General features: G+C 47.4%; 1 protein-coding gene across 1 annotated transcript; it reads right to left on the reverse strand.

The window, feature by feature from the left end:
* Nucleotides 1-54311: 54311 nt before the first annotated feature.
* On the reverse strand, nucleotides 54312-120307 carry LOC143791249 (tetraspanin-6-like). The gene is made up of 8 exons (XM_077279217.1): nucleotides 120150-120307; nucleotides 61401-61589; nucleotides 60828-60902; nucleotides 57258-57356; nucleotides 56424-56579; nucleotides 55714-55797; nucleotides 54899-54987; nucleotides 54312-54766 (listed from the first exon to the last, which is right to left on the reverse strand). The coding sequence occupies exons 1-7, from the start codon at nucleotides 120234-120236 to the stop codon at nucleotides 54919-54921; spliced, it is 759 nt and encodes a 252-aa protein (XP_077135332.1). The 5' UTR covers nucleotides 120237-120307; the 3' UTR covers nucleotides 54312-54766; nucleotides 54899-54918.
* Nucleotides 120308-138978: the final 18671 nt, after the last annotated feature.

Genomic DNA, 138978 nt, shown 5'->3' on the forward strand with positions numbered 1-138978 from the left:
AAAAAAAAAATTTGGCAACAGCTATTTCACTTTCATATATCTAATAACTGTTGGACACAGTAATGTTTCTGCCTTGAAATGAAGTTTATTGTACTAACAGTAAATGTGCAATCTGCATTCAAACAAAATTTGACAGGTGCATAAGTATGGGCACCTCACCAGAAAAGTGACATTAATATTTAGTAGATCCTCCTTTTGCAAAAATAACAGCCTCTAGTCGCTTCCTGTAGCTTTTAATGAGTTCCTGGATCCTGGATGAAGGTATTTTTGACCATTCCTCTTTACAAAACAATTCCAGTTCAGTTAAGTTTGATGGTCGCCGAGCATGGACAGCCCTCTTCAAATTATCCCACAGATGTTCAATAATATTCAGGTCTGGGGACTGGGATGGCCATTCCAGAACAATGTAATTGTTCCTCTGCATGAATGCCTGAGTAGATTTGGAGCGGTGTTTTGGATCATTGTCTTGCTGAAAGATCCATCCCCTGCGTAACTTCAACTTTATCACTGATTCATGAACATTATTGTCAAGAATCTGCCGATACTGAGAGGAATCCATGCGTCCCTCAACTTTAACAAGATTCCCGGTGCCGGCATTGGCCACACAGCCCCAAAGCATGATGGAACCTCCACCAAATTTTACTGTGGGTAGCAAGTGTTTTTCTTGGAATGCTGTGTTTTTTTGCTGCCATGCATAACGACTTTTTGCATGACCAAACAACTCAATCTTGGTTTCATCAGTCCACAGGACCTTCTTCCAAAAACAAATTGGCTTCTCCAAATGTGCTTTTGCATACCTCAGCCGTTTCTGTTTGCGGCATGCTTGCAGAAACGGCTTCTTTCGCATCACTCTCCCATACAGCTTCTCCTTGTGCAAAGTGCGTTGTATAGTTGACCGATGCACAGTGACACCATCTGCAGCAAGCAGTTGATGCTGCAGCTCTCTGGAGGTGGTCTGAGGATTGTCCTTGACTGATCTCACCATTCTTCTCTGCCTTTCTGATGTTTTTCTTGGCCTGCCACTTCTGGCCTTAACAAGAACTGTACCTGTGTTCTTCCATTTCCTTACTATGTTCCTCACAGTGGACATTGACAGGTTAAATCTCTGAGACAGCTTTTTGTATCCTTCCCCTGAACAACTATGTTGAATAATCTTTGTTTTCAGATCATTTGACAGTTGTTTTGAGGAGCCCATGATGCCACTCTTCAGAGGAGATTCAAACAGGAGAACAACTTGCAAGTGGCCACTTTAAGTAGCTTTTCTCATGATTGCATACACCTGGCTATGAAGTTCAAAGCTCAATGAGGTTACAAAACCAAAAAAAGTGCTTTAGTAAGTCAGTAAAAAGTAGGTAGGAGTATTTAAAACAAGAAAATGATAAGGGTGCCCATACTTATGCACCTGTCAAATTTTGTTTGAATGCAGATTGCACATTTTCTGTTAGTACAATAAACCTCATTTCAAGGCAGAAACATTACTGTGTCCAACAGTTATTAGATATATGACTCTGAAATAGCTGTTGCAAAAAAACCTATTTTTATAAAACATTAAGCTTAAAATTAATAGGGGTGCCCGAACTTTTTCATATAACTGAACTTCTTCTGCTCCCGCCATCTACTAACCTCCCTAAATCTGACATTTCTCTCTCCGTGGGTGGCACCATAATAACACCCCGGCAGCAGGCACGCTGTCTGGGTGTTTTGTTTGACTCCGATCTCTCCTTCAACTCCCACATACAATCTCTTGCCCGCTCGTGCCGCTTACACCTAAAGAACATCTCTAGAATCCGCCCTTTTCTCACCATGGAGACAACAAAAACTCTCAGTGTCGCCCTAATCCACTCCCGTCTGGACTACTGTAATGCTCTATTAATTGGCCTCCCCCTCACGCGACTTTCCCCTCTCCAGTCCATCCTTAATGCAGCAGCCAGGGTCGTCCATCTGGCTAATCGTTACTCGGACGCGTCCGCTCTTCGCCAGTCGTTACACTGGCTGCCCATTCATTACAGGATACAATTCAAACTCGAGTATATACTCGAGTATAAGCCGAGATTTTCAGCCCACTTTTTTGGGCTGAAAGTGACCCTCTCGGCTTATACTCGAGTCATTGGCAGCGGGGGGGTTGGCGGGGGAGGGGGAGCGGCGCGGTGACATACTCACCTGTTCCTAGCTCGGTCCCTGCATGTCCGATGGTCTCTGGGAGCCGGCGGTATCTTCCTGTGTTCAGCGGTCACGTGAACACATCACGTGACCGCTGAACACAGGAAGATGCCGCCGGCTCCCGGAGACCATCTGACAGTGAGACGCTGCCAGGGACCGTCCGGGAGCAGGTGAGTATATCGGGGGAGGTGAGCAGTGCGCGATAGTCACCTTCCTCGTTCCATCGCTGCGCGCCGCTCTCTCTTCCATCCTCTGCACCGTTCAGGTCAGAGGGCGCGATGACGCGATTAGTGTGCGCGCCGCCCTCTGCCTGAACAGTCAGTGCGGAGGATGGAAGACAGAGCAGCGCCTGGAACGAGGAAGGTGACTATCGCAAGTGCCGGGGCCGGAGCGAAGAGAGGTGAGTATGTGATTTTTTTTTTTATTTTAATCGCAGCAACAGCATATGGGGCCACAATGTTTGGAGCTTCTATGGGGCCACAATGTTTGGGAGCTTCTATGGGGCCACAATGTTTGGAGCTTCTATGGGGCCACAATGTTTGGAGCTTCTATGGGGCCACAATGTTTGGAGCTTCTATGGGGCCACAATGTTTGGAGCATCTATGGGGCCACAATGTTTGGAGCATCTATGGGGCCACAATGTTTGGAGCATCTATGGGGCCACAATGTTTGGAGCTTCTATGGGGCCACAATGTTTGGAGCTTCTATGGGGCCACAATGTTTGGAGCATCTATGGGGCCACAATGTGTGGAGCATCTATGGGGCCACAATGTTTGGAGCATCTATGGGGCCACAATGTTTGGAGCTTCTATGGGGCCACAATGTGTGGAGCATCTATGGGGCCACAATGTTTGGAGCATCTATGGGGCCACAATGTATGGGGCATAATGTGTGGATCATCTTATGGGGCCATCAACCTTTATGCAGCATTGTATGGGGAAAATGTTTCTATAGAGCATCTTATGGGGCCATTATTAACCTTTGTGCAGCATTATATGGGGCGTATTTTGTATGGAGCATCTTATGGGGCCCATCATGAACTGTATGGAGCATTATATGGGGCTCCAGATTCAATATGGATAGTCAAAAACACTTAACCTACTGATGTCTCAATTAATTTTACTTTTATTGGTATCTATTTTTATTTTTGACATTTACCGGTAGCTGCTGCATTTTCCACCCTAGCCTTATACTCGAGTCAATAAGTTTTCCCAGTTTTTTGTGGCAAAATTAGGGGGGTCGGCTTATACTCGGGTCGGCTTATACTCGAGTATATACGGTACTTGTTCTCACCCACAAAGCTCTTCACAGTGCGGCACCCCCTTACATCTCCTCCCTCATTTCTGTCTTTCGGCCTAGCCGACCACTACGCTCTGCAAACGACTTTCGACTAACCTCTGCACTAATCCGTACCTCCCACTCCCAACTCCAAGACTTCTCCCGTGCTGCGCCAATCCTCTGGAATGCTCTACCCCAAGATATTAGGACCATCCACAACTTGCATAGTTTTAGGCGCTCGCTCAAAACTCATTTGTTCAGAGCGGCCTATCACGTTCCCTAATTAAACTCATTTTATGTTTGTGTGTGTGTAGCCCATTCACTATCTCCATCTACCCACCACCCCCTGAAGATGGCTGGACCATCACTGTAAATACATCCTTGCAAATACACACCTGTGCTTTGTATCTCCCCACCTCATTGTAGATTGTAAGCTCTCACGAGCAGGGTTGTCTTATTTTATCTTATTTTGCTTTATTACTGTATTGCTAAGATTGTTACCTATGACTGTTGTGTTTGAAACTGTTAAACTGTAAAGCGCTGCGGAATATGTTGGCGCTATATAAATAAATATTATTATTATATAACTGTATATAGTGTGCTCACTTATTGTGTAAAGCACAGTCCCTTAGTATATATTGTGTTTACTTATTATGTATAGCATACTATCTTAATATATTGTACTCACTTATTATGTATAGCACAGTCCCTTAGTATATAGTGTAATCACTTATGTATAGCACAGTCAATTTATCTATAGTGTACACACTTATGCTTATGTATAGCACAGTCTCTAGTATTTAGTGTACTCACTTATTATGTATAGTACAGTCCCATAGTATATAGTGTACTTACTTATTATGTATATCAGTCATTTAGCATACAGTGTGCTCATTCATTTTGGATACCACAGTCCCTTAATATAGAGTATGCTCACTTATTATACATAGCACAGTTCCTTAGTATATAGTGTGAAATCAGCTTCGGTGGTTCGACTAACCCCTATTCATCTACCCTCATGGTGCCAATAGAGTATATGGATATGAGAGTCCCATTTCAATAAAATATAACTTTTATTCAACAAAGTTAAAAAATGTTCCTCCAAACCAACAACAACACATAAACCAATACAAGTAAAGTGCTTGTGCATAAACAGTGCTCGATTAAAAAGATTGGTTTGATCTCACCAAATCACTTCTTCCCAGAGCAGATGTGGTCTGGACAGGAGCAGGAAATATCCAAATGGGTTTGGCTTAAAAAATGGAAAGGAATATTTGTATTCTTCCCCGTCGTGCCCCTGTGTTGCTCTTGTCCTTACAAGGACCGTCCCCTGATGTATACTGCTATGGGGTTCCCACCATCACTCTACAGTTATATTTTCCCTATGCTTTTCTTCCCCAATAACGGGGATCAATCAGGGGAATTACCAAATCATATGTAAAGCCGGATCTAGATTATCTCCCTTCCTATTTATAGTGGCAGCTATATTATTATCTAGCTGTGACCATCTGTGTTATGGACCCTGTTTGAGTGGATGGCATAAGTTGGCCTTCCTTTCCGGCATTTCTTAAATAGAGGTACCGTTTATCCCCCCGCCCCCGGCATCTGACCTCATATCCTGATCTCTGGGTATCCTGCCTCCTCATTGGTGCCACTATGTACAGTTATATGAAAAAGTTTGGGCACCCCTATTAATCTTAAGCTTAATGTTTTATAAAAATAGTTTTTTTTGCAACAGCTATTTCAGAGTCATATATCTAATAACTGTTGGACACAGTAATGTTTCTGCCTTGAAATGAGGTTTATTGTACTAACAGAAAATGTGCAATCTGCATTCAAACAAAATTTGACAGGTGCATAAGTATGGGCACCCTTATCATTTTCTTGTTTTAAATACTCCTACCTACTTTTTACTGACTTACTAAAGCACTTTTTTTGGTTTTATAACCTCATTGAGCTTTGAACTTCATAGCCAGGTGTATGCAATCATGAGAAAAGCTACTTAAAGTGGCCACTTGCAAGTTGTTCTCCTGTTTGAAACTCCTCTGAAGAGTGGCATCATGGGCTCCTCAAAACAACTGTCAAATGATCTGAAAACAAAGATTATTCAACATAGTTGTTCAGGGGAAGGATACAAAAAGCTGTCTCAGAGATTTAACCTGTCAATGTCCACTGTGAGGAACATAGTAAGGAAATGGAAGAACACAGGTACAGTTCTTGTTAAGGCCAGAAGTGGCAGGCCAAGAAAAACATCAGAAAGGCAGAGAAGAAGAATGGTGAGATCAGTCAAGGACAATCCTCAGGCCTCCTCCAGAGAGCTGCAGCATCAACTTGCTGCAGATGATGTCACTGTGTATCGGTCAACTATGCAATGCACTTTGCACAATGAGAAGCTGTATGGGAGAGTGATGCGAAAGAAGCCGTTTCTGCAAGCACGCCGCAAACAGAGTCAGCTGAGGTATGCAAAAGCACATTTGGAGAAGCCAATTTGTTTTTGGAAGAAGGTCCTGTGGACTGATGAAACCAAGATTGAGTTGTTTGGTCATACAAAAAGGTGTTATGCATGGCGGCAAAAAAACACAGCATTCCAAGAAAAACACTTGCTACCCACAGTAAAATTTGGTGGAGGTTCCATCATGCTTTGGGGCTGTGTGGCCAATGCCGGCACCGGGAATCTTGTTAAAGTTGAGGGACGCATGGATTCCTCTCAGTATCGGCAGATTCTTGACAATAATGTTCATGAATCAGTGATAAAGTTGAAGTTACGCAGGGGATGGATCTTTCAGCAAGACAATGATCCAAAACACCGCTCCAAATCTACTCAGGCATTCATGCAGAGGAACAATTACATTGTTCTGGAATGGCCATCCCAGTCCCCAGACCTGAATATTATTGAACATCTGTGGGATAATTTGAAGAGGGCTGTCCATGCTCGGCGACCATCAAACTTAACTGAACTGGAATTGTTTTGTAAAGAGGAGTGGTCAAAAATACCTTCATCCAGGATCCAGGAACTCATTAAAAGCTACAGGAAGCAACTAGAGGCTGTTATTTTTGCAAAAGGAGGATCTACTAAATATTAATGTCACTTTTCTGGTGAGGTGCCCATACTTATGCACCTGTCAAATTTTGTTTGAATGCAGATTGCACATTTTCTGTTAGTACAATAAACCTCATTTCGAGGCAGAAACATTACTGTGTCCAACAGTTATTAGATATATGAAACTGAAATAGCTGTTGCAAAAAAAAAAAATGTTTATAAAACATTAAGCTTAAGATTAATAGGGGTGCCCAAACTTTTTCATATAACTGTATATAGTGTATTCCCTTATTATGTATAGCACAGTCTATTAGTATAAAGTGTATTTACTTTTTATGTATAGCTTTGTCCCTTAATAAATCGTGCACTCACTTATTATCCATAGCACAGTCCCTTAGTATATATTGCACTCACTTATTATGGATACCGTAGTCCCTTAGTATATAGTGTGCTCACTTATGAATAGCACAGTCCCTTAGTATATAGTGTACTCACTTATGTACAGCACAGTCAAATAGTATTGACCAATCCACTTTCCAGGAAACTTTTCATGTAGGAATGCTCGGACCTGACACCCATACTGTGGTGGAGCACCATCTTGCTGGAAAAAGTCAGAGAATGTGCCATCTTCAGTGCATAAAGAGGGCAACACATCATCGTGATGGTCATAGTGGGCCAGTTGAATGGCCACCAAGATCTCCCTATCTGACCCCCTTAGACTTTTATCTTTGGGTTCATCTGAAGGCAATTGTCTATGCTGTGAAGATACAAGATGTGCAGATTCTGAAACAGCGGATACTGAAAGCCTGTGCTTCTGTGGTGTTGCTATTAGTGTGTCAAGAGTGGGAGAAGAGGGTTGCATTGACAATCCAACACAATGGGCAGCACTTTGAACACATTTTATAAGTGGTCATAAACTTGTAAGTAACTCATGAAAGAATAAAGTTACGTTAAAACAAAGCATACCATTGTTTTTCTTGTGAAATTCTCAATAAGTTTGATGTGTCACATGACCCTCTTCCCATTAGAAAAAATAAAGTTGGATCCAAAATGGCCGACTTCAAAATGGCCGCCATGATCACCACCCATCTTGAAAAGTTTTCCCCCTCCCATATACTAATGTGCCACAAACAGGAAGTTGATATCACCAACCATTCCCATTTTATTTAGGTGTATCCATATACATAGCCCACCCTGTATAGTGTACTCCTATTATATATAGCACTACACTCACCGGCCACTTTATTAGGTACACCTGTCCAACTTCTTGTTAACACTTAATTTCTAATCAGCCAATCACATGGCGGCAACTCAGTGCATTTAGGCATGTAGACATGGTCAAGACAATCTCCTGCAGTTCAAACCGAGCATCAGTATGGGGAAGAAAGGTGATTTGAGTGCCTTTGAACGTGGCATGGTTGTTGGTGCCAGAAGGGCTGGTCTGAGTATTTCAGAAACTGCTGATCTACTGGGATTTTCACGCACAACCATCTCTAGGGTTTACAGAGAATGGTCCGAAAAAGAAAAAAAATCCAGTGAGCGGCAGTTCTGTGGGCGGAAATGCCTTGTTGATGCCAGAGGTCAGAGGAGAATGGGCAGACTGGTTCGAGCTGATAGAAAGGCAACAGTGACTCAAATCGCCACCCGTTACAACCAAGGTAGGTCTAAGAGCATCTCTGAACGCACAGTGCGTCGAACTTTGAGGCAGATGGGCTACAGCAGCAGAAGACCACACCGGGTACCACTCCTTTCAGCTAAGAACAGGAAACTGAGGCTACAATTTGTACAAGCTCATCGAAATTGGACAGTAGAAGATTGGAAAAACGTTGCTTGGTCTGATGAGTCTCGATTTCTGCTGCGACATTCGGATGGTAGGGTCAGAATTTGGCGTAAACAACATGAAAGCATGGATCCATCCTGCCTTGTATGGAGCATCTTTGGGATGTGCAGCCGACAAATCTGCAGCAACTGTGTGATGCCATCATGTCAATATGGACCAAAATCTCTGAGGAATGCTTCCAGCACCTTGTTGAATCTATGTCACGAAGAATTGAGGCAGTTCTGAAGGCAAAAGGGGGTCCAACCCGTTACTAGCATGGTGTACCTAATAAAGTGGCCGGTGAGTGTATATCACCTAGTATATAGTGTGCTCTTTTATTATGTATATCACAGTCCCCTAGCATATAGTGTACTCACTTCTTATGTATAGCTCAGTCTTTTAGTATATAGTGTGCTCACCTAATATGTGTAGCACAGTCCCTTAGAATATAGTGTACTCATTTACTATGTATAGCACAGTCACACAGTATAGTGTTCTCACTTTTATGTATAGCATAATTCCTTAGTATATAGTGTACTCACTTATGTATAGCACAGTCCCTTAGTATATAGTGTATTCACTTATTATGTATAACACAGTCCCTTAGTATATAGTGTATTCCTATTTTGTATAGCATTATCCCCTAGTATATAGCGTGCTCTCTTATTATTTATTTCAGTTCCTTAGCATATAATTTACTCACTTATTATGTATAGCACAGTCCTTTATCATATAGTGTACTCACTTATGTATAGCACAGTACCACAGTATATAATGTACTCACTTATTTTGTATAGCACAGTCCCACAGTATATGGTTTACTCACTTATTAAGTATAGCACAGTCCCTTAGTATATAATTTACTCACTTATGTATAGCACAGTCAATTACTATATAGTGTACTCACTTATTATGTATAGCACTGTGTCAGGACCTTTTGTGCATTACTGCCCTTTTCCAAGATGGTGTCTTTGGTCTCATGTGCACTGTGTCTTCCTGCTATAAAACTCCACCCCAGCCTTCAGTCTGTGCTAGAGTATTCTGCCTTGCATCCAGCTCCTGACCTCTGATTACTCCCTGGCTATATACCTGAACCTGTGTGGTGATCCTGCTACTCTGCTCTGAGTTCCTGCTGCATACACCAGTTCCCGTAATCCACCTTCATCTGCTGCTCGTGTTTACTTCCATCTGCATTTGCTGGACATGTAAGCGTTTGCTGCTCTACAAAAACCTGAGACTATTAACCAGACCTCCCTGGTTGAGCTAAGATATTATTTGAACTGCCTTATAAGCTCATCTATCTGTGTTTGGACTAAGAGAAGGATTTATTCGTGGTCAGGTATCCTCAAGAATAACTGTGCTTCATAGACTTTCTGCTTGATTGCATTTTCCTCTGAAGTTTCCTATAGACTGCTGAGCTGCGTTTAATATTTACACCAAGTGTTGTGGACTTGAGTTTCTCTCTGCACCAGTTTGAATCACCGTGTGATAATATAGACTTTACCACTTATAAAACTGTGTCCTGTAGTTGTCTTGTTCCACGCAAAGAGTCTCCTGAGTTATCCCTTATAATTATTACAGGATACTCTAGCCTAAAATAAAAAAGGAGACTGCTGGAACAATGACTGCAGAAAGCAGACTAGAGCAGGTGTTTTCCATAATTAGATCACTGCAGAAAGATGTGGAAGGTCTGCAAAAGAAGTTTGGAAGCTTTGAACTCAATCAACAAGTGTTTGGACAGACTTTGCAGGACTTAAGCACCCGCATGGCAGCCCAGGAAAACAAACTTGCTGGCATAGAGTCCCAGTATGGACGGGCTGTTCAGGACATAAGCACGCAATAGCTGCACAAGCGACTTTTCCCTCTGGGCAACCGCCACCAGCTAGCCCACCTAAGTTGCCCCCATTCAGATTTAATGGTGATCGCGACAAATTTTGTGGCTTTGTGAATCAATGTATGCTATATTTTAATGTGCATGCTGACCATTTTCCTACTGATAGATCCAAAGTATTGTGTGTAATAATGCTACTGACCTCACGAGCGCTCGCCTGGGCGAATCCGATGATTGAGTCTCGTGACCCACAGTTAAATAACTTGGATGATTTCTTGGCCACTATCGCATTAATGTTTGATGACCCTAATCGCCGTGCAACCACTGAATCTGCTTTGTTGTCTTTACGCCAGGTTAAACGTTCTGTTATTGAGTGTTGTGAAATTGGATTCTGGGCTCCCCCGGTGGTCACTTGTGGAATTGTACTTGTGTGCATCATCCCCTCTGTTCACCTGCTCCTATCAGGATGTGGGAGTCGCTATATAACCTTGCTCCTCTGTCAGTTTCATGCCGGTCAACAATGTAATCAGAAGCCTTTCTGTGCATGTTCCTGCTACTAGACAACTCCCAGCTAAGTTGGACTTTTGTCCTTGTGTGTTTTTGCATTTTGTTCCTGTTCACAGCTGCTGTTTCGTTACTGTGTCTGGAAAGCTCTTGTGAGCGGAAATTGCCACTCTGGTGTTATGAGTTAATGCTAGAGTCTTAAAGTAATTTCTGGATGGTGTTTTGATAGGGTTTTCTGCTGACCATGAAAGTGCCCTTTCTGTCTTCTTGCTATCTAGTAAGCGGACCTCGATTTTGGCTAAACCTATTTTCATACTACGTTTGTCATTTCATCTAAAATCACCGCCAATATATGTGGGGGCCTCTGTCTGCCTTTTGGGAAAATTTCTCTAGAGGTGAGCCAGGACTGTCTTTTCCTCTGCTAGGATTAGGTAGTTCTCCGGCTGGCGCTGGGCATCTAGGGATAAAAAAACGTAGGCATGCTACCCGGCCACTTCTAGTTGTGCGGCAGGTTTAGTTCATGGTCAGTATAGTTTCCATCTTCCAAGAGCTAGTTCTCATATATGCTGGGCTATGTTCTCTCGCCATTGAGAACCATAACAGTTTGACCGGCCCACAAAGGGTTAAATTAATTGGCAGAGAAAGGAGAGAAAAAAGAAGTCTGCTGAAAAATTTTTTTTTTTTTTTTCCTTCAGTTCTGAGTGTGCTTTCAATTGAATCACTTGCAAGTCTGCCTATATTGCAGCCTTCCTCTCTCTCTCTCCTTCTTATCCTTGAATGGCTCTGTGTTCACCTGTTTCAAATGGATCTTCAGAGTGTAGCTACAGGTTTGAATAATCTCGCCACAAAGGTACAAAATTTGCAAGATTTTGTTGTTCATGCACCTATGTCGACTCTGGCGCTGCTTTGAGTCTTATGGATTGGTCCTTTGCCAAACGCTGTGGGTATGATTTGGAGCCATTGGAGGCTCCGATACCTCTGAAAGGGATTGACTCCACCCCATTGGCTAGTAATAAACCACAATACTGGACACAAGTGACTATGCGTGTTAATCCGGATCACCAGGAGGTTATTCGCTTTCTGGTGCTGTATAATCTACATGATGTTTTGGTGCTGGGATTGCCATGGCTGCAATCTCATAACCCAGTCCTCGACTGGAGAGCTATGTCTGTGTTAAGCTGGGGATGTAAAGGAACTCATGGGGACGTACCTTTGGTTTCCATTTCATCATCTATTCCCTCTGAGATTCCTGAATTCTTGTCTGACTTTCGTGACGTTTTTGAAGAACCCAAGGTTGGTTCACTACCTCCGCACCGGGAGTGCGATTGTGCCATAGACTTGATCCCGGGTAGTAAATACCCTAAGGGTCGTTTATTTAATCTGTCTGTGCCTGAACACGCGGCTATGCGAGAATATATAAAGGAGTCCTTGGAAAAGGGACATATTCGTCCTTCGTCATCTCCCTTAGGAGCCGGTTTTTTCTTTGTGTCTAAGAAAGACGGCTCTTTGAGGCCGTGTATTGATTATCGACTTTTGAATAAAATCACGGTTAAATATCAATATCCGTTACCACTGCTTACTGATTTGTTTGCTCGTATAAAGGGGGCCAAGTGGTTCTCTAAGATTGATCTCCGTGGGGCGTATAATTTGGTGCGAATCAAGCAGGGGGATGAGTGGAAAACCGCATTTAATACGCCCGAGGGCCATTTTGAGTATTTGGTGATGCCTTTTGGTCTTTCAAATGCCCCTTCAGTCTTCCAGTCCTTTATGCATGACATTTTCCGCGATTATTTGGACAAATTTATGATTGTGTATCTGGATGATATTCTGATTTTTTCGGATGACTGGGACTCTCATGTCCAGCAGGTCAGGAGGGTTTTTCAGGTTTTGCGGTCTAATTCCTTGTGTGTGAAGGGTTCTAAGTGTGTTTTTGGGGTTCAAAAGATTTCCTTCTTGGGATACATTTTTTCCCCCTCTTCCATCGAGATGGATCCTGTCAAGGTTCAGGCTATTGGTGATTGGACGCAACCCTCTTCTCTTAAGAGTCTTCAGAAATTTTTGGGCTTTGCTAACTTTTATCGTCGATTTATTGCTGGTTTTTCTGATGTTGTAAAACCATTGACTGATTTGACTAAGAAGGGTGCTGATGTTGCTGATTGGTCCCCTGATGCTGTGGAGGCCTTTCGGGAGCTCAAGCGCCGCTTTTCTTCCGCCCCAGTGTTGCGTCAGCCTGATGTTGCTCTTCCTTTTCAGGTTGAGGTCGACGCTTCTGAAATCGGAGCTGGGGCGGTGTTGTCGCAGAGAAGTTCCGACTGCTCCGTGATGAGACCTTGTGCTTTTTTTTCCCGTAAATTTTCGCCCGCCGAGCGGAATTATGATATTGGGAATCGGGAGCTTTTGGCCATGAAGTGGGCTTTTGAGGAGTGGCGTCACTGGCTTGAGGGGGCCAGACATCAGGTGGTGGTATTGACTGACCACAAAAATTTAATTTACCTTGAGTCTGCCAGGCGCCTGAATCCTAGACAGGCGCGCTGGTCGTTGTTTTTCTCTCGGTTTAATTTTGTGGTGTCTTACCTACCGGGTTCTAAGAATGTTAAGGCGGATGCCCTTTCTAGGAGTTTTGAGCCTGACTCCCCTGGTAATTCTGAGCCCACAGGTATCCTTAAAGATGGAGTGATATTGTCTGCCGTTTCTCCAGACCTGCGGCGGGTCTTGCAGGAGTTTCAGGCGGATAGACCTGATCGTTGCCCACCTGGTAGACTGTTTGTTCCTGATGATTGGACCAGTAGAGTCATCTCTGAGGTTCATTCTTCTGCGTTGGCAGGTCATCCTGGAATCTTTGGTACCAGGGATTTGGTGGCAAGGTCCTTCTGGTGGCCTTCCCTGTCACGAGATGTGCGAGGCTTTGTGCAGTCTTGTGACGTTTGTGCTCGGGCCAAGCCTTGTTGTTCTCGGGCTAGTGGATTGTTGTTACCCTTGCCTATCCCGAAGAGGCCTTGGACGCACATCTCGATGGATTTTATTTCGGATCTGCCTGTTTCTCATAAGATGTCTGTCATCTGGGTGGTGTGTGACCGTTTCTCTAAGATGGTCCATCTGGTTCCCTTGCCTAAGTTGCCTTCTTCTTCCGAGTTGGTTCCTCTGTTTTTTCAAAATGTTGTTCGTTTGCATGGTATTCCGGAGAATATCGTTTCTGACAGAGGGACCCAATTCGTGTCTAGATTTTGGCGGGCATTCTGTGCTAGGATGGGCATAGATTTGTCTTTTTCGTCTGCTTTCCATCCTCAGACTAATGGCCAGACCGAGCGGACTAATCAGACCTTGGAGACATATTTGAGGTGTTTTGTGTCTGCGGATCAGGATGATTGGGTTGCTTTTTTGCCTTTGGCGGAGTTCGCCCTCAATAATCGGGCCAGCTCTGCCACCTTGGTGTCCCCGTTTTTCTGTAATTCGGGGTTTCATCCTCGATTTTCCTCCGGTCAAGTGGAATCTTCGGATTGTCCTGGAGTGGATGCTGTGGTGGAGAGGTTGCATCAGATTTGGGGGCAGGTGGTGGACAATTTGAAGTTGTCCCAGGAGAAGACTCAGCTTTTTGCCAACCGCCGTCGTCGTGTTGGTCCTCGGCTTTGTGTTGGGGACTTGGTGTGGTTGTCTTCTCGTTTTGTCCCTATGAGGGTTTCTTCTCCTAAGTTTAAGCCTCGGTTCATCGGCCCGTACAAGATATTGGAGATTCTTAACCCTGTGTCCTTCCGTTTGGACCTCCCTGCATCCTTTTCGATTCATAATGTTTTTCATCGGTCATTGTTGCGCAGGTATGAGGTACCGGCTGTGCCTTCCGTTGAGCCTCCTGCTCCGGTGTTGGTTGAGGGTGAGTTGGAGTACGTTGTGGAAAAGATCTTGGACTCTCGTGTTTCCAGACGGAAACTCCAGTATCTGGTCAAATGGAAGGGATACGGTCAGGAGGATAATTCTTGGGTCACTGCCTCTGATGTTCATGCCTCCGATCTTGTCCGTGCCTTTCATAGGGCTCATCCTGATCGCCCTGGTGGTTCTGGTGAGGGTTCGGTGCCCCCTCCTTGAGGGGGGGGTACTGTTGTGAAATTGGATTCTGGGCTCCCCCGGTGGCCACTTGTGGAATTGTACTTGTGTGCATCATCCCCTCTGTTCACCTGCTCCTATCAGGATGTGGGAGTCGCTATATAACCTTGCTCCTCTGTCAGTTTCATGCCGGTCAACAATGTAATCAGAAGCCTTTCTGTGCATGTTCCTGCTACTAGACAACTCCCAGCTAAGTTGGACTTTTGTCCTTGTGTGTTTTTGCATTTTGTTCCTGTTCACAGCTGCTGTTTCGTTACTGTGTCTGGAAAGCTCTTGTGAGCGGAAATTGCCACTCTGGTGTTATGAGTTAATGCTAGAGTCTTAAAGTAATTTCTGGATGGTGTTTTGATAGGGTTTTCTGCTGACCATGAAAGTGCCCTTTCTGTCTTCTTGCTATCTAGTAAGCGGACCTCGATTTTGGCTAAACCTATTTTCATACTACGTTTGTCACTTCATCTAAAATCACCGCCAATATATGTGGGGGCCTCTGTCTGCCTTTTGGGAAAATTTCTCTAGAGGTGAGCCAGGACTGTCTTTTCCTCTGCTAGGATTAGGTAGTTCTCCGGCTGGCGCTGGGCATCTAGGGATAAAAAAACGTAGGCATGCTACCCGGCCACTTCTAGTTGTGCGGCAGGTTTAGTTCATGGTCAGTATAGTTTCCATCTTCCAAGAGCTAGTTCTCATATATGCTGGGCTATGTTCTCTCGCCATTGAGAACCATAACAATTGAGTATGCCACTGAATTCAAGAGATTAGCGGTAGATACCAATTGGGACAGTTATGCACAATTGCCTATTTTTAAAAGGGGGCCTGTCTAGTATTATAAAAGATGAACTAGCTCGCTCTGAGTCACCACAATAGCTAGAGACATTTATACAGCATTGTGTGCTCATAGACATTCACCTTACTGAGCGTAGGCAGGAGAAATTTGCTGCTTATAACCGTATTTCTAACTTTTCCCTTCCTTCCAAAGAGCCTGCAGGTAAAACCTCTCGGGAGGTGGAGGAGGTGCCCATGCAAATTGATTCCGTTCAGAGGCGCGAGATCAATGAGCTCCGGGAGCATCGCCTTCGTGAAAGTCTATGTTTCTACTGAGGCCAGTCTGACCACTTCTTGATCAATTGTCCTAACTGTCCTAGACGGCCTAACAAGGTGCTAGCAGCATTAGGGGAGTATGACAACTGTGATGATGAATCTGACATCTCTGAATGTAGCCTGCCTGTAAACGCTGTATTCCATTCACTTTCTATGACTTCACCCCCCAAGGAGCTTAAGGAAAAGAACTCTCACTGTTCTCTCCCTATTAAGATCCTGTGTTCAGGACAGTGGATTTCCAGTGCAGCTATGATTGACTCTGATGCAGGTGGCAATTTCATGGATATCGCATTTGCCAAGGAACATGGTATTGAAATTCAGCAAAGAGTCTCTCCAATTACCATGGAAACAGTGGATGGGTCACCTTTAATCTCTGGGCCTGTGGATCAGGAGACCGTACCCCTTGAAATTGTGTTGGAGCCTAATCATCAGGAGCAACTTTCTTTCTTGCTAATTTCTTCTCATTTTCCTGTGATTTTAGGCATTCCTTGGTTGCGTTCTCAGAACCCAATTATCAACTGGGAGACCAAGGAGAGTACCTTTCCAACAAGGAGCAACTCAGCGTTAACACAAGCTGTCCCGGAGTCCACGGCTACGGAACCACATGTACAGGTATTTTCTTTACCTCCAACATATAAAGAGTTCTCTGACATCTGTGACAAGAAGAATGCAGATCAGCTTCCTCCACACAGGCATTATGACTGTCCCATTGAGCTGCTTCCTGGGCAGCTATTCCTTTTGGTAACGTATACCCTTTGGCGGCACCTGAGCTTCAAGGCTTAAAGGAGTATATTGATGAAAATCTGGCCAAAGGCTTCATACGTCCTTCTTCCTCACCAGCAGGGGCACCTATATTTTTTGTAAAAAAGAAGGATGGGACCCTGAGACCCTGTGTTGACTATCGGGAACTCAATAAGGTAACCGTACAAAACCGTTACCCTTTGCCTCTGATTCCCGAATTACTGGAAAGAGTCCGCCATGCTAAGGTGTTCTCTAAACTGGATCTTCGTGGGGCTTATAATTTGGTGCGTATTCGTCCAGGGGATGAGTGGAAGACAGCATTCAGATGCCGGTATAGACACTTTGAATCTCTTGTGATGCCCTTCGGGCTTTGTAACGCCCCTGCAACGTTTCAACACCTTGCTAATGACATTTTCAGAGATTTGTTGGACCAGTTTGTGGTGATCTATTTGGACGATATACTAATCTTTTCTGACTCTTTACAGGAACATGAAGAACATGTCAAAACTGTTTTAAGACGTCTGAAAGAGAACCATCTGTATATTAAGCCGGAGAAATGCGAGTTCCATCGTTCTGAGATACAGTTCTTAGGTTATATCATCTCTCCCCAGGGGCTGAACATGGAATCTGGTAAGATTCAGGCTATCCTTGACTGGCCGGTACGCAAAAACGTTAAGGAGGTCCAACGTTTTATTGGTTTTGCAAATTTCTACAGACGCTTCATTCGAAATTTTTCTGATATTGTCCGTCCCATTACTTCCTTGACAAAGAAGGAAAAGCCCTTTAAGTGGTCATCACAGGCTCAAGAAGCTTTTGATCGGCTTAAGATCTGTTTCACATCAGCACCGCTGTTGATACACCCAGATCCAACACTTTCATTCATTGTGGAGGTGGACGCTTCTGATAATGCTTTGGGGGCTATTCTCTCCCAAAGAACTGGAGAGAAGGGTCTGCTACATCCTTGTGCTTTCTTTTCCCGTAGACTAACCTCAGCAGGGAAGAATTACGACGTGGGAGACAAGGAATTGCTGGCTATTATTGTGGCTTTCAAAGAATGGAGACATCATCTGCAAGGAGCTGCACAACAGATCATAGTGCTAACTGACCATCGCAATTTAGAGTTCCTTAGATCTGCTAGATGTCTTTCTCCTCGTCAGGCTCGTTGGAACTTATTTTTAAGTCAATTTAACTTTGTTATCTCGTACCGTCCAGGTTCTCGTAATGGGAAGGCTGATGCTTTATCCCGAATCCATGCTGCGGATTCTGTACCTGGAGCCCCGTCCAAGACCATTCTATCTGATGCCAATTTCATCGGAGTTATCCACGATCAGGACTTGTGGAAGGAGTGCAGGGAGGCCTATGACGGTGATGTATTTCTGGCCAACCCACGTGTGGATATTAATCTTGTCTTTAAGGGTGGCATGTGGTTCAGAGATCGACGTATCTATGTCCCTGAGGTCATCCGTCTGCAGATCCTCAAGTTGGTACATGACTCCAAGTTGGCTGGTCACAGGGGGGGACAGAAGACACAAGAGTTCCTGAGCCGATTCTTCTGGTGGCCAACTTGCCTGAAGGATACCAAGGACTATGTTCTCTCTTGCGAGGTATGTGCCCGTTACAAGACTCCTCATGTGGCACCGACGGGTCTTCTACAACCATTACCTGTTCCGTCCCGCCCTTGGGGGTCTATATCAATGGACTTTATTGTGGAGCTGCCTACATCGGGGGGCATGAATACAATCATGGTGGTAGTTGATCGCCTGACTAAAGCTGCTCATTTTGTTCCATGCACCGGCCTCCCCTCAGCTAAAGATACAGTGAACTTGGTTATACAGAATGTCTTTCGGTTGCATGGGGTTCCGGATGAGATCATCTCTGACCGTGGAGTACAGTTCAGTTCAAGATTCTGGAAGGGGTTTTGCTCTGCACTCAATATTAATGTCTGTCTCTCTTCCGCTTACCATCCCCAGACAAATGGTCAGACTGAGCGTACCAACCAGACACCGGAACAATATCTAAGATGCTATGTCAGCCATCTCCAGGATGATTGGTTGGAGTTGCTGCCGTTAGCCGAATTTTCATATAATAATTCTCAGAGCGCCTCCACTAAATTTGCACCTTTCTTTGCCAATCTGGGTTATCATCTGTGTATTTTATCTAGGTCTCCAATTAATTCTCCGGTTCCGGCAGTGGAGGAAAGGCTGACTGCGATGAGACAAAATCTGGAGGTTCTGAAGGAATCCCTGACCACAGCTCAAGAACGTTATAAGAGATCGGTTGATAGATTCCGTAAACCTGCACCCATGTTCAAGGTAGGAGATTCCGTGTGGTTAGCAACTAAGAATCTGAAGTTAAACGTTCCTTCACAAAAACTTGGACAGAAATTCATTGGCTCTTTCAAGATCAATGGTATTGTGAGCTCTGTGGCCTGCCGGCTGAAGCTGCCTAGGACTATGAAGGTACACCCAGTTTTTCATGTATCTTTACTAAAGCCTGTATCTCCTAATACCTTCCAGGGACGTGTTGTGCTACCTCCGCAGCCTGTGGTGATTGATGGGCAAGAACAATTTGTGGTGGAGGAAATTATTGATTCCAGGATTCGCAGGAATCGGCTCCAATATCTGATAAGATGGCAGGGATATCCCCCTGAGGAAGACTCTTGGGAACCTGTGGAAAACATCAATGCCCAACAGAAGATTTCTCATTTTCATCAGAGATTCCCTGAGAAACCAGGTCCAGGATCGTCCTGAGGCCGCTTCTAAGGAGGGAGTAATGTCAGGACTCTGAACATTTTTTACCTTTTGTGCATTACTGCCCTTTTCCAAGATGGTGTCTTTGGTCTCATGTGCACTGTGTCTTCCTGCTATAAAACTCCACCCCAGCCTTCAGTCTGTGCTAGAGTATTCTGCCTTGCATCCAGCTCCTGACCTCTGATTACTCCCTGGCTATATACCTGCTCCTGTGAACCTGTGTGGTGATCCTGCTACTCTGCTCTGAGTTCCTGCTGCATACACCAGTTCCAGTAATCCTCCTTCATCTGCTGCTTGTGTTTACTTCCATCTGCATTTGCTGGACATGTAAGCATTTGCTGCTCTACAAAAACTTGAGACTATTAACCAGACCTCCCTGGTTGAGCTAAGATATTATTTGAACTGCCTTATAAGCTCTTCTATCTGTGTTTGGACTAAGACAAGGATTTATTCGTGGTCAAGTATCCTCAAGAATAACTGTGCTTCATAGACTTTCTGCTTGATTGCATTTTCCTCTGAAGTTTCCTATAGACTGCTGAGCTGCGTTTAATATTTACACCAAGTGTTGTGGACTTGAGTTTCTGTCTGCACCTGTTTGAATCACCGTGTGATAATATAGACTTTACCACTTATAAAACTGTGTCCTGTAGTTGTCTTGTTCCACGCAGAGTCTCCTGAGTTATCCCCTATAATTATTAATCACTGTCACTTAGTATATAGTGTACTCACATATTATGTATTGCACAGTTCCTTAGTATGTAGTGTACAAACTTATTATGTATAGCACAGTCCTAGTATATAGTGTACTCATCTATGTATAGCAGAGTCCCTTAGTATATAATTTACTCACTTATGTATAGCATAGAACAGTACCTTTGTATATAGTGTATTTGCTTATTATTTATAGCTCGGTCCCTTAATATACAGTGTACTCACCTATTATGTACAGCTCAGTCCCTTAGTATATAGTGTACTCATATATAGCAGTCCCTTAGTATATAGTGTACTCACTTATTATGTATAGCACAGTCTCTTTGTTTATATTGTGATCACTTATATTTAGCACAGTCCCTTAGTGTATATTGCAGTCACATATTATTTATAGCACAGTCTCTTAGTATCTATTTGTGCTCACTTATGTATAGCACAGTCCCTTAGTATATAGTGCACTCACTTATGTATAGCTCAGTTCCTTACTTTATAGTGCACTCAATTATTATGTATAGCTTAGTCCATTATACAAGCGTGTCATGAAGAAGAAAGGGCCAATGCATAGAATTGTGCACACCTCAATATAGAAAGAAATATCAAAAATGCTTTATTGACAACCACAGTACACAATAGGTAAAAACATTTAAAAGACAAAAAGCAACAGTGCACCTCCCCTGGCACTAGTGTGGTTCATTTGGCTAATAAGTTAACATCAAAGAATCATATCAAGTTAGAGAACCAATTATACACTATGTATAATGAGATAGACAGCGAAATAATGAAAAATTGTACAGAAAGTTTATATAATTATAAAAACATGTAAACATCAAAGATTGGGCGTCCCCAAAATTGGTAAAAAAGCATATGCATAAAGTTTGGCCCAAAAATAGAAGGTCCCTCTAGATGTGAAAGATTACCTCAGCCAACAATCTCACAATCCACAAAATTACATATTCATATATAAGCTATAACCCCCAAAGTCATTATCTCAGTAAATTAGAATACTTTAATACTTTAACACCAGGTTGAAAAATGATTTTAAAATCTGAAATGTTGTCCTACTAAAATGTATGTTCAGTAAATGCACTCAGTGCTTGGTCAGGGCTCGTTTTGCAGCCATTACAATGCGGCATGGCATGGAGGCGATCAGCCTGTAGTCAAGGTCAGGCGAGTTTGCTGTCAATCAAGCCCAGTGATACTGTTGTTTTTACACCAGGTATTTGTACTTTTGGCAGTGTGGACAGGGGCCAAGTCCTGCTGAAGAATGAAATTTCCATCTCCAAAAAGCTTGTCGACAGAGGGAAGCATGAAGTGCTCTAAAATGTCCTGTTAGACGGCTGCACTGACTTTGTTCTTGATAAAACACAGTGGACCTACACCAGCATATGACATGGCTCCCCAAACCATCACTGATTGTGGAGACTTCACACTAGACCTCCAGCAGCTTGGATTGTGGCCTCTCCACTCTTCCTCCAGACTCTGGGACCTTGATTTCCAAGGTCTACTGTGAAGTATCCACAACCAATGATGGTTTGGGAAGCCATGTCATCTGCTGGTGTAGGTCCACTGTGTTTTATCAAGACCAAAGTCAGCGCAGAACATTTTAGAACCCTTCATGCTTCCCTCTGCTGAGAAGCTTTTTTGAGATGAAAATATCATTCTCCAGCAGGACTTGGCACCTGTCCACACTGCCAAAGGTACCAATACCTGGTTTACAAACAACAGTATCACTGTGCTTGATTGGCAGCAAACTCACCTGACCTTAACCCCATAGAGAATCTATGGAGTATTGTCAAGAGGAAGATGAGACACCAGACTCAACAATGCAGCTGAAGGCTGCTATCAAAGCAACCTGGGCTTCCATAACCCCTCAGCAGTGCCACAGGCTGATCGCCTCCATGCCACGCTGCATTGATGCAGTAATTGATTCATAAGGAACCCCAACCAAGTATTGAGTGCATTTACTGAACATACATTTCAGTAGGCCAACATTTTGGATTTTAAAATCACTTTTCAAGCTGGTGTTATAAAGTATTCTAATTTACTGAGATAATGACTTTTGGGTTTTCACTGGCTGTAAGCCATAATCATCAACATTAACAGAAATAAACACGTGAAATAGATCACTCTGTGTAATGACTCTATATATGTCATGTCGGACGCTGTTCACACTAGGGCGTCCGACTGACAGCGGTAATTCCACATACGTCCACTACACGCTCAGTGGCGTCAGCTAGACTTTATCCAGCTTGCTCTGGGTTAATCTAGCTGGTAGTTTGGTTGGAGGCTGAGTCACGCCCACGGCCTTTAAATAGTTATGCTGGACTTTGGAGGTCGCCGATTATAGCTTGTGCTTTTTGCCTAGTGATACCGGTCTGCAGTGGTGGTTTTGTTGTAGGAATATCTTATCTGGTGGTGTATTATCCTTTTGTCATATTCCTCCCTCCTATATTTGTATTTGCTTTGCCCTGTGCACAGTATAGTGTATTCCTGTGTGTCTGCGGCGTGGTGCGTTTTTCAGTTTTCCCTGTCTGTGCTTTCTGTGGGGATTGGTGTGTGGTCTCTTCACTGGGTGGCGGGTGGTGGTTTCAGCTTAGGGCTGAAACAGGAGACAGGGTCAGGCCTGGCGGCCCAGACATGCACACCTTTAGTGTAACTTCTGGGAAAGGGACAGACAGGGTTTCCCTAGCCTGAGGGATATCGCAGGGGCCCGGGTACTCAGCCTTAGTCTACCCAGTATCCCCGTGACAATATAATATATGAGTTTCACTTTTTGTATTGAAGAACTGTAATAAATTCACATTTTGATGATATTCTAATTTTGTGAGATGCACCTGTATAGTGTACTTATTATGTATAGTACGGTTCCTTAGTATATAGTGTACTCACTTATGCATAGCAGTTAATTCATATATAATGTACTCACTTAGTATTTATAGCTCATTCCCTTAGTATTTAGTGTACTCATTTATTATGTATAGCACAGTCCCTTACTATATAGTTTACTCACTTATGTATAGCACAGTCCCTTAGTATGTAGTGTTCTCATTTATTATGTATAGCACAGTCTCTTAGTATTTATTGTGCTCACTTATGTATAGCACATTCCCTTAATATATAGTGTACTCACTTATGTATAACACAGTCCCTTAGTATATAGTGTACTCAATTGTATACATCAAAGTCCCTTTGTAAATAGGGTATCCACTTATCATTTATAGCACAGTCTCTTAGTATATATTGTGCTCACCTTTGTATAGCACAGTCCCTTATTATATACTGTACTCACTTATTATGTGTAGTACATCCCCTTAGTATATAGTATACTCACTTATTTATAGCAGTCTCTTAGTATATATTGTGCTCACCTATGTATAGCACAGTCGCTTAGTTTATAATGTGCTCACTTATTTATATTGCACAGTACCTTAATATATAGTGTACTCACTGATGTATAGCACAGTCAATTAGTATATATTGTGCTCACTGATGTATAGCACAGTCCTTTACTATATAGTGTACTCACTTATTAAGTATAACACTGTCTCCTAGTTTATATTGTGCTCAATTATTTATAGCACAGTCCCTTAGTATATAGTGTGCTCTCTTATGTATAGCAGTCCCTTAATATATAGTGTACTCACTATTTATATATAGCTCAGTCCCTTAAAATATAGTGTACTCACTTATGTATAGCAGTCAATTTGTTTATTGTGTACTCACATATTATTTATAGTGCAGTCCCTTAGTATATAATGCAATTACACTGGTCAACGCAATTTTTCTGGCAAAGGTTTTAAAACATATTTTAACCCCTTAACGACCGCCGATACGCCTTTTAACGGCGGCCGCTAAGGGTACTTAAACCACAGCGCCGTTAATTAACGGCGCTGTGGAAAAAGTGAATAGCGCCCCCCAGAGTCGGATTTTCTCTGGGGTCTCGGTTGCCGAGGGTAGCCGAGACCCCAGAGAACATGATTCGGGGGGTTTTTACCAACCCCCGAGTTGCGATCGCCGGTAATTAACCGTTTACCGGCGGTCGCAACAAAAAAAACAAACCGCGATTTGCCATTTAATTTCTCTGTCCTCCGATGTGATCGCACATCGGAGGACAGAGAAATAGGGTCCCCGATGGCCCGCGATAGCCCCCCAATACTCACCTATCTCCCCCGCTGCTCCTCGTGGCTCCCCATGGGCGCCGCCATCTTTTTTCCGGGAAAAAATGGCGGGCACATGCGCAGTGCGCCCGCCGCCCGGCACCCGGAGGATCTTTGGGGTCTCGGCTGCCGGGGGTAGCCGAGACCCCAAAGAACATGATCGGGGTCGGTTTGCACCGACCCCTGTTTTGCGATCGCCGGTAATTAACTGTTTACCGGCGACCGCAAAAAAAAAAAAAAAAAAAAAAAAAAACGATCTGTAATTCTCTGTTCTCTGATGTGATCGCACATCAGAGGACAGAGAAATAGGGGGATTCGGGGACCCTATCATACTCACCCGGTGTCCCTGGGTCCTCTTCTGTCTCCTCCTGCCGGCCGGCTTTTTCCTCATGGCGGGCGCATGCGCAGTGCCCCCGCCATCTGCTGCCATCTGCCGGCCAGCAGGAGAGACGAGTTGGGGCTAAAATTAGGGTTAGGGTTAGGGCTAGGGTTAGGGTTAGGGTTGGGGCTAAAATTAGGGTTAGGGCTAGGGTTAGGGTTAGGGTTGGGGCTAAATTTAGGGTTAGGGTTAGGGCTAGGGTTAGGGTTAGGGTTAGGCTACTTACACACTAGCGTTTTTTGGCTTCCGTCGCAATGCGTCGTTGGAGAAAAAACGCATCCTGCAAAAGTGCTTGCAGGATGCGTTTTTTCTCCATTGGCTTGCATTAGCGACGCATTGCGACGGATTGCCACACGTCGCATCCGTCGTGCGACGGATGCGTCGTGCTTTGGCGGACCGTCGGCACAAAAAAAGCTACATGTAACTTTTTTGTGCGACGTGTCCGCCATTTCCGACCGCGCATGTGCGGCCGGAACTCCGCCCCCGCCTCCCCGCACCTCACAATGGGGCAGCGGATGCGTTGAAAAAACAGCATCCGCTGCACCCGTTGTGCGGCGCTTACAACGCTAGCTTCGGTACGTCGGCCCGACACACTGCGATGGGCCGAGTACGACGCTAGTGTGAAAGTAGCCTTAGGCTTCTTTCACACTTGCGTCGGTACGGGGCGGTCGCAATGCGTCGGCCCGACGTACGTTGTGAAAATTGTGCACAACGTGGGCAGCGGATGCAGTTTTTCAACGCATCCGCTGCCCAGTCTATGTCCTGGGGAGGAGGGGGCAGAGTTACGGCCACGCATGCGCGGAAATGGCGGATGCGACGTACAAAAAAAAGGTTATATTGAACTTTTTTTGTGACGACGGGGCTAAAGTTATGGTTAGGGTTGGGGCTAAAGTTAGGGTTAGGGTTGGGGCTAAAGTTAGGGTTAGAGTTGGGATTAGGGTTAGGGTTTGGATTAGGGTTGGGATTAGGTTACGTTTGGGATTAGGGTTACGTTTGGGATTAGGGTTGGGATTAGGGTTAGGGTTGGGATTAGGGTTGGGATTAGGGTTAGGGGTGTGTTGGATTTAGGGTTTTGATTAGGGTTATGGTTAGGGTTGAGATTAGGGCTGTTTTGGGGTTAGTGTTGTGATTATCGTTAGGGTTGTGATTAGGATTATGGATCGGGTTGAGATTAGGGTTAGGGTGTTGGAGTTAGGGTTGGAGTTATAATTTGGGGGTTTCCACTGTTTAGGTACATCAGGGGGTCTCCAAACACGACAGCCAATTTTGCGCTAAAAAAGTCAAATGGTGCTCCCTCCCTTCTGAGCTTTGCCGTGCGCCCAAACAGTGGTTTACCCCCACATATGGGGCATCAGCGTACTCGGGATAAATTGGACAACAACTTTTGGGGTCCAATTTCTCCTGTTACCCTTGTGAAAATAAAAACTTGGGGGCTAAAAATCTTTTTTGTGGGAAAAAAAAATATTTTTTTATTTTCGCTACTCTGCATTATAAACTTCTGTGAAGCACTTGAGCATTCAAAGTTCTCATCACATATCTAGATATGTTCCTTAGGGGGTCTAGTTTCCAAAATTTGGTCACTTGTGGGGGGTTTCTACTGTTTAGGTACATCAGGGGCTCTGCAAACACAACATAACACCCACAGACAATTCTATCAAAGTCTGAATTCCAAAATGGCGCTCCTTCTCTTCCGAGCTCTGCCGTGTGCCAAAACAGTGGTTTACCCCCACATATGGGGTACCAGCATACTCAGGACAAATTGGAGAACAAATATTGGCATCTAATTTCTCTTGTTACCCTTGTGAAAATAAAAATTTGGGGGCTAAAAAAATCTTTTTTGTGGGAAAAAAAATATTTTTTATTTTCACTACTCTGCATTATAAACTTCTGTGAAGCACTTGGGCATTCAAAGTTCTCACCACATATCTAGATAAGTTCCTTGGGGGGTCTATTTTCCAAAATGGGGTCACTTGTTGGGGGTTTCTACTGTTTAGGTACATTAGGGGTCTGCAAACGCAACATAACGCTCGCAGACAATTCTATCAAAGTCTGCATTCCAAAATGGCGCTCCTTCCCTTCCAAGCTCTTCCGTGCGCCCAAACAGTGGTTTACCCCCACATATGGGGTACCAGCATACTCAGGACAAATTGGAGAACAACTTTTGGGGTCCAATTTCTCTTGTTACCCTTGTGAAAATAAAAACTTGGAGGCTAAAAAATCTTTATTGTTAAAAAAAATATATTTTTTATTTTTACGACTCTGCATTATAAACTTCTGTGATGCACTTGGGCATTCAAAGTTCTCACTACACATCTAGATAAATTCCATGGGGGGTCTAGTTTCCAAAATGGGGTCACTTTTGGGGGGTTTCTACTGTTTAGGCACATCAGGGGCTCTCCAAACGCGACATGGCGTCCGATCTCAATTCCAGTCAATTTTGCATTGAAAAGTCAAATGGCGCTCCTTTGCTTCCGAGCTCAGCCATGCGCCCAAACAGTGGTTTACCCCCACATATGGGGTGTCGGCGTACTCAAGACAAATTGTACAACAACTTCTGGGGTCCATTTTCTCCTGTTACCCTTGGTAAAATAAAAATTTGGAGGCAAAAAATCATTTTTGTAGAAAAAATGCGATTTTTTTATTTTCACGGCTCTACGTTATAAACTTCTGTGAAGCACCTGGGGGTTTAAAGTGCTCACCACACATCTAGATAAGTTCCTTAAGGGGTCTAGTTTCCAAAATGGTGTCATTTGTGGGGGGTCTCTACTGTTTAGGCACATCAGCGGCTCTCCAAACGTGACATGGCGTCCAATCTCAATTCCAGCCAATTCTACATTGAAAAAGTAAAACGACACTCCTTCTCTTCCAAGCTCTGCGGTGCGCCCAAACAGTGGTTTACCCCCACATATGGGGTATCGGCGTACTCAGGAGAAATTGCACAACATCTTTTGTGGTCTAATTTCTCCTGTTACCCTTGTGAAAATAAAAATTTGGGGGCAAAAAGATCATTTTTGTAGAAAAAATGCGATTTTTTATTTTCACGGCTCTACGTTAAAAACTTCTGTGAAGCACTTGGGGGTTCAAAGTCCTCACCACACATCTAGATAAGTTCCTTAAGGGGTCTAGTTTCCAAAATGGTATCACTTGTGGGGGGTTTCCACTGTTTAGGCACATCAGGGGCTCTCCAAACGCGACATGGCATCCGATCTCAATTCCAGCCAATTCTGCATTGAAAAAGTCAAACTGTGCTCCTTCACTTCCAAGCTCTGCGGTGCGCCCAAACAGTGGTTTACCTCCACATATGGGGTATCGACGTACACAGGAGAAATTGCACAACAACTTTTGTGGTCTAATTTCTCCTGTTACCCTTGTGAAAATAAGAATTTGTGGGCAAAAAAATTATTTTTGTGAAAACAAATGCGATTTTTTATTTTCACGGCTCTACGTTATAAACTTCTGTGAAGCACTTGGGGGTTCAAAGTGCTCACCACACATCTAGATAAGTTCCTTAAGGGGTCTAGTTTCCAAAATGGTGTCACTTGTGGGTGGTTTCCACTGTTTAGGCACATTAGGGGCTCTCCAAACGCGACATGGCGTCCGATCTCAATTCCAGCCAATTCTGCATTGAAACAGTCAAACGGTGCTCCTTCCCTTCCAAGCTCTGCGGTGCGCCCAAACAGTGGTTTACCTCCACATATGGGGTATCGGCGTACTCAGGAAAAATTGCACAACAAAATTTGTGGTTAAATTTCTGTTTTTACACTTGTGAAAATTAAAAAAAATGGTTCTGAAGTAAAATGTTTGCAAAAAAAAGTTAAATGTTCATTTTTTACTTCCACATTGTTTCAGTTCCTGTGAAGTACGTAAAGGGTTAATAAACTTCTTGAATGTGGTTTTGAGCAGCTTGAGGGGTGCAGTTTTTAGAATGGTGTCACGCTTGGTTATTTTCTATCATATAGACCCCTCAAAATGACTTCAAAGGTGATGTGGTCCCTAAAAAAAACATGGTGTTGTAAAAATGAGAAATTGCTGGTCAACTTTTAACCCTTATAACTCCCTAACAAAAAAAAAAATTGTTTCCAAAATTGTGCTGATGTAAAGTAGACATGTGGGCAGGGGCGGACTGGGCCAGGTGGCAGGAGTGCATATGCCCCCCGGGCCGGTGCCTGAGCAGCTTCACAGGGCCGCTGGAGGACCGGCAGCGATTTTAATACATGCGCGCCGCATCCCTCCAGCCGGCCCTTTAACCAGGTCCTGTGTGCGCGCGGTGCCCGCGCTGATAAGTGCCGCGGCGGCCCACGCTAGTGCGCGAGCACGGCCGCGGTCCTAGTTCCTGCGCATGCTCGTCTGCTGCCCGTGTCAGTGCGGGCAAGCAGGAGACCACGCGCGTACATTTGAAAAGGCCGGCGCGCATAGGACGCCTCCACCTGACCTGACTGTGTCTGACGCTGGCCGGCCTGAACCAGCGTCAGAGAAGACTGCTCACCAATGCCTGGGATCCTCTTCACTGCCGACGCTGGAGAGGACCCGACACACCTCAGCCCTTCATCCTCCCGACCTCCCCCCCCAATCTCAGGGACCTGGGTGAGTCCCAAGATGATTTTTTAATGTATATACAGCAGTTGCAGCTATATAATGTGTATAGACTGCTATATATACGTTATATAGGTGATACTGCTGTATATAATCACTATACCACTAAAATGTATGTATAGCAGCCTATATCTTATATAGGTGACACTGCTACTGATGCATATATACCTTATATAGGTGACACTGCAGTGTGTGTGTATACATACTGTATATACAGTATACTGTACACACACATGTATGTACACACATATATGTACATGTATACACAGCAGTACCACCTATATAATGTATATACACATCAGTAGCAGTGTTACCTATATAAGATGTAGACTGCTATACATACATTATATAGGTAGTATAGTGATTATATACATCAGTATCACCTATATAATGTATATTTAGTAGTCTATACACATTATATAGGCAATGCCGCTACTGATGTGTATATAGGTGATACTGCTGTGTATATATGTACACGTACATATATACACAACAGTATCACCTATATATAACATATATACACATCAGTAGCAGTATTGCCTATATAATGTATGTAGACTGCTGTATACATGATATATAGGTGATACTATCATTATATACAGCAGTAGCAGTATCGCCTATATATCGTGTATCCAACATTTGCAGTATCACCTGTATAATGTATAGACTACTGCATATACATTGTATAGGTGATACTGCTGTGTATAGCAGCACTATCTATCTGTGTCTAATATATATATATATAATTTTATTTTTTCAGTTTCATCTATATAATGTGTGTACACCAGTCACAGTATCACATACAATATATAGGTGATACTACAACTATAGACATCAGTCGCAGTGTCAACTATATATTGTATATACAGTAGCTTCAATGTGATATATATTCAGCAGTCGCGGTGTCTCCTATGTACATCAGCCTCTGTGTCTCCTACGTGATGTATGCATCATAACATAGCATAATGCTGTCCTAATTACCGTATATTGTAGAGATGTGTGTGTGTATATATTTTTTGAATATATATATATATATATATATATATATATATATATATATATATATATATATTATATAGAGAGAGAGAGAGAGAGAGTGTAGAGATGTTTGTATAGTGTAGAGATGTTTATATAGTATGGCGCTATGTATATAGTGTGGAATTCACACTATATATACACTGCTGCCACATCTCTACACTATCTACTATATAATTGTCTAAGGGACACTTCCGTCTGTCTGTCACGGATATTCATTGGTCGCGGCCTCTGTCTGTCATGGAATCCAAGTCTCTGATTGGTCTCGCCAGCTGCCTGTCATGGCTGCCGCGACCAATCAGCGACGGGCACAGTCCGATTAGTCCCTCCCTACTCCCCTGCAGTCAGTGCCCGGCGCCCGCTCCATATTCCCCGCAGTCACCGCACACAGGGTTAATGCCAGCGGTAACGGACCGCGGTATGCCACGGGTAACTCACTCCGCTACCGCCGCTATTAACCCTGTGTGACCAAGTTTTTACTATTGACGCTGCCTATGCAGCGTCAATAGTAAAAACATCTAATGTTAAAAATAATTTTAAAAAAATAAAAAGTCATTATATACTCACCTTCTGCCGCCTTTCCCACTCCTCGTGACGCTCCGGTGACCGGTCCATGCAAGCGGCAGGTTCCGTTGGCAAGGATGGTCTGCGAGAAGGACCTGCCGTGATGTCACGGTCATGTGACCACGACGTCATCACGGGTCCTGCACGAGAAGGACCTGCGATGACGTCACGGTCAAGTGACTTCGACGTCATCACACCCTTGGACCGGAAGCTGCCGCCTGCACGGCACACAGGCGACAGAACTACAAGGGACCCCTCGGAAGGTGAGTATATGTTTATTTTTGATTTTTTAACCTGTGACATACATGGCTGGGCAATATACTACGTAGCTGGGCAATATACTACATGGCTCTGTGGTGTATACTACGTCGCTGTGCAATATACTACGTGGCTCTGTGCTGTATACTACGTCACTGGGCAATATACTACGTCACTGGGCAATATACTACGTGGCTGGGCAATATACTACGTGGCTGGGCAATATGCTACGTGGCTGGGCAATATACTACGTGGCTCTGTGCTGTATACTACATCGCTGTGCAATATACTGTGTAGCTCTGTGCTGTATACTACATCGCTGTGCAATATACTACGTGGCTCTGTGCTGTATACTATGTCGCTGTGCAATGTACTATGTGGCTCTGTGCTGTATACTACGTGGCTGGGCAATATACTACGTGGCTCTGTGCTGTATACTACGTGGCTGGGCAATATACTACGTGGCTAGGCAATATACTATGTGGCTGGGCAATATACTACGTGGCTGGGCAATATACTACGTGGCTGGGCAATATGCTACGTGGCTGGGCAATATACTACGTGGCTCTGTGCTGTATACTACATCGCTGTGCAATATACTGTGTAGCTCTGTGCTGTATACTACATCGCTGTGCAATATACTACGTGGCTCTGTGCTGTATACTATGTCGCTGTGCAATGTACTACGTGGCTCTGTGCTGTATACTACGTGGCTGGGCAATATACTACGTGGCTCTGTGCTGTATACTACGTGGCTGGGCAATATACTACGTGGCTAGGCAATATACTATGTGGCTGGGCAATATACTACGTGGCTGGGCAATATACTACGTGGCTGGGCAATATACTACTTGGCTGGGCAATATACTACTTGGCTGGGCAATATACTACATCACTGGGCAATATACTACGTGGCTGGGCAATATACTACGTGGCTGGGCAATATGCTACGTGGCTGGGCAATATACTACGTGGCTCTGTGCTGTATACTACGTCACTGGGCAATATACTACGTCACTGGGCAATATACTACGTGGCTGGGCAATATACTACGTGGCTGGGCAATATGCTACGTGGCTGGGCAATATACTACGTGGCTCTGTGCTGTATACTACATCGCTGTGCAATATACTGTGTAGCTCTGTGCTGTATACTACATCGCTGTGCAATATACTACGTGGCTCTGTGCTGTATACTATGTCGCTGTGCAATGTACTATGTGGCTCTGTGCTGTATACTACGTGGCTGGGCAATATACTACGTGGCTCTGTGCTGTATACTACGTGGCTGGGCAATATACTACGTGGCTAGGCAATATACTATGTGGCTGGGCAATATACTACGTGGCTGGGCAATATACTACGTGGCTGGGCAATATGCTACGTGGCTGGGCAATATACTATGTGGCTCTGTGCTGTATACTACATCGCTGTGCAATATACTGTGTAGCTCTGTGCTGTATACTACATCGCTGTGCAATATACTACGTGGCTCTGTGCTGTATACTATGTCGCTGTGCAATGTACTACGTGGCTCTGTGCTGTATACTACGTGGCTGGGCAATATACTACGTGGCTCTGTGCTGTATACTACGTGGCTGGGCAATATACTACGTGGCTAGGCAATATACTATGTGGCTGGGCAATATACTATGTGGCTGGGCAATATACTACGTGGCTGGGCAATATACTACTTGGCTGGGCAATATACTACGTGGCTGGGCAATATACTACATCACTGGGCAATATACTACGTAGCTGGGCAATATACTATGTGACTGGCCAATATACTACGTGGCTGGGCAATATACTGTGTGGCTCTGTGCTGTATACTACATCGCTGTGCAATATACTACGTGGCTCTGTGCTGTATACTACATCGCTGTGCAATATACTACGTGGCTCTGTGCTGTATACTACGTAACTGGGCAATATACTACGTGGCTGGGCAATATACTACGTCACTTGGCAATATACTACGTGTCTGGGCAATATACTACGTCACTGGGCAATATACTACGTGGCTGGGCAATATACTACGTGGACATGCATATTCTAGAATACCCGATGCGTTAGAATCGGGCCACCATCTAATATAATATATACACCGCTCTATATTCCTTAACACAGTATATAATATGCCTCTGTGTATATAATAGATTGTAGTATACCGTATAAACTCATGTATAAGCCGAGTTTTTCAGCATATTTTTTTTGTCCTGAAAACACCCCCCTCGGCTTATACACGAGTCATTGTCCCAGAAAAACGGAGGGGGAGCAGCGAGTCACAGAATATTCCAGTGCCGTGAATATTCATTTCTCTTATAGCGTTCACAGCCACAGCCGCCGGCTTCCAGAACACATCCTACTTACCTTCCCTGCGCTCCCTCGCTGCATCTTGTTCCGGCGCCAGCAGCTCTTCAGGCCGAGCGATCATGTGTCTGCCTCTCATTAAGGTAATGAGTATTCACCCCTCTCCACTCCCATAGGCATGGGTACATATTCATTACCTTAATGAGTGGGGGACACGTGATCACCCAGCCACAGGAGCTGCTGGCACCAAAACGAGATGCTGCGAGGGCATGCAGGGAAGGTAAGTAGGATGTGTTTTTTTTTTTTTTATCGGAACCATGCATACATGAACAAGGAAGGAGCCATGCATACAAGGACGGGGATAAGGAGCCATGCATACAAGGACGAGGATAAGGAGCCATGCATACAAAAATGGGAATAAGAGGCCCATGCATACATAGGACGGGGATAAGGAGTCATGCATACAAGGATGGGGATAAGGAGCTAAGGAGCCCATGTAGACAAGGATGGGGATAAGGAGCCATGCATACAAAGACGGGGATGAGGATCCATGCATACAAGGATGGGGATAAGGAGCCATGCATACAAGGACTGGGATAAGGAGCTCATGCAGACAAGGATGGGGATAAGGAGCCATGCATACAAAGATGGGGATGAGGAGCCATGCGGACGGGGACGGGGGAGCCATGCAGACAAGGATGGGGATGAGGAGCTATGCATACAAGGACTGGGATAAGGAGCAATGCATACAAGGACAGGGATGGGGGAGCCATGCAGACAAGGATGGGGATAAGGAGCCATGCATACAAGGACTGGGATAAGGAGCAATGCATACAAGGACAGGGATGGGGGGACCATGCATACAAGGACAGGGATGAGGAGCTATGCATACAAGGACGGGGATAAGGAGCCATGCATACAGGGACAGGGGAGCCATGCATACAAGGACGGGGATGTGGGGACAATGCATACCTGGCTTATACTCGACTCAATAAGCTTTCCCAGTTTTTTTCTGGCAAAATTAGGTGCCTCGGCATATACTTGGGTCGACTTATACTCAAGTATATACGGTATATTGTGGAGCTGTGTATACTTCTACTGTCCTGCATAAATGGTGTAATTCTCAGTATCTATTCTTATTATGTATGTGTGTGTATCTGTCTATCTATCACTCTGATTAATTGTGAGAAAAGTAGCGTACTCCTTATTGGCCCATGTGGCAACGTTTCGGATCCATAACTGCACATTTCTCTGATATGGAAGTGAAATGTTGCCACATGGACTAATATAGTGTATAAAAAAAAATCGGTTCCATTTTCTTCCACAAAAGTGGTACGATTCTCTTCTCACTTGCTGTCCGTGTGCAGTCGTTTTTTTTTTTCTCAGCAGATGTTGCAGTCTGATACACGGCGAGTCAGACCATTGAGAAGATGGAGAAATTAATTTCTCCGTCTCCTCCACACTTGTGCTGCGAGCGCATTGGAGCACGGACACCCGGATCATGCTCACAGCAGAGCAAGAGCCAAGTATCATTGGCAGATCACATCCAATGCCATATGCTAGTGTTATTCCACCCTAACCTGTATTAAAGGGAACCTGTCACCCCTCCCCCCCCCACCCCCGGCGTTTTTAACCAAAAAAGCCACCTTGTGCAGCTCTAATGCTGCATTCTGTGAAGGTGGCTCTTTTAGTTCTGGTCCCTTCCAGCGCTGAAGTAATCGTTTTTAGAATTTGCCTGTCATACCTGTAGTTTGTCAGGGGGGCATGTCTTTTCCCCCCTGACACAAACGCCTCCCTCAGTACTCTGTGTGCCAGGCGCCACCTCCTCTTCCTTCATTAGCGTCTCCAGCGCCTGCGCTGTAAGTTTTTTTTCAGGCATGCGCAGCTTGCGCTGCCCTTCCAACTTACAACGCAGGCGCCGGGGGCACTAATGAAGGAGAGGAGGAGGCGCCTGGCTCCAGAGCAGAGACTGCTGGGCGGCAGGAGGAGCGCTGGTCCCCTGTGAGGGAGATGGCACCTCTGCTGTGAGTCCTCTGCAGAGCGGTCACTGGGCGCTGTGCTCCTCAGTCCTCTGCCATCCTCTGGGCTCTCATCCCCAGCGGTGTAAAGAGCACCATGTAAATGGACCTGTGTTCGATCATGCGCACTGCGGCGCCATTCACATGTGGCTCTTCAAATAACGCCTTTAAGAGGAGTGTTGAAGGGCAGTACAAAGTATAGCAAAATTCACTGATCGGGATGGGGAGTGTTATAGTATGTGGGCTGGTGGGGTTTGTGTGGCAGGGCTGTTTTTTTTTGTCCCAGTCCAGCCCTGTGTGTCTGATTATACAGTGTGTGCGTGTCATTATACAGTGGGGCTGTGCGTGTCATTATACATTGGGGCTGTGCGTGTCATTATATAGTGGGGCTGTGCCTGTCATTATACAGTGGGGCTGTGCCTGTCATTATACAGTGGGGCTGTGCCTGTCATTATACAGTGGGGCTGTGCCTGTCATTATACAGTGGGGCTGTGCCTGTCATTATACAGTGGGGCTGTGCGTGCGTGTGTGTGTCACTATACAGTGGGGCTGTGTGTGTGTCATTAATTATACAGTAGGGTTGTGCGTGTGTGTGTCATTATACAGTGGGGCTGTGCCTGTCATTATACAGTGGGGCTGTGCGTGCGTGTGTGTGTCACTATACAGTGGGGCTGTGTGTGTGTCATTAATTATACAGTAGGGTTGTGCGTGTGTGTGTCATTATACAGTGAGGCTGTGCATGTCATTATACAGTGGGGCTGTGCCTGTCATTATACAGTGGGGCTGTGCCTGTCATTATACAGTGGGGTTGTGTGTGTGACTGTCACTGTATGTGACTGTGTGTGTATGTAGGACTGTGTGTGTGTTATATATATATATATATATATATATATATATTCAGTCGCATGCTTGCAGTCACAAGACCACCTGTTCCCGGCGCCGGCACCAGAGAATCCTCACAGTGTGCACGATATGGGGATTCACACACAGTGACTTTAGACATGTAGGTTAAGATCCGACAACCCCTTTAAGGATGGGCCGCGACTCATGGGCCACTGCTGTGTGGTTGCCCCCCAGGCTAAAATTTGCCAGCCAGCCCCTGCATGTGGGAAATGTTATTTATGAACTATTTTTTGTGACATATCTCTCTGATTTAAGGGCATAAAAATACAAAGTTTGAAAATTGCAAAATTTTTAAAATTTTCGCCATATTTTCATTTTTTTCATAAATAATCGCAAGTAATATCGAAGAAATGTTACCACTAACTTGAAGTACAATATGTCATGAAAAAACAATCTCAGAATCAGCGGGATCCGATAAAGCGTTCCAGAGTTATAACCTCTTAAAGTGACACTGGTCAGAATTGTAAAAATTGGCTCGGTCATTAAGTACCAAATTGGCTCTGTCACTAAGGGGTTAAGTAAATTTTGGCTGCTGATTACGAATATGAACTCCGAATATGAAATTTTTGATGAAAATTGCTCCTAATGTTTTATGATAAAAATACATGGTTTTCGGTACTACATTTTGTATATTTTTAATCAAGGAATAACAAAGATTACAAAGTCTATGTACAGCAAATCAAATATACTTACAGAATTAAACTACAAAATATAAAAACACATATATATGGCACACAGATGAATGACAAATGGCAGTTATTTGAACTTTCTTTTCTTGGCTGATCTGTGATGTGCAGCTTCTGGGTTGTCTCTCATCAAGCTCCAGCAATAGTCAGCCATCATATGTGAGCCCCACGGGCCTTGATACCGTTCTTCCATTGTTTTAATGTCCTGATGAAAACGCTTGTTCCTCGCTCACATCCCCAAGGTTCTCTGGAAAAAAAGTCCAAATGGCTGTGTAAATAGTGAATCTTGATACTCATTCTACATATAAGATTTCGCAGACTCATTAGTAGCTCTTCCACAATCTCTTCATAGTTGTCTGCTTTCTTATTCCCTAGAAAATTCTGCACTACATTACAAAATGCATTCCAAGCTCTTTCTTCTGTCTCATTCATTGATGTGATAAAATTTGGGTCTCTCATAAGGGTTCTTGTTTGAGGTCCATCAAATATTCCAGCCTTTTTCTTCTCTTCACTAAGACAAGGAAAAGTTGGACATATATAGTTAAAGCATTCTCCACTGTGATTGAGAGCTTTGATGAACTGCTTCATCTATCCAAGTTTTATGTGTAAGGGAGGAAACACAATATTCTTCCTATCCACTAGAGCAGTGGTCCCCAACCTTTCCGACCTTGAGAGCCACATTCAGCTTAGAGAGAGGGTCGCGAGCCACATTCAGCACTGAGAGAGGGTCGAGAGCCACATGCAGCTCCCACCTTCTTCAAAGTAGTGTCAACCAAAGCCCCCATTACAGGTATAATGATAACCAAAGCTTTTCCACAGAAATCACTCCAGAGCAGTACACTGAGATCCAGGGGTTCCCACAACACCCCCATTCAGTATTCTCCCAAAACACTGTCACATCCAGCTTTGAGCACCTCCTCTAACAGGTAGTACAAACCTCCAGTGTACCTAAAACATCTCTAAACCCCTAAGACCAGTAAATGTGCATCCAGATCTGCAATTCTGTGCAGGGCTACTCCCAAAATTCACCATTTTGAGATGTGCTTTTCATACCTGTTTGCTAGACCTGGACCTAATGCATCAAGCTGGCAGACAGTCGCGAGCCACAATTCATGGGGCCGCGAGCCACATGTGGCTCCCGAGCTACAGGTTGGGGAGCCCTGCACTAGAGGATCATGGATGACATTCTTATCGCCAGATGCCAAACTCTGTTGCTGAGGCCATTCAGTTTTCACCCAATGCTCTGCTGTAGCTCTACTGTCCCAGTAGCACAGAAAACAAGGGTGTTTTGTGTACCCTCCTTGCAGACCCAAAAGAAAGTTAACCATTTTCAAATCAACACAAATTAACCACCCAAATTAAACTAAATTTACCTTAGTGAACCGTATAAACCGGCACTTTTCATACACTAATTATATTTATCATGGAATTCATGAAAATGGGCTATACACCTACAGCGCAAAAACGTGATGTGATAGAGAAATTATAAGATCAGATTTGAATTCAGCACTCTCAAATTAGTCTAAAACTGTTCTTAAATTCCATGCCGGAATTTTTTTTTTTTTTTGTAGACCAGTGTTATCTATATATATAAGAGGCATCGTGATTACTGGCTAATCGCACAGTAGCTCCGCCCCCCACACATCACCACACACAATCCCAACCCCCACCACATTACCACACACAATCCCGCCCCCCCACATTACCACACACAATCCCGCCCCCCCACCACATTACCACACACAATCCCGCCCCCCCATTACCACACATTATCCCGCCCCCCCACATTACCACACATAATCCCGCCCCCCACCACATTACCACACACAATCCCGCCCCCCACCAGATTACCACACATAATCCCGCCCCCCACCACATTACCACACACAATCCAGCCCCCCACCACATTACCACACAATCCTGCCCCCACCAGATTACCACACATAATCCTGCCCCCCACCACATTACCACACATAATCCTGCCCCCCACCACATTACCACACATAATCCCACCCCCCACCAGATTACCACACATAATCCCGCCCCCCCACACCACATTACCACATATAATCCCGCCCCCCACCACAATACCACACATAATCCCGCCCCCCCACCACATTACCACACATAATCCTGCCCCCACCACATTACCATACATAATCCCGCCCCCCACCACATTACCACACATAATCCCGCCCCCCACCAGATTACCACACATAATCCCGCCCCCTCACACATTACCACATATAATCCCGCGCCCCACCACAATACCGCACATAATCCCGCCCCCACCACATTACCACACATAATTCCGCCCCCCACCACATTACCACACATAATCCTGCCCCCCACATTACCACACATAATCCCACCCCCCCACATTACCACATAATCCCGCCCCCCACCACATTACCACACATAATCCTACCCCCATCACATTACCACACATAATCCCGCCCCCCACCACATTACCACACATAATCCTGCCCCCACATTACCACACACAATCCCACCTCCCACACATCACCACACACAATCCCGACCCCCACATTACCACACATAATCCCACCCCCCACAATACCACAGATAATCCCGCCCCCCACCACATTACCACACACAATCCCACCCCCACCACATTACCACACATAATCCCGCCCCCCACCAGATTACCACACATAATCTCGCCCCGCCACATTACCACACACAATCCCACCCCCACCACATTACCACACATAATCCCGCCCCCCACCAGATTACCACACATAATCCCGCCCCGCCACCACATTACCACACACAATCCCGCCCCCCTCCACATTACCACACATAATCCCATCCCCCAGCACATTACCACACATAATCCCGCCCCCACCACATTACCACACATAATCCCGCCCCACCACATTACCACACATAATCCCGCCCCACCACATTACCACATATAATCCTGCACCCCCACATTACCACACATAATCCCTCCACCCACCACATTACCAGATAATCCCGCCCCCTACACAGTAGCTCAGCCCCCCACCACATCACCCCACATAATCCCACCCCCCCACATTACCACACAATCCCGCCCCCCATCACATTACCACACATAATCCCGCCCCCCCTCCACATTACCACACATAATCCCGCCTCCCCACCACATTACCACATATAATCCCGCCCCCACCACATTAGCACACATAATCCCGCCCCCCAGATTACCACACATAATCCTGCCCCCACCACATTACCACACATAATCCCGCCCCCTCACATTACCACACACAATCCCGCCACCCCCACATTACCACACACAATCCCGCCCCCCCACATTACCACACATTATCCCGCCCCCCCACCACATTACCACACATAATACCGCCCCCCCACCACATTACCACACACAATCCAGCCCCCCACCACATTACCACACACAATCCCGCCCCCACCACATTACCACACACAATCCCGCCCCCCCCACATTACCACACATAATACCGCCCCCCCACCATATTACCACACACAATCCAGCCCCCCACCACATTACCACATACAATCCCGCCCCCACCAGATTACCACACATAATACCGCCCCCCCACCACATTACCACACATAATCCCGGCCCCCCACCACATTACCACACATAATCCCGCCCCCCACACTACCACACGAGGCTCCGTCCCCACACATTACCACACGAGGCTCCATCCCCACACATTACCACACGAGGCTCCATCCCCACACATTACCACATGAGGCTCCGTCCTCACACATTACCACACGAGGCTCTGTCCCCACACATTACCATATGAGGCTCCGTCCTCACACATTACCACACGAGGCTCTGTCCCCACACATTACCACACGAGGCTCTGTCCGCACACATTACCATATGAGGCTCCGTCCCTCCACATTACCACATGAGGCTCCATCCCCACACATTACCACACGAGGCTCCGTCCCCCCACATTACCACACGAGGCTCCGTCCCCACACATTACCACATGAGGCTGCATCCCCACACATTACCACACGAGGCTCTGTCCTCACACATTACCACACGAATCCAGTTTGCTTTTGATTTTACACTGTGAATAAAATGTATTAGTATTATTCTGATTTTTAATTATTATTGTTATTAACTTAATTTTAAGTTAATTTACCACCTGCGTAAGCGCTATTGAATGTTGTCATTATTTACTTTAGTTTAATCACTAGCAGCTTTTTCTGACCATAAGATGCACTTTTTTCCTCCAAATTTGGGAGGAAAGTGTGGGTGCGTCTTATGGTAGGGATGTAGCATGTGGGGAGGGGGGCAGCAGCGAGTGGGATCGCACTGTTATCCCACTTCAGGAGGCAGAAAAATGTCCCCACTGCCGGGAATCAGCTGCTGGGGAAAGCAGTGGTCCCGATGATTAAGTGCAGTGAATATTCATTAGCTACTCCCCGCCCACCTATCAGCTGAGCGGTGAGCGGGGAGCAGCAAATGAATACTGCACTTAAGCAGCGACACACATGGTTTCCTCAGCGCTGATTCCTGCAGCAGCTGGGGAGATCCCTGTGTCCGGGGGAGGAGGAGGCAGCAGCAGTGTTCGGGGGAGAGGAGATCGCTGCATACCTGCCTGGGCTGGAGCTGAGTGCTGTGCAGTGTGCACAAGGAGGACCTGTGATGATGTCAGAGGTGGGCGGGCTGGAGCATCACATGGCAGCACAGAGCCCTCCCTCTTCTTGACATCATCACAGGTCCTTCAGACTCCAACACTAGAATCTGCTGGCTTCCATTACCTGTGCTGTGGAAAGGCAACAAGAGGGAGGGCTCTGTGTGCAGTCATGGGATGCTTTTACCTCACCACAGGCTGGGAGGCTGCCACAATTAAGAGGTTAGTCTTTACAATACACAATAAAGCACTCTGCCACTCCTTTAGTGAACTAGAACTCCCAGCATGTCATAGGATCTGCAGGACATGCTGGGAGTTATAGTTCTCCCATGGGAATTTAAAGCAGAACTCCAGTGTTATTTTGCAGTGCTGGAGTCGTGCTTTCTTAAGTCCTGTGCCCCCATTCTTATACTCACCCTCCAGCATCTTCATATAGTACTTCACAGACACCACACTGGTCCCGCAGCGTCCAACATAATAACATACTATTATATATAATAACACCACATATTATAGTATGTTATTAAATATTTTACCACATTTTTTTGCTTCAAATATTTTTTTCACTATTTTCCACCTCTAAAACCTGGGTGCGCCTCATAGTCCGGTGCGTCTTATAGTCCGAAAAATACGGTCGATAGCAATGAGCATGCCGAGCATTAGCTGGCTGAAAACAGCTAGTTTATTATACATAGCACAGTCCCTTAGCATATAGTGTACTTACTTATAATTTTTAGCACTTTCCCTTAGTATATAGTGTACTCACTTATCTATAGCAGTCGATTAGTATATTCTGTGCTCACTGATGTAGAGCACAGTCCCTTAGTGTATAGTGTACTAACTTATGTTGTATAGCAGTTTCTTATTTTATAGTGTACTCACTTATTATTTATAGCACAGCAGCTTAGTATATAGTGTGATCACTTATGCATAGCATAGTCCCTCAGTATATAGTGTACTCACTTATCATTTATAACACAGTCTGTTAGTATATAGTGTACTCGCGTATGTATAGCACAGTCTCTAAGTATGTAGTGTTCTTACTTATAATGTATAGCACAGTCTCTTACTTTATACAGTTGTGCTCAAAATTTGACATACCCTGGCAGAATTTTTGCTTTCTTGGCCTTTTTTTAGAGAATATGAATGATAATACCCAAACTTTTTCTCCCCTCATGGTCATTGGTTGGGTGACGCCATTTATTGTCAAACTACTGTGTTTTCTCTTTTTAAATCATAATGACAACATCATTCTGATGTCAGGGAAAAGGCTTACCCTCTTCCTCCCTGCCTGGGCAAAAATTTTATCCAATGGCTGGATTCTATGTATAGTGGAATCGGGCCTGATGTTGGAATTTTAGACTTTTCATTTGTGAACATTCACAGTAACATTACCCCATGGAAACTTTAGCCCTGGAAGCAGAAGTTTTTAATATAGCTCAGAAACAGGTTCACATAGAGCAGGGATCCCCAACCTGTAGCTCAGGAGCCACATGTGGCTCGCGGTCCCATGACTTGTGGCTCGCGGCTGTCAGCTTGGTGCATTAGCTCCAGTTATAGCAAACAGATATGAAGAGCACATCTGAAAATGGTGAATTTTGTGAGCAGCCCTGCACAGAAGAGCAGATCTGGATGCACATATAATGGTCTTAGGGGTTTTGAGATGATTTAATTGTGGTACGCTGGAGACAAGATGACACCACCTGTCAGAGGAGGTGTTTGAAGCCAGATGTGACAGTGTCTTGGGAGTGCTTGATAGGAGAAAACTGAATGGGGGGTATTGTAGGAACCCCTGGATCTTTGTATAGTGCTTTTGGGTCATTGATTTTTGTGGAAAAGCTTTGGTTACCATTATTCCTTGAATGGGGGCTTTGGTTGCCACTATTGTGAGGGGGAGGGAGCTGAATGTGGCTCGCGACCCTCTCTCAGAGCTGAATGTGGCTCTCAAGGTCAGAAACGTTGGGGACCTATGACAGAGGTACTGTACCAATGGAGGAGGAAAAAAATGGGATTCTATTCCCCCCTTTTCTTGATAAAAAAAAAAGCCAGATGACACCTTCAGAACCATCATCAATTTTAAGAATCAGAAGAAATTCCTAATGTATCAACTTTGGAATCAATAAAATCGGCTATAAAAATTCTGTTTCCAGATTGTTACATGAGTATGCTGGACCTGAAAGATGCATAATATCATGTTTCGATCCATGCAACAGAGGGTTGTCTGTTTCATAACCAAAAAAGTCAAGCATTTACAAATCAGGGCCTTGCCCTTCGGTCAGTCCATAGGCCCAAGAGTATTTACAAAAAAACAGTGCATCTTTGGGAGCAGGATACTCTAATAAATCCAAACCTGCCTGGTGGTAGGAAGACTGGTAAAACACCTCAATTTACAGATAGCAAGGGTCAAAGCCATCTTAGAGGAATTGGGATGCTTCCTGAACCTAACAAAATCAAAGCTACCAGTCTTCAAAAGTTCAGTCTTTTTTAGGTCTTATCTTAGATTCTGTGAGTCAGACTTGTTTCCTACCAGAAGGCAAAATGCAGCCTTGGTATCAGCTGCAGTAAACCATCCTGTCAAGACACTCAGGAAGGCCAGGCATTGTTGGGGACCTTGACCTTATGTATTCCAGCTGTACTATGGGCCCAATAGCATACCAGACAATTGCAGCAGGGCATACTGATAGGCGAAAAACAGCTCAGAGGGTGTTTGGAAGGAAAACGAAATCTTTCTCTTCAGTGGCAAGCAATACTCTCTTATGGTGGCTAAGGGTACCGTCTCACTATACGATTTACCAACGATCACGACCTGCGATACGACCTGGCCGTGATCGTTGGTAAGTGGTTGTGTGGTCGCTGGGGAGCTGTCACACAGACCGCTCTCCAGCGACCAACGATGCCGAGGTTCGCTGGTAACCAGGGTAAACATCGGGTTACTAAGCGCAGGGCCGCGCTTAGTAACCCGATGTTTACCGTGGTTACCAGCGTAAAAGTAAAAAAAAAAAACCGTACATACTCACCATCTGATGTCCGTCAGGTCCCTTGCCGTCTGCTTCCCGCTGACTGAGTGCCGCCGTAAAGTGAAAGCACAGCACAGCGGCGACGTCACCGCTGTGATCTGCTCTCACTTTCCGGCCGGCAGACAGTCAGTGCGGGAAGCAGACGGCAAGGGACCTGACGGACATCAGGTGGTGAGTATGTACGTTTTTTTTTTTTTTACTTTTACGCTGGTAACCACGGTAAACATCGGGTTACTAAGCGCGGCCCTGCGCTTAGTAACCCGATGTTTACCCTGGTTACAAGCGAACGCATCGCTGGATCGCTGTCACACACAACGATCCAGCGATGACAGCAGGAGATCCAGCGACGAAAGAAAGTTTCAAACGATCTGCTACGACGTACGATTCTCAGCAGGATCCCTGATCGCTGCTGCGTGTCAGACACTGCGAGATCGTAACTATATCGCTAGAACGTCACGAATCGTGCCGTCGTAGCGATGAAAATGCCACTGTGTGACGGTACCCTTAGTGTAGAGAATGTCAGCAGGGGTCCATTCAGACTACAGATATCAAAACTACAGGTACAAGTGGATGGGTAGCACATCTGAGAGACTGTGTAGTCCAGGGTGTTTGGGCAGAATGCGAGGAAAGGAACTTATCTAACATGATAGAACTTCTGGCAGTGAAATATGCGATGGAGAAGTTTCTCACATCTCTGCAAAACATTCATGTTTGTATCCTAGAGTTTCTTCAGAAAACATTAGAGTTTGGGCTATCCACTAGCACTTTATAGTACAGATCTCGGCCGTAGGGGCGTTGCATAACTGTGACTTGGCAGGAAATAGATGGATAACTAGGTATATTAAAGCATGTGATAGGTCTAGTCTGAAGATTCCTTCTCGGGATCTGAACGTGGTGCTGGAGGCGTTAACCAACTCCTCCTTTGAGCCACTGCAGGAGTCATCTGTTAAAAACCTTACATTAAAGCTGGAGTTACACTAAACGACTTACCAACGATCACGACCAGCAATACGACCTGGCCGTGATCGTTGGTAAGTCGTTGTGTGGTCGCTGGGGAGCTGTCACACAGACAGCTCTCTCCAGCGACCAACGATCAGGGGAACGACTTCGGCATCGTTGAAACTGTCTTCAACGATGCCGAAGTCCCCCTGCAGCACCCGGGTAACCAGGGTAAACATCGGGTTACTAAGTGCAGGGCCGCGCTTAGTAACCCGATATTTACCCTGGTTACCATTGTAAAAGTAAAAAAAAAAAAAAACACTACATACTCACATTCTGATGTCTGTCACGTCCCCTGCCGGCGTCCACAGGGTTAAAACTGCTTTCGGCAAGAGCGCTGCTAATGCACGCGCTGCTGCCGAGAGCTTCCCTGCACTGAATGGGTCAGCGCTGGCCGTAAAGCAGAGCACAGCGGTGAACTGAACTCCTCGTGTTTCCTCCCTCTTCTAACATACCTTTACCCGACATTGCCATCTCCGTGTGCAGTTCCACCATTACTCCCAAGCAACATGCCCGCTGCCTTGGGGTCATCCTTGATTCCGAGCTTTCGTTCACCCTCCATGTCCAATCACTTGCTCGCTCTTATCTGCATCTCAAAAACATTTCTAGAATTCGCCCTTTTCTTACTTTTGACTCTGCAAAAACTCTTACTGTTTCACTCATTCATTCTTGTCTGGACTATTGTAACTCTCTACTAATCGGCCTCCCTCTTACCAAACTCTCCCCGCTCCAATCTGTCCTGAATGCTGCAGCCAGGATCATATTCCTCACCAACTGTTACACCGATGCCTCTACCTTGTGCCAGTCATTACACTGGCTACCCATCCACTCCAGAATCCAGTACAAAACTACTACCCTCATCCACAAAGCACTCCATGGCTCAGCACCACCCTACATCTCCTCTCTGGTCTCAGTCTACCACCCAGAAGGGTGAATATTTCACTTTAGCAGGGGGCAGTGTCTGCTGTAGTCTGCACATAAGCGCTTTTTAAACTTACAACTCCAGAGCCGCAGGCTGCAGCAGAAACAGCCGAACATGTCAGCTGTAATCAGTGACACCCGCACCGCTCTCTCACTGTGGGAGGAGCCACGAGCAGGACGTCCTCCCAGCGTGACGTCACCACTACTCCCGACTCTGGCACTCAGAACTAGGCAGAGAGCAGTGAGGGCATCACTGATAACAGCTAATGTTTGGCAGCTGCAGCTCAGGATTTGTAAGTACCACAGCGCTCCTGTCCTGCTGACTTTTTGTCACTCACCACTCTTCCCTGCGGTGGAGCAGGTCTTAAAGTTTAAGGTAACACTGATTGGCCACAGCGCAGCCAATCAATGTTAGCTTTGTTTGTGTCCTCATCTCCCCTGCGGTACAGCACAGCTCAGGTAATGAGCTGCTGTCATCTGTAACACGCGCTCCCCTCCCCCACAGTGTAAGCAGCAGAGAAGTGCAGAGAAGTGTAAATTGGGGGGCTTTAGTCTAGGGTGAGAGAGGGGGAGGGGCTAAGTTACTTAAGGATAAATGCCCTCATTTGCCCATGACCTCATCTCCCCTTTCACTCCTGACTGACTGCACCCCCTCCCTCAATGTCACCCCTGAATGAGCCCCCTCCCCCTGTATCACCCTGACTGTGCCAGCACTCCCTGTATCACCCCTGACTGTGCCAGCATTTCCTGTATCACCCCCGACTGCGGCAGCACTCCCTGTATCACCCCTCACTGCGCCAGCACTCGCTGTATCACCCCTCACTGCGCCAGCACTCCCTGTATCACCCGACTGCGCCAGCACTCCGTGTCACCCCTGACTGCGCCCTCTCCCACTATATTACCTCTGACTGCGCCAGCACTCCCTGTATCACCCGACTGCGCCAGCACTCCCTGTATCACCCGAGTGCGCCAGCACCCCCTGTATCACCCCTGACTGTGCCAGCACTCCCTGTATCACCCCTCACTGCGCCAGCACTCCCTGTGTCACCCCTGACTGCGCCCTCTCCCACTATATGACCCTTGACTAAGCCAGCACTCCCTGTATCACCCGTCTGCGCCAGCACTCCCTGTATCACCCTGACTGCGCCAGCACTCCCTGTATCACCCGGACTGCGCCAGCACTCCCTGTATCACCCCTCACTGCGCCAGCACTCCCTGTATCACCCCTCACTGCGCCAGCACTCCCTGTATCACCCGACTGCGCCAGTACTCCCTTTATCACCCCTGACTGCGCCAGCACCCCGTGTCACCCGACTGCGCCAGCACTCCCTGTATCACCCGACTGCGCCAGCACTCCCTGTATCACCCGAGTGCGCCAGCACCCCCTGTATCACCCCTGACTGTGCCAGCACTCCCTGTATCACCCCTCACTGCGCCAGCACTCCCTGTGTCACCCCTGACTGCGCCCTCTCCCACTATATGACCCTTGACTAAGCCAGCACTCCCTGTATCACCCGTCTGCGCCAGCACTCCCTGTATCACCCTGACTGCGCCAGCACTCCCTGTATCACCCGGACTGCGCCAGCACTCCCTGTATCACCCCTCACTGCGCCAGCACTCCCTGTATCACCCGACTGCGCCAGTACTCCCTTTATCACCCCTGACTGCGCCAGCACCCCGTGTCACCCGACTGAGCCAGCACTCCCTGTATCACCCGACTGCGCCAGCACTCCTTGTATCACCCCTGACTGCGCCAGCACCCCGTGTCACCCCTGACTGCGCCCTCTCCCACTATATGACCCGACTAAGCCAGCACTCCCTGTATCACCCCTGACTGAGCCAGCACTCCCTGTATCACCCCTGACTGCGCAGCACCCCCTGTATCACCCCTGACTGCGCCACCACACCCTGTATCTCCCTGACTACGCCAGCACTCCCTGTATCACCCTGACTGCGCCAGCACCCCGTGTCACCCCTGACTGCGCCCTCTCCCACTATATGACCCCTGACTGAGCCAGCACTCCCTGTATCACCCTCATTGCGCCAGCACTCCCTGTATCACCCTGACTGCGCCAGCACCCCCTGTATCACCCCTGACTGAGCCCTCTCCCACTATATCACCCTGACTGCACCAGCACTCCCTGTATCACCCTGACAGCGCCAGCACCCCCTGTATCACCCCTGACTGAGCCCTCTCCCACTATATCACCCTGACTGCGCCAGCACTCCCTGTATCACCCTGACTGCGCCAGCACTCCCTGTATTACCCTGACTGCATCACCTCCCCCTGTATCACCCGACTGACTGCATCACCTCCCCCTGTATCACCCGACTGACTGCATCACCTCCCCCTGTATCACTCGACTGTCTGCGTCACCTCCCACTGTATCACCCGTCACCTCCCCCTTTATCAGCCGACTGACTGCGTCACCTCCCCCTGTATCACCCCTGACTGACTGCATCCCCTCCCCCTGTATCACCCCTGACTGTGTCACCTCCCCCTGTATCACCCCTGACTGACTGCGTCATATCCCCCTGTATCACTCCTAACTGACTGCGTCACCTCCCCCTCCATCATGCTGATTGATCCCCTCTCCCCCTTTGTCAACCCTGACTAAAACTTTTCTTTCCTTGCTACTAACAAAATGAGGCCCTTTATAAAAAAAAGTGTATGCGTGATGTGAGAGAAAACTCTTTCGATATTACTCCAATGTCATACATAAGTGATCTAGGACCCCCAGCACTAGAAGATGGGGCATTCACATAATGTATTTGCTGCAGAGATCAAACAGAAAATTAACAGTGGAAATATCCACAGACATTGTGCAGATATTGCTGCGTTTACTACTACCGCCATGGATTTTCTCAGAGTATAGATGAGATGTCATAAAATCCCCTCCTGCACACTGGTGCTATAACACATTGGCCTAGTGGTTAATAAACACCAGGGAACATTTATCATTGAGTTTGAACCAAAACGTGGGCGCCAACCCCTGCTGTATCATTAAGACGGGTACTACCTAATGTTATGTCCTGATATTAGTGTATTTTACCGCACAATTGGTGGTCTTGTATTTATTTCTATGTAGCTACATAGTGGGCCCCAAGAATGATTTTCTCTGGTGGGCCCAAGGTGCTCCAGTCCAATGCTACTACTCCCCTCTTCCCCGGGTAAGGGAAGGGTACAGTTTGAGGGCGGATTCAGAAGCTAAGGCAAGGTACATGGCTCGGTGTCTTCACCATCAGAAGTAATCCGGTGAACAGGGTGAGCTAGGAAATTCCTAGCGTTAGGGACAGGAACGGAGCTCCTGGACACCCCACAACAGAGTTATGACAATATTTTTTTTCATTTTCACAGTACATTATCAAATTCTGTGAAGCATCTGTAGGTTCAAGGTGCTCACCACAAGTCTAGATAAATTCCTTGAGGGGTCTAGTTTTCAAACTGTGGTCACTTGTGGGGGGTTCCACTGTTTAGGCACATCAGGGGCTCTCCAAACGGGACATGGCGTCCGCGCTCTATCCAATCATTTGTGTGTTCAAAAAGTCAAACTGTGCAGTGCTCCTTCCCTTCTGTGCATCCAAACAGTAGTTTTCTCCCATAGTTGAGGCATCGGCGTACTCAGGAGAAATTGCACAAAAAAAATTGAGGTCCTTTTTCTTTTGTTACCTTTGTGGAAAAAAAAGTAAAAATCCTTTTTTTTCAATGCACATTGTTTTAATTCCTGTGAAGCACCTGAAGGGTTAACAAACGTCTTGAATGTGGTTTTGCGCACCTTGAGGAGTGCAGTTTTTAGAACGGTGTCACTTTTGATTATTTTCTGTCATAGAGGCCCCTCAAAGACACTTCAAATGTGAGGTAGTCCCTAAACAATGGTTTTGTAAATTATATGGAAAAATGAAAAATCGCTGGTCAACTCTTAACGCTTATAACTGCCTGATAATTAAAATTTTCTTTCAAAAATTGTGATGTAAAATCGACATGTGGGAAACTTTATTATTATTCTATTATATGTTATTCCAATAATTTCACAAATAAACGCAAATCATATCAAACAAATGTTACCACGATCATCAAGTACAATGTGTCACCAAAAAACAGCCCCAGAATCACCGGGATCCGATGACGCTCCAGCGTTATTACCACAAAGTGACAGCGGTCAGAACTGAAAAATTTGGTCTGGTCATGAAGGTGAAAACCGGCTCAGGGGTGAATATTGGTGCGGTGTGTAATGGACGGCTATGTAGTAGTTGACTCTAGAGATGAGAAAACGATTGCAGAATCCGAATGTGCCATATTCCTGCTGAATCTATGTTTGATGATTGTTTCCGAATCTACTTGCTCAACTGTTCAGCTAATATTGCAAATACGGCGATCGCAATCTGAACCGAATATTGAAATATTTGCTGATATCTAGTGGACACCCGGTCATTCACCTGCTACCTCCGACTCTCCGAGAAGACCACATATTGAGCGGCATTTACATCAGGATGGTTGGGAAGATAAAAGTTGGCCGCAGTTATCACTTTAGGACACAGATCTTCCCATGGATCCAGTCTCTGCATCTTAATGATGTCTGCTCAGCTAATAAAAGGAAGGGCACATATTCATGGATGGTGACACGAACGCTAAGGGCTTGATTCCACTTGCGAGAATCACGTCCGTGTCTTGCATGTAGAAACCAAGCCCTGGCGCCGGCACTTTGGAGCGGAGCGTGCAGCTCCATGTGTTCCTATGCGGCCGCACGCTCCGCTCTGGAGTGCCGGCGCCACAGCTTGGTTTCCACAAGCGAGTCACGGACGTGTTTCTCACAAGTGGAAACAAGCCCTAGTGTTTAGATTCCACGTAGGAGACGACCATCGATACAAAGTATTTACCTCAATCTTCGTCTCTTCTGTATCCTGCACAATATCTTACACCTTTTGTCTGGTGCATGCCGCGTATATGGAGCCTGCCGTGTATATGGAGAGCATCATGTAAATGGACCTCTGCGCATATGGTGGGTTCCGCGTATACAGAGCGTGCCGCGTATTAGGAGTGTGCCACACCCATGGAGTACGCATTGTATACGGAGAGTGTCGCATATACGGAGCATGCCGCATCCATGGAGCGTTTCGCGTATATAGAGAGCATGGTGTAAATGGAGAACTCTGCGCATACGTAGCGCTCTGCGTATACAGAGCATGCTGCATCCAAGGAGTGTGCCACATACACGGAGGGCCTTGAGTAAATGGAGACCTCTACGTATACGGAAAGTCCCGTGAATACGGAGCGTGCTGCGTCCACAGAGCGTGCAGTGTATGCAGCGTGCCGCATCCACGGAGTGTGCAATGTATACGGAGCATGCAGCAACCACGGAGCGTGCAGTGTATACAGAGCGTGCCGCATCCACGGAGCATGCAGTATATAGAGCGTGCCATATCCACAGAGCGTGCAGTGTATACAAAGTGCCGCATCCACGGAGCGTGCAGTGTAGACGGAGCGTGCCGCATCCACGGAGCGTGCAGTATATACAGAGCGTGCCATATCCACAGAGCGTGCAGTGTATACAAAGCGCCGCATCCACAGAGCGTGCAGTGTAGACGGAGTGTGCTGCATCCACGGAGCGTGCAGTGTATAGAGTGCCGCCATCCACGGAGCGTGCAGTGTAGACGGAGCGTGCCGCATCCACGGAGCGTGCAGTGTAGATGGAGCGTGCCGCATCCACAGAGCGTGCAGTGTATACAGAGTGACGCATCCACGGAGCGTGCAGTGTAGACAGAGCATGCAGTGTATACGGAGCGTGCCGCATCCAGGAAGCGTGCAGTGTATATGGAGAGTGCCGCGTATAAGGAGCATGCTGTTTCCATGGAGTGTTCCATGTATTATACCCTCTCCTAGTGTATCCTCACCCATCCCCTGTAGACTGTGAGCCCTCGCGGGCAGGGTCCTCTCTCCTATTGTATCCTCACCCATCCCCTGCAGACTGTGAGCCCTCGCGGGCAGGGTCCTCTCTCCTAGTGTATCCTCACCCATCCCCTGCAGACTGTGAGCCCTCGCGGGCAGGGTCCTCTCTCCTAGTGTATCCTCACCCATCCCCTGTAGACTGTGAGCCCTCGCGGGCAGGGTCCCCTCTCCTATTGTATCCTCACCCATCCCCTGCAGACTGTGAGGCCTCACGGGCAGGGTCCTCTCTCCTATTGTATCCTCACCCATCCCCTGTAGACTGTGAGCCCTCGCGGGCAGGGTCCTCTCTCCTATTGTATCCTCACCCATCCCCTGCAGACTGTGAGCCCTCGCGGGCAGGGTCCTCTGTCCTAGTGTATCCTCACCCATCCCCTGCAGACTGTGAGCCCTCGCAAGCAGGGTCCTCCCTCCTTCTGTACCTGTGTGCCTTGTATTGCTCATGTTTATGAACATAGTGTATGAAATTAGTGGAGAGGTTGGGGCTCTGGAGCAGGAGGCCAGAGAATGCCCCCCAGATCCTCGCTGTGGACAGGAAAGGACACTTCTTCCCCAGGAGTTCCTGGTCATTTCCGGACCGCTGGGTCTCGCATCTCGTCCTTCTCATTCAGACAAGAAATGAAGCAGAATGTCTCTGGCTGCCCGTCCTGTGCTGGAAACATATTATACGCAGTTTACAGCTCAGACTCGGAGATTTCTGGGGGAAATAAAACACTTCTAACTTTATTGATCCGCGTGTCTCCACATGCACTACATACCCCAGCAGCACATCGGGAAGACGTCAGGGAAACACTTTATATTCCCTTTATTTCAGGCAGACAAGTACAAGATACATAATTGCAGTAGGGAGGTAAACCAGAAGTGTCCGGGGGTCTTCATAGGGGCGCACGGCTCATTGCAAACATTACAACTATATATATTCCTGTTAATGAGAACTGAAACAGAGACAATGAAGAGGCGGCTCCGCGCGGTGACTGCACAGAAGAGGATGGTCACTAGGAAACCAGCAGGCGACAGCAATGGAGCGTGAACTGTGGACCCTCGGGCACTGGTCATTAGTGGGTGGACAACGGTCTCAGTAATGGAGTCAGACACTTGCTAGAAAAAAAGTTCAGAAATGCGACACAGACCCTTGGGGTGTAACCCTCAAGGAGCAGTGTCCAGGGACTAACAGGGCGATGGCCCCTCCACTTGCGCAAAGAAAGATTGCAGAGATGAGTGAGCAGATTTGTAGGATCCCGGCAGCCATGTCTAATCTAACCGCTGAGCGGAAACACCGCAGCCAGCCGCCAGCCTCGGCGCCTCTTCTGACTTGTCATTGTTTTGGCATGATGCAAGGTCAGGGGGGCCGTCTGAACCACCCATGTGCTGTGAGCGGAAGCACGGTCTGTATATAATGGACCTTAAGTTCACAAAGACTAAAACACACAAGAACTGTCCCTTACTATTTGGAGGGTGGACCCAAAATGATTCCTGTGTCGCCCAATAACAAAGACAGATTCTACTCTCCGGCCCCATCTCTGGGCTTTGGATATAGCGGTGACCAAGGGCATTGGCAAAGCTGCTGAGCTCAGTGATTGGCTGCAGCGGTGATGGGACCTGAAAAAGTGACATCACTGCTGTAGAAGAGGGGCGCTGGCTCTGGAGAAGGGACGGGGATTTCTGTCTGTAATTTTACAATGCAGAAAGTTTGGGGTCCACTTTCTTAAAAATGGAGACACCATTAAAATTGAATCTATTTGGCAGACAGATGCATTTCCCTTTAAACAACTTAACAAAACAAGTACAAATTTTAGCCCATTTGCCTTGAACAAAAATGCTGACGTTTCTACACCAGAAAAAAAAAAAATTTTTAAATTCCACTTTTGATGGTTTTTCTCTGATGCCCCAACAGAAACCGAAGAGCCGAGTCCGAGATGCACAGGCGTCACGGCCATTCAAGTCCATGTGAGGAAATCTAAACCCAGAGGCGGCGAATGCACAGCTCTGCTCAGATTTCCTTCACCACATGATCGTGATTCCAATAAGAAATAGAATAAATTTATCACTATTGCAAGTAATAGCCCTGAAAATGTCACATCAGAAAATGGCCCCATCCTCCAGACCCTCAATGGTACAGGTTTTCCCAAGTATAAAAATGAATGAGATATATAACAAGTCTCTAAAAACAAGGACGTTCCCCAGGGCCGAGGCAGCGGATCTCTGGAAGAAATTCCAATCCTGGTTTCCATGTAAAATGGTTTAAGTTCTTGTGAGGTCTGAAAATCGGACATCAGCGAAGCCTAACAAAGCACAGAACACGTCCTGAAATGAAGAACAGAATCCGAAAATGGAATCATTAACATCGTGCTTCCAAAATAACGGACGAAATCCTTCTTACTCTCCGTTCACACTGGCATCATGGGTGGGGCCCATCGCACCTATCACACGTCCTACCTTTAATCCCAGCGATCCACTTACACCATCTCGTACTGGTTGTTAGTGATGTACCGGGACAGGCAGCAGGCCAGGAACATCCCCACAAGCTGCAGAACAAGAAGCCATCATCAGTTACTCCAAGAACATACAGAGATCATATTCATCAGAGAAACCATTGCACATAGCGTGCGGCTGATACCAGCATTGCAATAGCGGAAGCAGTCAAGAAACTTTCATATAAATGTACCTTAAAACACCAAAAAAAACTGCAGGACAAACAGGGAAAAATCCAGGACAGAGGATGGGAACAACAAGGCCATGCTAAAAAATATTCAAAATGTCACATTAAGCAAAGGCATCTGTAAGAGAATAGGAAGGAGAGGGTCCCTGTGCGTAAGGGGTAAGGAAGGAGAGGGTCCCTGTGCGTAAGGGGTAAGGAAGGAGAGGGTCCCTGTGCGTAAGGGGTAAGGAAGGAGAGGGCCCCTCTGTGTAAGGAAGGAGAGGGCCCCTGTGCGTAAGGGGTAAGGAAGGAGAAGGCCCCTCTGTGTAAGGAAGAAGAGGGCCCCTGTGCATAAGGGGTAAGAAAGGAGAGGGCCCCTGTGTGTAAGGAAGGAGAGGGCCCCTGTGCGTAAGGGGTAAGGAAGGAGAAGGCCCCTCTGTGTAAGGAAGGAGAAGGACCCTGTGTGTAAGGGGTAAAGAAGGAGAGGGGCCCCTGTGTGAGTAACGATTAGTCAGATGTCAGTCGTATGCGTGGAAGCTCATTCACTGGACATCACTCACGTGGCAGCCCTGACACGTGGTCCTGGGAATGCTCAGTGCCCGTTCACACTCACCTGGAAACATGCAATTCCACATGAAATCCCGGCCACGATTCCCATCCGAGACTCCATCACTGAGGTCACCTTGGAGATGCAGCCCTGAGGGGAGAAAAGCATTGTAGAAAGGTGGGCTGAGAAGTGAGGGGGTCTCCTCTGAAAACATGGACGCTCTTCTAATAAAGCAGAGAAGAGTCAGACAACCCTGGATCCTACAGCCGACCCCCGAAAGGTCACTGGCAAACCAGTCAGCAAGCGCTCATCACAGCCCAGCCTTCACATTACCCCCGTTGGGAGGTTTTTGATTCGTTGGGGCCCTACCAGTCATGAGAATGGTGGCTTCGAGCCCCCTTTTTCCAGAATGCGGACCAGATTGGTCACAGCTGATCACTACTGCTTTACGGGACTGGCCGATATGGCCGCATACTTGTCCTTCTCCATCAGTATCATAGGCACTAATTGTAGCCGCATCGGGGGTCTCCAATGACGGAGAAAGGGGAAATATGTTGCAAGTTGGAAAACCAAGTGCCCTGACCTTGCACATGACTCCGACCATACTGCAGATGTCAGGAGGCAGCGCTGGGTGTGAGGGGCAGGGTGGTCGCCCTCCACTAACATCCAGATGGGGAAGAACATCTCCACCCTATGAGGTCGTCATCTTGGTGACTCTAGAGCTACCAACAAGTTCCAATCACACAGGCCACGTTATGCAGCCACGTATCACTTACATCTGTGAAGACGACATCCTTGGCCTTCACCATGTCCTTCAGGGCTTCCTGCGTACAGTTCTCTGGATTGGCACAGCAGCTCTGGGGGATCCCGCTGGTCTTGTAGTAGGGGCTCTGCCCCCAATCCGTGTACGAGTTCACCCCACAGCAATGCAGCTGCACAACACAGAAATCGAGAGAAACTGATCATTCCGGCCTCTCTGGATCCCACGCCCAATTTATCTGAACATGCAAATACCCACAGACACCATCAGCCATAAGAATAAAACCAGCCGGTCAGGGGGCGCCATCTGCACCAAGTGAGCAGTCAGTTCTTGGATTGGAAGCAGGAAATATGGGAAAGCGGAAGTGACAATGCAAAAGTGGGCTCTCCAGAGGACTGGTCATCCCCAAAACTGCAGCTCTTGTCTAGTGTCTACCAAAAGGAATTATGACCACTGAGCCAGCGACAGGGTCATAGACACCTAGAGCTCACTGACATTTATCTGGTTGTATCCTACAGATCAACAGCAAATCCCCGAATTAGTGATAAATATTCTGCTGTATGGGACAGAGGTGTCAGGATATGCAGAGCATAGTGGACGCGCAGAGGCAGGGGTCGCACACGCGGTGGCCGGGGTCTCTGGTGTTGACACGCGGCGGCCGGGGTTACTGGTTCCATTGTCTGTGGCCCCATCATGTACACATCCATCAATGATTACGACAAGTAGTGCGACAGTCAGTTCAGAACTCCTGTCCGGAGAATCCATCATTGTGAAGCCTCGGCCATTGGGAAGATGAAATTTCCTCAGGTTCCTGTATATGGTGGAGGAGAATTAGTGACTGTCCACTCACCGTCTTCTGGATGGTGTCCATCGCCTGGCTCCGGGGATCTCCAGTAGTATTATACTGCCTTAGGGCCTGCATGTATCCGTGCTCGAAGCTGTCCTTAATCTGATAGGAGAGAGTCTTACATTAGTGTCTGACGGTCACCGCTGCGGACCAAAGCTCCCCTACATCGCTGCTCCCTGCTAGGGTCACACTGGAGGGAGAACACAATGGCGATGGGCGGGGTCATACTGGGGGGAAACAAAATGGCAGCAGGGAGTCACACTGGGGGGGGGGGGGGGGGGGAGACATACTGGGGGCCACATGGGGTGGAGCACAATTGGCGGGGGAGGGGAACACAATGGCGGGGGGACATACTGGGGGTCACACACTGGGGGCGGGGGGACACAATGGCTGCACTCTATTGTGCTAAAGCACGTCAATGTGAAATATGAATAGCTATATGGCTTCTGAATAATAGGAAAAAAATGAATGAGATGCTTTGCACAAAATTTGGCCAAATAATGTCTGCCCAGCAACCAACATCAAGGTGGTCTCATAAGACTGATGGGTCCCTATCAATGTGAATACCTCTCTTTGGCTGATGTCTGAATTCCTGGGTGAATGTGGACGCCCCTTTCAGTAAAGCCTGCATTTATGGGTCAGTCGGGACCTGCAGTAATTAAAATCACCGCATGGTGAAGGGCAGATTGCTTTTTTTGTATATTGTATATGGAGGTAGCAGCTCCTGGTATGCACATATTTACACTAGTTTGCATGTGCCAGTCAGTTTTTTGTTGGGACACAAAATGGCGGCAGGAGGACACACTGGGGAGACAATGGCGGCAAGGGGACCCACAGAGACACAATGGCGGCAGGGGACACTGGGGAGACAATGGTGGCGGGGGACACTAGGTGAGAATGGCGGCGGGGGACACTGGGGGAGACAATGGCGACGGGGGGAATACTGAGGGAGATAATGGCGGCAGGGGGACATAGTGGGGGAGACACAATGGCATCGGGGGACACACTGGGGGAGACAATGGCGGCAGGGGGACGCACTGGGGGAGACAATGGCGGCAGGGGGAATACTGAGGGAGACAATGGCGGCAGGGGGACATAATGGCGTCGGGGGACACACTGGGTGAGACAGGCGGCAGAGGGATGCACTGGGGGAGACAATGGCGGCAGGGGGACACACTGGGAGAGACAATGGCGACGGGACACTGGGAGGACACAATGGCAGCAGGGGGACACACTGGGAGAGACAATGCGGCAGGAGACAATGGCAGAAGGGGGACACTGGGGGAGACAATGGTGGCAGGAGGACACTGGGGGAGACAATGGTGACGGGGGACACACTAGGGGAGACAGTGGCGGCAGGGGGAATACTAAGGGACAATGGCGTCGGGGGGACATAGTGGGGGAGACACAATGGCGTCGGGGGACACTGGGGGATACAATGGCGGCAGGGGGGCGCACTGGCGATGGGGGACACACTGGGGGAGACAATGGCGGCAGGGGGACACACTGGGGGAGACAATGGCGATGGGGGACACACTGGGGGAGACCATGGCGGCAGGGGGACACACTGGGGGAGACCATGGCGACGGGGGACACACTGGGGGACACAATGGCGGCAGGGGGACACACTGGGAGAGACACAATGGCGGCAGGAGACAATGGCAGAAGGGGGACACATTGGGGGAGACAATGGCGGCAGGAGGACACTGGGGGAGACACAATGGTGACGGGGGACACACTGGGGGAGACAATGGCAGCAGGGGGACGCACTGGGGGACATACTGCTTTCCCTGAGCACAATAGTCACCCAACTTTCCAATATGCAGTCAGTATAGGTTCTGGCTGCTGCCTGCTGTCATTCACTAGGGACCCTCAGTTCTGGGCAGTCTGTGGACCCCCAGGTGGACGGTTCTCTGCAGGACGCAGCTTTGATACCCGCCACTGCAACGAGCCGTTCACCTGTGTGTCCACCACTTAGCCAGGACAGCAGCCATCATGGTACCATGCAGTCTTCCATTCTACTTTCTGCATCACAAAGCAAAAGAATATTTGCTAGAACTGTAGCGCCCCTTTAATCAATCCTTGAAGCCGGTAGATCCGACTGCCCAAAAATCTACCGACAGCGGGGGCTCTTCACCGTGGTGCAACTACGTGCAAGATATGATGAAGGGTTCAAGAAGCGCAGCACAGGGCGATTAATGGGGCGACCTGACGGGACAATAGCGACAGTCAGAAAAGACCACAGATATCAGACATCCAGGAGAGAATCAGGGGAGGTGGTCACATCTATGGGAGTTATGGAGGCAGTCGGGGGTCTCCCGTTCTCTACAGGAGGCAGCGTCACATCTATGGGAGTTATGGAGGCAGTCTGGGGTCTCCCGTTCTCTACAGGAGGCAGCGTCACATCTATGGGAGTTATGGAGGCAGTCTGGGGTCTCCCGTCCTCTACAGGAGGCAGTGTCACATCTATGGGAGTTATGGAGGCAGTCTGGGGTCTCCCGTCCTCTACAGGAGGCAGCGTCACATCTATGGGAGTTATGGAGGCAGTCTGGGGTCTCCCGTCCTCTACAGGAGGCAGTGTCACATCTATGGGAGTTATGGAGGCAGTCTGGGGTCTCCCGTCCTCTACAGGAGGCAGTGTCACATCTATGGGAGTTATGGAGGCAGTCGGGGGTCTCCCGTTCTCTACAGGAGGCAGTGTCACATCTATGGGAGTTATGGAGGCAGTCTGGGGTCTCCCGTTCTCTACAGGAGGCAGTGTCACATCTATGGGAGTTATGGAGGCAGTCGGGGGGGTCTCCTGTCCTCTACAGGAAGCAGTGTCACATCTATGGGAGTTATGGAGGCAGTTGGGGGTCTCCCGTTCTCTACAGGAGGCAGTGTCACATCTATGGGAGTTATAGTGGCAGTCGGGGGTCTCGTGTCCTCTACAGGAGGCAGTGTTACATCTATGGGAGTTATGGAGGCAGTCGGGGGTCTTCCGTCCTCTACAGGAGGCAGTGTCACATCTATGGGAGTTATGGACGCAGTCGGGGATCTTCCTTCCTCTACAGGAGGCAGTGTCACATCTATGGGAGTTATGGAGGCAGTCGGGGGTTTTCCGTCCTCTAAAGGAGGCATGGTCACATTTATGGGAGTAATGGAGGCAGTCGGGGGTCTCCCGTCCTCTACAGGAGGCATGGTCACATCTATGGGAGCTATTGAGGCAGTCGGGGGTCTCCCGTCCTCTACAGGAGGCAGAGGTAAGACCTGCATCTATCAGCCATACCACAAATGTCTGGTGAACGCCCCATAACTAAGTCTAATAGAGGGAGAACAAGGAATCCATAACGTGATCAGTATTACTGCAAAGAGCCGCACTGGACCGGCCCATGGTGAAAACACACGAAGACGGGATGTGACATTAGGAAGAATATCTATGAGGATCCCAGAGAAGATCCCTGCACTAAACGGAGCCAGAAATCAAGTGTCCGTGCTGGAAAATCAGCTTCTTCACAGAAAAGAACAGCCTTCCTGAGGGTCCACTCTGTGCCAGGACCACCTTCATTGTGCCCACTCTGTGTGCAATCTCACCTCATGCCTGAAGACTAGTCCCACAATGGCCGCCACCAATTCAATAAGGAAGATGAGAGACAGGAACATGGCATACTGAAAACAGAAAGAGCCGCCATCAGTGTGTGTCTGCCGCTAATCAGTCATCGAACCTCCATGGAGCCCCGCTCCCACTGCTGTCCGCCCCGCGCCCACTGCCATTCGCGCCCATAGCTATCCGCCCCGCGCCCACTGCCATTCGCGCCCATAGCTATCCGCCCCGCGCCCATAGCTATCCCGCCCAGCGCCCACTGCCATTCGCGCCCATAGCTATCCGCCCCGCGCCCACTGCCATTCGCGCCCATAGCTATCCGCCCCGCGCCCATAGCTATCCCGCCCAGCGCCCACTGCTATCCACCCCGCGCTCACTGCTATCCGCCCCCCACTGCCATTCGCGCCCCGCGCCCATAGCTATCCTGCCCCGCGCCCAGTTATCCCGCCCCCATAGCTATCCCGCCCCGCGCCCATAGCTATCCTGCACCCACAGCCATTCATGCCCATTGCTATCCACGCCACACCCATTGCTATCCACGCCGTGCCCACACATGTCCTTACCAGTTTCAGCATCCAGGTACTGGCGCGGCAGGTGGCAAAGCAACCAAAGGTCCCCAGCAGGACGATCACAGCCCCGGTGCCAATCAGGACGTACGGCACATTGATGGCTTTTTCATTCAGCAGTGAGAAGTAGACATCCAAGCTGACTTTTCCCCAAACGCCCACAGTCAGTAGGATCACACCGGTAATCTGCAGATAGAGAGCGACAGTCAGGACGACCACAACCAACAGAGATCTCACACTTTCACCACTGATCAGAGACTGCTGAATTGGGATTGTCAGTCAACGGTGTTCACTTTCCCAACTTCCCCACCACATTCCTGACAGGCAGAGAGCTGGAAGCTATTCCTGGGAGCTACTGACTGTCTGCAGCAATGAAAGGGAGACTAGGTCTCTGGTGGGGAAGGCTCCTCTGAGATCAGCACTGTGTTATAGAGGACCACAGACACTATGAACGGATACCAATGTCTCCGAGTGCACTAGCCATAAAATACCAGCTCCTATGGGTGTGCACAGTAATAGGGCATCTCACCATCAACTTCAACAGGAAGACAGATTCTCGATAGCTGATCATCCAATGGCTTTTGAGTCAGTGGTCAGTGATGAATATTGGGGTTAATATTGATCCCATACTTATGGGATATACATTATTGGCGTTGCAATGAAGGGACAAACATAACACATTCACTCACTACTGTAAGGCCATTTTAACCCCTCCAACTTAACACTCCGATGGAAAATGCTATTCATGCCGTGTTTTATCTCTATAGAAAGGTCAAATCGTGACAGAAAACAATGACAGTATCTCCCACCTAGGACCTCCAAGGGCAAAGATATCTTGAAAGTTCAGGATCTCAAACTTCTAAGAGACCTAACACATTGCACAACAAGCCCTTAAGGGGAGGTCTGTGGGCATAACCTTGACCTAATAAAAACCAGTTTGGACTTCTGTCATTGTTTATTCTGGAAGAAAAAGATAGTTCTCTGTGAGAGTGTCCATTTTCCTAACCGAAGCGGTTCCCTCCTTAAAGATAAGAGCCATTCCTGCAACATCAGCTCTAAGAGTTCTTTTTCGTTATTCCTTTTTATTTTATGAAATTGCATATACCGTATTGTTTTGTTCCCATTTTATAAAATCTTTGTATATTTTTTATAAACACTACCTATCCTTGTAGACTAAATGTATAAAATGTAGTAAATCTGTGGTGGCAGCAAGTACCGTATATACTCGAGTATAAGCCGACCTGAGTATAAGCCGACCCCCTAATTTTGCCACAAAAAAACTAGGAAAACTTAATGACTCGAGTATAAGCCTAGGGTGGAAAATGCAGCAGCTACTGGTACATTTCAAAAATAAAAATAGGTACCAATAAAAGTAATATTAATTGAGACATCAGTAGTTTAAAGGGAACCTGTCACCTGAATTTGGCGGGTCCGGTTTTGGGTCATATGGGCGGTGTTTTTCAGGTCTTTTATTAACCCCTTTTTGTCCCGCTGGCCGCATGCTGATCGCGAAATTGACTTGCCATTGATTTGCTTTCCTGCATAGTTAACACGTGCGCAAAGCAATCTTGCCTTGCGCACGCGCAGTATGCTTTGCCCAGCTGCGGGCAAAGCCGAAACCCATTAGTGCGCACTAACTATGCAGGAAAGCGAATCAACGGCAAGTCAATTTCACGATCAGCATGCGGCCAGCCGGACAAAAAGGGGTTAATAAAAGACACGAAAACACCGCCCATATGACCCAAAACCGGACCCGCCAAATTCAGGTGACAGGTTCCCTTTAGGCATTTTTGAATATCCATATTGAATCAGGAGCCCCATATGATGCTCCATACAGTTCATGATGGGCTCCATAAGATGCTCCACATTAAAATATGCCCCATATAGTGCAGCACAAATGTTGATTATGACCCCACAAGATGCTCCATACAGATATTTGCCCCATATAATGCTGCACATGGCCCCATACAGATAATTGCCCCATATAACGCTGCACATGGCCCCATAAGATGCTCCATACAGATATTTGTCCCATATAATGCTGCATATGGCCCCACAAGATGCTCCATACAGATATTTGTCCCATATAATGCTGCACATGGCCCCATAAGATGCTCCATACAGATATTTGTCCCATATAATGCTGCACATGGCCCCATAAGATGCTCCATACAGATATTTGTCCCATATAATGCTGCATATGGCCCCACAAGATGCTCCATACAGATATTTGTCCCATATAATGCTGCACATGGCCCCATAAGATGCTCCATACAGATATTTGTCCCATATAATGCTGCACATGGCCCCATAAGATGCTCCATACAGATATTTTATGCTGCACATGGCCCCATAAGATGCTCCATACAGATATTTGCCCCATATAACACTGCACATGGCCCCATAAGATGCTCCATACAGATATTTGTCCCATATAATGCTGCACATGGCCCCATAAGATGCTCCATAGATATTTGCCCCATATAACGCTGCACATGGCCCCATAAGATGCTCCACACAGATATTTGTCCCATATAATGCTGCACATGGCCCCATAAGATGCTCCATACAGATATTTGCCCCATATAATTCTGCACATGGCCCCATACAGATATTTGCCCCATATAATTCTGCACATGGCCCCATACAGATATTTGTCCCATATAATGCTGCATATGGCCCCATAAGATGCCCCATACAGATATTTGTCCCATATAATGCTGCATATGGCCCCATAAGATGCTCCATACAGATAATTGCCCCATATAATGCGGATTATGGCCCCATAAGATGCTCCATACAGATATTTACCCCATATGCTGTTGCTGCGATCAAAAAAAAATAAAAAAAAAATCACACACTCACCACTCAGGCCCCCAGCACTTGCTATATTCTCCTGCTCCGTGCTCCACCGCCGACCGCCGCTGTCTTCCCGTCCTCCACACTGACGTTCAGGCAGAGGGCGGCGCACACTAATCACATCATCGCACCCTCTGACCTGAGCGTCACTGCAGAGGGCGCCGACGGTGGAACAGGGAGCAAGTGAATGTCAAGCACTGCGTTATACTCACCTGCTCCTGGCACGGTGTAGACCCTGGTCCTTCGTCGCCGGCAGCTTCTTCCTGTAGTGAGCGATCACATGGTACCGCTCATTACAGTAATAAATATGCGGCTCCACCTCTATGGGAGTGAAGCCGCGTCCATATTCATTACTGTAATGAGCGGTACCATGTGACCGCTCACTACAGGAAGAAGCTGTCAGCGCCCGGAGAACCAGGGACCGCGCCAGGAGCAGGTGAGTATGATTAGACAGCCCCCCGCTCCCCCTCCCCTGCCGACCCCTGGGTATGACTCGAGTATAAGCAGAGAGGGTTACTTTAAGCCCAAAAAAGTGGACTGAAAATCTCGGCTTATACTCTAGTATATACGGTAGTTCTTTTGCTATTGGGCAGCACAGTGGCTCACTGGTTAGCAGTGTATGGTGGCTCAGTGGCTAGCACTGTTACTATGCAGTGCCGAAGTACAGGGTTCAAACCTAACCAAGGACATCTGCAAAGAGTAAGGCTACTTTCACACTAGCGTCGTACTCGGCCCGTCGCAGTGCGTCAGGCCGACGTACCGACGCTAGCGTTGTTAGCGCTGCACAACGGGTGCAGCGGATGCAGATTTCAGCACATCCGCTGCCCCATTGTGAGATGCGGGGAGGAGGGGGCGGAGTTCCGGCCGCGCATGCGCGGTCGGAAAAGACGTTCCCGACGAGCAAAAAACGTTGCAACCAAGGTTTTTTGCTGCCGACGGTCCGTCACAACACGACGCAACCGTCGCACGATGGTTGCGACGTGTGTCAATGTGTCGCAAATGCGTCGCTAATGTTTGTCAATGGGGAAAAACGCATCCTGCAAGCACTTTTGCAGGATGCGTTTTTTCGCCAAAACGACGCATTGCAAAAAACGCTAGTGTGAAAGTACCCTTAGTTTGTATGTTCTCCCCGTGTTTGCGTAGGTTTACTCCAGGGTCTCCGATTTCCTTCCACGCTCCAAAAACTGATAGGGAATTTAAATTGTGAGCCCCAATGGGGACAGAGATGATAATGTGAGTAAAGCTGTGGAATTAATGACACTATATAAGGGAGTACAATAAATAAAAATTAATTACGTACTTGACAGTGACCATACTGGGATATATATGGATAGACATAGGAAAAAAATGGCACAGCACTATAATTGTGGGTGCACAGGCCCTCAGCAGCTCACTCAATATGTGCCCAACTTCATTCTAGGAAAAAAGGAAGGCAGCACTCCATTTTCTCCAAGCGAATAGTTGGATTTATCCAGACCCACATGGCATGGCGATGTTATAGCTCACACGGAGCCTTTCTCAAGCAGCGAATCAATGATGCTGCCTCTCATATAACTCTTGAAAGTGCTTTAACCTGCGACATATATCCGGACAGTATCACTTGATATGGAGGATTATTGGAGTGGACAGGTTTACACCTGGCAGAAGGAAAGCATGAAACCCACTTGGCGGAAGAGCAGTTATACGACGGGTAGAAGGATGGACACAAATAATGAGATACCTGTTATCAACGATGCTATTCATTACAGACATGGACATTACTATTATAGCACCATTTATTCCAATACAAAAAGACTTTGTCATCGGAAAAGGTGAGGAGGCAGGCGCCACCACGGGCAACAGAAAAGGCAAGAGAAAATCCCACCCCAGCCACCCTGAAGAAACGGGAGCAGAACTAGTCATCAATACAAGGTACTCACCGATTCAGAAACAGCTGCACGGAGCAAGGGTCTGCCCCTTACTCCATCTACCCATGTGGATCATCAATAGATCTAACAAGGTGCTCACCGATTCAGAAACAGCCGCACTGAGCAAGGGTCTGCCCCTTACTCCATGTACCCATGGGGATCATCAATAGATCTAACAAGGTGCTCACCGATTCAGAAACAGCCGCACTGAGCAAGGGTCTGCCCCTTACTCCATGTACCCATGGGGATTATCAATAGATCTAACAAGGTGCTCACCGATTCAGAAACAGCCGCATGGAGCAAGGGTCTGCCCCTTATTCCATGTACCCATGGGGATCATCAATAGATCTAACAAGGTGCTCACCGATTCAGAAACAGCCGCACTGAGCAAGGGTCTGCCCCTTACTCCATGTACCCATGGGGATTATCAATAGATCTAACAAGGTGCTCACCGATTCAGAAACAGCCGCATGGAGCAAGGGTCTGCCCCTTATTCCATGTACCCATGGGGATCATCAATAGATCTAACAAGGTGCTCACCGATTCAGAAACAGCCGCACTGAGCAAGCGTCTGCCCCTTACTCCATGTACCCATGGGGATTATCAATAGATCTAACAAGGTGCTCACCGATTCAGAAACAGCCGCATGGAGCAAGGGTCTGCCCCTTACTCCATGTACCCATGGGGATCATCAATAGATCCAACAAGGTGCTCACCGATTTAGAAACAGCCGCATGGAGCAAGGGTCTGCCCCTTATTCCATGTACCCATGGGGATCATCAATAGATCTAACAAGGTGCTCACCGATTCAGAAACAGCCGCATGGAGCAAGGGTCTGCCCCTTATTCCGTGTACCCATGGGGATCATCAATAGATCTAACAAGGTGCTCACCGATTCAGAAACAGCCGCACTGAGCAAGCGTCTGCCCCTAACTCTATGTACCCATGGGGATCATCAATAGATCTAACAAGGTGCTCACCGATTCAGAAACAGCCGCACTGAGCAAGGGTCTGCCCCTTACTCCATGTACCCACGTGAATCAATAGATCTAACAAGGTGCTCACTGATTCAGAAATAGCCGCATGGAGCAAGGGTCTGCCCTTTACTCCATGTACCCATGGGGATCATCAATGGATCTAACAAGGTGCTCACCGATTCAGAAACAGCCGCACTGAGCAAGCGTCTGCCACTAACTCCATCCACCCATGGGGACCATCAATAGATCTAACAAGGTGCTCACTGATTCAGAAACAGCCGCACTGAGCAAGGGTCTGCCCCTTACTCCATGTACCCATGGGGATCATCAATGGATCTAACAAGGTGCTCACCGATTCAGAAACAGCCGCACTGAGCAAGCGTCTGCCCCTAACTCCATCCACCCATGGGGACCATCAATAGATCTAACAAGGTGCTCACTGATTCAGAAACAGCCGCACTGAGCAAGGGTCTGCCCCTTACTCCTTGTACCCATGGGGATCATCAATGGATCTAACAAGGTGCTCACCGATTCAGAAACAGCCGCACTGAGCAAGGGTCTGCCCCTTACTCCTTGTACCCATGTGCATGCTTTCAATTGCAAATTCAGAGCAATTAAGATCAAAGAATGGTTTCATGATAGTAAAACAACTGAAAAGGTCAGGACAAGTTAATCAGATTTATCTAGGGTTAGGATTTAGAACAAATAGTAACTCCGTCCCCCAACATGTTCAGCAAGTGAAAAGGCCGAAAGGCCGGCCACCGAGACCCTAAGGGAGAATGTAAATGCCCCAATATCCCCAGGGGTGAGTCTATGGCACTGAATGAGCTCGCCCGTGCCCGCTGATAAGGGGGTGCTGTCATCCTCATGCGCAAATATATCTCAGACGTTAACCCCTTCATGACCGGAGGTACTTTTGTTTTTGCTCCCCTTCTTCCCACAGCTATAACTTTTATCTTTTATTTTTAGGTCAATATTCAATATGGCCAAGTGAGGGCTTGTTTTTTGTGTAACGAGTTGTACTTTTGAACATATCACCATTGGTTTCAACATATTGTGTACTGGAAAACAGGAAAACAATTCAAAGTGCAGTGAAATTGCAAAAAAAGTGCAATCCCACAGTTTTTTATTTTGCTTCATAAACATTATGGAATGCTAGCCGGGTGCCTTCTGAATGTGGGGGAATTTCAAACATTGCCATTGTTTTTCTATAGGAAGAATAAGAATGTTAAAGATCGTCTGATATATTCAGAGATACATACGTGTTCAAAATTGTTGGTGCCCCTCCTTTAATGACAGGAAAACCCACAATGGTCCCAGAAATAACTGGAATCTGACAAAAGTAATAATAAATAAAAGATCTATGAAAATGAACAAATGAAAAGTCAGACATTGCTTTTCAGCCATGATTCCACATAATTTACAAAAAATAATACTGATGAAATCGGCCTGGACAGAAATGATGGCACCCTGAAAATAATGTGACAAAGTTAAATCGCGGTGTGTCCACTATCATCACAGGGGTCTACAATCCTGGAATCAGTGAGTGGGCCTGTATATAAGGCTACAGATGCTCACTGTGCTGTGTGGTGGCATGGTGTGTATCACACTCAACATGGGCCAGAGGAAGCGAAGGAAAGAGTTGTCTCAGGAGATTAGAGAGAAAATTATAGACAAACATGTTACAGGTAAAAGTTATAAGACATCTCCAAGCAGCGTGATGTTCCTGTGACTACAGCTGCACATATTATTCAGAAATGTAAGATTCATGGACTGTAGCCGACTTCCCTGGACGTGGCCGCAGGAAGAAAACTGATGGCAAATCAAAGAGACGGATAATACGAATGGTAACAAAAGAGCCAGAAAAACTTCTAAACAGATTAAAGGTGAACTTCTAGATCAAAGAACATCAGTGTCAGATCGCACCATCCGTCGTTGTATGAGCCGAAGTAGACTTCACGGGAGACGACCAAGGAAGACACCATTGTTGAAAAAAAAAATCATAAAAAAGCCAGACAGGAATTTGCCAAACTACATGTTGACAAGCAACAAAGCTTCTGGGAGAATGTCTTATGGACAGATGAGACAAAAATTGAACTTTTTGGCAAGGCACATCAGCTCTATGTTCACAGATGGAAAAATTAAGAATATCAAGAAAAGAACACTGCCCTACTGTGAAACATGGAGGAGGCTCTGTTATGTTCTGGGGCTGCTTTGCTGCATCTGGCACAGGGTGTCTAGAATCTATGCAGGGTACAATAAAATCAAGACTATTAACGGATTCTAGAGAGAAATATGCTGCCCACTGTCAGAAAGCTTGGTCTCAGTCGCAGGTCATGGGTCTTGCAACAGGATAATGACCCAAAATACACAGCTAAAGACACCCAAGAATGGCTAAGAGGAAAACATTGGACTATTCTCAAGTGGCCTTCTATGAGCCCTGACCTAAATCCTATTGAGCATCTTAGGAAAGAGCTGAAACATGTGGTCTGGAGAAGGCAACCTTCAAACATGACACAACTGGAGCACTTTGCTCTTGAGGAGCGGCCAAAGTACCTGTTAAGAGGTGTAGAAGTCTCATTGACAGTGACAGGAATCATTTGATTGCAGGGATTGCCTCAAAAGGTTGTGCAACAAAATATTAAGTTAAGGGTCCCATCATTTCTGTCCAGGCCTATTTTCAGTTTTAAATTCTGTGGAAGCATGGTTGAAAAGCAATGTCTGACTTTCATTCGGTCAATGTCATAGTTCTTTTATTTATGATTACTTTTGTCAGATTCGAGTTATTTCTGTGACCATTATGGGTTTTTCTGTCATTAAATGAGGGGTGCCCAGGGCAGTATTTGCCACTAGGCACTTGAGGGCACGCACATGCCTAGGGCGCCAGGATGCGAGAGGCGGCACTTGAGCAAGGTTTTTTTTTAGTCCGAGGTCGGCCCGCCCACCCACCTCAGTCTTCCGGCTGCTGCGGGGGTCTCAGATCCTGTGCTGTCACCACTGTGGAGGGCGAGGCACAGGCACTGCTGAGGACTGAGGACCAGGGGCGCACCTATAATGAGACAAGCAGAGCACTTTGCCTCAGGCGGCGGTGAGTCCCTGAAGGCAGGGGGCAGCAGCCCGGCGCCGCTCTCTGCATTCAGATGTGGTGCTGACTCTCCTTTTAGTGCTGCGTTGTGCCCAGTGCCCAGAAGGTGACATCCCGGGGCTGAGGCGCAGACCTGTCTCCCTGGGATACACAATGCTGGGAGTTGCAATCGCAGAGCAGTAAGTAAACATCTCCCGCCCGCGCTGCTGCTGCACGGTTCAATGGAGAATGAAGACACGGGAGCAGGGTGGAGACACGGGAGCAGGGTGGAGACACGGGAGCAGGGTGGAGACACGGGAGCAGGGTGGAGACAGATGGGGCAGGATGGAGACAGATGGGGCAGGATTATGGTGCATGATGGAGACAGATGGGGCAGGATTATGGTGCATGATGGAGACAGATGGGGCAGGATCAAGACAGATGGGGCAGGATCATGGGGCAGGATGGAGACAGATGGGGCATGATCATGGTTCAGGATGGAGACAGATGGGGCAGGATGGAGACAGATGGGGCAGGATCATGGGGCAGGATGGAGACAGATGGGGCAGGATCATGGGACAGGATGGAGACAGATGGGACAGGATGGAGACAGATGGGACAGGATGGAGGCAGATGGGGCAGGACCGAGACAGATGGGGCAGGATGGAGACAGATGGGGCAGGATGGAGACAGATGGGGAAGGACATTGGGACAGGATGGAGACAGATGGGGCAGGATGGAGACATGGGGCACGATGGATACGATGGAGACAAATGGGGCAGGATGGGGAGATCACATGGGTGCAGAATGGATACTCATGAGGGCAAGATGGGAGAACATATGGCTGGAGCCAGGAATGAGACACACGGGGGCCAGGATGGGGGATATTATTACAATAGGGGCTAATTAAGAGATATTATTACTGCAGTGATGTATTTATTTTATTTTTTGAGGATACGGTTTTAAATGGGGGGGGGGGGTCCTGTTACTGTGCAGAGCGACACTCACTTTTTTTCTTCATCTTCATCTGATGTAGTTTAGAATTTGGGAAAAAATTAAGTAATGTGTTCTGAAAGCGAAGCTCTAGATAAATGTGTTATTTTCTGCAGAGATGAGCCCTGGCTGGAAGAAGTGATGGCGGTCTGTGCTGGATGAAGATGAAAAGCAAAGATGAAGAACTTCACCTAGAGACGTCTCTGGTGAGTCAGTGTGTTACCTGTACACTGACACTATACACTGTATATTATATACAGCGGTCCTGTGTACAATGTCACAAGTGATCACTGTATTACCTTTACACTATATACAGAGCTCCTGTGTATAATATCACTGGTGATCACTGTATTACCTGTATACAGACACTGCATACCAAGTACAGATCTCCTGTGTATAATGGCACTTATGGTGATATTGGTATTTTTTTTTTTTTTTATTAATGATCAGTATTGTAGTGTTCAGTTACTATGTGGTGGTGATATGTTGTAAAGCCATGGTGTGGTGATATTTGTTCCTTGTATGTGATATTATTGGTCACCATGTGGTGGTAATATGTGGTCTGGTCATGGTGTGGTGATATTTGTTCCTTGTATGTGGTATTATTCGGGCACTGTGGTGGTAATATGTGATCTGGACATGATGTGGTGGTCTTTGTTCCTTGTATGTGGTATTATAGGTCTCTATGTGGTGGTAATATGGTGTCTGTTCATGGTGTGGTGGTATTTGCCCCTTGTATGTGTTATTATTGGTCATTTCAAAAATTGAAAAATACATAAAAATATACCTAAATTGTATTGGATAGTTTAACAAATGATTAATAGTACAGAGTAGAGTAGGGCTCGGCCAAATGAGTCAACCTTGTCATGGTGGCCGCTTAAAAAAAATCTTTTGGCCAAAACAAAAGCTGCTGGCTATATGTGTGATCTGGTGATGGGAATGGTTAATGTGTGACTGGTGAGAAGTGGAGTTTTCCCAAGAGCATTGGGACTGGACAGTTCGAGGGATGGAAGCGGGGCTGGGGTGGAGCTTGGGTGGAGTCTTAAGGGGGCCCTGAAATTCCTAGTGGCAGCCCTGCCTGTGTGCACATGGGCAATGTTTGCTCCCAGGAAGGTGTGGAGCCGGGACAAAGCAGGAGGAATCTCCATTGTTCTTACAGCATTTATTACACTACTACTAAGCACTCATTTATAAGATTTATCACCTGTTTTATTCACAAGTCATTTTTGTCATTAAAATTGCCCCAAATCCTACACCCTGGGTGCTGCTGATATATCCAGGTTCTCTCCCCCGTGCCATGGTCCTAAATGCAGAAACACTTTTTCCACATTTCGTCTTTAATATCTGCTGCAAACGCTGGTGTGAAAGTAGCCTAATTCACTGCCGACAGTGTCTGCATTGGTCATACTCACCAATGGGGGAGGCAGCACTAAAAGGGCCTAGGGGGGCACAAACTCTAAATACGGCCCACGTGTGTAGGTACTGGCTGCTTTCCATTTTTGTCGTGTGTGAATTGTCCTCAGGCTTACAGGTAATTTTTTTTTGCAATTCACGTACCCCCAAAACATACGTGATAAGGGACTTCCTGACATGTAACTGGGATTGTGTCATTACCTCCTCCAGTGTTCAGGTAACATGGTGAATTGGTGACAACCTGTGATAGATTTGACAATACACTTTACGGAGTTTAAACATACGGAGAAACAATTAAGATTTAGAATAATTGCTACAATTCCGCAGCAGTGGAGGAGATAGGGCGCTACTTCTTAAAGGGAACCTGTCAGCAGGATTGTGCACAGTAACCTATACAGTGTTAGGTCGGCGCCGCTAGTTTGCATAATGAATACCTGACATACTCTTTACCTTTTTTCAGATTTACTGGGGGAAAAAAAAAAAAGTCATTTTGAAAATGGCGCCCGCCGCGCCTGCGCAGTAGCAGCTGTTTATATGAAGATCCAATAGCTGCTATTGCTCAGGCGGCGCCAACTTGGTTGAGGACATTTTATTCTTCTTCTCCAGTAAGATGGCGCTGCGTGCGCAATAGCAGCTATCGGATCTCCGTATAAACAGATAGCTGCTACTGTGCAGTAGCGACGGGCACCATTTTCAAAATGACTTTTCCCTCGCTCAAGTAAATCTGAAAAAAGGGATTAAGTGCTCAGTTACCATGCGATTATGCTGCAGCCAGGGGCCACGGCAGCCGCCTGCAAAAGGGCTTTTTTTATGCAGTATGTGATGGAATTCATTATGCAAACTAGGGGGCGGGGCAGTGAGGGCTCAGTGACCTGTCAACAGTCTGCATTATGAATAGCTAATCAGAGAGCCACATACACCAACCCCGCCCTAGGGCACGAGCATATCATTGACACAAAACTGAAAATAAAGATTAAGAAACAACCACAAGACGGATTTCATCACCAGGTATCATTGTAATCAGTATAACGGCACCGACACTGCCTGTGGTTACTGTGCACAATCCTACAGACAGGTTCCCTTTAAAGGTACCGTCACACTAAGCGACGCTGCAGCGATAGCGACAACGATGCCGATCGCTGCAGCGTCGCTGTTTGATCGCTGGAGAGCTGTCACACAGACCGCTCTCCAGCGACCAACGATGCCGAGGTCCCTGGGTAACCAGGGTAAACATCGGGTTGCTAAGCGCAGGGCCGCGCTTAGTAACCCGATGTTTACCCTGGTTACCAGAGTAAAATTTAAAAAAAACAAACAGTACATACTTACATGCGTCCCCCGGCGTCCGCTTCCTGCACTGACTGAGCGCCGGCAGTAGCAGGGCACAGCGGTGACGTCACCGCTGTGCTGTGGTTTCACTTTCACTTTGCGGCGCTCAGTCAGTGTGTGAAGCGGACGCCGGGGGACGCATGTAAGTATGTACTGTTTGTTTTTTTTACATTTTACGCTGGTAACCAGGGTAAACATCGGGTTACTAAGCGCGGCCCTGCGCTTAGTAACCCGATGTTTACCCTGGTTACCAGTGTAAAATATCGCTGGTATCGTTGCTTTTGCTGTCAAACACAACGATACACGGCGATCGGACGACCAAATAAAGTTCTGAACTTTATTCAGCGACCAGCGACATCACAGCAGGATCCTGATCGCTGCTGCGTGTCAAACTAAACGATATCGCTAGCGAGGACGCTGCAACGTCACGGATCGCTAGCGATATCGTTTAGTGTGACGGTACCTTAAGTGTAGGGAACTGAAATGGATCTGTGAGTTAAATACCCTTTAATCAATGGGTCTGAATGTGGACTTTAAAGTTCACTCCGTAATGTAATCAGATTTCAGTGGTGTAATCCTTTCATTTCTTCCTTCATGATGTACCATGTCCTTAGTAATATAAATGGGCTTTTGATTTCCTTTGGGATGTTCGATATATTCTAAGAATATTTAATAAGAAATAATAATCTTTTTAATTGTGATGTATGTTTATTTTTTCAGATACATCACTACACATACCTACCCATGAGGATCTGAGGTCATATGGAGGACAGGAATTTAATAGATCTTGTAATTTTTAGTAAATAAAGTTTTTGTGATTATTATTATTATTATTAATTATTATTAAATATTATTATTATACATTTATATAGTGCCATTTATTCCATGACACTTTACACATGGAAAGGGCAATTATAGACAAGTACAATAAACATGAGCAAAACAAGGCACTAACAGGTACAGAAGGAGAGAGGACCCTGCCTGTGAGGGCTCACAGTCTACAGGGGATGGATGAGGATACAATAGGAGAGAGGACCCTGCCTGTGAGGGCTCACAGTCTACAGGGGATGGATGAGGATACAATAGGAGAGAGGACCCTGCCCGTGAGGCCTCACAGTCTACAGGGGATGGATGAGGATACAATAGGAGAGAGGACCCTGCCCATGAGGGCTCACAGTCTGCAGGGGATGGGTGAGGATACACTTGGAGAGGGTAGATCTGGTAGTGCGGCGGTTCAGTAGGTTGAGGATCACTGCAGGCTACAGGCTTGTCAGAAGAGGGGAGTCTTCAGGTTCTATTTGAAGGTTTCTATGGTAGGCGAGAGTCTGATGTGTTGGGGTAGAGAGTTCCAGAGTATGGGGGAAGCACGGGAGTAGTCTTGTATGCGGTTGTGGGAAGAAGAGATAAGAGGGGAGTAGAGAAGGAGATCTTGTGAGGATCGCAGTTTGCGTGTAGGTAGGTACCGGGAGACCATGTCACAGATGTATGGAGGAGACAGGGTGTGGATGGCTTTGTCTGTCAGTTAGATATGTGAAAATAATTTTCTGTCATTGATGGTCAGTCAAAGTCTACTAAGAATGGGGATTAACACCGCCTTTTTTATATTTCTATATTGTTCTCGTTTTATACACTTCAGCTTGGGGATTATTGTGATGAGATGGCTGTCTGCACCCGATCTACCTTAATGGACACCTTTGTGGAGAGATGATGGTCTGAGAGGGCCACATAACTCCCATTGGTATCTGGAAGTGACCCATACAGAGGACTGTCCAGTTTTCCAGGGTAGGAGTTAATACAATACCCCACCAATATCAAATAGCCACTAATGAAAAATAGAATTAGTCTTACTGGTAATTCAGTTTCTAGGAGCCTTCCACGACAGCAGCATCGGAGGATGTGTTCCCGCCCTAATGAGGGACAGGAAACACAAAGAGGTTAAATACTCTCCCCTTCCTGCAACCACCAGTGTTTTGTCTGGACACAGTAGTATGTATAGTTACCACTCAAGTGCAGGAATCATCCAATAAGAATATCAGATAGGGGAGGAAATTAGTGCTGTCATGGAAGGTTCCTAGAAACCGAATTACCGGTAAGACTAATTCTATTTTCTCTAGTCACCTTCCACGACAGCAGCATCGAGTAATATCAACAATCTAATTTCTTAGGGAGGGACAACAGCCTGAAGAACACGTCTGCCGAATGTTAAATCCCTATTAAAATCTAGTCTGTAATGCCTGGTGAACTTGAAGACCAGGTGGCGGCACTGCATATTTGCTCCGAACATGCGTCTCCTCTCTCCGCCCATGATGTCGATACCGAACGTGTAGAATGGGCCTTTAATGATGACAGAGGAGATAAGTTCTGTGATGAGTATGCGAGAGATATGGCTTGCTTGATCCAATTAGCGATCGTGTTTTTAGCCGCCTTCTTGCCCTTGTTCCTTCCAGTGCGTTAAATGAAAAAATTCCGGTCCATCCTCCAGCTCTCAGTCTGTTGGAGGTAATGGGGAACTACCTTTCGAACATCAAGGGTGTGGAAGGACTCTTCCTTTGTGGTGGAAGGATTTGGTCAGAATGAGGGCAACACTATGTCCTGACCTCTGTGAAAATCTGAGGTTACTTTAGGCATGAAAGTAGTGTCTAGACAGACGATAATACTATCTGTTGTTACAGTTAAGTAAGGCTCCTGCATAGATAGGGCCTGTAGTTCTCCTATTCGCCTAGCGGAAGTAATTGCCACTAAAAAGACAGTTTTAAGAGTAAGAATCTTTAAACTAGCTTCTGATAAAGGCTAAAATGGGTTTTGGTTTAAGCTATTAAGAACCAAATTAAGATCCCAAGGGGGAGTGCGATTATGAACTCTGGGACGGATTCTAATGGCTGATGTCATGAAGCGTTTTACCCAATGATGACTAGCTAAGTTCTGGTCGAAAAAAAGAACTAAGAGCTGAGACCTGAACCTTTAAAGGTGCTAGGTCTGAGTCCCATATCAAGGCCCTTCTGAAGGAAGTCTTGTATCTGTGAAATATTTGGATGGAATGGATCTGGAGAACACCAAGATGAGAATTTTTTCCATACTTTGCCATATATGGCGTTAGTCACTGGTTTCCTGCTTTTCAGAAGTGTTTGAATTACTTCATCAGACAGACCCCTTGCTCTTAGTATTTTGGCTTCAGTAGCCAGGCCGCAAGGTTCAACCTATGAGCCACACACTGAAAAAAATTTACGATCAAAGAAACCCAAGGAAATATGTATAGAAATATATAAATATTTTTATTTTCAATATATTAAATATACCAGGACATTTGGCAAAAGGCCAAGGCAAAGAGATGGATGCAAGACACAAAGTGCACGAAGGAAACGCAGGGGTGCACTACTGGGGGTACAAGCAAATTACATCAGAGACTATGCTCAAATAAAGATAACAAAAATGAACTTTACCAGCACGACTAATGATAGTCACATACAATATAAACATCATGCGAAGCCCATCATAAATAGATACCAAGGATGGAAATATTAAGATTATAATGAATAAGGGCGAAGCAGGATATACTTTACCTAAATAAAGCTGGAAAGATTCGTACCGGCAGCGTGCACCCACCCCGACGTGCGTTTCGGCGTGATCGCCTTTCTCAAGGGGTGAAGTAAAGAAGGGAAGTATGGGTATAAGAAGAACCAACCACCAATCACATTACGTGATACATTAACACAGTTTCCTCGTAAGCCAATGGTGAATCGCCACTCAGAGTTGATCGCTGATGTTAATTATCTTGATTGATGAGATCAACATCAATCAAGATAATTAACATCAGCTTTACCATCGCTATTTATGGACGTATTAACAATACAAATATCATTATATGTTATTTCATTATGTCATCATATTATGTCCTTCATGGCCTAATTTATCTTGTATGCTTGATTTCCTTATCTTTGTCATCCGCAGCCATCTATACTCTATATCTGTACCCTTTGTATTATATTTGTACGTTACCTTTAACCGTCAGCACGCGTGCGCACTGCGGCTCCGGGCCCGTTTGGTCGGCTTCCGGCGTCTTCTGGTTGCATGGTGATCCCCACTCGCCTTGCACGTGACGCCGGCGCCGTCCTGCGTCCCTGGTTGCCGTAGTGCTACACGCGTCATTGACGGAGGTGCGGCGACTTGGTCGCGTGACCTGATCAGTCATGTGATTGAGTCGCGGCCTTATGACGCGATCAACTCTAATGAGTGGCGATTCACCATTGGCTTACGAGGAAACTGTGTTAATGTATCACGTAATGTGATTGGTGGTTGGTTCTTCTTATACCCATACTTCCCTTCTTTACTTCACCCCTTGAGAAAGGCGATCACGCCGAAACGCGCGTCGGGGTGGGTGCACGCTGCCGGTACGAATCTTTCCAGCTTTATTTAGGTAAAGTATATCCTGCTTCGCCCTTATTCATTATAATCTTAATATTTCCATCCTTGGTATCTATTTATGATTGGGCTTCGCATGATGTTTATATTGTATGTGACTATCATTAGTCGTGCTGGTAAAGTTCATTTTTGTTATCTTTATTTGAGCATAGTCTCTGATGTAATTTGCTTGTACCCCCAGTACTGCACCCCTGCGTTTCCTTCGTGCACTTTGTGTCTTGCATCCATCTCTTTGCCTTGGCCTTTTGCCAAATGTCCTGGTATATTTAATATATTGAAAATAAAAATATTTATATATTTCTATACATATTTCTTTGGGTTTCTTTGATCGTAAATTTTTTTCAGTGTGTGACTCATTATTGTTAGTGCGATTACCCTCAATATATGAGTTTAATTTAACCCTTTAATATATTTTACCATCTTCTACATTGGTTATTTATGGGATTTTGGTTCCATGAAGTGGTTACTTTCAAGGTTCAACCTATGTAAATTCAGATGTAACAGGGGACCTTGACGAAGGAGTTCGTCCTTCTGAGATAGTGGTAGTGGACCCTCCTGGGCACTGTACCAGCTCCTTCCTTGCCACATGGGGGCAATCAATCATCGTGACCCTATTGGAATGAATTTTTTGTATTGTCCTTGCCAGGATCGGGATTGGTGGAAAGGTGAGAAGTTGAACCTCCAGGGGTGGGAAAAGGTATCTATGCCCCATGCTCTGTTCGCGGTGTTAAGGGAGAAATATGTTTCTACTTTTGCATTCTGGCTGTTGGCGAATAAATCCACATCCGGGATCCCCCATCGTATTACTAGAGAGAGGAAGACCTCCTGGTCTAGGCACCATTCCCCCAGATGTACATCCTTCCTGCTGAGAAAATCTGCCTGGATATTGACGGATCCTTTTAGATGGACTGCAGTGATGGACAGGAGGTGTTTTCCCGCCCAGGAAAATTTTTTTTTGCAGCCATCAATTTTAATTTTGTGAATTTCGTGCCCCTCTGGTGACGGAGGTACGCTACCGTGGTCATATTGTCGGAGTATATTCGCACATGATGACCGTGGACAAGAGCAGATGCGGCCTTCAGTGCCTGATCCACCACCTTCAGCTCTCAGAAGTTGGATGAACTGGCTCTGGTGTCTGGGGACCATATGCCCTGGAAGTGGGTCTTTTCCACCATGGCTCCCCATCCCCTTCGACTGGCATCTGATGCAAGTATCTTTAGGGGAAGCTGGTCCCTGCTGACCCCTTGTTGGAGATTCCGGCAGCATCGCCACCATGCCAGGGATAACTTGACGTGATTGGCAAGAGGAACTTGTTTGTTTAAGAAGTTCTGCTGTCTGTCCCAGGATGAGAGTACATGTGTCTGAAGAGCTCTTGTATGGGCTTGGGCCCAGGATACCATCTGGATGCAGGATGTTAAGGAACCCAGGATAGACAGAGTGCTGAAGGGTGGGGGGCCTTGAGGACTCTGTATTCTGAGATCTTTTGCACCAGGTCGAGTTGACGCTCCCTGGGCAGGAAGGATTTCCTTACTTCTGAATTTAACAGGACCAGGACCCCTAGGAATTTCTTCTTTGTGGAGGGAAGAAGGTCTGATTTCTCCAGGTTTGGGATCCAACCCAAGGTTTCCAGGAATTCTAGTGTCCTTGTCACATCGGAGTTTAGATGGGAGACGGCTGGAGCGACAATGAGGAAGTCGTCCAGGTATGGTATACAAATCCCCTGATGTCGAATGAAGATCACTGCTTCAGTCATGATTTTGGTGAACACTCGAGGTACTGATGGGATGCCAAACAGGAAAATGTTGAATTGATAATGGCTAATTTGATGATCTTGGGAAATTGCAAATCTGAGGAATTTCCAGTACTTTTGATGGATGGGAACATGGGTAATAGGCGTCCCTCAAAATCTATTGTAGCCATCACCCAGTTCTGGCCAATAAGGGGAATAGCCGACTTGATCGATTCCATCTTGAATCTCCTGTATGTGATTACGCGATTTAGGGGCTTCAGGTTGATAATGTGCCTGTGCTTCCCTGAAGGTTTTTTGATTAAGAAGAGGCGAGAATAATGGCCTTTGCCTGTTTCTTGTTGCGGTACAGGTGAAATTACTTCCGCCCGTAGTAAATCCTGAAGACCGATAATAGTGCGTCCTGGGAATGGAGATTTTGTAATGAGGGGGAGGACTCTCGAACTCTAGTTTTAATCCATCCTAGATGGTACGGAGAACCCACTGGCTTGAGGAGATGGTCCGCCATTGGTTGATGAAGCTCGAGAGTCGACACCTGACAGGGAGTAGTCACTGTTTGTCAGGGGTTTGCTGGTGTTGGGGGACAAGGATATACCTGCCCTTCCCCCCTTTGGGATAACTCCAGCGGCCCGTTTTGCCTTTCCCTTTGAATTCTCTTTGGGAAGTCTGATCTTTGGGGGAACGAAAAAAACGTTTCTTGGAATTCCTCTGTTCAGGAAGTGCCTTCTTTTTGTCCGTAGCCTTGTGTAAGATATCATCTAGGGCTGGGTTAGGTGATCCTCCAGGGTTCGGAGCCAGCGAAACAGTGATCTAGCCACACAAGTAGATGCTATGTTCGTTTTTAGGAGGTATCCCAGGATCTCCTTAGCAGGCTTTCGATTTTGTGATCCATGGGGCCCCTGAGTTGAGAGGAGTCCTCGAATGGGATGGCTGTCTTTTTTGTCACTCTAGATACCTATACATCTACCTTGGGGGTATCCCAAAAGGAAATATCCCCGTCTAACGGCAAGTGATTTTTTAATTCAGAGGGAACACTAAGCCCCTTCTCTGGACAGTCCCATTCGTGAAAAATGAGGCTCTGTACATTTTCATGCACGGGAAATCTCTTTAGCTTCCTAGGTATGACGCCCCCAAACATTTCGTCCTGTACAGATTGTTTCACCTCCTCTTCCTCAACCCCCATTGTACCCCTCACCATACTAATTAATTCTTGTATGTCTTCTGAGGAGAAATAATATTGTTTAGTATCATCCTTGGGGGTGGAAGTGGAGCCCTCATTCTCCCATATATCCTCTGAGTCAGAAGTACGTAATTCGCCAGAATCTGAATCAAGACTCCACAGATGCTAATTTCCTCTTTTTTGGAGGAGGGGATGTGGTAATAAGGTATGGGAAAGGGCCGATACCGAGGACTGGACCTCCTGTTTAATGAGGGACTTGATACTTTCAAACAGGGAGGGTTGTTCGGCACGTAACACCTCGTCAGTGCAGGATTGGTAAAGCTTCTTGTATGAGGAAGGAAGCCTGGTAGCACATACACCACACTTGTGGCTGGACGTTTTATCCTTCTTAGGGGCAGGGGTCTTGTCTCCCTAAAAGAAAGAGAGAAGGGAGCTAAGCCTATTAAGCCATCTAGAGGAAAGGGACCATCATCCACTACTTACAGTAGGAGGGAGGACGCTGGGCTCAGCAGAGAGGGGGATTTTGTCGCCGTCCATGGTCTGTCTGTCCGTCCACAATCACACAAACAGACAGTGGGCCTTACCTGGTGGCATCACCCGACCAGGATTAAATAATCGAGGTCTCAGTGTCATCTGCTCCGTGCTCCTCCTCTCCCAGGTCGGCAGGTGGTGTGTGTGTGTGTGTGTGTGTGTGTGTGTGTGTGTGTGTGTGTGTGTGTGTGTGTGTGTGTGTGTGTGGGGTGTGTGGGGGGGGGGGGGGGGGGGGCTAAACCCGGGAACGCTCCATGTGGCAGCGGACTCCGTAGAACCAGCGGTGATGCCGGGCGCACCTGCGTTCCACGCGGGAACGCACCGAAAGTAAACCGGAAGTTCGGGATAGCGTCAATTCCGGTGCGCACGTATCAGAGCCCGCGCCAAGAAGGAGGAGGAAGCCGGGGAGCTTGAGGACCCCGGGCCGCACATCACCACCCTGCTTTACCTCTGGAGGGGGCGCGGGAGGGGCGGAAAAGGAGGGTCCCGAGTCGCATGGTGACAAGGAGCAGCTTTTGGAGGGAGGAGAGCGGAGCCCCCAAACCCCAGCTGCCCGGCTATAGGTAAACGAAACTGGGTATTCCGGTCACGGCAGCACCACAGCAGGACCTCTTCATGCCCCATAGGGGACAGGAAAAACACTGGTGGTTACAGGAAAGAGAGGGTGTTTAACCTCTGCATTTTCTATCCCCCATTAGGGCGGGGAGACATCTTCCGATGCTGCTATCGTGGAAGGTGACTAGAGAAACAAAGTATTTGAAAGAATGGGTTAAGAAAGTGGCAATGTGGTTAAAAATAAGTAAGTAAGGGTGTGCAGAAGCGCACTGTAGGGTCAGAAGCTCGCCCCATCAGAAGTTTCCCGTTTATGAGAGTGTGCATGCGCTGGATGTTGCCACACACAGATTATGATTGGCGCTTACTAAAACAAGTATGACATGAACAGTAGATTCCCCAACCATATGATGTACCTCAACCAATATGGCACTGACGCGTCAAAAATGATGAAGCGTGCCTGCACGAGAGGAAATAGGCCGTTTTTCGATAGGAATGGCTGATAATCAGAGACGGGTTAATGACGCAGTGACATGCGCAGTTTACTTTATAGAATGTAAAAAATTTGGAAAATGTTCCAGCTCCTTCCAATAAAGAGTCCTTTATTTATCCATAGAATTTGTAATAAAACAATCCCTGCTCACAGGGGGTGTGAACATGCGGCAAAAGCCTGCTGAAAGCGACGCGTTTCAATCTATACGATCTTCATGATGGCTATCTACATATCATTGCTAGGGAAGTATATATATAGTTCATTGACCTATCACAGTAACATTCACAATCACATGATCACGATTGCGGGTCCTAGTGACACTACATAACAGACAGGTGCATGAATGTACACACATTAAAACAATATAATTTGACTAAAATTTCAACAATAGTGGTACATAATTTCATTCCTTTTGTTCAATCCCAAACGCAATCTGGTTTGTAAATTGTAAATCCAGTACGCCTCCCTCGTAAGGAGACGTCTCTTAATGTCTAGCCGTGTTTGAGATTTTGATTTAGATAAAAATAGACCAGGCGAGATTATATTGCCAATTGTTGGGGCTCTCCGAGCAACTACATTGATTCCTTTGCTCAAGATTTTGGAAATCTCCTCATCTTCTTGCAATATGGGTAGTCACTTGTAAATAATGGACTTGATGTCCCCAAATTGAGGGCTATATTGGAGACAAACAAATGTTTTTTCTTTTCTTATTTCCCTATTTATTTTGTTATTAGTATTCTGTTTTAATAGATTAAAGGTACCTTCACACTAAGCGACGCTGCAGCGATATCGACAACGATGCCGATCGCTGCAGCGTCGCTGTGTGGTCGCTGGAGAGCTGTCACACAGACAGCTCTCCAGCGACCAACGATGCCGAAGTCCCCGGGTAACCAGGGTAAACATCGGGTTGCTAAGCGCAGGGCCACGCTTAGTAACCCAATGTTTACCCTGGTTACCAGTGTAAATGTAAAAAAACAAAACACTACATACTTACATTCGCGTCCCCGGCGTCCGCTTCCCTGCACTGTGTAAGCGCCGGCCCTAACAGCAGAGCGGTGACGTCACCGCTGTGCTTTGCTTTCCGGCCGGCACTGACACATTCAGTGCAGGAAGCTCTGAGCAGCAGCGCGGACGCCGGGGGACGTGACAGACATCAGAGGGTGACTATGTAGTGTTTTTTTTTTTACTTTTACAATGGTAACCAGGGTAAATATCGGGTTACTAAGCGCGGCCCTGTGCTTAGTAACCCGATATTTACCCTGGTTACCACTGTAAAACATCGCTGGCATCGTTGCTTTTGCTGTCAAACACGACGATACACGCCGATCTGACGACCAAATAAAGTTCTGAACTTTCAGCAACGACCAGCGATATCACAGTGGGATCCAGATCGCTGCTGCGTGTCAAACACAACGATATCGCTATCCAGGACGCTGCAACGTCACGGATCGCTGTCGTTATCGCTGCAAAGTCGTTTAGTGTGAAGGTACCTTAACTCTTTCTTTTTTGTCCACTATATTTCGAGCTCTATTTAGACACCATTGGGGATATTTGCGCTCAATCAATCTGTTTTCAAGAATATCAAATTCCTTGATCCTATCCTCATCCTTATTGCAATTTCTCTTAAGTCTCGTGAACTCCCCAATTGGTATTGACTTTATTGTGTGTGGGATGACTGCTTCTGGCATGCAAGACTGTGTTCCCACTAATAGGTTTGGTGTGCATTTTGCTATTTATTATTTCGCCCCCAATCCCACTTAATTCCAAATCCAAGAATGAAATTTGATTTTTATCATGTCTATGGGTGAATTTAATCCCATAATCATTCTCATTGATGTATTCCATGAATTTCGGTATGGCAGACACATCGCCGCCCCAAGTAATAAGGGTGTCGTCGATGTACAGGTCCTTCTCAAAAAATTAGCATATAGTGTTAAATTTCATTATTTACCATAATGTAATGATTACAATTAAACTTTCAAATATTATAGATTCATTATCCACCAACTGAAATTTGTCAGGTCTTTTATTGTTTTAATACTGATGATTTTGGCCTACAACTCCTGATAACCCAAAAAACTTGTCTCAATAAATTAGCATATCAAGAAAAGGTTCTCTAAACGACCTATTACCCTAATCTTCTGAATCAACTAATTAACTCTAAACACATGCAAAAGATACCTGAGGCTTTTAAAAACTCCCTGCCTGGTTCATTACTCAAAACCCCCATCATGGGTAAGACTAGCGACCTGACAGATGTCAAGAAGGCCATCATTGACACCCTCAAGCAAGAGGGTAAGACCCAGAAAGAAATTTCTCAACAAATAGGCTGTTCCCAGAGTGCTGTATCAAGGCACCTCAATGGTAAGTCTGTTGGAAGGAAACAATGTGGCAGAAAACGCTGTACAACGAGAAGAGGTGACCGGACCCTGAGGAAGATTGTGGAGAAGGACCGATTCCAGACCTTGGGGAACCTGAGGAAGCAGTGGACTGAGTCTGGTGTGGAAACATCCAGAGCCACCGTGCACAGGCGTGTGCAGGAAATGGGCTACAGGTGCCGCATTCCCCAGGTAAAGCCACTTTTGAACCATAAACAGCGGCAGAAGCGCCTGACCTGGGCTACAGAGAAGCAGCACTGGACTGTTGCTAAGTGGTCCCAAGTACTTTTTTCTGATGAAAGCAAATTTTGCATGTCATTCGGAAATCAAGGTGCCAGAGTCTGGAGGAAGACTGGGGAGAAGGAAATGCCAAAATGCCTGAAGTCCAGTGTCAAGTACCCACAGTCAGTGATGGTGTGGGGTGCCATGTCAGCTGCTGGTGTTGGTCCACTGTGTTTCATCAAGGGCAGGGTCAATGCAGCTAGCTATCAGGAGATTTTGGAGCACTTCATGCTTCCATCGGCTGAAATGCTTTATGGAGATGAAGATTTCATTTTTCAGCACGACCTGGCACCTGCTCACAGTGCCAAAACCACTGGTAAATGGTTTACTGACCATGGTATTACTGTGCTCAATTGGCCTGCCAACTCTCCTGACCTGAACCCCATAGAGAATCTGTGGGATATTGTGAAGAGAAAGTTGAGAGACGCAAGACCCAACACTCTGGATGAGCTTAAGGCCGCTATTGAAGCATCCTGGGCCTCCATAACATCTCAGCAGTGTCACAGGCTGATTGCCTCCATGCCACGCCGCATTGAAGCAGTCATTTCTGCCAAAGGATTCCCGACCAAGTATTGAGTGCATAACTGAACATTATTATTTGTTGGTTTTTTTGTTTGTTATTAAAAAACACTTTTATTTGATTGGACGGGAGAAATATGCTAATTTATTGAGACAGGTTTTTTGGGTTATCAGGAGTTGTATGCCAAAATCATCAGTATTAAAACAATAAAAGACCTGACAAATTTCAGTTGGTGGATAATGAATCTACAATATATGAAAGTTTAATTGTAATCATTACATTATGGTAAATAATGAAATTTAACACTATATGCTAATTTTTTGAGAAGGACCTGTATCTGCCATACCAAATGAGATCCATCAAATACGGGTTATCCACTGAATAAATGTACTTTTCCCAAAACGACATGGTCAAATTAGCCAAGGACGGGGAGTATCTCGCTCCCATAGGCACTCCTGCTTTTTGATCAAAAATATAATTGTCAAAAGAAAAAATATTGTGTTTGAAAAGAAAAAAACGTTACCTGCAAAGCAAAATTAACCAGGTCCTGAATATAAATTAGACGCAACAAAATGAAATTCTAATGCCTTCATGGCTAAGTCATGGGGAATGCACGTATAAAGGGAAATAACATCGCAACATAACCATGAGAACTTATGCCAAATTTTTTTTAGAAAAAATTCTTAGGACTTCTCTTGAATCTTTGATATAGCCCGGTGATCTGATTACTATGGGTTGCAAGAGCGAATCTACCCACTCGCACAGGTGTTCAGTCATTGAGCCCATGCCAGATACTATGGGTCTCAGTCAATGGTCCGTCTTTATACACTTTCGGTAAGCCATATAATATGGGTAACACAGGAGATGGTACAAACAGGTAATCAGCTTGTTTTTTAGTAAGTGCTCCCAAATTTAAGCATTCATCAATCATTTTATTTATTTTCTCATTATACTCTTTGGTGGGATTTTTCTTCAGTTTCTCCTAAGTTTTATTGTCCGCCAACATTTCCTGTATTTTATCTTTATAGTCATTTTCATTCATGACAACAATCATGCCTCCTTTATCACTTTTTTTGAAAACTACGTTTTTTATTTCTTTTAAGTCACAAAGAGCTTTTCTTTGTTTGACTGTCAAATTGTTGTGATCTCTTTCCGGAGGTTTCTGACTTAACTTAGCCCGTGGAGGAGACATTAAGGCTATGTGCACACGTTGCGGATTAGGCTTAGGAATTTCTGGTGCGGATTCAGTCTCTCCTGGCAGAAAATGCACCTGCGGTTTTTTGTGCGGTTCCGCAGCGTTTTTTTGTGCTTTTTGCTGCGGTTTTCTTGCGGATTTGCTGCGTTTTTTACCCCTGCGGTTTTCTATAATGGAATGGGTACAAAAACGCTGCAGATTCACAAGAAAGTAGTGACATGCTACTTCTTTTAAACCGCATCGTTTCCGCAGTGGATTTTCCGCAAAGTGTGCACAGCATTTTTTTTTCTCATTGATTTACATTGTACTGTAAATCAATTGCGGATCTGCAGCGTTTCTGCACTGCAAAAAACGCTGCGGATCCGCAGAGAATCCGCAACGTGTGCACATACCCTAAAAGACGCCTCCTTACGAGGGAGGCGTACTGGATTTACAATTTACAAACCAGATCGCCTTTGGGATTGAACAAAAGGAATGAAATTATGTACCACTATTGTTGAAATTTTAGTCAAATTATGTTGTTTTAATGTGTGTACATTCATGAATCTGTCTCTGTTATGTAGTGTTACTAGGACCTGCGATCGTGATCATGTGATTGGGAATGTTACTGTGATAGGTCAATGAACTATATATATACACACTTCCCTAGCATTGATATGTAGATAGCCATGATGAAGATCGTATAGATCGAAACGCGTCACTTTCAGCAGGCTTTTGCCGCATGTTCACACCCCCTGTGAGCAGGGATTGTTTTATTACAAACTCTATGGATAAATAAAGGACTTTTTATTGGAAGGAGCTGGAACATTTTCCAAATTTTTTATGTCTTCAGCTGATGCAACGTCTGGGTCGGGACGAGTTCACCTGCTTCTGTGGTCTGTCGGAGAGCTGGCTGGGCTCTTGTAGCCCCAACATTTTTGTATTATTTACTTTATAGAACGCTGAATATGGGGTTCTTAAACATCCTCCATGTGGGAATCTAGCATCTATATGATCTGCTGCACTACTAATCTAATTATCAGCAATTAGGTCATATCAAGTTATACTGTCCGGATATACATCACACGTTAAAGCACTTGTACTTTCAAGAGTTATACGAGAGGCAGCCATTTTGCACATGGATTCAATTTTGTATCATTATATACATTTTTTGTAAAATACATGGAGATTGTTATTAATTGGAAATTGTGAATTGAATCTATATATATTCACCTGTATCATTGATTCACTGCTCGAGAAAGGCTCCGTGTGAGCCAAAACATCACCATACCGTGTGGGTCTGAATGAATCCACTTATTCACTTGAAGTAAATGGAGTGCTGCCTTCCTTTTTTCTTATTATATACACACACACATATCCCATGCGTTGGGAGTCGGAGGTATATACCATACGTTCACTGCGAGTTCTCCATATCTGGCCTAGTAGTGGAAGCAGCTGCGGCCTCGTCCATCACTCATCAGCCAACTGCGTCATTGTTCTGACGATTGGGAGGCAGCAGAGTTCTGTGATAAACTGATGGCAGCGGTGGGATCTGCCTGATCTCTCCGATGTTCTCTCTGGCCACCAGGTGGCAGCGGAGGGATCTGTGTGATCTCTCCGATGTCCTCCCTGGTCATCATGTGGCTGCGGTGGGGATCTGTGTGATCTCCCTGTTCTCCCTGGCCATCATGTGGCTGCGGTGGGATCTGCAGGATTCCCCCTGCTGTTACCTCAGACAACACTGGAATCAATGTTGGATTTTTTCTACTTCTCCACTGCCCTGAACGACTTCCATGTTTGTGAACCAACATTAATAGTTATGTAATGCAGAAAACTTTATGACACAAACAACCCGAGAAAACGATCCGGAATAGTCCTAGGCTGGAGGACCATATCACTGCCATCGCCGGCCATGAGGGTCCCGCCTCGGAGATCCGCAGCTTCTCCCATTATGGCCGTGTCCAGAGCTGCAGCCACATGAGGGGTAAATCTTTGCCAATTGTTGGTGGTCCCATGTTAGACATTTACCAATCCCTTGATTACCAGTTCCACACATGCTGATTTATAGGTGCTCACGTTTAGCTCGTCTTCTCACAATATGAATTGGGGCCAGGCTTGATTTTCTCATGATCTCAAACATTAGACAAGTAGGCATTGATGGTTGGAGTAAAAACGCTGCACAACCTATAACTCCACATAAGACGAGATATCCGGACATTGATAAAGCCATGTGTGGAAGATCAGCTCACCTGACCAGCTGCTTCCTCCGTACAACCCCACCCCCAACCCTGACCGGCTGCTTTCTCTGTACAACCCCACCTCCAATCGGCTGCTTCCTCCGTACAACCCCACCCCCAATCCTGACCGGCTGCTTTCTCTGTACAACCCCACCCCCAACCCTGACCGACTGCTTTCTTTGTACAACCCCACCCCTGACCGGCTGCTTTCTTTGTACAACCCCACCCCTGACCGGCTGCTTTCTCTGTACAACCCCACCCCCAATCCTGACTGGCAGCTTCCTCTGTACAACCCCACCCCCAACTCTGACTGGCTGCTTCCTCTGTACAACCCCACCCCCAACCCTAACTGGCTGCTTTCTCTGTACAACCCCACCCCCAACCCTAACCGGCTGCTTTCTCTGTACAACCCCCACCCCCAACCCTGACCAGCTGCTTTCTCTGTACAACCCCACCCCCAACCCTGACCAGCTGCTTTCTCTGTACAACCCCACCCCCAACCCTGACTGCCTGCTTCCTCTGTACATCCCCACCCTCAACCCTGACTGACTGCTTCCTCTGTACAACTCCACCTTCAACCGTGACTGCTTCCTCTGTACAACCCCACCCCCAACCCTGACTGCCTGCTTCCTCTGTACAACCCCACCCCCAACCCTGACCAGCTGCTTTCTCTGTACAACCCCACCCCCAACCCTGACCGGCTGCTTTCTCTGTACAACCCCACCCCTGACCGGCTGCTTTCTCTGTACATCCCCACCCCCAATCCTGACCGACAGCTTCCTCTGTACAACCCCACACCCAACCTGCTGCTTCCTCTGTACAACCCCACCCCAAACCCTGACTGGCTGGCTGCTTTCTCTGTACAACGCCACCCTCAACCCTGACTGACTGCTTCCTCTGTACAACCCCACCCCTAATCCTGACCGGCTGCTTTCTCTGTACAACCCCAACCCTGACCGGCTGCTTTCTCTGTACAACCCCACCCCCAACCGGCTGCTTTCTTTGTACAACCCCACCCCCAACCGGCTGCTTTCTTTGTACAACCCCACCCCCCAACCGGCTGCTTTCTCTGTACAACCCCACCCCCAACCGGCTGCTTTCTTTGTACAACCCCACCCCCAACCGGCTGCTTTCTTTGTACAACCCCACCCCCAACCGGCTGCTTCCTCTGTACAACCTCACCCCCAACCAGCTGCTTCCTCTGTACAACCCCACCCCCAACCCGGAATGGCTGCTTTCTTTGTACAACCCAGTCCACACCCCTTACTGGCTGCTCTCAATGTATAACCCCGCCCACACCACTGACTGGCTGCTTTCTCTGTATTACCCCGCCCACACCACTGACTGCTTTCACTACGGCGGCGACCACTCATCTACTGGTTGCTTTCTATTTACAACCCTGCCCACACTAATGAGTGACGGCTTTCTGTGTACACTGTACATAGGCAGAAAGTGGTCAATCAGCGTTGGCGGTGGGATTGGATTACCTGGCAGCAGTTTTCATCTAATAATAATCTCCTGCTGATAAAAGTGATTTTATAAAAACTACAACAAGCATCCCAGTAATTGACACATGGCTGGAATCCAGGTCTCTGCCTCTACATTACGCTGCTTTCAGATTAAGGGGCAAAAACCTGCTAACAGATTCCCTTTAATATTTGTTGAAAAACATTTACAAAGTATATATCTGAAGACATTTGCTAAAACCAGAGCTTGTTCACACAGGGCTTGCGGAGGCAGTAACGTGAGGCTTAGTGACCTCACCTGATGATAAGGTAAGAGATCCCAGCAGGAATTCAGCTCCAATATGAAGGGGCGACTTCGGAGCTCCTACAAGGAATAACTTCTACACACACAGAATTGACAAAACTTTGTAAAAGACGAGAAGAAACAGAGAAACTTCCCAGGTTACTCACCCGACTGCTCCCACCCAATGAATGATGAAGCACAAAGAAAAAAAAAAAAAGACGTTAACTGTTATTAAAAGATAAAGTTGTACAAACAGACATAAATCATATCCTACAGCGCTCATTGTGGAGACGGGAATTTAGAAAAGAAATCACCACAACGCCAGATATCATTAGCCACCATGCCATCATCAACAGCTACCACCATCAACCAGCACACTGCCCTCATCAGTCACCATGCAATCAACAGCCACCACCAACCACCACACCGCCCTCATCAGTCACCACCAACCACCACACCGCCCTCATCAGTCACCACGCCATCAACAGCCACCACCCCGCCCTTATCAGTCACCACGCCATCAACACCCACCACCATCATCCACCACACCGCCCTCATCAGTCACCACTGTCAACCACCACGCCATCAACAGCCACCACCATCAACCATCACACCGCCCACATCAGTCACCATCAACCACCATACTACCAACAGAGACAGTGAAGTCACAACACGATCAAATAGTATAAAACAAATAATTGGCTTTATTAGGATATCAAACAGGAACATTCCATAAATAGCATAGAGTATAAATATATCTCACTATGAATAACCACATATATAGTATGCAACAGAGGTGAATAAAACAACTCTGTTGCTCATGGGCAGAAAATGACTAGCAACAGAGAAAATAGAGAATGTGACATATATATATATATACACTAACACTGCTGATCTACAGAGATTAGTCAACATAAATGTATATAGATGTTATATCATATAACAAATATCCCATATGAAGTCAATCTACAAAGCCGCTACACACCACCTAACATAGATATACATGATAACTTAATCCGCCTTGAGTCTTGCCCAAAATAGGGCACCAATAGGCTCAATCTCATAAGACATGCTTAGTTTGAATAAATGTATCGGTTACCTGCGGCCATCGCAGTATAAGGATAATGATAACAAGGCTATATATCTGTCCCACTAGTTAACCCCTTTGGTGAACACCATAAAAAATAATAATCAAGGCAAAAAAACAAACTATGCTTTATCACCATACCGCCGAACAAAAGTGGAATATAATGCGATAAAAGACGATTATACATAAACATGGTACAGGTGAAAACGTCATCTTATCCTGCAAAAAACAAGCTGCCATACAGCTCCATCAGCGAGAAAATTAAAAAGTTATAGATCTCAGAATAAAGCAAAGCAAAAAACTATTATTTTCTCCATAAAGTAGTTATTGTGTAAAAGCACCAAAACATAGAATATATAAATGAGGTATCGCTGTAACCGTTCTGACCCGAATAATAAAACAGCCTTATAAATTTTACCACACACAGAACGACAAACACCCCCCACCCAAAAAAATCCCGAATTGCTGGTTTTTGTTCATTCTGCCTCACAAAAATTGAAACAGAAAGCGATCAGATGTCGTGCCCGAAAATGGGACCAATAAAAATGTCAACTCGCACCGCAAAGAACAAGACCTCACATGACTCTGTGGACCAAAATATGGAAAAAATTATAGCTCTCAGAACAAGGGGATGCAAAAACAAGTTTTTGCAAGAAAAAGCATCTTTTAGTGCGTGACAGCAACCAAGCATAAAAACCAGATATAAATCTGGCATCACTGTAATCGCACTGACTCGAAGAATAAAGTCACCTAATCACTTATACCGCACGAGGAACAGCGTAAAAAAATAAAACCATTTCTTCACCTGCTGTTGATTTGTTCATTCTGCCTCCCAAAGATCGCTCTGCGCTGAGCGCTTGCACTTGGATTTCCGTGTAAATCTCTAAAATACGTGATTCAGACAGAACCTCTGGAGGAAGATTCCCTATAATGAGGCTGATAGGCACTGTGGACGCCGTCTGGCCTGTGATCCAGCGGTGTCTTGGCTTTTTAGGATTGCATAAAAGTGCAGTCAACCAGTTTTGTGCACTTGTGAAAAGAAGGACAACGCTGAACAGAGGCCAGGCGGAGTCCAGAGTAACTCTGCTGCCTCAATATAGTGAATGGATCCCTCGAGGTTTCATCTGAATCACATCATTCAGAGATTTAGATGGAAACTCCAAAGTAAGTGCTCAGCGTAGAGCACAGGATAAATGTGACCCCAAATGCTATGTAAAATATTCCCAATAAAAGCTTCAACTCAATCCACAAAAAAAGCAAGTCCCCATTCAGGTCCGTCATTTGTTAATGGAAATTAAGGGGTTTCCACATTACTGGTAGTACAAAGGCTCTGGAAAATCAAAAAGGGTTCTGAACTTTCAAAAGAAATTCAGCAAATATTGCGCTCCCAAATCAAAAATGTCCCCTACCCTTCTGAGCCCTAGTGTGCCTAAAAAATCTAGCGTTCACATGTTTGGCATTTCTGATGCGATGAGAGCCAGTCATTACAATGTACCGCTTACAACAAAGGCAGTTTGCAATTTTAACTCTGCAACATCCACTGCTGCTTGTTTCTGGAAAACACCCATTGAGTCAAAATCGTCACTACATCTGTATATAGTATAATTTCCAAAAAGGGGTCACTTGAGGGGGGGGGATTCTGCTCTTCTAGCAATTAGGGACCCTGTATATTGAGCCCACAAACTATTCTACGAAAATCTGGGCTCCAGAAGGCAAATAGCACTCTGTCCCATCTGAGTCTCGCCATATGGCCGGGGTCACAATATGGGGGTATTGCCAATATGGTGCCAATTTTACCCACTTCTGGTATGAAAATGTAAAATCTGGTGATTAACCCCTTTCTGCCAGCTGACGGAATAGTACGTCAGCTGGCAGATCCCCTGCTTTAAGGTGGGCTCCGGCGGTGAGCCCACCTTAAAGCCGCGACATGTCAGCTGTTTTGTACAGCTGACATGTGCGCGCAACGAGCGCGAGCGGAATCGCGATCCGCCCGCGCCCATTAACCAGTTAAATGCCGCCGTCAAGCGCTGACAGCGGCATTTAACTGGCGCTCCCGGCCGCGCGGCCGGAAGTGCTCGCACCGCTGACCCCCGTCACATGATCGGGGGTCAGCGGTGCATTGCCATAACAACCAGAGGTCTCCTTGAGACCTCTATGGTTGTTGATGGCCGAATGCTTTGAGCGCCACCCTGTGGTCGGCGTTCAAAGTACACGACCATTTCTACTACATATAGAGGTGATCTGTACTTCACCTCTATGTAGCAGAGGCGATCGTGTTGTGCATGCTTCTAGCCTCCTATGGAGGCTATTGAAGCATGCCAAAATTAAAAAAGTGTTTAAAAATATAAAAAAAATAAAAAATATATATAAAAGTTTAAATCACCCCCCTTTCGCCACAATCAAAATAAAAGAATTAAAAAAAAAAAATCAAACCTACACATATTTGGTATCGCCGCGTTCAGAATCGCCCGATCTATCAATAAAAACAAAGGATTAACCTGACCGCTAAATGGCGTAGCGAGAATAAAAATCAAAACGCCAAAATTACGTTTTTTTGGTCGCCGCGACATTGCATTAAAATGTAATAACGGGCGATCAAAAGAACGTATCTACACCAAAAATGGTATCATTAAAAACATCAGCTTGGCACGCAAAAAATAAGCCCTCACCTGACCCCAGATCACGAAATATGGAGATGCTACGGGTATCGGAAAATCGCGCAATTTTTTTTTGCAAATTTTGGAATTTTTTTCCACCACTTATATAAAAAATAACCTAGACATGTTAGATGTCTATGAACTCGTAATGACCTGGAGAATCATAATGGCAGGTTAGTTTTAGCATTTGGTGAACCTAGCAAAAAAGCCAAACAAAAAACAAATGTGAGATTGCACTTTTTTTGCAATTTCATCACACTTGGAATTTTTTTCCCGTTTTCTGCTACACGGCATGGTAAAACAAATGGTATCGTTCAAAAGTACATCTCGTCCCGCAACAAATAAGCCCTCAGATATCCATATTGACAGAAAAATAAAAAAGTTATGGTTCTGGGAAGGAGGGGAGCGAAAAACGAAAACAGCTCCGGGGGTGAAGGGGTTAAACAAAATTTTGGTGGTTAAAAATGCAGTAAATTTTGTTTCTCAACCCAAAAGGTATAAAATTCTGTGACACACCCCTAGATGAATTTGCCGAGAGGTGTAGTTTGTAAAATAGGGTCACTTATGGGGGTTTCTGCTGTCCTGGCAACTCAAGGGCTCTGCCAGTGGGTCATGGCACCCGCAAGCCAGAACAGTAAAATCTGAACTCCAATATGGCGCCTCTTCTCTTCTGAGCTTTGCACTGTGCTACAAAAGTAGTATTCCCCCACATATGGGGTATCGGTGCACTCAGAAGAAATTGCACAAAACACTGTATGGAGCAATTTCTCCTGTTTCCTTCATAAAATGCAAAATGCCCCAAAACAACATTTTTTGTGGGTAAAATGTGATTTTTATGGCTCAACGTCATCTAAATACAGGTGAAACCAACCAGAAGTTTCCATCTACTATATAAAAAGACACATCTGCAGGTTCTTCTCAATATCTGACACAAAATCAGAATAAACCTTTCTTGTTTTAGGGCAATTAGGATTACCATAGTTATTAATATTTGCCAAATGCCAAAATAATAGAGAGAGAGAGAATATGTTTTAAGGCATTTACATTACTTCATTACTTACTGCAAACTCAGAAGTTTCCATCCATTTTATTAGTATTTGGTGCCATTGCCCTTACACTGAATGACTTGGGTCAGACGTTTTGGATCTCCTTCGACAAGCTTCTCACAATAGTTGGTTGGAATTTGGGCCAGTTCCTCCTCGCAAAACTGGTGTAACTGATCCAGGTCGGTAGGTCGCCTTGCTCGCACCAGCCTTTTCAGATTTGCCCATAAATTTTCAATAAGGTTGAGATCAGGGCTTTGTGATGGAAGCCCCAAACAATGACTGTGTTATCCTTAAGCCACTTTGTTACCATTTTGGCAGTATGCTTCGGGTCGTTGTCCATTTGGAAGACCCATTTCTGCCCAAGCTTAAACATCCAGGCTGATGTCTTCAGATGTTGCTTCAGTATTGACACAAACTTTTCTCATGATGCCATCTATTTTGTGAAGTGCACCAGACCCTCTTGCAGCAAAACAATCCCACATGATGACGCTGCCTCCCCCCATGTTTCACAGTGGGGATGGTGTTCTTAGGCTTCCAAGCTTCTCCCTTTTTCCTCCAAACGTAAGGATGGCCATTATGCCCAAAAAGTTCAATTTTAGTTTAATCAGACCACAAGACATGTCTCCAAAAATTAAGGTCTGTGTTCCTGGCTTTTTTATGTTTCTTTTGGAGTAATGGCTTCTTCCTGGAAGAGTGGCCTTTTAGCCCATTTTGATACAGTACTCGTTTCACTGAGAATATTGACACAATCTTACCAGCATCCGCCATCATCTTCACAAGGTCTTTTGCGCTGACATGCACATCTCGGACCAAAACACGTTAATCTCTGGGGAACAGCATCCGTCTCCTTCCTGAGCGGTATGATGGCTGGACATTCCCATCTTGTTTGTACTTGTGCATAATTGTTTGAACAAATGAACGAGGCACCTTCAGGTATCTTGAAATTGAACCCGAGGAACTGAACCAGAGTTGTGCAAGTCCACAATTCCCTTCCTGATATCTTGGCTGATTTCTTGAGACTTTCCTATGATGCTACACAAAGAAGTGTTTCAGGTGTGTATTAAAATAAATTTGATTTACGTTTTCACCCTCATATGGGGTATCAGCACACTCAGGAGACATTGCACAACAAATTCTATGGTGCAATTTCTCCTGCTACCCTTATGAAAATAAAAATGAATCCAAAGTAATTTTAGTGTGAAAAATAAGTTAAAATGTAAATTTTTTTTCTGCATTCCAAAAATTCCTCTGAAGCACCTGAAGGGTTAATAAACTTCTTGAATGTGGTTTTGAGCATCTTAAGGGGTGCAGTTTTAGAATGATGTCACTTTGGGAAATTTCCGCTCATATAGACCCCTTAAAGTCACTTCAAATGTGAGGTGGTCCCTAAAAAAAACGGTTTTGTAAATTTTGTTGGAAAAATGATAAATTGACGGTCAACTTTTAACGCTTATGAAGTCCTAACAAAAATAAAACATTTTTCAAAAATTGAGCTGATGAAAAGTAGACACGTGGGAAATGTTATATATTACCCATTTTGTACGATATGACTCTCTGATTTAAAGGCATAAGAGTTTAAAAATTGCAACTTTTTTTGCAAACTTCCATTTGTTTTTTCTTTTACATATAAACGCAAGTCATATCAAATAAATTTTACCACGATCATGGAGCACATAATGTCACGAAAAAAACAATCTCAGAATCACAGTGATCCATTGAAGCTCCAGAGTTATAACCTCATAAAGTGACAGTGGTCAGAATTGTTAAAATTGACACGGTCATTAACGAGCAAATCACCCTCGGGGGTAAAGGGGTTAATATATTTATTTAAAAAATATAACAACTCCATACACAGCTGATAACACAGGATTCATCATTCACAATATATGATGTCACAGCTCTTTTACGCTGATTGCGAATCTTAGAATACCCAGCGTGGGTAACAGGGCAGTCTCCCCGGCGGCCATTTGCTCTAGGTGTAGTTCCCTTACTGACCTGAGAGACAAAGGGAGCGCCGGAGAGCTGTGCCTGTGTAGTGACGTCACGGATTGGTGACATGGGAGGAACAGGGCTTCCTTCACATGGTTATTCCACAAAATATTGATTTGTGAACTCTTCCTGGGGTAAAACATTAGTATTGTTGTTTCTAAATGATTATGAACTTGATTTCTTTGCATTATTTGAGGTCTGAAAGCACTGGGTTTGTTTTGTTTTTTCTTTTTAATTTTGACCACTTTTGTGAAAAAAAATACAAAATTTATTGTTTGGAAATTCTGAGACATGTTGTCAGGAGTTTGTAGAATATAGGTATATTTTTGAGTAAATTGTTCTTTTAAAGAGATAAATCAGACAAACTGACCATTCTGCAGTGGTCTCTTAATGTTTGCCAGTGCTGTACATATAGATGCATCACAGCTATTTGGGTATTACCCCACTAGGGGGCGACATTGCACCAGGATACAAATAATATTTATTTCATTAAACGTTTGTCATTTTCGGTTCTAGTTTTCCTTCTGTACAGACAGTGGATTTCTTCATGTGGCCATAGTATTAATGTCTCCATATACAGAGCATCCATTTTAACACATTGTACAGGGCACAATGACAGGTCAGATAGTTACCTTTAGAGCACCAGTCTGTTTATTCATTGCTGTATATTTAAAATGGAATAAAGATTATTGAACTGTTGAAGGGAGTCTTTCATTGGCCAGTGTAGTATTTTCTGTAAACTCCGTGATTTATGGGACTATTTAGGAAACATTATCTAGTAAAGCGAATTACAAAAGTGGTTGAGGTGCAAAAATATTGAAAAAGGACATGGTGTGCCAACCGTCATCTAAGCTGTCAGCCGTATGGCTGACTCCAGGTCACTCCAGGTCTAGGTAAAGGCGTTAGACTTCTTGGAGTCAGATCCACATAGTTTGGGGAGTGTCTCAGAAGAACAAGGAGTCCGGGGGGGGTGATGATCCGGCCCCGAGGCCCTGTGGGCAGCACGATGGCGCAGTGGTTAGCACAGCAGCCTTGCAGCGCTGGAGTCCTGGGTTCAAACCCCACCAAGGACAACATCTGCAAAGAGTTTGTATGTTCTCCCCGTGTTTGTGTGGGTTTCCTCCGGGCACTCCGGTTTCCTCCCACATTCCAAAGACATACTGATAGGGAATTTAGATTGTGAGCCCCATCGGGGACAGTGAGGATAATGTGTGCAAAACTGTAAAGCGCTGCGGAATATGTTAGCGCTATATAAAAATAAAGATTATTATTATTATCTCACATCATCCCGTCTGCCTGGGATCACAGACAGAAGGATCCACACAACCCTCATACACAGGAGATCTGGGGGTGAGGATCTGGCCCCGGAGCCCCGATCTCACATCATCCCGTCTGCTTGGGATCACATAAGAGACAGAAGGATCCACACAACCCTCATACACAGGAGACACAGGGGTGATGATCCAGCCCCGAAGCCCTGACCTCACATCATCCCGTCTGCCTGGGATCACATGAAACATGGAGACAGAAGGATCCGCACAAGTCTCATGCACAGGAGATATGGGGGTGATGACCCAGCCCCGGAGCCGTGATCTCACATCATCCCAACTGCCTGGGATCACATAGAGACAGAAGGATCCACACAACCCTCATACACAGGAGATCTGGGGGTGATGATCCGGCCCCGAAGCCCTGATCTCACATCATCCCAACTGCCTGGGATCACATGGAGACAGAAGGATCCACACAACCCTCATATACAGGAGATCTGAGGGTGATGATCCGGCCCCGGAGCCGTGATCTTGCATCATCATGTCTGCCTGGGATCACATAGACAGAAGGATCCTAAAGGGGGGGTACCGTTACAAGAGCACCGCTGCTCCAGAAAAAAAAACCCAGACTGTATGATTTTTACATAATTAGCATTTTATTGCACGAAATATTTGATCACCGACCAATCAGCAAGAATTCTGGCTCTCAGACATGTTAGTTTTTCTTTAAGAAGCCCTCTTACTCTGCACTAATTGTATCTGTTTTATCTCCTTACCTGTGTAAAAGACAACTGTCCACACATTCAATCACACTCCAACCTCTCCACCATGGCCAAGACCAAAGAGCTGTTTACGGACAAATTGTAGACCTGCACAAGGCTGGGAACTGGCTACAGGACAATAGGCAAGCAACTTCATGAGAAGAAAACTAATGGCACAATTATTAGAATATGGAAAAAACACAAGATGACTGTCAATCTTCCTCGGTCTGGGGCTCCATGGAAGATCTCACCTCGTGGGGTAAGGATGATTCTGAGAAAGGTCAGGATTTGGTCCAGAACTACACGGGAGGATGTGTTAATCACCTGAAGAGAGCTGGGACCATAGTCTCAAACATTACTATGTACAGTTTTGGGCACCGATGCTCAGGAAGGATATAATGGAACTAGAGCGAGTACAAAGGAGGGCAACAAAATTAATAAAGGGGTTGGGGGAGCTACAATACCCAGAGAGATTAGCAAAATTAGCATTATTTAGTCTAGAAAAAAGACGACTGAGGGGCGATCTAATAACCATGTATAAGTATATAAGGGGACAATACAAATACCGTATACACTCTAGTATAAGCCGAGATTTTTAGCCCAATTTTTAAGGCTGAAAGTGCCCCTTTCGGCTTATACTCGAGTCATTGTTTCAGGGGGTCGTCGGGGGCGCGGCAGCTGTCAAATCATACTTACCTGCTCTCGGCGCATCTCTGCATGTCCCTGCTTCTCCAGCGGTCACGTGGTACCGCTCATTAAAGTAATGAAAATGGACGCGACTCTACTCCCATAGGCATGGAGCGCATATTCATTACTTTAATAAGCGGTACCAGTGACCGCTGAACACAGGAACAAGCTGCCGGCGTCAGAGACCATCGCATTGGACAAGCTGCCAGGGAGCGCGCCAAGAACAGGCGAGTATAACGGGGGGTGGGTGAGCCATGCGATATTTACCTGTCCCCGTTACACCGCTGCGCGCCGCTCCACCTTCCGCGTCCTCTGGCTGTGACGTTCAGGTCAGAGGGCGCGATGATGTGTTTACTGTGCGCCCACTGCCTGAACAGTCACTGCAGAGAGCTGGAAGACAGCGGCGAGCGGCGGTGGAACGGGGACAGGTGAATATCACACGTGTCGGTGTCCCCTCCTGCTCAGGACAAGAGGAGAGTATGCCTTTTTATTTTTTTTTAATCGCAGCAGCAGCAGCATAAGGGGCAAATGTTTTTATGGATCATCTTATGGGGCCATAATCAGCATTTGTGCAGCATCATATGGGGCATATTTTATTACTAGCTGTTTCCAGCCAGCTAACGCTCGGCACGCTCATTGCTATCTAATTAACGCTGCTGGTGATTAAACTAATGTAAATAATGACAACATTCAATAGCGCTTACGCAGGTGGTAAATTAACTTAAAATAAAATTTTTGGCCTTGTTCGTATCTTCAGTTAACCATGCTTGAAACTGCTGAGGATATTCATTTACTTCATGTAAGTGTATAGTACCACTTCCGCAGCACGACGCAAACTTTGCACTGTGTAATTTTTCTTTCCAAAAGTGTGATGCACCGCAATCACTACACGTAACGTCTCGCTTTCCCACGTGGTGTTCACTGGGTATATTCTCTGGATTTCTTGCTGCATACCTCGAAGGTGGTGGCAGTTTACGTCGATGGGCATTGTTGTTTTCAACTTCCGCAGGTGTCAAATTCCTTCTTCGTTGACGCTGGTTATATATATCAGCTTCCCCTCTTTCTGTCGCTCAGTTGATATAAACCTTGTGATATCTCTCTGTCCTTATCAATCAGCTCAGGTGTTCGTTGTTGATAACCAATCCTACAATTTTGTCAATATTGTTGTTGTCGATCAGCTACTGCATCATTTTCCTGCGGCCTGTGAGATGGACCTGGCGACTCTTCTGGGCTCATTTTGTTTGGGAGAATGCGGATGCAATTAATGTACGTTTACCTTGGCTGAAGGGGTTGAATTACATAGAAAGGAAGTGCTGCGTGTGGTAAGGTGTGGGGACGGAGCCTCGTGTGGTAATGTGTGGGGACGCAGCCTCGTGTGGTAATGTGTGGGGACGCAGCCTCGTGTGGTAATGTGTGGGGACGCAGCCTCGTGTGGTAATGTGGGGGGACGGAGCCTCGTGTGGTAATGTGGGGGGACGCAGCCTCGTGTGGTAATGTGGGGGGGGCGGAGCCTCGTGTGGCAATGTGTGGGGACGGAGCCTCGTGTGGCAATGTGTGGGGACGGAGCCTCGTGTGGCAATGTGGGGGGACGGAGCCTCGTGTGGCAATGTGGGGGGACGGAGCCTCGTGTGGCAATGTGGGGGGACGGAGCCTCGTGTGGCAATGTGGGGGGCGGGATTATGTGTGGTAATATGTTGAGGGGACGGAATTATGTGTGGTGATGTGGTGGGCGGGCGGCATTATGTGTGGTGATGTGGGGGGCGAGATTATGTGTGGTGATGTGGTGGGGGGGCGGGATTGTGTGTGGTGATGTGGTTGGGGGGCGGGATTGTGTGGGGTGATGGGGTGGGGGGCGGTATTATGTGTGGTGATGGGGTGGGGGGCGGGATTATGTGTGGTGATGTGGTGGGGGGCGGGATTATGTGTGGTGATGTGGTGGGGGGCGGGATTGTGTGGTGATGTGGTTGGGGGGCGGGATTGTGTGGGGTGATGGGGTGGGGGGCGGTATTATGTGTGGTGATGGGGTGGGGGGCGGGATTATGTGTAGTGATGTGGTGGGGGGCGAGATTATGTGTGGTGATGTGGTGGGGGGCGGGATTGTGTGTGGTGATGTGGTTGGGGGGCGGGATTGTGTGGGGTGATGGGGTGGGGGGCGGTATTATGTGTGGTGATGTGGTGGGGGGCGGGATTATGTGTGGTGATGTGGTGGGGGGCGGGATTATGTGTGGTGATGTGGTGGGGGGCGGGATTATGTGAGGTAATGGGGTGTGGGGGCTGGATTGTGTGTGGTGATGTGCTGGGGGGGCGGGATAGTGTGTGGTGATGTGCTGGTGGGGGCGGGATTGTGTGTGGTGATGTTGTGGGGGGCGGGATTGTGTGTGGTGATGTAGTGCGGATTGTGTGTGGTAATGTGGTGGGGGCGGGATTGTGTGTGGTAATGGGTTGGGGGCAGATTATGTGTGGTGATGTGGTGGGGGGCGGAGCTACTGTGCAGGGGGCGGAATTAGCGAGTAATCACGATGCCTCATATATAGATGGAGCATCTTATGGGGCCCATCATGAACTGTATGGAGCATTATATGGGGCTACTGATTCAATATGGATATTCAAAAACACTTAACCTAGTCTCAATTAATGTTACTTTTATTGGTATCTATTTTTATTTTTGAAATTTACCAGTAGCTGCTGTATTTTCCACCCTAGGCTTATACTCGAGTCATTGAGTTTTCCCAGTTTTTTGTGGCAAAATTAGGGGTCTAGGCTTATAGATATACATATAGATATCATATCTCTCCGAGGATGTTTATACGAAGGAAGGTGACGGTCACAAAGGGGCATTCTCTGCGTCTGATGGAGAGAAGGTTTTTCCACCAACATAGAAGAGGATTCTTTACTGTTAGGGCAGTGAGAATCTGGAATTCCTTGCCCGAGGAGGTGGTGATGGGGAACTCAGTCGAAGGGTTCGAGAGGCCTGGATGTCTTCCTGGAACGTAACAATATTGTATCTTACAGTTATTAGGTTCCTTAGAAGGACGTAGATCTGGGGATTTATTCTGATGGAATATAGGCTGAACTGGATGGACAAATGGCTTTTTTCAGCCTTGCTAACTATGTTACTATGTTATCCAAAATAGAGAAAAAAGCAACAACATTCCGTTTACCGTGTCATAAAAATGCAAGTCCTTTATTTAAGAAAGCTTTTCATGGACAATGTTTTTGAGGGCAGGACAAATGCAGGTATGCAGGCAAAAGAGCAGGACTATGGCCGTTTCGTGTTTAACACGCTTCCACGGGTCCAGGAAGGCGGTTTTATGACATGGTAAACGGAGTGTTGATGCTTTTTTTCTCTATTTTGGATTGCTACACGTGTTTTTCCAAGCAAGCACCTGCATCACCGTAATTTCACCCAGCAAAGTGTCGCTGACTCAGAGCCCACCAACTACACTAGTAAGTAGACTGTTTTAGTGCCATTCTATTTTTTCCCTTTTTGATTTATATGTAGAGATGAGCAGTGTTCGAGTCGAACTGTTTGCCAATTTCAAATTCGAGTTGTTTTGGGCGGTGTTCCGAGTCGTTCGTCGAACTCGAACAATTCGCTTAAAATTCGGCTGTTCGAGTTTCTGTTCAATTACTGTTCGTTCACCAAAAGCCTAGCTTGATTTTCACATTAAAACGGTTTATCAATGTTAATAGACTGTTTCAGTGTATAGTGTGTGTTGGGGGGGGGGGGGGGGGGAGGGAGATAGATCTGTGCTGAAATAATGCCAATCTCTTTTTTCTTTTTCTTTCTTTCCCGCATTTACAGAGAGGCGGTGCAGTCTCTCAGCCTATCAGCAGTGCACACACACACAGCAAAGTGCATGTGATGCACACAAGCAAGGGCATGTGTCATTGGCTGTGTATGTCACATGTCCTTGCCCTATAAGAACCAGCCATTTTCCCTGTCGCCACCATTTCCTCACTGCTGCAGCTTAGTGTAAAAGCAGGGAAAACAAAGCAGGCAATAATAAACACACCATCTAGTCATGATGGCCTAGACTAAGTAAATAATGAAGATGACATGAGCCTGCCAATGGAATAGTGTAGGACACACCAATGCAGAAAAGTGAACAACCATAGAAAAATGGTGCAATAACGTCCAAAAAATGATATTAAATAACTATTCGGTATCAAAATATATAAGACAGGAAATTGGACAATAGCGGGTTAAAAATTGCCAACAAGCTACATGGAGCGCATGGAGTTAGACAAAAATCCCCATAAACAACCACTGAATGAACAGACACTGTTCCTTCTTCAAGGAACACTCCGAAACGCGCGTCGGGGTGGGTTGGAGCTGACAAGTCCCTGTATTACACTACCGGTATGTTATCTATCTGGGCCACCGTCTGCGGACATTGATGTGCACAATGATTTGTACCTATACCTCTATCTGTGTGTTTCTGATTCAACATATGATATACTGTTACTAACTTGGAACATGCATGATTTTAGTGTTGGTGCCTTTATTCAGTGTCTGTTCATTCAGTGGTTGTTTATGGGGATTTTTGTCTAACTCCATGCGCTCCATGTAGCGTGTTGGCAATTTTTAACCCGCTATTGTCCAATTTCCTGTCTTATATATTTTGATACCTAATAAAGTTATTTAATATTTTTTGGACGTTATTGCACCATTTTTTCTATGGTTGCTGCACCTTAGTGTTAGACAGCACCGCTGCTGCTGTGGGCGCTATACAGTCTAAGAGTGGTTTTTGAGAGCGAATTTTCAGTTAGATAGCGAGAGATAGGTTAAGGGAGTTGGGACTAGTTGTAATATCAGCCCTTTTCAGGGTAGGTTACAGCAGTTCATAGCACTTTTTGCCAGGCAGGTCTGAGCCAGTGCTGTACAAGTGTTTGTCACAGCATTTGGTGTAATCCAGCTCAGCCAATCCTTTTGGGCTAATAGCATTGTCTGATAGTCATCTGAGTAGCCCGCCTGTGAAGCTACATCTCCTGTGTATCTAAATTTTTACTGCATCTAACCCAGTAAATCGGTTTGGGCCTAGGAGCAGTGTCTGCACATCAGCGGAGTAGCCCGCCTGTGAAGCTACATCGCCTGTGTATCTGAATTTTCACTACATCTAACCCAGTAAATCGCTTTGGTCCTAGTACCACAGTTTGGCCACTCAGCTCTGCTCTGTTTCCATCCATCATTTTTTGTGTCAACAACTACAGAATTGCCAATTAATAAAGCACCAAAATGAGTGGCAAAAGGCCTGCTGCTGGTGGAAAGGGGAATATGCGAGTTGGAAAGGGATAAAAAGGTTGTGTCCGTGGGGTAGGTGGTAAAGCAACAGTAACATCTGCAGAAGAAAGACCATCTTCCAGCCAAAGTAAGATGTCTACTTCTTTTCGTGGACAATCTAATATGATCCCTTTCTTACGACCATCGCTACAAGCATTGCTACAAATTCCAGATGAGGCACAAAGAGAGCAGGTGCTTGAACGGATATCAAGTGCTCGTTCAAGTGGGCTCTCCTCCACCTCAACATCACAAATACTCCAGTCCTCAGAGGTGTCACCCCAATCGCACTTGCTTCCTCACAGCTCCCAAGTGTCCAGCCGCCCGTCTGAGTATGGGGTAACACAGCTGGTTGAGTCTGCAGAGCTGTTTACTCATACTATTGCCTGGGAATCAGAGGTCTGCTCCAGAGCTTCTGTGAATCCAGACGAGGAAATGATCTGCACTGATGCCCAGAATCTTTGTGAGTCGGATCCAGGCCCAGATGAAGAAGGTTCTGAACATAATGTAGACCCTCGTTCCCAAACTGTAACTCCTGTTGGTGGAGACAATGAGGAAGATGATGATGAGACAGATACCTGATTGGAAAGAAAACTTGACTTTTCGGTCAGGGCAGGAAGAGGTTGGCTCTGAGGACGACGGATGTGAGAACACAGAGGGTGATGATGACGAGGTTAGAGACCCCACTTACTGACAACCCACAGTCCGCCAGTCCATGAGGTCAGCAGAGGAGGTGGAGGAGGATGCTAGTGACGACGAGGTTAGGTTGCGCCTTCCTGGACAGAGACAGTACTGGAAGCAGTCAACAACTGCATCCTCAACCACAACTGTGCCTCTGAGCACAAGTCATGGTGGCTCTTCAGGTCGCATGGGCTCTAAGCCTTGCATAGCCTGGGCATTTTTTGAGATCGCAAAGGATGACCCAACTCATGTTGTCTGTAAAATTTGTCACCAAAATCTCAGTAGAGGCCAAAAAATGAATAGTTTGAGTACTTCATGCATGAACCGTCACATGGATATGAGGCATAAGTTGCAGTGGGAAAGCTCACTGTGCTACAATGCGGCCTAGTGGGCCGGGCCAACCACCGTCTGCCCCATAACGTGCATCCGCGGCCTCTTCATCCTCTGTGACTGTGGAGACAGCAGTGGCACATGGTTTTGGACGCAGACCTTCCACCTCTTTACCCACAACAGCCAGTGTGATTGGCAGGTCGTCAGTAAATTTGCAAGTGAAAACACCTGCTGGTGTTGACCGCTCTCTGACATCGAGACCACCACATTTTGATCAAGGCAACATAATATCTCCGCCTGCACCTTCCTCACAGATCAGCAGTTTGCCGGGGACACCCTACTCAACCCCGTCTAAGCATGGCAGCCAGCCCTCGGTCCCTCAGATGTGGACACTATTTATAGGTTACTATGCTACTGTTAGTAACACACTACACACTCATGGATTAAAAACTTGGAGGGCACGCAAGGTCCCCTGCTCACGTTAGAACATATCCAGGCTCGTTTGAAGCTTGCCAATGACCACCTGGATGTTCCGGATGAGGTATGGGAGAAGTTCACGTGGTCAGATGAGACCAAAATAGAACTTTTTGTATCAACTCCACTTGCCATGTTTGAAGGAGAAAAGATGAGTAAAACACCAAAAAGACCGTCCCTATCGTGAAGAATGGTGGGGGACACATCATACTTTGGGGTGCTTTTCTGCAATGGGAGCAGGATGACTGCACCGTATTGAAGAGAGAATGGATGGGGTCATGTATCGCGAGGTTTTGGCCAACAACCTCCTTTCCTCCGTAAGAGTGTTGAAAATGGGTTGTGGCTGGGTCTTTCAGCCTGACAATGACATGAAACACACAGCCAGGGCAACTAAGGAGTGGCTCCGTAAGAAGAATTTCAAGGTCCTGGAGTGGCTCCTTGCCAGCCTACAAACCTGACCCCAATAGAAAATTTTTGGAGGGAGCCAAAACTCAATGTTGCCAGCAACAGCCCTGAAACCTGAAAGATCCGGAGAAGATCTGTATGGAGGAGTGGGCCAAAGTCACTGCTGCAGTGTGGGCAAACTTGGTGAAGAACTACAGGAAATGCCTGACCCCTGTAATTACAAAGGTTTCTGCACCAAATATTAAAGTTCTGCTTTTCTATTGTATCAATAACATATTTCATGCAATAAAATGCAAATTATTTATGTAACAATCCTACAATGTGATTTTCTGGATTTATTTTTAGCCTCTGTCTCTCACAGGTGAAGTGTAACTATGATAAAAATTACAGACCTCTCCATTCTGTGAAGGTGGGAAACTAGCAAAATTGGCAGAGTATCAAATACTTATTTTCCCCACTATGATGTCCACCATATGACTTCACAATCTCCTGAAGACCAAGCGTCTATCTGGCTGGGACATGCCTTGTTTATTATCATAGGGAACCACTACACAATCATGAAAGCCATTACATGCTGCTGCATATGGGCAGACATATTCTAGCAGAAGATTTAGAAGAGGAAAACTGTTTTTTTCTAATCTCGAACTAAAGTCTTGTAGACATCACAAGATCGGCCATTCATGGGAACCTTCCCCAAGGAGAAGAGAAGGACAAAGCTTCAATCGGACATTAGAGGTGGCCTCGATTTAGCTTTCTGCCTTCTTTCCAGAGTAAAAAGATTTTAATAAGGACTTTCATGTCTGCGCCTCATTATTTATCCACTTTATAGCTTCACTTGGTTTTGACTTTTCGAAATGTAGCAAAACGTTTGCATAACTACAGGAATACAAAATCTAGTTTTAATTTTTGTGAAGTTTTAGATTATGGTGCAAAATATTAAAGGACCAGGTCACTTTTTACTCCAAAAAGAAAAAAAAACCAAAAAGACTGAGCCCAAGTGTGTCAGAAGTAAGCTATAAGACCGCAGGCGACTAATGTCAGCAGTGATTCGAGGTCCAGTACTCCTGTAACTCACGGCTGGCGCATTGAGGGTCTAAACCCGTGTAACATCCTAACAGTTTCCAGGGTTCATAGGAAAACATCATGTGCAAATGGGAGAAATGAGGTTATTTTGCCCATCATGCAAGTAAAACTTAGGAGAGGCAGCGATGCTACAGGCCCACGTCCATGAACATTACTGGAGATACACGTAGGCAAATTGCCTCTTCAGAGAAAGCGAGGACTTGAACTCTATAGCGCCACCTGTTGGAAGTAGCGATCCTACAAGTCACAATCAACCCTTTAACGAGTCGTGCAATATGACTTAGGATAAGAGCCAAATCAGTATCTCAATTCGCAGACATGGTGTTTCGGGCTGTTGGCCCTCGTCAGTGCGAAGCATGAGAACTGATTTGGCTAGGTGAGAGGCTCTGGACTGGGGTCTAAGGGGTAACGTTTCTCCTTATGGAGAGTGACATACCAGCTCTGGCTTGTCAAGGTAAGGAGTCTTATTCGCTGTGCAATGCTCCTCTGGGAAATTTAATATGCAAATTGTCTCTACAGAGAAAAAAAAGAGGACTTGAACTCTATAGCGCCACCCGCTGGAAGTAGCAATCCTACAAGTCACAATCAACCCTTTAACGAGTCGTGCAATATGACTTGGGCTATGTGCACACGTTGCAGATTTGACTGTGGAATTTTCTGTGCAGATTCTGCATTTCCTGGCAGAAAACGCAGGTCAGAATCTGTGCCTTTTTTTGGTATGTGCACATGTTGCAGATTTTTGTGCGGATTTCTTCCTTTTTGTACCTTTGCAGAATTCTATTATGGAATAGGTGCAGAAACGCAGCAGATCTGCAAAAAGAATTGACATGGTCCTTTTTTGAATCTGCTGCGTTTTCCGTGCAGATTTTTCTGCACCATTAGCATAGCATTTTTTTTTGCCATTGATTTACACTGTACTGTAAATCACTTGCGGATCTGCAGTGTTTCTGCGCGGAAAAAAAAGCTGCAGATCTGCAGGAAATCCTCAACATGTGCACATAGCCTTAGGATAAAAGCCAAACCAGTATCTCAGTTCGCAGGGATACACGACAAGCCAGAAACTTGTCTGCAGACGTGTAATCTGGGGCAGATCCCTGACGGATGAGGGCAACGCCCGTGAGGCCACTTGGAGCAAGACCTGAAAGTATGGCATGCACATGGCTCAAACGCATCACGGATTTTCCGAGATTCCACAGCAATTACATTACTAGCAGAATCCTAAATCTCGTCCACATGCTGGTAAGAAAATCTGCAGCTTGCAGAACTTCAGCAGTGTCTTGTGGGGACATACCCCAAACCAGACCACTATATTCCACAGTCTGCAGGTGATACGTGACCCACCTGTATGGATTCCCTTCCCCCGAGACGGGCGTGAGGATTAGCGCAGCCTCAGGGTACATTTGGACAAGATACAAGTTGTCTAAACACGGACACACAACAAATCACATTAAAATTACTTTCACAGAATCTCCTAAAGTCCAGATTTCTTGAGAGATACCGTAATTCATAGGAACAATCTTCCAATCATTGAGCAGCTTTTTGAGAATGTAGATTTATAGGATGGAGGAGTAAGTGGAATATCTGATAATCCGGCGGGTCCGGCTGATGTTGGATCACAGGAATTCTCCATGTCTCCTCAGCTGGAGGTGACTCACGGTGGTGGGACAGTCGTGAGCAGACGTGAGATCGCGCCGGCATCTCACACTTTGTTGCTTCTTCTAACATTTACCTCATTATTAAAGTTCAGTCTTCACCTTCCTTACAAAGTTTAGAAACAGGTTCCCTAGAAATATTAAGATCCAAAACAATCAGTGTGGATCTATGAGCGACCTGCTCCCGAGTAATACACTGTTCTGTTCAGCCAAGCACACATATGATAGAAGCCCGTTGTGTCTGACGCTTTGTAGTGACCATGACAGGAGGACAGAATGAGGGTTTGGCTAGTTTAGCTACGAACCCTGGTGGGCCCACCATAGTGACTGCTGAACGAGCCCAGAGGTCCATTGAGTCTGCGCCCTGGTTAGTTTTGGATCTTCACAACTATGAATGTTATTTCTTTTTTGGCCAAATCGTTTTCCATTGTCTAATTGTCATACGCAGTGACATAAACTATAGACTATTATGGTAGAGTGTTGCGGGTGCATCCTGAGCTCTTCTTTCTTCACCTCGGTGTGCTGCCCCATGTGCACCACGTCCGGTTTTGCAGGTTGCCTGGCGGGGATCAGTGATCTCACCACCCTGTCACAGGGTTACCACAATTGCGGAGCCAGAAGATAGCAGCGTCTGATGGCTCCTGCTCCGCTGCTGAGACGAAGCAATTCTCCAGTGCATTAAAAGTGTTTCTTTCCTTCAGCAGTACAGGGGTTAATCGGCCATATTGGGAATTCCTGCATTCAGCTGGGCTCCTCTTCCCTATAAAATCTGGGCTTGATTACCAGGTGCTTGTCCGAGTTAGCATTAACATAGATCTGGAGTGGGAGAAGCTGGTGTGGAAAAGGAGAGCTGGAGGAGTTTATTAGCGACTGTTTGCTGAATTGTACACTTGGAAATCCCTTATCCTTTCCCGCTTTACTTTCTTCCCCCTCCCTACACACCCTGGTGGATTCCTCTGTTATGTGTGAGTGTATATTTTGTGTGTGTGGAGTCTTCAGTTTACCTTTGCCTCGGTCTTCCTGTCTGTCAGATTGGTGTACTGTGGTACACAGTTGCACCTCTCTTCCCCGAGTGAGGGAAGGGTACAAACAAAGCTGTTGTACAGGGCGAGCTAGGGCGCTCCCCTAGTGTTAGGGCCAGAAAAGGTGCCCCCTGGTCCCAGCTCACTTGCCAGATGAATTGTGACACTAACCCTATATAAGGCTCATGAGGATACACACCTGTGTCTTCCATTACCTGAACTTATTTATTCTGTGCCATTGGTCAGCAGCATGCTCTGTGGCCTGTAGAGTAGTCATTATACCAGAGTGCAAGAGCCGTCACTTCTCGAAGACATCATCACCCTCTGTATGTTGTGGACATGCCCTGTGATCTGTGCAGTAGTCGCTATACAGGAGAGGACTTCAGTAGGACAGTGGTGAGCATGCTCTGTGATCTGTGAAGTAGTCACTATACAGGAGAGGACTTCAGTAGGACAGTGTGGTGAGCATGATCTGTGCAGTAGTCCCTATACGGGAGGAGAGGACTTCAGTAGGACAGTGTGGTGAGCATGACCTGTGCAGTAGTCACTATACAGGAGGAGAGTGTTATGAACTGGTGGCCTAGGAGCAGCATGGACGAGCTCTGGAGTAGGTGGCCTCTATACTGACCGCAGACCCTGAACTTAACACATCAACTAGAAGTAGCCGTGGGATGTTCCTGTCACTCCCTAGACACCTCGTCACGGCCGGAGGACTAATTACACCTAAAGAAAGAAACAGGAATACTATCTTGCCTCAGAGAAAATTCCCAAAGGAAAGGCAGCCCCCCACAAATATTGACTGTGAGAGGAGAGGGAAATTACAAACGCAGACTGAAAACAGAATTTAGCAAAGGAGGCCACGCTACCTAGAAAGAAAAGACAGGAAAGAGTACTGTGCGGTCAGTATAAAAAATACTCCAAAATCCACCACAGAGAATACAAAAATCTCCACACCTAACTAAAGGCATGGAGGGTAACTCTGACTCCAGAGCTTCCAACTTGGCTGAATAAATCTTAACACAGACAAAGCTGGACAAGAAAAAACATAGCAATTCACAGAACTATTAAGTCCACCGCACGTGGACTGCAAAAACAGAGCCAGGACTTATCTTTGATGATTTGGACAATCCAGAAGGAGAAACCAAGCAGAGATGTGGATCCCTAGAAAACAATGGACAACTGGCACTCACTAAAGGAAGGAGCCAGACTAAATAGCCCCGTCCAAAGTGGAAGCAGCTGATGACTGTTGTGAAGGACAAACAGCAGCACTACCACTTATAACCACCGGAGGGAGCCTAAGAGCAGAACCCACAACAGAATTCACAACAGGAGAGGACTTCAGTAGGACAGTGTGGTGAGCATGACCTGTGCAATAGTCACTATACAGGAGGAGAGGACTTCAGTAGGACAGTGTAGGGAGCATGATCTGTGCAGTAGTCCCTTTACAGGAGGAGAGGACTTCAGTAGGACAGTGTGGTGAGCATGATCTGTGCAGTAGTCCCTATACAGGAGGAGAGGACTTCAGTAGGACAGTGTGGTGAGCATGATCTGTGCAGTAGTCCCTATACAGGAGGAGAGGACTTCAGTAGGACAGTGTGGCGAGCATGATCTGTGCAGTAGTCACTATACAGGAGGAGAGGACTTCAGTAGGAGAGTGTGGTGAGCATGATCTGTGATCTGTGCAGTAGTCACTATACAGGAGGAGAGGGCTTCAGTAGGAGTGTGGTGAGCATGATCTGTGATCTGTGCAGTAGTCACTATACAGGAGGAGAGGACTTCAGTAGGACAGTGTGGTGAGCCTGATCTGATCTGTGCAGTAGTCCCTATACAGGAGAGGACTTCAGAAGGACAGTGTGGTGAGCATGACCTGTGCAATAGTCACTATACAGGAGGAGAGGACTTCAGTAGGACAGTGTGGTGAGCATGATCTGTGAAGTAGTCACTGTATAGGAGAGGACTTCAGTAGGACAGTGTGGTGAGCATGATCTGTGAAGTAGTCCCTATACATGAGGAGAGGACTTCAGTAGGACAGTGTGGTGAGCATGATCTGTGCAATAGTCACTATACAGGAGGAGAGGACTTCAGTAGGACAGTGTGGTGAGCATGATCTGTGCAGTAGTCACTATACAGGAGGAGAGCACTTCAGTAGGACAGTGTGGTGAGCATGATCTGTGCAGTAGTCCCTATACAGGAGGAGAGGACTTCAGTAGGACAGTGTGGTGAGCCTGATCTGATCTGTGCAGTAGTCCCTATACAGGAGAGGACTTCAGAAGGACAGTGTGGTGAGCATGACCTGTGCAATAGTCACTATACAGGAGGAGAGGACTTCAGTAGGACAGTGTGGTGAGCATGATCTGTGAAGTAGTCACTGTATAGGAGAGGACTTCAGTAGGACAGTGTGGTGAGCATGATCTGTGAAGTAGTCACTATATAGGAAGAGAGGACTTCAGTAGGACAGTGTGGGGAGCATGATCTGTGCAGTAGTCCCTATACAGGATGAGAGGACTTCAGTAGGACAGTGTGGTGAGCATGACCTGTGCAGTAGTCACTATACAGGAGGAGAGGACTTCAGTAGGACAGTGTGGTGAGCATGATCTATGCAGTAGTCACTATACAGGAGGAGATGACTTCAGTAGGACAGTGTGGTGAGCATGCTCTGTGATCTGTGCAGTGGTCACTATATAGGAGGAGAGGACTTCAGTAGGACAGTGTGGTGAGCATGACCTGTGCAGTAGTCCCTATACAGGAGGAGAGGACTTCAGTAGGACAGTGTAGTGAGCATGATCTGATCTGTGCAGTAGTCCCTATACAGGAGGAGAGGACTTCAGAAGGACAGTGTGGTGAGCATGACCTGTGCAGTAGTCACTATACAGGAGGAGAGGACTTCAGTAGGACAGTGTGGTGAGCATGATCTGTGATCTGTGCAGTAGTCACTATACAGGAGGAGAGGACTTCAGTGGGACAGTGTGGTGAGCATGGTCTGTGATCTGTGCAGTAGTCACTATACAGGAGGAGAGGACTTCAGTAGGACAGTGTGGTGAGCATGATCTGTGCAGTAGTCACTATACAGGAGGAGAGGACTTCAGTAGGACAGCGTGGTGAGCATGATCTGAGAGGACTTCAGTAGGACAGTGTGGTGAGCATGCTCTGTGATCTGTGCAGTGGTCACTATACAGGAGGAGAGGACTTCAGTAGGACAGTGTGGTGAGCATGCTCTGTGATCTGTGCAGTGGTCACTATACAGGAGGAGAGGACTTCAGTAGGACAGTGTGGTGAGCATGCTCTGTGCAGTAGTCGCTATACAGAAGAAGACTTCAGTAGGACAGTGTGGTGAGCATGATCTGTGCAGCAGTCGCTATACAGGAGAGGACTTCAGTAGGACAGTGGTGAGCATGCCCTGTGATCTGTGCAGTAGTTGCTATACAGGAGGAGAGGAGCGCCAGCAAACTGCTAGTGGATTTTTCATTTCACACGTCAAACCAGTTTCTGCAAATTGTACACAACTCAGATTGTGGGTTCAGCAATGAAGTCTGCAAAAATTAATGCTCAATCCACAACAGAAAGGCTCAAACGTCCACGCGCTGGCTCAATTCTGTGCGGAAAGTGCCTCCAGTGAGCGGCGGTTAGGAAAGTCCAGACGGTGAGTGCAGTAGACGGCGAGTGTCCTGTGTGCAAGGCGACATCTGCATCCGTGTTCTGTGTGACCTCAGTGCTGGGGTACGTGCCCACGATCAGTAATTGCTGCAGATTGGACATTGCGTGTTTATGCTGTGTCAAACCCGAAGCGGCAAGCTGTTACCGCATAATACTAATGCATAATGTCCGCAGACACGGACATGAAGAGCGCTTTTCCCAGACCGCAGCATGTTAATTTCTCTTGTGGGGATGTGAGTCTCCAACAGAAATGTCAACCATAGAGTATCAGATGCTGTGAATCCGCACGGCTCAGTGAGCAAAGAGGATTCACCAGAGTTCAATAGACAGCAGCGAATATGCGCTGCATCCAAAGCGCTGCCACTTTCAGATCGTGTGCACCCGGCCGTAAAGCTGCGTGTCCTGCAGGCAGTAAGAGGTGCGGTCCTATCCACACAAGTCATGGCACCCATATCACAGCAGCCGGCACCTATACCACGGCAGCAGGCAGCCATACCATAGCACCCATACCACAGCAGCAGGCAGCCATACCATAGCACCCATACCACAGCAGCAGGCAGCCATACCATGGCACCCATACCACAGCAGCAGGCAGCCATACCATGGCACCCATACCACAGCAGCAGGCAGCCATACCATGGCACCCATACCACAGCAGCAGGCAGCCATACCACAGCAGCAGGCAACCATACCACGGCACCCATACCACAGCAGCCGGCAGCCATACCACGGCACCCATACCACAGCAGCCGGCAGCCATACCACGGCACCCATACCACTGCAGCCGGCACCCATACCATGGAACCCATACCACAGCAGCCGGCAGCCATACCACAGCAGCCGGCAGCCATACCACTGCAGCCGGCACCCATACCATGGAACCCATACCACAGCAGCCGGCAGCCATACCACAGCAGCCGGCAGCCATACCACAGCAGCCGGACATCAGCAGCAGGCAACCATACCACAGCAGCCGGCAACCATACCATGGCAGCCATAACAGCATCAGGCAACTACGGCAGCCGGCAACCACCCCACGGCAGCCATACCACAGCAGCCGGCAACCACACCACAGCAGCCGGCAACCTTACCTTGACAGCCATACCACAGCAGTCAGCAATCATACCACGGCAGCCGGCAATTCTCATTAATGTTCACTCTGCACCCCATCTTGACTGGAAAAAAAAACAGAAATGTAGACATTTTTGCAAATTTATTAAAAAAGAAAAACTGAAATATCAGTCGTAAGTCTTCAGACCCTTTGCTCAGACACTCATATGTAAGTCACATGCTGTCCATTTTCTTGTGATCCTCCTTGAGATGGTTCTCCTGCATTGGAGTCCAGCTGTGTGTAATTAAACTGATAGAACTTGATTTGGAAAGGCGCACACCTGTCTATATAAGACCTCACAGCTCACAGTGCATGTCAGACCAAATGAGAATCATGAGATCAAAGGAACTGGCCAAGGAGCTCAGAGACCGAAGGTTCCTAAGAGCACAGTGGCCTCCATAATCCTTAAATGGGAGACGTTTGGGACCACCAAGAAGTCTTCCTAGACCTGGTCGTCCAGCCAAACTGAGCAATCATGGGAGAAGAACCTTGGTGAAAGAGAGGTAAAGTAGAACACCAAGATCACTGTGGATGAACTCCAGAGACGTAGTAGGGAGATGGCAGAAAGTTCCACAAAGTCAACTATCACAGCAGCCCTCCACCAGTCGGGCCTTTATGGCAGAGGGGCCCGACGGAAGTCTCTCCTCAGTGCAATACATATGAAAGCCGCATAGAGTTTGCTAAAAAAAAAAAAAAAAAAAACACATGAAGGACACCAAGACTATGAGAAATAAGATTCTCTGGTCTGATGAGACAAAGATGGACCTTTTTGGTGATAATTCTAAGCAGTATGTGTGGAGAAAACCAGGCACTGCTCATCACCTGCCCAATACAATCCCCACAGTGAAGCATGGTGGTGGCAGAATCATGCTATGGGGGTGTTTTTCAGCTGCAGGGACAGGACGACTGGTTGTAATTGAAGGAAACATGAATGCGGCCAAGTACAGAGATATCCTGGATGAAAACCTCTTCCAGAGTGCTCTGGACCTCAGACTTGGCCGAAGGTTCACCTTCCTACAAGACAATGACCCTAAGCACACAGCTAAAATAACAAAGGAGTGGCTTCAGAACAACTCTGTGACTTCCTGACTGGCCCAGCCGGAGCCCTGACCTAAACCCAATAGAGCATCTCTGGAGAGACCAGAAAATGGCTGTCCACCAACGTTCACTATCCAACCTGACGGAACTGGGGAGGATCTGCAAGGAAGAATGGCCGAGGATCCCCAAATCCAGGTGTGAAAAACTTGTTGCATCATTCCCAAGAAGACTCATGGTTGTACTAGGTCAAAAGGGGCTTCTACTCAATACTGAGCCAAGGGGCTGAATACTTATGACCATGGGATAGTTCAGTTTTTCTTTTTTATTAAATATGCAAAAATTTCTACATTTCTGTTTCTTTTCAGTCAAGACGGGGTGCAGAGTGTACATTAATGAGGAAACATGAACTTTATTGAATTTACCAAATGGCTGCAATGAAACAAAGTGAAAAATTTAAAGGGGTCTGAATACTTTCCGTACCGGCTGATGAGACACAGGGAGACATTTGCCATCTACTGGTGACAACAGCAGCCACACTTACTGAGCGTAGCATCAAGCAAAGTTTACACCAACCAAGCTCCGGCGACACATGCAGATAACACCACAACCACTACATCTAGCTGGATACTCCATGACGTACCACATGAGGCTGCTGCAGCCAAAACCTCAGGAGAGAAAGACATGTGCTGGCATTTAGGATAAAATGGTAAAATAGAGAAAGATCGTAGAGCAGTGTGAGAATGGGGGGGGGGGTTTTGGGGAAAGAGCAGAGAGCGGGGGGGGGAAGAGCAGAGAGCGGGGGGGTGGTGGGGAAAGAGCAGAGAGCGAGGGGGGGGGGAGCAGAGAGCGAGGGGGGGGGGGAGAGCAGAGAGCGACGCGGGGTGGGGGCTCATTTGAGAAGCAGAGCAGTTGCCGGCAGCGCTCCCCTCTTTCCCCTCCATACACAGTAGCCGGCAGCGTTCCCTTTTTCCCCGCCATACACAGTAGCCGGCAGCGTTCCCTTTCCCCTCCATACACAGTAGCGGGCAGCGTTCCCTCTTTCCCCTCCATACACAGTAGCGGGCAGCGTTCCCTCTTTCCCCTCCATACACAGTAGCGGGCAGCGTTCCCTCTTTCCCCTCCATACACAGTAGCGGGCAGCGTTCCCTCTTTCCCCTCCATACACAGTAGCCGGCAGCGTTCCCTCTTTCCCCTCCATACACAGTAGCCGGCAGCGTTCCCTCTTTCCCCTCCATACACAGTAGCCGGCAGCGTTCCCTCTTTCCCCTCCATACACAGTAGCCGGCAGCGTTCCCTCTTTCCCCTCCATACACAGTAGCCGGCAGCGTTCCCTCTTTCCCCTCCATACACAGTAGCCGGCAGCGTTCCCTCTTTCCCCTCCATACACAGTAGCCGGCAGCGTTCCCTCTTTCCCCTCCATACACAGTAGCCGGCAGCGTTCCCTCTTTCCCCTCCATACACAGTAGCCGGCAGCGTTCCCTCTTTCCCCTCCATACACAGTAGCCGGCAGCGTTCCCTCTTTCCCCTCCATACACAGTAGCCGGCAGCGTTCCCTCTTTCCCCTCCATACACAGTAGCCGGCAGCGTTCCCTCTTTCCCCTCCATACACAGTAGCCGGCAGCGTTCCCTCTTTCCCCTCCATACACAGTAGCCGGCAGCGTTCCCTCTTTCCCCTCCATACACAGTAGCCGGCAGCGTTCCCTCTTTCCCCTCCATACACAGTAGCCGGCAGCGTTCCCTCTTTCCCCTCCATACACAGTAGCCGGCAGCGTTCCCTCTTTCCCCTCCATACACAGTAGCCGGCAGCGTTCCCTCTTTCCCCTCCATACACAGTAGCCGGCAGCGTTCCCTCTTTCCCCTCCATACACAGTAGCCGGCAGCGTTCCCTCTTTCCCCTCCATACACAGTAGCCGGCAGCGTTCCCTCTTTCCCCTCCATACACAGTAGCCGGCAGCGTTCCCTCTTTCCCCTCCATACACAGTAGCCGGCAGCGTTCCCTCTTTCCCCTCCATACACAGTAGCCGGCAGCGTTCCCTCTTTCCCCTCCATACACAGTAGCCGGCAGCGTTCCCTCTTTCCCCTCCATACACAGTAGCCGGCAGCGTTCCCTCTTTCCCCTCCATACACAGTAGCCGGCAGCGTTCCCTCTTTCCCCTCCATACACAGTAGCCGGCAGCGTTCCCTCTTTCCCCTCCATACACAGTAGCCGGCAGCGTTCCCTCTTTCCCCTCCATACACAGTAGCCGGCAGCGTTCCCTCTTTCCCCGCCATACACAGTAGCCGGCAGCGTTCCCTCTTTCCCCTCCATACACAGTAGCCGGCAGCGTTCCCTCTTTCCCCGCCATACACAGTAGCCGGCAGCGTTCCCTCTTTCCCCTCCATACACAGTAGCCGGCAGCGTTCCCTCTTTCCCCGCCATACACAGTAGCCGGCAGCGTTCCCTCTTTCCCCGCCATACACAGTAGCCGGCAGCGTTCCCTCTTTCCCCTCCATACACAGTAGCCGGCAGCGTTCCCTCTTTCCCCTCCATACACAGTAGCCGGCAGCGTTCCCTCTTTCCCCTCCATACACAGTAGCGGGCTAGCGGGCAGCGTTCCCTCTTTCCCCGCCATACACAGTAGCCGGCAGCGTTCCCTCTTTCCCCTCCATACACAGTAGCCGGCAGCGTTCCCTCTTTCCCCGCCATACAGTGTCACCATTCCCGCCGTCTCCTTACCCAGAAGATGAAGGAGTAGATGAGCAGGACGCTCTTCAGACAGGTGATAACGGGCTTTGTCTGGAGCCTGCGGGACGGGGACGCCATGACTTCTCCCAACTTCTGCCAAGTTCCAACTCCAACCTGGACGCCGGAAACAGCCGAGCGACCGCCGGAATTTCCCGAAGGCGCTCGGCCACTCGGTTCCAAACAAAGAGCCAGTGCAAGAAGATCCGAGTGCTCTGGAAATTGCGCAAGCGCTGTAACGTTATCGCGCAGCGACCGTGTGAGCAGGGTTCAAGAGTGAAGAGTTCCAGGAAGCTGTTGGTGTCCAGCTACTCCTGCATGTCTACCTCTAGCGCCTAATTATACATGGGGGAGGGGTGGTTTGTGCACACGGTGGTCCCAGGGATTCCGGCCACAGATGTGTGATCTCTAGGGAGTGTGCGTGAGATAAGCAGCTGCCAGACGTGTGTGACACCGCGGATCTCTAGAGGGCGCAACAATGTGCTGATCCCTGCGAAGAACCCCCCCCCCCCCCCCCCCACCGGACACCCCAAAACCCCTCCGGACCCTCCAGCCCCCGCCTCCTGATCCCCCCCCGGACTCCCCAACTTCCTCCTGACTCCCTAATCCTCCGGACTCACCGACTTCATCCCCCCTCCTGACACCCTAACCCCCGTCCAGACTCCCCGACTTCCTCCTGACACCCCAACCCCCCCCCCCCCCCCCCCCCCCCCGACTCCCTAATCCTACAGACTCCCCTACTCCCCTCCCCACTCCTGACACCCCAACCCTCCTCCTCCTGACTTCCCAACCCCCTTCTCTGGACTCCCTCCCCCCTCCTGACACCCCAACCTCCTCCCCCTCCTGACACCCCAACCTCCTCCCCCTTCCTGACACCCCCCCCCCCCCCCCGGGCTCCCCAACCCCCCCTCCGGAGTCCCCAGCCCCCACCTTCAGACTCCCCAACCTCCCCTCTTGACACCTCTGGACTCCCCAGCCCCCCCCACCGGTCTCCCCAAACCCCCCCTCCTGACACCTCATACTCCCGACTCCCTCCCCCTTCTGACTCCCCAACCCTCTGGACTCCCCGACTTACCCCCTACTGCCACCCCAACCCCCCTCCTGACTCCCCAACCCCTCTCCTGACACCCCAATCCCCCCTCCTCCGGACTCCCCTACCTCCTCCTCCCTGGACTCCCCGACTTCCTGCCCCCTCCTGACGCCCCTTTCCCCCTCGTCTTCCAAACCCCCACCGCCTGACAAACCCAACTCCCCCTTCTGACTCCCCAACCCCCTCTCCAGACTTACCAACCCCCACTCCGGACTCCCCAACCACTCCCTCCGGACTCCCCAACCCTCTGGATTCCCCGACTTCCTCCCCCCTGCTGACACACCAACCCCCCCTCCTGACTCTCCAACCCCCCTCCGGACTCCCCGACCCTCGCTACCGGACTCCCCAAACCCCCTCCTAACACCCCAATCCCCCCTTCTCCAGACTCCCCATCCTGACTCCCCTACTTCCTCCCCCCTGGACTCCCCGACTTCCTCCCCCCTCCTGACGCCCCTTCAGACTTCCCAACCCCCACCTCCTGACACCCCAACCCCCTCTCCAGACTCCCCAACCACTCCCTCCGGACTCCCCAACCCCCACCTCCTGACACCCCAGCTCCCCCTCCTGACTCCCCAACCCCCCCTCTGGACTCCCTGACTTCCTCCCCCCTTCTGACACCCCAACCTCCCCCCCTCCTGACTCCCCAACCCCACCTGTCACGGATCCCTTCTCCATGGTCAGGGCCGCCATCAGGGCATTACAGCCATTACTGCTGTATGGGGCCCTGTCAGCAGCAGTGCACAGAGGGGCCCGCAGATCCGGGGCCCCACTGTTGTGCTTCTACTGATCGGGCCCCATCGTGCACTAAAATACTGTGCACTGCGGCGCACATGTGGGCGCTGGGGCCCGGGAGCCGTCTTGGAGCTGTGCATGGCCGTCTTACCTAGTCGGCTGCGCAGCTCCTGCTCGGCTGTAGCTAGAATGTATGGGCTCTCTGCAGGTCCTGACTACAGCCCATACATTCTAGCCAGTAGCGTAGGGGGGGGGCAGAGGGGGCCATCGCCCCGGGCCCTGTCACATGAAGGGGCCCACGGGGAGCCAGGGCAGGGCCACTTCTGTGACGAGGCAGAACACATAGGAGCAGAGCAGTATAACGTCTGCTCCCGTCTGACAAGCTGCACGCTGGCTATTAGCACAGTGGCGGCTGCAGTCTCCCCCCTGCAGTGAATGGTTTCGCCCCTCTGACCTGATCATGAAGCTTTTCCTGCTGCAGTTTTCCTCACTCTGTGCACGCTGGGATTGGCTCAGGCACGCTGGGTCCTAGTGCCCACACTCTGCATTTCACTCACACTTCCTGGTCCTGCCTGCAGTGCAAACGTTATCAGTAAGTGCTGGGGATGGGACATTTTAGGTTTATTAAATTCAGGTATGTCACTGTGAGACCGTTGGGGTATTGGGGGGGCTGAAAGTGGGTGAGGGGGGACAGGGTACTGGGGGGTGAATGTGAGCCCATGGGGGTATTGTGGGGGAGAGGAGACAGGACATTGGGGGGTGAATGTGAGACCATGGGGGTGTTGTGGGGGCTGAAGGTGGGTGAGGTGGGACAGGGCACTGAGGGGTGGATGTGAGACGATGGGGGTATTGTGGGGGAGGGGGACAGGTCACTGGGGGCTGAATATTATAATGTTATGATAGTATATGTACGGGGAGGCTGGAGATGGGGGCTGGGGGCTTTTGATACGGACCACCTGGATATTTTATGAGTGTTAGTATAAGGAGTCGCATACAGTAACCAAGAGCTGCATCACATTTACAGCACCACTTCCAGGTGCTGACAATCCCCGTCCCCTGCCCCCTGTCTGATACTCACCTTCTGGCGTTTTCATCTGTTTTAGTCTCCGCTCGGCTCCGTCTCCTGCAGTTTGTGACCTGTCCGAGGCTCCAGTGTTTCATGGAGCAGCGCAGAGGTCACTAATCAGTGTGAGTCTGTGGGAGCCTCGTTCTGGCCCCGTTCTCACTCTCAGGCTATGTGCACACGGTGCGGATTGGCCGTTGCGGATCTGCAGCAGTTTTCCATCTGGTTTACAGTACCATTTAAACCTATGGAAAACCAAATCCACAGTGCACATGGTGCGGAAACGCTGCATTGTATTTTCCGTAGCATGTCAGTTCTATTTGCAGATTCCGCAGCATTTTACACCTGCTCCTGTATAGGATTCCGCAGGTGGTAAAACGCAGGTGAAATCTGCACAAAAACACAGGAAATCCGCAGTAAATCCGCAACAAAGTGCACATAGCCTCATAGTCTTACATTGAGCGCTTGTGACATAGCTTCTAACTTCTGGCCTGTCAGAAGCTGCGCTCACGAGTTTGAGCAGCGGCACTGCAGCAGTGCCACAAAATACTGAATACGCCGGAGGATGAGTAAATGTCCATCATACTGTGTATACGGGAGCTGCAGGTCCATCATACTGTGTATAAGGGAGCTGCAGGTCCATCATACTGTGTATAAGGGAGATGAGAGTCCATCATACTGTGTATAAGGGAGCTGTGGGCTCATCATACTGTGTATACGGGAGCTGCGGGCCCATCATACTGTGTATACAGGAGCTGCGGGCCCATCATACTGTGTATAAGGAAGCTGTGGGCTCATCATACTGTGTATAAGGGAGCTGTGGGCTCATCATACTGTGTATAAGAGAGCTGCGGGCCCATCACACTGTGTATAAGGGAGCTGCGGGCCCATCATACTGTGTATAAGGGAGCTGTGGTCCCATCATACTGTGTATAGAGGAGCTGCAGGCCCATCACACTGTGTATAAGGGAGCTGTGGTCCCATCATACTGTGTATACAGGAGCTGCGGCCCTATCATACTGTGTATAAGGGAGCTGGGGGTCCATCATACTGTGTATACGGGAGCTGCGGGCCCATCATACTGTGTATACGGGAGCTGCGGGCCCATCATACTGTGTATACGGGAGCTGCGGGCCCATCATACTGTGTATAAGGAAGCTGTGGGCCCATCATACTGTGTATAAGGGAGCTGCGGGCCCATCATACTGTATATATGGGAGCTGCGGGCCCATCATACTACATATAAGGGAGCTGTGGGCCCATCATACTGTGTATACGGGAGCTGCGGGCCCATCATACTGTGTATAAGGAAGCTGTGGGCCCATCATACTGTGTATAAGGGAGCTGCGGGCCCATCATACTGTATATATGGGAGCTGCGGGCCCATCATACTACATATAAGGGAGCTGTGGGCCCATCATACTGTGTATACGGGAGCTGCGGGCCCATCATACTGTGTATAAGGAAGCTGTGGGCCCATCAAACTGTGTATAAGGGAGCTGCGGGCCCATCATACTGTATATATGGGAGCTGCGGGCCCATCATACTACATATAAGGGAGCTGTGGGCCCATCATACTGTGTATACGGGAGCTGCGGGCCCATCATACTGTGTATAAGGAAGCTGTGGGCCCATCATACTGTGTATAAGGAAGCTGTGGGCCCATCATACTGTGTACAGGAGAACTGTGAGGGACATCATACTGTTTGACGGGAGCTGCCGGCCCATCATACTGTGTATAAGGAAGCTGTGGGCCCATCATACTGTGTATAAGGGAGCTGCGGGCCCATCAAACTGTATATATGGGAGCTGCGGGCCCATCATACTACATATAAGGGAGCTGTGGGCCCATCATACTGTGTATACGGGAGCTGCGGGCCCATCATACTGTGTATAAGGAAGCTGTGGGCCCATCATACTGTGTATAAGGGAGCTGCGGGCCCATCATACTGTATATATGGGAGCTGCGGGCCCATCATACTACATATAAGGGAGCTGTGGGCCCATCATACTGTGTATACGGGAGCTGCGGGCCCATCATACTGTGTATAAGGAAGCTGTGGGCCCATCATACTGTGTATAAGGAAGCTGTGGGCCCATCATACTGTGTACAGGAGAACTGTGAGGGACATCATACTGTTTGACGGGAGCTGCCGGCCCATCATACTGTGTATAGGAAACTGTGAAGGCATATTGTGCATATGGGAGCTGTTGGCCCATTACACTGTATATAGGGGAGCTCTGGGGGGCATTCTACTTTCTATAGTGGAGTTCTGTCTGCATTATACTGTGTATAGGGGAGCATTGGGCTCATTATCTATAGGGGAGCAGTGGGAACATCATACTGTGTAAATAGGGGAGAAGTGGGAACATCATACGGTGTATGGGGGAGTTATAGAATCATTATACTGTGTATAGGGGAGCTGTGGGGGCCTTATACAGTGTATATGGAAGCTTTAAGCTCACCATACTGTGTATAATGGAGCAGTACAAGGGGGAACTTAGGGGACATTATTAAATGTTAAGTGGGCACTTAAGCATCATTGTTATAGGGGCACTCGGAGTATTGTGACCATCAAAGTTGCATATTATCACAATATGGCGGTAAAATCAATGTTCGTTTTTGTATAGAGATTTATTTTCAATAACAGTAGGGTCACATTCTGAGGTTCCCCTATATTCACAATAAGTGCTCAACCGTAGCTGTAATCAGGGTTAGCTGGTTAGGGGCCCACTCAGATGTTTCGCCCCCCCTAAGTTGAAACCCTAGCTACGCCTCTGATTCTAGCAGTCTCAGTAGTGAATGTGCTAGAATGTAGGGGCTCCTGTCAGGTCCTCTCAGCAGCCCATACATTCTAGCTGCTTCACTGCTGGAAACACTAGATGCCCCGGAACGACTGAGGTAAGTATAAAAAAACATTTTTATTTTTGTTTTTTTAAATGGGTGAGGTGGGGGGAGAGTGAGACTGCAGATGATGAAGTGTGTTTGAGGGGGTACTGCACATGATGAAATGATAGGGGGCTGCAGATGATGAAGTGTGGTTGAGGGGGCACTGCGCATGATCAAATGATAGGGGGCTGCAGATGATGAAGTGTGTTTGAGGGGGCACTGTGCATGATGAAATGATAGGGAGCTGCAGATGATGAAGTGTGTTTGAGGGGGCACTGCGCATGATGAAATGATAGGGGGCTTCAGATGATGAAGTGTGTTTGAGGGGGCACTGCGCATGATGAAATGATAGGGGGCTGCAGATGATGAAGTGTGTTTGAGAGGGCACTGCGCATGATGAAATGATAGGGGCTGCAGATGATGAAGTGTGTTTGAGGGGGCACTGCGCATGATGAAATGATAGGGGGCTTCAGATGATGAAGTGTGTTTGAGGGGGCACTGCGCATGATGAAATGATAGGGGGCTGCAGATGATGAAGTGTGTTTGAGAGGGCACTGCACATGATGAAATGATAGGGGCTGCAGATGATGAAGTGTGTTTGAGGGGGCACTGCGCATGATGAAATGATAGGGGGCTGCAGATGATGAAGAGTGTTTAAGGGGGCACTGCGCAAGATGAAATGATAGGGGGCTGCAGATGATGAAGTGTGGTTGAGGGGGCTCTGCACATGATGAAATGATAGGGGGCTGCAGATGATGAAGTGTGCTTGAGGGGGCACTGCGCATGATGAAATTATAGTGGGCTGCAGATGATGAAGTGTGTTTAAGGGGGCACTGCGCATGATGAAATGATAGGGGGCTGCAAATGATGAAGTGTGGTTGACGGGGCACTGCACATGATGAAATGATAGGGGGCTGCAGATGATGAAGTGTGTTTGAGGGGGTACTGCACATAATGAAATGATAGAGGGCTGCAAATGATGAAGTGGGGGTGATGGGGACTGCAGATGATGAAGTGGGGGTGATGGGGACTGGAAATGATGAATTGTGTTTGAGGGGGTACTGCACATGATGAAATGATAGGGGGCTGCAAATGATAAAGTAAGGGTGATGGGGACTGCATGCACATCAAGTGAGTGTGAGGGACGGTGGACAGCAATTGATTTGTAGGTGGGGGTGGGGAGAGCCAATGGTATATTGAAGGTAGGGAGAGCAAATAATGAATTTTGAGGGTGGGGAAGAGCAGTTGATAATGAATAGAGGGTGGGAGAGAGAGAAGACATGACAATGAATTGAGGCAGAAGGGGCATGTAACTATAATGAATCGGAGTTAGGGTTAGAGCGGGAGGTACATAGTGGGATCGTTGAGGATAAAGTGACTGGAAATAAATTGGGAAAAAGAGTACAGGTGCTAATTAATTTATATATTAAATGGGGAAAGTGGCTATGTATAGCTAGAAGGGGCTCAGTGGCGTATTATAATTTATATTTGGAATGGTGGGTTGCATAATAACCAATTACAGTATATATTAATGGTGGGTGAATGTCTGTATTCAGATGGGTAGTGTAGAAGAAAGGAAAAAAGTGGGGAATGTGCTCTGAAAGCGGTGCTCTAGATAACTGTGTTATTTTATGCAGAGACGAGTCCTGGCTGAAAGAAGTGATGGCGGTCTGCGCTGGATTAAAAAGAATCGCAAAGATGAAGGACTTCAGCTAGAGACATCACTGGTGGTGAGTCAGTATGTTACCTGTACACTGACACCATACGCTATATACTGTATACAGAGCTCCTGTGTATAATGTCACTGGTGATCACTATATTATCTGTACACTGACACTATATATAGAGCTCCTGTGTATAATGTCACTGGTGATCCCTGTATTACCTGTACACTGACACTATATATAGAGCTCCTGTGTATAATGGCATCGGTGACCACTGTATTACCTGTACACAGACACTGCATACTAAGTACAGATCTCCTATGTATAATAGCACTTATGGTGATAGTATTTTTTTTTATTAATGATCAGTATTGTACTATTCAGTCACAATGTGGTGGTAATATGTTGTCCGGCCATGGTGTGGCGGTATTTGTTCCTTGTATGTGCTATTATTTGGTCACTATTTGGTGGTAATATGTGGTCTGGTCATGGTGTGGTGAAAATTTGTTCCTTGTACGTGCTATTATTCGGTCACCATGTGGTGGTAATATGTGGTATGGTCATGTTGTGTTGGTATTTGTTCCTTGTATGTAGTTGGTCACCATGTGGTGGTAATATGTGGTCTGTACATGCTGCTTTGGTATTTGTCCCTTGTATGCGATATTGTTCGGTCACTGTGGTGGTAATATGTGGTCTGCACATGGTGTGGCAGTATTTATTCCTTGTAGATAGTATTATAGGTCACTATGTGGTGATAATGTGGTGTCTGGTCATGGTGTTGTGTTATTTGTCCCTTGTATGTGGAATTATTGGTCATTTGAAAAATTGAAAAATAAATAAAAATATACCTAAATTGTATTGCATATTTTAACAAATGTTTAATAAGTTAGAGTAGAGTAGGGCCCGGCCAAAAGAGTCTACCTTGTCATCGTGGCAGATTAAAAAAACCTTTTGGCCAAAACAAAATCTGCTGGCTATGTGTGTGATCTGGTGATGGGAACTGTTAATGTGTGATTGGTGAGAAGTGTAGTTTTTCCAAGAGTCAGCGGTGGTGCTGTAGACAGTTCGAGGGTTGGAGGCGGGGCTGGGGTGGAGCCTGGGCGGATTCTTAAGGGGGCCCCGAAAATGTTGCCAGTATGGGGCCCCGAAATTTCTAGTGGCAGCCCTGTCCATGGTGTCACTTATTCGTCACGCGCCTGCTCTCACACGTGACTTGGGGTTGTGCCTGCAAGGGTTAATCTATCTCCCCACTCTCAGTCCAGCATCCAACCTCTGTCCTATGCTGTAATGGGAGCATAAATCACACACTGACCCAGGCCACTCACCCGCTCAATACGCTGCCACCACTCACTGAACACACGGGCGATGAGTCCCAGAAATAATAATACTAATAAAAATATGTCTATCACTCATAAGGCTCACACACCTTAGGCTATGGATTCTTTTAGAACATTCAAGGTTCAACTGGTTAAAGTTTTATACTTTAATAACAAAAGGTTCAATGCTTACAATAAGAAAAAGGTATAAAAATATGATAATCTTTTTATATAGCGCTAACATATTCTGCAGCGCTTTACAGGTTGCACACATTATCATCACTGTCCCCGATGGGGCTCAAAATCTAAATTCCCTATCAGTATGTCTTTGGAATGTGGGAGGAAACCCACGCAAACTCTTTGCAGATGTTGTCCAAGGTGGGATTAGAACCCAGGACTCCAGCGCTGCAAGGCTGCTGTGCTATCAACTGCGCCACCGTGCTGCCCAAAAAGACATGCAACTTATGCAAAACAGTATCAAAATAAACAGGAGAAACTTACAGAAATTATCTAACTGGTAGTTTGCTTTCTGCTTCTTGAGGAGGGGTGAATGGAGTTGGTGGAACACATCAGCTTCTCAGGCTGCCCTCACATGTGAACACAATTCTCTGTCTGCAGCCTAAATTTATAACTTTGGTCTGGAGGTCAGGTTTCTAGACCGGCCCCTCAGGTTAATATCATAATTGCTGGCTTGTTGATTGGCCACGGCCGCTCTACTAATGAATATATATTATTTTCCTCTTGAAACACTTGTGACCAGGTTCCCAGGAATAGATCCCCTCAGGCCACAATTAGCATTTCCCCTCCAAGACCTAGAAGGTGCCAAAGGTTCCCTTTCATCTTGGCCCTAGCTAGACCTCCTGGCGAGATATGGAGACACAATGTCTCCGGACTCCCCAACCCCCCCTCTGGACTCCCCAACTTCCCCCCTCCGGACTCCCCCACCTCCAGACACCCCACCCTCCCCTCTTGCCACCTCCGGACTCCCCGACCCCCCCTCCAGACTCCCCAACCCCTACCTCCAGACTCCCCAACCTCCCCTCCTGACACCTGGACTCCCCAGCCCCCCCACCGGACTCCCCAAACGCCCCCTCCTGACACCCCATACTCCCCGACTCCCTCCCCCTCCTGACTCCCCAACCCCCACTCTGGACTCCCCAACCACCCCCTCCGGACTCCCCAACCCTTTGGACTCCCCGACTTCCTCCCCCCCTCCTGACACCCCAACCTCCCCCCCTGCTGACTCCCCAACCTCCTCCCCACTCATGACACCCCAACCCCCACCAAACTCCCTAACCCCCTTATCTGGACTCCCTGACTTCCTCCTCCCTCCTGACACCCTAACCCCCCTCCTGACTCCCCAACTTCCCTTTCCTGACAACCCAACCCCCCCTCCGGACTCCCCAACCCCTCCTCCGGAGTCCCCAGCCCCCCCCACGGTCTCCCCAAACCCCCCCTCCTGACACCCCATACTCCCAACTCCCTCCCCTTCTGACTCCCCAACCCTCTCGACTCCCCGACTTTCTCCCCCCTGCTGACACCCCAGCCCCCCATCCTGACCCCCCAACACCCCTCCGGACTCCCCGACCCCCACTTCAGGACTCCCCAACCCCCCTCCTAACACCCCAACCCCCCTTCCTCCGGACTCCCCAAACCCCCTCCTGACTCCCCTACCTCCTCCCCCCTGGACTCCCCAACCCTCCGGACTCCCTGACTTCCTCCCCCCTCCTGACACCCCTTCCCCCCTCCGGACCTCCCAACCCCCACCTCCTGACACCTCAACCCCCCTTCCAGACTCCCTAACCACTCCTTCCGGACTCCCCAACCCTCTGGATTCCCTGACTTCCCCCTGCTGATGCCCCAACCCCCCCTCCTGACTTCCCAACCTCCCTCCGGACTTCCCAACCTTCACCTCTGGACTCCCCAACCCCCCCTCCTGACTCCCCCCTACCTCCTCCCCCCTGGACTCCCCAACCCTCCGGACTCCCTGACTTCCTCCCCCTCCTGACACCCCAACTCCCCCTCCTTACACCCCAAAACCCCTCCTGACTCCCCAATTCCCACCACCTGACTCCCCAGACACCCCATCCTGACACCCCATACTCCCCGACTCCCTCCCCCTCCTGACACCCCAACCCCCACTCCGGACTCCCCAACCACTCCCTCCAGACTCCCCAACCCTCTGGATTCCCCGACTTCCCCCTGCTGACACCCCAACCCCCCCTCCTGACTTCCCAACCCCCCCTCCTGACTTCCCAATCCCCCTCTGGACTTCCCAACCCTCACCACCGGACTCCCCAACCCCCCCTCCTGACTCCTCTACCTCCTCCCCCCGGGACTCCCCAAGCCTCCGGACTCCCCAACTTCCTCCCCCCTCCTGACACCTCAACCCCCTTCCGGACTTCCCAACCCCCACCTCCTGACACCCCAAATCCCCCTCCTGACACCCCAAACCCCCTCCAGACTCCTGAACCCCCCTCTGGACTCCCTGACTTCCCCTTCTGACACCCAACCTCCCCCCTCCTGACTCCCCAACCTACTGACACCCCAAAACCCCTCCTGACTCCCTGGACTTCCTCCCCCCTCCTGACTCCCCAACCTCCTTCCCCCTCCTGACACCCCAAAACCCCTCCTGACTCCCTGGACTTCCTCCCCCCTCCTGACTCCGCAACCTCCTCCTGACACCCCAAAACCCCTCCTGACTCCCCAACCCCCACCTTTTGACTCCACATCTTCCTCCCCCCTCCGGACTCCCCAACCCCCACCTCCAGACTCCCCAACCTCCCCTGACACCTCCGGACTCCCCGACCCCCCCTCCAGACTCCCCAACCCCCACCTCCTGACTCCCCAACATCCCCTCCTGACACCTCTGGACTCCCCAGCCCCCCCATCCGACTCCCTAAACACCCCCTCCTGACACCCCATACTCCCCGACTCCCTCCCCCTCCTGACACCCCAACCCCCACTCCGGACTCCCCAACCACCCCCTCCGGACTCCCCAACCCTCTGGACTCCCTGACTTCCTCCCCCCTCCTGACACCCCAACCTCCCCCCTGCTGACTCCCAACCTCCCACCTCCTGACTCCCCAACCTCCTCCCCCCTCCTGACAACCCAACCCCCACCTCCTGACTCCCCAACCCCTCTAAACTCCCCAACCCCCTTACCTGGACTCCCTTACTTCCTCCCCCCTCCTGACACCCTATCCCCCCTCCTGACTCCCCAATTTCCTCCCCCTTCTTGACAACCCAACCCCCCCTCCGGACTCCCCAAACCCCCCCCCCTCCTGACACCCCGACTCCCTCCCCCTTCTGACTCCCCAGCCCTCAGGACTCCCCGACTTCCTCCCCCCTGCTGACACCCCAGCCCCCCTCCTGACTCCCCAACACCCCCTCCTTCAGACTCCCCAACCCCCCTCCTGACTCCTACTTCCTCCCCCCTGGACTTCCCAACTCTCCGGACTCCCCGACTTCCTCCCCCCTCCTGACGCCTCTTCCCCCCTCCGGACCTCCCAACCTCCACCTCCTGACACCCCAACTCCCCCTTCTGATGCCCCAACCCCCCTTCCAGACTCCCTAACCCCCACTCCGGACTCCCCAACCCTCTGGATTCCCTGACTTCCCCCTGCTGACACCGCAACCCCCCCTCCTGACTTCCCAACCTCCCTCCGGACTTCCCAACCTTCACTTCCGAACTCCATAATCCCCCCTCCTGACTCCCCTACCTCCTCCCCCCTGGACTCCCCAACCCTCCGGACTCCCTGACTTCCTTCCCCCTCTTCTGACACCCCAACCCCCCTCCGGACTTCCCAACCCCCACCTCCTGACACCCCAACTCCCCCTCCTGACACCCCAAAACCCCTCCTGACTCCCCAATCCCCACCATCTGACTCCCCAAACGGCTCCTCTTGACACCCCATACTCCCCGACTACCTCCCCCTCCTGACACCCCAACCCCTACTCCGGACTCCCCAACCACTCACTCCGGACTCCCCAACACTCTGGATTCCCCGACTTCCCCCTGCTGACACTCCAACCCCCCCTCCTGACTTCCCAATCCTCACCTCCGGACTCCCCAACCCCCCCCTCCTGACTCCTCTACCTCCTCCTCCCTGGACTCCCCAAGCCTCCGGACTCCCCGACTTCCTCCCCCTCCTGACACCCCAACCCCGTTCCGGACTTCCCAACCCCCACCTCCTGACACCCCAACCCCCCTCCAGACTCCTCAACCCCCTCTGGACTCCCTGACTTCCCCCTTCTGACACCCAAACCTCCCCCCTTCTGACTCCCCAACCTCCTCCCCCCTCCTGACACCCCAAAACCCCTCCTGACTCCCTGGACTTCCTCCCCCCTTCTGACACCCCAACCTCCCAGCTCCTGACTCCCCAAACCCCTCCTGACTCCCCAACCCCCACCTTTTGACTACACAACTTCCTCCCCCCTCCTGACACCCCAACCCCCTCTCCGGACTCCCCAACTTCCTCCCTCCCTCCGGACTCCCCCACTCCCCTCCTGACACCACCGGACTCCCCGACCCCCCCCTCCAGACTCCAACCCCCACCTCCTGACTCCCCAACCTCCCCTCCTGACACCTCTGGACTCCCCAAACGCCCCTTCCTGACACCCCATACTACCCGACTCCCTCCCCCTCCTGCCACCCCAACCCCCCCTCCTGACACCCCAACCTCCCCCCCTCCGGACTCCACAACCTCCTCCTGACACCCCAGCCCCCACCTCCTGACTCCCCAACCCCCTCCAAACTCCCAAACCCCCTTATCTGGACTCCCTTACTTCCTCCCCCCTCCTGACTCCCCAACTTCCTCCCCCTTCCTGACACCCCAACCCTCCCCCTCCGGACTCCCCAACCCCCCCTCCGGAGTCCCCAGCCCCCACCTCCAGACTCCCCAATCTCCCCCTTGACACCTCTGGATTCCCCAGCCCCCCACAGGTCTCCCCAAACCCCCCTCCTGAAACCCCATACTCCCGATTCCCTCCCTCTTCTGACTCCCCAACCCCCACTCCGGAGTCCCCAACCCTCTGGACTCCCCAACCTCTGGACTCCCTGACCCCCTCCTGACACCCCAAACCCCCCTCCTCCGGACTCACCAACCCCCCTCCTAACTCCCCTATCTCCCCAACAGCTCGAGCCCTACCCTCCATACACCATGACCCAGACTCCCCTGCCCCCTCTTCCCAACCTCCTGTTAGAATCTGTTTTGTTTTGACCATCCGCCATCTTGTTGTGGTTTTCTGGCTGCTGGTCTTTTTCCCCTGGTGCTGGGTTGCCTTAGGTAAGATGATTGTATCACCATTTATTACCCAGCACCTGCCTCCCATTCCTTGCTGGACAACAGTGTTAAGGCCTCTTTCACACTGCCGTCTTTGTAGTCCCGTCAAGATACGTCGTTTTTTGAGAAAACAGGATCCTGCAAAAAAATTTGCAGGATCCTGCATTTTCTCATAGACTTGTATTAGCGACGTATCGCGACGGATGGCCACACGTTTTGTCCGTCGTGCACTGGATCCTGTGGAATTTGATGGCCCGTCTTTTGCAAAAAACGTTCAATGAAATGTTTTTTGTCTGCAATGGAAAAACGTTCCCCAACGCCTCCTTCGGCATACGTCGTTGCACAGAATGGGAGCCCATGGACACTGGATCCTGCGCACACTGTGAAACTCAGGAATCCAGTGACCGATGCAGTTTTTATGTCTGAGCATGCCTGGCAGCATATTCCAACCCGCGGAAAAGTCTCTCTCTCCCTCTTTTCTACACATCCGTCGGTACGTCTTCCCAATGCATTAGGACGGGACACTGCCAACGGAAGTGTGAAAGAGGCCTAATCTGCTAGAGTTCTGGCTAGGTGCTATGACAGCTTTCTGTGTTTGATATTGTGCAGTTCTGGGATCTCTGGTTCTGCTATCCTTAGTGTCATGGTTAGGACAAGGTTAATGTCCTGTGCTCTCAGGGTTAATGTTATTAGCCTCTATTTCAAGATGGGATGGCTATTTATAGTCGCTCCTAACCTTGTATCCTTGTCAGCTATAGTTTTTTCTGCAGTCTGTATGCTTGACCTCTGAAGTGGGTGCTGGCTTGCTTTGTGTCTTGCGGTCACCTGCTTTATTCGTTTTCCTGGATTTCTGACCCCTGGCTTGGCTTCTGACTATTCCCTGACTCTCCCTGTTGGTATCTTGTAATCTCCTGGCTATGACCTCTGCTTGTTTCACTATTCTTTTATGCTTGTCCCTTCTCTGTTTCCCCGGCGTCTGGCTCCGCCCCCTGACCGCCTCCCACTCTGTCACATGATCTTAGGTCCTTTTGCTTTACCTGGTCACTCTGTCTCATGTGGAAGGTCCTGTTGGTGTTCCTGTTAGTTACCCGATTTCCGGTCCAGCTCCGTTGCTGCTGGGTGCAGTTTCCCCTGCAGCATTAATACCCGGGTATCGTGACATTATAGCTGACCTCTCCCTGGTTTTCTCCCTGGTGTGGGGGATGGTGTTTGTATGCCATGGACCCGGTACAGGCTCTCACGGCACAGGTTAATGAGCTTTCTCAGCTTTTGCAGAAGCTGTCTGTGGAACAGCAAGCCTTGGTCCACTCTCACCAACAGGTGCAGAGAGATGTGGCAGGTGCTTTACAGGTGTCCGCTCCATTTCAGTCCCCGGAAGGGGGGCCCCTCTGATGTATGCTTAGCGGACCCCGAACTGCCTGTAAAATTACCCAAAACTTTTTCTGGGGATAAAAAATTGTTTAGGGTCTTTAACCCCTTCCTGACGTCGGACGGGATAGTACGTCCGACGTCAGGTCCCCTGCTTTGATGCAGGGCTCCGCGGTGAGCTCGCATCAAAGCCGGGACATGTCAGCGGTTTTGAACAGCTGACATGTGCCCGCAATAGCGGCGGGTGAAATCGCGATTCACCCGCCGCTATTAACTAGTTAAATGCCGCTGTCAAACGCAGACAGCTGCATTTAACTACCGCTTCCGGCCGGGCGGCCGGAAATGACGTCATCGCCGACCCCGTCACATGATCAGGGGTCGGCGATGCTTCAGTATTGTAACCATAGAGGTCCTTGAGACCTCTATGGTTACTGATCGCCGGTAGCTGTGAGCACCACCCTGTGGTCGGCGCTCACAGCACACCTGCATTTCTGCTGCATAGCAGCGATCTGATGATCGCTGTTATGTAGCAGAGGCGATCGAGTTGTGCCTGCTTCTAGCCTCCCATGGAGGCTATTGAAGCATGGCAAAAGTTAAAAAAAAAAGTTAAAAAAATGTGAAAAAAATAAAAAAAACACAAGTGTTATAAAAGCGCCAAAACATAAAAAAATGATATAAATGAGGTATCGCTGTAATCGTACTGACCCGAAGAATGAAACTGCTTTATCTATTTTACCAAATGCGGAACGGTATAAACGCCTCCCCCAAAAGAAATTCATTATTAGCTGGTTTTTGGTCATTCTGCCTCACAAAAATCAGAATAAAAAGCAATCAAAAAATGTCACATGCCCTAAAATGTTACAAATAAAAACATCAACTCGTCCCGCAAAAAACAAGACCTCACATGACTCTGTGGACCAAAATATGGAAAAATTATAGCTCTCAAAATGTGGTAACGCAAAAAATATTTTTTGCAATAAAAAGCGTCTTTCAGTGTGTGACGGCTGCCAATCATAAAAATTCGCTAAAAAACCCGCTATAAAAGTTAATCAAACCCCCCTTCATCACACCCTTAGTTAGGGAAAAATTAAAAAATATTTATTTCCATTTTCCCATTAGGGTTAGGACTAGGGTTAGGGTTGGGTCTAGGGTTAAGGCTACAGTAAGGGTTGGGGCTAAAGTTAGGGTTGGGGCTAGGGTTAGGGTTTGGATTACATTTACGGTTGGGAATAGGGTTGGGATTGGGGTTAGGGGTGTGTCAGGGTTACCGTTGGGATTAGGGTTAGGGATGTGTTTGGATTAGGGTTTCAGTTATAATTGGGGGGTTTCCACTGTTGAGGCACATCAGGGGCTCTCCAAACGCGACACGGCGTTCGATCTCAATTCCAGCCAATTCTGCGTTGAAAAAGTAAACAGTGCTCCTTCCCTTCCGAGCTCTCCCGTGCGCCCAAACAGGGGTTTACCCCAACATATGGGGTATCAGCGTACTCAGGACACATTGGGCAACTTTTGGGGTCCAATTTCTCCTGTTACCCTTGGCAAAATACAAAACTGGGGGCTAAAAAATATTTTGTGGAAAAAAAAGATTTTTTATTTTCACGGCTCTGCGTTATAAACTGTAGTGAAACACTTGGGGGTTCAAAGTTCTCACAACACATCTAGATAAGTTCCTTGGGGGGTCTAGTTTCCAATATGGGGTCACTTGTGGGGGTTTCTACTATTTAGGTACATTAGGGGCTCTGCAAACGCAACATGGCGTCCCATCTCAATTCCTGTCAATTTTGCATTGAAAAGTCAAACGGCGCTCCTTCCCTTCTGAGCTCTCCCATGCGCCCAAACAGTGGTTTACCCCCACATATGGGGTATTGGCGGACTCAGGACAAATTGGACAACAACGTTTGGGGTCAAATTTCTTCTCTTACCCTTGGGAAAATAAAAAATTGGGGGCAAAAATCATTTTTGTGAAAAAATATGATTTTTTATTTTTACGGCTCTGCATTATAAACTTCTGTGGATCACTTAATGGGTGAAAGTGCTCACCACACATCTAGATAAGTTCCTTAGGGGGTCTACTTTCCAAAATGGTGTCACTTGTGGGGGGTTTCAATGTTTAGGCACATCAGAGGCTCTCCAAACGCAACATGGCATTCCATCTCAATTCCAGTCAATTTTGCATTGAAAAGTCAACTGGCGCTCCTTCGATTCCGAGCTCTACCATGCGCCCAAACAGTGGTTTACCCCCACAAATGGGGTATTGGCGTAGTCAGGACAAATTGTACAACAACTTTTGGGGTCCATGTTCTCCTGTTACCCTTGGTAAAATTAAACAAATTGGAGCTGAAGTAAATTTTTTGTGAAAAAAAAGTTAAATGTTCATTTTTATTTAAACATTCCAAAAATTCCTGTGAAACACCTGAAGGGTTAATAAACTTCTTGAATGTGGTTTTGAGCACCTTGAGGGGTGCAGTTTTTAGAATGGTGTCACACATGGGTATTTTCTATCATATAGACCCCTCAAAATGACTTCAAATGAGATGTGGTCTCTAAAAAAAAAATGGTGTTGTAAAAATGAGAAATTGCTGGTCAACTTTTAATCCTTATAACTCCCTAACAAAAAAAAAATGTTGGTTCCAAAATTGTGCTGATGTAAAGTAGACATGTGGGAAATGTTACTTATTAAGTATTTTGTGTGACATATCTCTGATTTAATTGCATAAAAATTAAAAGTTGGAAAATTGCGATATTTTCAAAATTTTTGCCAAATTTCTTTTTTTTTTCCCACAAATAAACGCAGGTAATATCAAAGAAATTTTACCACTATCATGAAGTACAGTATGTCACGAGAAAAGAATGTCAGAATCACTGGGATCCGTTGAAGCGTTCCAGAGTTATAACCTCATAAAGGGACAGTGGTCAGAATTGTAAAAATTGGCCCGGTCATTAACGTGCAAACCACCCTTGGGGGTAAAAGGGTTAAATGGCTAAAAATAAAATGATATTATAATATAACTGATACTACACGTTCGGGACAGTGTGTTTATTCCGAGGCTCGTTTATTATTCCATGCCCCTCTCTGTCTTTAGTTGTTTGTGCATATATTTGTGTTTCTTCAGAAACTTTGCTATACAAAGACTGAGGAAGGCCTGAAAGCTGCTGTGACATCAGTTATTTTATTGTTGTCAGCCATTAAAAGGTATCATAGCTACACGCAGAGCGTTACTGGAAAGCATCACACATTACTCTGGTCGCCATCACAAATTACACTGGTAACCATCACAGTGGTAACGCTGCTATCTATCACACAATACATTGGTAACAATCACACATCACACTGGTAACCATCACACTGCTATCTATCATACATCACACTGGTAGCCATCATACATTACACTGGTAACCATTACACATCACATTG

Source organism: Ranitomeya variabilis, unplaced genomic scaffold (assembly GCF_051348905.1).
Source record: "Ranitomeya variabilis isolate aRanVar5 unplaced genomic scaffold, aRanVar5.hap1 Scaffold_554, whole genome shotgun sequence".
In the NCBI taxonomy this organism is placed as follows: domain Eukaryota; kingdom Metazoa; phylum Chordata; class Amphibia; order Anura; family Dendrobatidae; genus Ranitomeya; species Ranitomeya variabilis.

What these genes read in the sequence shown, in the direction of transcription:
- LOC143791249 (XM_077279217.1), bottom strand. Translation starts at nt 120,236, where the DNA reads ATGGCGTCCCCGTCCCGCAGGCTCCAGACAAAGCCCGTTATCACCTGT. An exon ending in GACTAGTCTTCAGGCATGAG is followed by an intron (nt 57,357 to 60,827) that starts GTGAGATTGCAC and finishes CTCTCCTATCAG; the next exon opens with ATTAAGGACAGCTTCGAGCA. An exon ending in GTGGAATTGCATGTTTCCAG is followed by an intron (nt 54,988 to 55,713) that starts GTGAGTGTGAAC and finishes CTTGTTCTGCAG; the next exon opens with CTTGTGGGGATGTTCCTGGC.